At 42.2% G+C, this 126,980-nt stretch overlaps 2 protein-coding genes across 4 annotated transcripts; one reads left to right on the forward strand and one right to left on the reverse strand.

The window, feature by feature from the left end:
- Positions 1-24,179: 24,179 nt before the first annotated feature.
- On the reverse strand, positions 24,180-36,868 carry LOC307259015 (eIF5-mimic protein 2-A-like). Its single transcript, XM_080038729.1, has 12 exons — positions 36,740-36,868; positions 36,026-36,099; positions 35,448-35,624; positions 32,034-32,128; positions 31,847-31,912; positions 31,537-31,672; positions 29,192-29,301; positions 28,149-28,319; positions 27,380-27,526; positions 25,502-25,640; positions 25,128-25,250; positions 24,180-24,907 (listed from the first exon to the last, which is right to left on the reverse strand). Exons 2-12 carry the CDS (start codon positions 36,087-36,089, stop codon positions 24,876-24,878), a joined length of 1,260 nt encoding a protein of 419 aa, XP_079894855.1. The 5' UTR covers positions 36,090-36,099; positions 36,740-36,868; the 3' UTR covers positions 24,180-24,875.
- A 996-nt stretch (positions 36,869-37,864) lies between these two features.
- myo1b (myosin IB) lies at positions 37,865-109,804 on the forward strand. Of its 3 annotated transcripts, XM_080038621.1 has the most exons (31): positions 48,290-48,433; positions 51,355-51,470; positions 71,265-71,359; positions 74,100-74,204; positions 75,993-76,039; positions 78,522-78,585; positions 81,114-81,212; positions 82,661-82,764; positions 84,711-84,858; positions 87,716-87,834; positions 88,408-88,494; positions 88,604-88,669; positions 92,090-92,194; positions 94,016-94,078; positions 94,217-94,417; positions 95,055-95,281; positions 95,720-95,920; positions 97,162-97,255; positions 98,591-98,740; positions 98,847-98,915; positions 99,413-99,499; positions 99,860-99,946; positions 100,955-101,041; positions 101,998-102,084; positions 104,321-104,395; positions 104,587-104,721; positions 105,085-105,191; positions 105,370-105,502; positions 106,128-106,280; positions 106,955-107,085; positions 107,633-109,804. In XM_080038621.1, exons 1-31 carry the CDS (start codon positions 48,308-48,310, stop codon positions 107,763-107,765), a joined length of 3,501 nt encoding a protein of 1,166 aa, XP_079894747.1. In that variant the 5' UTR covers positions 48,290-48,307; the 3' UTR covers positions 107,766-109,804. The 3 variants fall into 3 exon arrangements, with proteins under 3 accessions (XP_079894745.1, XP_079894746.1, XP_079894747.1); XM_080038619.1 differs by lacking the exons at positions 99,860-99,946; positions 100,955-101,041 and adding an exon at positions 37,865-38,103 and having other exon boundaries at positions 48,285-48,433; XM_080038620.1 differs by lacking the exons at positions 99,860-99,946; positions 100,955-101,041; positions 101,998-102,084 and adding an exon at positions 37,865-38,103 and having other exon boundaries at positions 48,285-48,433.
- The last annotated feature ends 17,176 nt before the right edge of the window (positions 109,805-126,980 follow it).

Here is a 126,980-nt window from a genome sequence, read left to right on the forward strand (position 1 = left end):
TGGAACGTCAAACGCCCCCCTGTTCCGCAACAACAAGCTGGAGCATTTAAACAGAGAGGCGGAACTGATAGTGTCGGGAATCTTACTACCCCCCGAGGTAGTAAAATTCCCGGAACAATCTCTCGCACCTTTCTTCCCTCGTTCCGCAACTGTCGCATTTAAACAGCAGTGCGGAGGGCCGAAAGGCCGGCATATTCCCGGCTTTCACTGGCTGTGTAAAAGAGGCTAATGAGAGGCAGATAATGCTGTCAGACTTTAAAGGGATAGTTCAGTATTTTAGAAGTGGGGTTGTACTTATGCATAGTTAGTGCGTTACCTTATGGAGCTGGTGGTCAGTGCAGTCACTAGGGAGTTTAGGGGAGATAGCTGTCAGCCTTATACTGTTGCAAAAGGGGCCTGAAAAAAAAATAATCTGTTCAATTGTACACTAAACTGTGATTTTTTTCCATGGCTTTAATTTGCCGCCAGACTGCTGTTCCTTTGTGTATTACTCAATCAGCCAATCAGCTGCTGGATTTAGAGCTAATGCGGATTATTAAAGAGAAGATTACAAAATAAACAGCTTTCTGGCAACAAACTAAAGCTGTGGAAAAAAATTGAACAGATATTTAGGTTTTAGGTTAGCATTTATATATGTGGAGAAAAAAACGTTTTTCTTCTGGCCAGGGGCGTTTCTAGGTTTCTGAAACATCCGGGGCTTAGCCCAAGAGGGAATAGGATAGTGCGCGGGCAGAGCGCGCGCGGCAACATTTTTTGTATACTTTATTGTGCATGCACATTTTTTTTTAAATGCTTTACCAAAATAAACACAATAGGCAGGAAATTATAGCTTTAAATAGCTACCTGACTGCTGCTTATCCCCAGACATCTAAAGTTTAATTCAAGTTATTTCAGAGTAAAATTAATACAAGTGAGACAGACCTTACATTACCCATATCAGGGGTGTCAAACTCATTTTCACAAAGGGTCACTCTACGATGAAATGATAATCACACTAAGGGCCAACATTGAGTTTACTGACATTACCTTCCTTCCGGAACACTTTCAGTGGCGGGAGGTGCGAGCATGGACCTATAAGGGCGCGAGGCAGACGTGAGTAGGAAAGTGGCAGCATTACCATACATGGAAACATCCGCGTGGTGACGACACCAGGTTACATGCGACGTCACAATGTTACAAAGCGTCAAGCCGCTTTGAACACGTGACAAATATACAACTCCACATATAATGTATGTATGTACATACATTTATACAAACATATATCTATGTCCATTATATTAATTTAAACAAAATATATATATTTGTACAATCCACATATCTATATCTACAGTCATATGAAAAAGTTTGGGAACCCCTCTCGGCCGGCATTATAATTGACTCTGCTTTCACAAAAAAAAGATAAAAGTGGTATGTCTTTAATTTACCAGGAACAGCTAACTACTGGGATGTTTTCCAAACAAAGATTTTTTGAAAAGCAGTATTTGGTTGAATGAAATAAAATAAAATGTGAAAAACTGGCTGTGCAAAAATATGGGAACCCTTGTGGTTTTGTTGATTTTAATGCATGTAACAGCATGTAAAACTGAGGACTTAAAACACAAAATTGGTTGGATTATGTTGTTAAGCCTTGAACCTCATAGAAATGTCTGTTTAATCATGAGAAAAGGTATTTAAGGTGCCTAAATGCAAGTTGCACTTCTCTTTGACTCTCTGCTGAAGTGAGACAGAATGGGATCATCAAAGCAGCTCCCAAAAGATCTGAAAAACAAAGATTATTCATTGTCATGGTTTAGGGGAAGGCTACAAGAAGCTTTCCCAAAGGTTTCAATTGTCAATTTCGACTGTAGGGAATGTTGTCAGGAAATGGAAGGACACAGGCACAGTGGCAGTTAAACCCAGGCATGGCAGACCAAGAAAAAAACAGGAGCGGCATAGGTGGAGGATTGTGAGAATGGTTGCACACAACCCACAGATCACCTCCAAAGACCTACAAGAACATCTGGCTGCAGATTGTGTATCTGTACATGGTTCAACAATTCAGCGCAATTTGCACCAAAAACATCTGTATGGCCGGGTGATGAGAAGGAAGCCATTTCTGCGCCCACGCCACAGATACAGTTGCTTGGAGTATGCAAAAGCTCATTTAGACAAGCCAGCTTCATATTGGAAGAAAATGCTTTGGACTGATGAGACAAAAATTTAGTTATTTGGTCTTTATAAAAAGCGCTTTGCATGGCGAAAGAAGAAAACTGCATTCCAAGAAAAACACCGGCTACCTACTGTCAAATTTGGTCATGCTGTGGCCACTTAAGGGACTTGGGCCCTGGTTAAAGTGGATAGTCGGATGAATTCAACCCAGTTTCAACAGATTATTCAGGATAATGTTCAATCATCAGTCACAAAGTTGAAGTTGCACAGGGGTTGGATATTCCAACAAGACAATGACCCTTAACACAGTTCAAATTCCTGCAGAGGGAAAAGTACAATGTTCTGAAATGGCCGTCGCAGTCCAATGACTTGAAGATCATCGAAAATCTATGGGATGATTTGAAGCGGGCGTTCCATGCTCGGCAGCCATCACATTTAACTGAACTGGATCGCTTTAGTATGTAAGAAGGTTCAAAATACCTACATCCAGGATCCAGACACTCATCACAGGCTACCAGAGGCGTCTAGAGGCTGTTATTTTGCAAAAGGAGGCTCAACTAAGTACTGATGTCATTTTTCTTTTGGGGTGCCCAAATTTATGCACCAGTCAAATTTTGTTATGATGCCTATTGCATATTTTCTATTATTCCAATAAACAAAATGAGACTGCTGAATTGCTTCTGTTTCCCTAAGGTATGTCATATATGAAAAGGAATTTGCTTCTTTGAAATCCCAGCTAATGATGAACAAAAATCCCCAAAATTAGAATGGGGTCCCAAACTTTTTCATATGACTGTATATATACATGTATACAATTCACATATCTATACAATCAACATATCTATATATATATATATAAATACAAATATTCATACAATATGATGCACCATATTTACCCTTTAAATATATATATATAATATATATAGGGGAAGGTGGGGTGATTTGTGCAACTTTTTACTCAAAGTGATTTTAAAGTGAGGCCTTGACAGTTATGTCTCCAACTCAAATATGTACATATATTTCAGGATGTTGTGCATCCCTGGCAATAAAAACTTTGGATCTGGAATAAACTGTTTAAGAAATATAGCTTTCGGAAAAAAAGTTGTCTTGTCGCACAAATCACCCCACGTAGTGGGGTGATTTGTGCGTCATTGTGTCACAATGACAAAGTCACCATCATCATCTTTCTGGCCATCTGAACTCTCATCAGTGGTGTCGTTAAGTGGAATTGAGATGTCACTCTCTCCTGAGCTACTGTAGACTATCACTTTCTTTTGGTGACCAGCGTATACAGCCATGCCACTGGCACAACTCTCAGAAATGTACTTTGCACTAGTTGCTCCGTGCTTGTGGAACCAACTGCCACCTGACAAATGTGATTCCCCCTACATTTCTGCCTTTAAATCAAGGCTCAAAACCCATATGTACACCCTGGTGTTTCCTCCCCATTAACCTCTGCACTACTTACTTACCTCTGCACTACTATCTGTGTTTATGTGGATGTATGGGCTTTACGTCTTTTATTTTGGTTATTGTTATTTTACCTTCATTGTTTACCTACTGAATGCACTATGTACAGCACTTTGGACAGTGCAAACTGTCATAAATGTGCTTTTATAAATACATTTTACTTACTTACTTACTTATAACTCACCCAGGCCCTTGCGCACAAATCACCCCATCCCCAGAATTTTGGATAATAGGCATGATGCAGCAATTTAGGGTTGACATTGTGCTAACTATATAGACTCAAAGTGTAGCATACCAAAGCACTAAAACATGTGTCAAATGTTTTCAAACGTGTCTATAATTGTTCAGACACAATAATCAAAAAACCTTGATCATGGAAATTTTACTTTGAAAGGCAAAACACAGTTTTTTGAGCTTAAATGTGCTTATATCTTATTCCTTGTGTCTCCCTTCTTTACAGGATGAGTCAAATGGATGGCTCTTCTTAAATATGTGGTCACATTTCCAATTTCTTCCACGGTTTTCTAGAAACAAGGGGTTTTGCAACTTCCAAAATGCACAAATCACCCCACCTTCCCCTATATAGCTACAATTTTTTTAATTTATTTTTTATTATTAGGGGAGAACGGGGTAATCTGAGCCAATTTTTACATTTGCTCCCCTCTAAGCGAGCTAAAATGATTTATCACACAAATTTACACATTTCCCATTAATTCAGGATGTTTCCTAGAAATGGGCATTAGCAGATTTTTTTCAAGACAAAGGGCAGTGAAAATATGATTGTTTTAAAAAAAGTTGTCATGTGGCTCACTTTACCCCAGCTGTGGGGTAAACTGATCCACTTGCTTTTTCCACTCTGAAACTACCATAACAACACATATTGTAACAGTAAGAATCCTGAAAGCTAGCCACACATTCCAGAACTAATGTCGGACTAGTAAAAGAATGATGGGGTTTGGTCAATTAAGCGAAGCAAATTTTCTAAACACTTGAAAGTAACTCTGAACAAAATCAAATACAACACATTATAATTCAAAAGGTTTTAATAAGATTCAAATGAAAGATAGAACCAGTTAGATTTGAACACAGTCTGGGGGTCAGAACACAGGACCCTTAGAGCCAGCTAGTGTCTGGGGGTCAAAGCATAGGAAAATCAGAACCAGCGAGAACAGCCTGGGACTCAGAACACAGGAGAAGACCCAACTGGATTATAACATCAGCCTGTCATACTCTACAACTAGGCCTACTCTACATTCCAGCCCTGGTGGCTACAGGGAAAGATGAGAAGGTGCTCTTTCTGTGTGGTTGCCCCAGGTCGTCTTCCTGGTGTATTTCCTTGGCATGATGGCTTTTCTACAATGTGTATGACATTAAAATAAAACATATGTCATGTAATATTACATTAAAATATGTTTAAGACTAAACTTAACTTGTGCCTCATGGTGGGGGAAAGTGAGACAGTGGCTCACTTTTCCCCACAGCATTTGGCTCACTTTCCCCCACCACCACAATTTGAGAAAAAACTACCTCTCTTAGAATTTCAGGCTAATCTTCAGTTATCAGCATCACATGGTTTCATATGTTGGTAGTTCATCAACACGTATGATAGACGTTTTTCTACGTGAATACATTTGCTTTGGCACAACAGTTGATTAAGTTGACAGCAAGAACATTTACTTTTACATGCAAAATACCTATTTTGGTGAAAAAAACATGCTTACCACAGCACCATGAGGTCCACTCTTTCAGGGCCATGGGGAAATGAGAGGGGCTTGAAAACATATATCTCACATGACCACAAATGTTTTCCGTTGTCGAGATACAGGGGGTGGCTCACATTACCCGATGCCTCAGATTCCCCCGTTCTCCCCTACTATTTTTAATTTTTTTGTATACTTTCCTTCTTAAATCTCTCCCTCATCCCTGTACCTTGTGAAAATCATTGCTTTGAATTTTTTTTTTAACTGAATCATGTTTGGACATTGCTTTAGCTCCGTGCTCATACCATTCCACAGTTTCACACCACCAATTGAAATGCATTGACATTTTAAAGTTGTGCGAACAGCTAGCATCTTAAAGTTTAACTGTTCCCTCAAATTATAACCCCCCTCTCTGTCAAAAAGAAGTGTTTGAATGTTAACTGGTAGCAGTTTATTTCTTGCTTTGAACATGATTTGTGTAACTTGATATTCAACCAGGTCCTTGAACTTTATGATACGGGAATGTAAAAAGAGGAGGTTGGTGTGATCATAATATCCTGCTTTATTGATTATTCTTACGGCTTGTTTTTGAAGTGTGACTAGTGGTAGCAGTGAGCTTTTGTAAGTGGTCCCCCAGACCTCCACACAGTAATTTAAATAAGGTAAGATCATTATCAGTAGAGAATATGCAATGATTTGTGATCCAATATATGCTTTGCTTTACCCAGGACTGAGATGCTTCGTGACAGTTTAGATTTAACATGTTTTATGTGAGGTTTCCAGCTGAGCTTATGGTCTATTGTCACACCCAGGAATTTATTTACATACACTCTTTCAATATTAACACCATGTATCTTAAGAGTTACATCATTATTTAAATTACAATTTCCAAACAACATGATTTTTGTTTTGCTTAAATTCAATGATAATTTATTCTTCAATGCAAGTTCATCAATTCATGGCTTAAAAACTTGAACAGAAATTCCTAGCAGTAAGCTATGCAAGAGTCATAACCAATGGGAGCATGTGTGATGTGCGGATATGGCACAGGCTGTGCATGTAGCAAAAAATAAAAAATAATACTGTAATATATATAGGCTATAAATATTTTTTTTTACAAAAAAGATTTGGGGCTAATCAAATTAGATCCGGGGCTTTAGCCCCGAATAAAACAGCCTAGTGACGCCACTGCTTCTGGCCCCCTCTGCAACAGTACAAGGCTGACTTCTGCTACAGCTACATCTCCCCTAAACTCCCTATAGTGTTTGCACTGACCAACATAAGGTAACACACTAACTATGCCCTAGTACCCTATACAGCCCCACTTCAAAAATACTGAACTGTCCCTTTAAAGTAGCCACAAGGAACTTTAAGTTTCTGTTGATTCTAGCGCCACCTTTGGATAAAAGCGGTATTTTACTGAAATGTTTGCAACACCAGAGCCCAAGCGTGTGCCGGCAGTGCATTAACTTGTTTAGGAAGTGGGTGAATATGTCCATGAAGAAAGACCGCACATCCATCGCAATGAGGTAATGTATTTATATGTGTCATTGTAAGATAATTTTAAATCTTACCAGAACACTATAATATGACGATGGTTAGGCAGACAAAACTTTGATTTAGTACCGTTCAGGAAATACAGGCTGTCTGCCTGCCGTAAATCGTTCCCGGGAAGAAATCAGATCCGTGCAAATTCATTTATAATAAGGATTAAATTCACAGCTATACTGTTGAAATAATTAGCTTACAGTTCAGTTTTGTTATACTATCAGTCCACTTTGTGTCAGTGGCAGTATCAGGATATCTGAGGGGCAGTGGCTGAGAAAATAAAATGGCCACCAGCTGCATGTGGTGGGCTGAAAGTTGTGATGCATTGACGGAGAATCAGTTCCAAGCTCTTTTCTATTAGAGATGTAAGCCTACTGTATATAGCAAGACTACTTTACCATTGAAAGGGCACTCAAGAGGGAACTTTATCACGTTTTCCTCCACTGGAAGGGCACCCAATTCATCACTTCATTCTTGCACATAATATGTTTGATTTACCACAGGGGCATACAAGAGGGCACCTTTGCAGCGTTTTGAGTCCACCGTGATTTGATGAGATACAATCAGTAATATTTAACTGCCTAATTACAAACAAAGGATGACAACACATCAGCAGCAGTTTACATGGATTATTAATCATGTCAGTCACTGCTACCTCAGTGCATGCTAAAATGTCAAGCTTAAATGAGTATAGTCTCGACTGCACTCTTTTGTTTTGGTCAATACCCCAAATCCCAAAAATTTGAATCCATGCCAAGTGTGTCCTTTTACTGCTTGTTAAAACAATACAATTTAGTAAAGGTGGAGTCAGTCACTGCGTTTCCATGGGACAACTAGATTGGATTAAGACATATACCGAACTTGCCACTCGAACGGACCGCGTTACTCTGAGTGAGTATACATGGCCTTTCAAATATCCGATAAATGGCCGGAGCATAGCTGACTCCGCTGTCCTAGGTGGCGCTGTAGCCCTTTCAACAAGTGGTTAAAGGAGCCACGTCAGGTTCCTTTACGGCAACAACACTACTATTTATTACGTTGTCTCCTTCCACTTCCTTGTGAAATCCTCCACAGGGATTCTCGAGCAAGCACAGAACGCAAACCCCGATATGAGATATGCAATCCTGTATAAATGCAGGTAGAATGCCGACTATGAACGAGTTATCTAGGTGTTCTTACCCGACTTCGCTTGTCCGTTAAAGTGCCGATTTGTGTGTGAAGTAGATCGATAAAGGTGTGTACATGCATTTGTAGTCCTGTTAAAGTCTTATTCCTTTATTTACCCGATAGTGAGTCTGCATGTAACCGCACTGACTGATTCTGGAGAATGCTTGTTGTCAAAATCACTTTTCGTCAAAATCAGTGAATATCTCCTCAAGAGCGTCTACCTGTCTGAAGTGTGTGTGCGCTAAAAAAATCCAGTATTAATACACAGCCCAGGCCCTTTAAACGGGTATGCATATATAAACATAGGGGGCCACCGTGGCTAGCATCATGCCAGTTTACAGAGCCTAGGCTGTGCATTAACACCAGATTGTTTAACAGACTGGTAGCACATCATGAGATATTCACCGATTTTATACGAAAAGTGATCTTGACAACAAGCATCCTACAGAGCTGCTGACTTCACCTTTAAAATATTCATTTTGATTAACAGTCAACAGAGCTGTTGGAACCATTATTTTCCTCTCAGTCAGTGAGTAACAGCAACCATTAACTCATTATCCAAAAAACATCAGGTAACAAATGAGTGTATTTCCACTACAATAATTATACAACAGTATTCGTATCAAGTGTCACTCACATGGAAAGTAACGTCTGAGCCGCTGATTGACTGAAGAGGCTGAGTAGACCATGCAGTGCAGACAGTAGAGAGTCAGCTCCACATGCCCCCTGCTGTGTTTCATCCACACACACACACACACCTGCCTCCATGTTGAGACGCTTTGAACTTCTGAGGTAGTTAATGGCAGGGCAGCAAAGTAGGAGACACTCGCCGTCTGCAGCACCTTCAGCTGCTGCGGAGACATCTTTTTTATGGGACTAAAAGGTTGGTGATATGGATTTTTTGCTAATGAAACATTACGTCACGTGAGTGCAATAAAAAAACACTACACAGTGGTCATAAACAGTATCTGTACTATGCGATCAGTCCAATCTCAACCAGTTAAATAATGATGATTAAATAAATTAGGGCCATAATCTTACATTTTCTCATTAAAAATTGACAATTTGCCCAAAAATCCCCATAGTCACTTCCCAATGCAAACGAAGGGCCTACAGAGAGGTACAATACATGTCTCTCGACGAGCAGTATAATATGACAAATATGATCGTATGCAAATCTGTTTATTTTCGAACATAACTCCAGCTGCTGGGCCAGCTGGCACATTAGATGCCTATTGTAAAAATGCCTGTTTGGGGTGTAGTTATGAGCCAGTGGCATGGGGGTGGAGAAGTTGAGGATGCAGTTTCTGAACAATACAAGGAAGAGATAGTAAAGTCTTAAGGTGCAAACACACTGCACTCTGACGCGCGGCAAGATTACATACAAAGTCAATGTACAAGCGCGTTGCCACGAGAATCGGCATCAAGCGGCGGGCATTGAGCATTTCCGTGCGTCGCCGTGCTACGATAGCCAATCAGCTTTGAGCTCCCGACGTCACTTCGGGACGACGGACAGAGGGACATAAAATGGAAGAAAACATAATAGTCACAGTTTGCGGTATCCCGGTGCTCTATGACATCACCAGCGTCCTGAACAATGACTGGAACAAAAAGTAGCAGGCGTGGCTCAGGGTGAGCGAGGAGGTCAGGCTCCCTGTAAGTTATGTGAATATTTGTCTGTTGCCTGTGTACAGCTATCTATCGGTTTTGCTTTTTATGAACCAAGTTAGCACCGGTTAGCATTTGGGTAAAGCACCATCAGCACAGGAGACTGTCCCCATCAGCACCGGTTAGCACCAACATAAAGCCCCAGAGTAGAGCAGGCTTTCCTGCTTATTAGCAGGCGGCGGCTAATATGACCCAATATGATCAAGCGGCACGGCACTCGCGTTTCTCGTGTCAACCGCCGGCGGTGGCGAGTGCATTGTGTTCGCACCTTTAACCTTTGTTGCTCAAACTCCCATTGATTTCCATACAGGTCAATGTGGTGCTATTGTATATCAAAATTAGGGCTGTCAAATTAACGCGTTAATTTCGATTAATTAATCACAGAAAAATTAACGCGATTAAAAAAATTAACGCAGATTAATGCAATAATGCCCTTTGACCCGGTGCAAAAGGGGTGCGTAGCTGCACCGAGCTGCACCTGAAGCAGACACAGCCCGCGCGGGTGAAAGGGAGAAAAGTAAAGAGAGAAGTAGGGGGCCGAGGGCTCTATAGACGGTTTAATAAGAATGAAGGTAGGAAGACATCTTACTTTATTCTCCGCAGCCAGTGTCCGTGCATTATTGATTTAGTGGGTGCAACAATGTAGGCTAGGTTCAAAACAGTATCTCTCAATCTTTCTCCCCGTGTCTCAATTTTGTTTGCTAGCTGTCTCGTTGTCCGCGTAAACGTGTGTATGTGTGTGCGTGTGTGTGTGTGTGTGTGTGTGTCTCTCAATATTTTTGCCTATGAGTACGACGATGGTGAATGAATCGGCATAAGCATCTGTGACAGTGCAGCGCTGTCTGTTGTTGAGACAGAAGTTACGAGAGACTGAGAGCGAGAGAGAGAGAGAGAGAGAGAGAGAGAGCGAGCGAGAGAGAGAGAGAGAGAGTGAGAGAGAGAGAAACTGTAGCAGGCTATACAGCTGTTTATAAACAGGTATAAAAGTGTCATAAAAGTATGCGATTAATTTAGATTAATTAATCACAGAGCCTGTAATTAATTAGATACATTTTTTAATCGCTTGACAGCCCTAGTCAAAATATAATGTGGTCACTAGTCCCTATGTTAATGTTGTTGAATTTAGAGCACTCTAAATAATCTCTGACAACAATTAATCATCTTCCCCTTAAACCTGCATAGCAACCCACAAACAGATCAAATCAAACAATAAAGAGATAGTATTCGGGTTAATTAATGTGCTATGCTGTTAATTAATGACTGCATGCCATTACATGTGTGGCCTATTTTACTAATAAACCGCCTCTTTGGCTCTAAGGCCCTGTTCTCACAGTGAAAACGTGACAGTTTTCCTGTTTTTTTTTTTTTTAAAACCCCGTTCAGACACAATTTATCTGACATCTTCACCCGTACACATGTTTTCAGAGGAAACGGGACGAAATCGATGTAGTAAGCATGCCAGGCCAGCAGTGGGCGGTACAAGGTAGTAGTAAATAGCATTCCCGGTGCATCCGGTGTCGGCTGTAAGAATTGAATAAAAAGGCGCTCTGTGAAAAACAACAACAAACATGGCGTGTCCGCTGTACACAGCATTGGTGCAGCAATTCCATATTTTGTTGTAGGAGCGATTGTCGGCACGATAACAAACTCATCAGCAACAGCACAGCGAATACAGCTCGGTGATCCGCCATTGTTGTTGTTGTTTTCCAACTGGCGCACATGGACCTACAAAGACGGCGCATGCCCATTTATCTCCAAACGCAATGCGCATGTGTGAGGGTGGAGCCGTGGCCTCAGCGTTACCAGGGGAAATGGTTTCGGTGTTTACAAGTGTAGTGAGAAAATCAAGCACAGTGATACGTTGTAGATAGGAAACAGGTTTATTTTCAATCAATAACCAAGAAAACTCCGCGGAGTGGTCACTGTTTCCAACACACGTGGGTATGTTGTAAAAAGTGACAATGTTCTCTTAAAATCATGAGCTATTTAAGGACATTGTAGGAGGCAGGAAGGAGACAGGTAGACAGGTTCAATAGGCTATACATACTTAAGGAAGCTGGGTGGGGGAAGACGGCTAAATTGTATTACAAGAGGAGGGGGAGATGCTTGAGGAGGCTGGGGAGATAGGTAGGGAGACAGGTAGGGAGACAGGTAGGTTGAGATACAACAATGGCTTCAGTTCACCATAACAACAATGCAATGTTCTCAATGTGGCCAGTCATGTGAGGGGGAATGGTGGGGGGGGGGGGGGGGGTGGGGTGGGGGGCAGTTTGAAGATGGCACCGGGGGATTTCTAAAGCATGGTACAATAGGAGAGGAATGGCCCGTCTGAGTGGTTTGTTGGATACGCATTTGAGGAATTTACATTTCAGTTTACAACTAAAACCACATTCAATATATCATTGCACTAAGGTCTATACTAGATAATAGCAAATGTTTTCTATTGCATTATTAAGTATTCCAACATTTGAGTCCAGAGATATATCATATGCAAAATCTGCTACCACACAAGAAATCAAAACCGTTGTGTTTTCCAAAAAATCCTCTCTGGGAGGTGATCTCAAAAACTTGCGGTTTCATGCCTGCGTTTGCTGTTTTCATGTACATGATATAGTGCAACCGTGGGAATTTTTCCGCGTTTGCACCGTTTCGTGTTGCCGTGAGAACAGGGCCTAAGAAGAGCTCATATAGGCCTTTCACACCAAAATGAACCAAGAGTCATCGACCGGAGACAGCCATGGAGCCGGCAAGAGAGCAACGTCATGACGTCACTGTAAACGTGTGTGTACGTCACCCGACGCCGCTGCTCTTGTGGCTAACGCTAAAGCTACCGCTAGCTTTAAGCACAACAACAGCGGCGAATACGTCTTATTTTTACACTTGTTGGCTCTCGCTTTGCTTTCTTAACCCATTGATGACTATGGCAATCTAGGATGCGTGTCCTTAATGCCTGAGGGTTTTCTGAAAAAATAGTAGGAATTGTCAAGTCTACCAAAACCTTAATATCTAAGCCTGTGTAGCACATAGAAACATGAAATAAAATACATTTAAAAGTTAAGGTTCACAGGTTTTATCTAAACATGCTCCCTTAGCGCTTTCAAACCAACAAATATTTCTAAAAATCGTCAAAATTAGATGAATTAGAAAATTATTAAATATTGTTAATAAATAGATGCAATGTGTTGTGTGATTTTCGTCAGTAGTCTATAGTAGACCTTGATTATGCGCACCAAACGCCACTAACTGTTCTTTCGCCGACATAGCTGGCGTATTTTTTTTATTATTTTGTTTTATTTTTAATTTTTTTGATTGACATGATTTTCGGCAAACCACACAACTTTTGGGTGGTCACATGGTCTTAAAAAAATCAACAAAACCCACCTCATGTGTATTTGAACCAATGACAGTGCATTCTATGCTGGGAATGCCATGAAAATTAGATAAAGTAATAATGCTGCGCGATGCAGCATCAGGCAGGAGAGCCAATGTGGCATCGCGCAGCAGCCGTCATCAATGGGTTAAGCAAACAGGACCCATACAGCGTATTCTCGCCGGTCAATTTGATCGCTACGTTCGGTAATTATGTTATGTTTACGTCTCGTAGTAGCGGTGTTTTTAAATATGGCGGGCATGAGGTTTGAGTTGCTCTGGTTGGTCAGGATAATCCCTCCCCCAGCCGCTGGCGCAAGCAGTTCTTATCAAACCCTGCTCAATCCTGGGGTATGAGTTCCCCCGGTTTTTACGGCCCGGAGCAGGCTCTCTGGCGGTGTGAAACCAAAACACTGGCTCTAACTCCGAACAAGCCCAGAACTAGCGCCGATTTTGCGGCGGTGTGAAAGGCCTATTAGGGATCTGTTACACTTTCAAAATGGCAGAAGGGAGACACACCTGGGGCCTGGGCTCCTCCGACATGAATGTTGAATTTCAAAGCCGTTTGAAAGGCGCACAACACAAGCGCTCAAATGATAGCCAATGAGAGCGTCTGCTATACACAACATTGAATGATTTCACTACATCAGGGTACACTTCAGAATGGTGAGTATTTTGAATGAATATGAAATAATGAATGAATGGAGTTTTAAAAAAAAAGGACAATCAAAGATGCTTACTTTGCAACATATTCATTTAAAGTAAGGTTAACATAAAGTGCGGTGGTCCACTTCAAGAACACTGCCAGATCTGTTGTGTGCATGGCTGAGGAAGAGTTTATGGGGAAATCCACCAGGAAAATCCCTTTAGGCCAGACACTGTAGGCGAATAGAGTAAAATGTTTAACTTATAGATATCATTATGAAACATTTACATTGAAACAATACATTATGTATTTCAATTATTTCAGAAATGTTTTAAAACAGCCTTTTTTCACTTTATTAACAAAAAACAATAGGTACAGGTGATAGACATGTATTTTAGCCTGTTTTAAAAGAACACAATGTATCATAAATCAGACCATGTACATCATATAAACAACTCCTTTAGTAATAACCTTTAGAATAGTGCTCACAAAGATAAGTTGACGTAAGTGCTAGAGGTTGATATAAAAAACAACAACTAATGTTCCGATATTGGCCATTAAGATGGTTGTACTGGAGACTTACACAGATGCAAAAACACAAGGTGTAGTCAAATAAACACCTAAATGTACATGTTGAAACTTTTATTTGTATCGGTATGAAAGAAAACAATTTATTGAAGGGAAGCAGCCTTAGAAATGTCAAAATGTACCAGCGCTTGAATAAAGTCAACAGCTTTAGAGCAGTATAAGGGATACATGATATACCACTAACAGTGGAGCCCCTGTTTTGCACCACCTCCTCAATGACTCCTGCAAGATGTCTTAAACTGTAGGGGAGCTGAGGGACAATGTCATGGTCAGGTCAGTGCAAGGCTGTGATTACCAATGCATTACATTACCTGTGCATAGAACTCCTCTTGGAAGAGCAAATATTAACTCTGGGATGCACTATTGGGTCAACACCTACAGTCTGAAACCTGTGCTCTCTTTGTAGAAGTATAGAAGTTGCAAGAAAATAAATCTAACATTATTACATGTTCCTGTATGCTTTACTTCTGTATTCCATGTGATTAATTACGCCTGGCTCATTAAAACGCATCTACTCCGACATGTAAGAGCATGAGGCTGCTTTAATTGGGATGCTTTTGACCTGGTTGCCCGCTGCTGTGCAATGGTGCATGGATACGATACAGTATATAGTGTCTTCGATAGTATGCCAGGGGACAGCCTGGGCACGCATGTTTTAAAACACATTCTTTTTTTAATTGAGTAAGAAAACACCTCACACATTTAAGTTTGAATCCACCAAACATGGTGGACAATACTTTGGTGTGAGGTCCAGGTTGGAAAAGTGTACAGTATACACTGTATATATATATTTTTTTATCTTAATAAAACCTCATTGCACCCAGCTCAAAGAGGGCTTCATTGAATTTTGATGTGTAGAACCTCATGCACTAAAATGTACAAGCCATTATGGACATGCTCCAGCTATTGAGCTTGCAGCACAACAATCTGGCTTGTCTCTTAATAACTGCCTGGTTTATTCTTCTCCCTCTCTCCTGCTTTGAATGGGAAATCAATAAGGCATGACGGCTAGCACCTCTTTCATTTGTATCAGTGACAAAGACAAAATGTCCTTATTGTGCATATTCTGTGATCATTCTAACAAATACACACTCCTGGAGCATCACACGGCAGCAAGCCATGGTGCCAGCTTTTAGCATATGGATGAAGAATGGCATCACCGTGTGCAATATGTGTGTAACATGGAGTTGTTTCATCAATCAATTTCATACTCTGCTCTGCCTCCGATCCAAATTGCTTTTTTTGAACACTTGTTTTCTTTCGTTTAGTGTTTTTTTAGGGCTCCAAAATAGTTTGGAATGACTGTGTTATAGTGCAGGTGTGTGCGACAGTTGGACAGAGGAATGTGTCCACAGGAGAAGACCATATTAGCAATAAAGCCGTTAGAATGGACTCTGCTTGTCTGTTTCTGCACAGCAAAATGTCCCAGCAATGTTGCTTACGTCCTGTTGATTTTGATTAATATCTCAGTTTGAAATAAGCAAGGTAGATTATAAATGCAATCTTGCTTCACATTCATAACACCTCAAACTGTTATGTTCCATATAATGCATGCTCCTTATTATTTGGGAGCAGTCAGATGTCTCTCCTGCTGACAGCACTATAAATATATATTTTTTTTTTCAAAGATGTAAAATATTCACTTGCGTCATGCAGAGTGTTTTGAAAAGACTGGCAACTGAGAGAAAAGAGAGAACGGGCGATCACATTCCTTTAATCACCCCTGCATACTGCATACTGAGGTTCTGTTGCTTGTCTATAAAGCGCTGAACGTCCTTGGTCCACACTGTGTGTTGGGAAAATGCTTCAGAGATGTGAGTACTCCACATTTCTCAGGTCATGGCTCTGGTATTCTTGCTGCTGAGAGTCAGTTAAAAAGAATCTGCCCAGCTCTTCCTTAAGGGCTGGCACTGTGGCTATCCTTTTTTCTCTTTCCTTTGACTAACTAGGACCTTATGTACAGTAAAAGCATGGGCTTCTGTCTGCTTGCTGTGGTTGTGAATGGGGTTTCCTTCCTGCAAGGTCCATTGAGTGCTTTCTCTCTATGATAAGTATGCGAAACAGAAATGATTATCCTTGGTCATTGTAAACCAGGCCAAAGGTCAATATGATTAGAATACGAAGGGCACGTCTAAACTACATCCAACTTGAAAGGTTAACAGCACATGTCGTATATACTGTGTGTCCAGTGTCCATTGAAAAGCATTGCGGGTGCCTTCTTTAAACTTGTATTGCACCGTCGGAGGTATAGGCTTAACAATCGCTCAGCAAGCACAAGCCTCCAAACACATGAATGCCAAGTGTTACATTGTGGGGGAAGTTTCAACAAGGTGTGAAGGAATCCATTACTGTGAGGCTGCCACAGCCAACGCTCAATGGATATGGAGAACTGTGATTTCCCATCCCACCTTTTTTTTTTTTTTCTTAATATCTTTGGCCTTGAATTTTTTTAGAGCACTTCCTGCTCTTCCCTAACTCAAGCAACACTTAAACAAGGTCGTGACTCTGACAACATCATTTAGATTTTATTCAATTCTGTGGAGGCATGACACCAAGTGAGTAGGCAGAACCTGTAGATAGTTTTGATATTTTCACACTGTGCTCTGTTCTGAATCAAGTAGCCTATAACCATATTCCATAATCCTTTTAGTTTGGTGTGTGTTAACACAAATGCATTTACAAGGGGACCAGGATGTGTGATGTGCGAGGACACTGCTCTTTAATTGGTCAGAATTGCCATGCAGGAAAACTCAAGGGAAGTAAACAAAGAATTATTTTATTCTTTGTTTACTTAAAGGAGAGCATTCTCCTTTTTGTTTTCCAGGAATAGATGTAAGCCACACTTTCACAATGGAGGGAGGACTATGAGGCTTGATCTCGGCCCTTGCCATTGTTTGCGTTTATCAATTTCAGGCAAATGACACAGTTTGAAAATGAGGCGCACAGCTGTGGCTGCCCGGGATTATTCTGATTCATTTGCTGCATTTTTTGTTGAAAATAAAGAAATGAAAGGCTTCCAATTGCACTGATAATGGACAGTGCAGCTGGCTAGGGGAACTGCTTTAATCCACCCCAAACATTGCGGTCTGAACACATTCTCACCACAAGCAAATCTTTCCAGTTGTTTTGGTAACCTGTAAGGGACCACCTTTTAACACGCTCTCAGTGCAGTTGTCCCCCCCCCCCCCCCCCGTTTCTATCCACACTACAACTACGATACAATTCAAACCCCTTTAATCCATAAATGATTGACTAATAATTACACTATTAGAAAATATATTTTGCCCGCTTCATAATGTAATAACTGCTATAAGTTGTTACATGATATGCAACAAGTTATTAGGTTATGCGCTCAGCATTTGACCAGTTATCACATTATGGGTTGTATTACATTTGTTACATTATGTTCTCTTACAGGGCTGTCATGGATACAATCCGATTCATTAGTCTAAACCAGGTTCCAAGATACTATATCAATGTATCCATGGAAATGATGTCCTTAGAAGGCCTCTCTTTACATAATTCATGTAAAAAACATGAAGATTGGTGGAAGGAAACTGGATCAAACAGAAGCTTCTGGGTAGTCTATTCTCCCCGACTATATTCAAATTTACTTTTTAAGCTCTTTTTCTGACACTACCATTTATTCTTCCTCATCTTGTTGGGTAATTGAAAAAGACAAAGTCCTTATAAGTTGGAAAATGGCAGTTTTTGAAAAGAGAAAATTACCGAGTGATGTCAAATGTCTCTTCATTGCTTCAATGTGAGCCATTCTTCTACACGAGAAGCATTGTTCTCATCCATTATACACTGAGGGATTTCTCTTTTATATGTATTCACTTGATATGTAGCTCATTTGACATAATAAACCTCGCATATGCAAAAGACTCAGAGCCTTGACATCTCTAATGAATTACAACGCTGTAATTCTTTTGTTTGGATGAATTCTATTGAATATTTGCAATAATACTAAACAAAAAGAGAGAACGTAGTCATTTAATATTAAGGGGATTCCTCCACCCTACTCTGCCTTTCCCTACCAAAACAAACAGTTTTGTAGAGGCTTTTTCATGTCTTTTGCAGAGCCTGTCTTAGTCCCTGGAGCCGCTGGTGCATACACGCGCAGAGAGAAAGCTGAGAGCTGCATGCCGACCCAAACACACTCTCTCTCTCTCTCCATCGCAGAGTTCCACAGTCATTATGCCACACTCCAGGGAGACTCGTTAAAAACATTCTGGAGATGCAAACTTTCATTCCATTTGCGAGTTATCAGTGCGGTTTGTCACAGCCAAAGTGTTGTGATGTAGCCTTGGTATTCCCATGAGGTCTCTGTCACAGTGCCCGCCCCCCTTTCCTCTTCTTGCACAGCAGAGAGCTCCAACTTGAATTCAGCTATACTGTATATTCAGCAGTGTCCAGTGCCCACGATCATGACTAAGTTTACAAAAACGAATAATCCGTGAAAAGTATTGAATAACATCCATGAGTGGCAGCAGCAGGTGCAATGGTAATAAGAACACATGCTCTTAGAGGTGGACTAAATGATGCTGGAAAAAAGCTGGTTGTTAAAAGATTTTTTGTGTGAAAATCAATAAAGTCAATTTCTCCTCATTAACCGCTAACTGTCCGTAGTGTGTGTGTGCGCTGAAAACAAGTCTGTTGTGAATACACAGCCGGGGCTCTGTAAATGGGCATGTAAACAAAGGGTGTGTAAACAAATGGGGCCCACCGTAACTAGCAACATGTCCGTTTACAGAGCCTAGGCTGCACCGCATTCTGTTTTAGCACACATTAGCGGATCGTGAGTGGATATCACTGATTTTGACAAAACATTATTTTGACAACAAGCCTTCTCCAGAACCGCTGAAACCACCTTAGAAGACATCGTAAAAGCTTTTTCTTCTTCTCTGGAGATGGAAGCAAGAGACGGGGACACATTCGTTGTAAATAGCAGCCCTGGACTCCATCACTCTTTATCAAACTAGGCCATCCATCCCTTCTGCTCCCAGTGGTCTGTATAGGCAGCTATCAGACCTGGGCCACTGAAGAGAGAGGGGGGGGGGGGGGTAAGGACAAGCCAAGAGAAAGTAATGATGTTTGTGATGAGCCTCAGTGTTGACTCAAGTCTATAGCTGCTAAATCCCCGGACTCTCACAGCCAGGCCATTACACACCAACACACACAGAGCGGTACCCCAAAGATGGCAGAAAAGGGCTTTTAGAGAGCGAAGATGATTTTATTTGAGGCTGCTGTGTTGACCACCAGGCCGCTAAACACACACACACACACACACACAAAGTCTCCACAGCTTGCACTTTTAACCCCATTCAATTATAGTTCCATTCTCACCCCATTGTGTAGTGCTTACCTTTGGGGATTCTGCTGTTTGTCGATATGTTTTCTTTGAGTTGTGAAAAAAGGATAGCTATCCAGCATAACCCATTGTCTAGCTTTATCTCTAGGCTTTCCACCCTTCAGTCCTGAATAGCATGTGTACAACCTATTGGATAATCATTTAATAGCAACAGTTGGGTCCTTTGAAATAATCCTTTTCACTCACCTTTCAGAATAGTGTTCATTTCTTAAGTCCATTATCAGCTCTTATTTCTATGACATTACCGGGACCAGCATACATCGTTTTCGACAAGGTTAAAGGTGAATGCAAGTAGAAAAGCAGTGATTAAGTCAAAACTATCCATGCGTTCCAAATCACATACTTTTTCTTTTTGCTACACTACATACTAAAGTACAGAAGAGTTTTAGGGCCACAAGTGAGAGAGAAAATCATATAAGGAAGATTATTTTTTTCATTATGTCGAGAATTGTCAAGAATAAAGACGAAATACTCCAAAATGCTATTGGAGTTAGTGAGTAATGTATGTATTTTTTCAGCATACTCCAATTGAAGTGCATGTATTGGGACATCCTAAATCTTTTTTTCTGGCATAGTAGATAGTAGGGAGGTATGGGTATTGGAACGCAGGGTATATCAGGTATTCAGGAGGTGGAAATAGAAAGCGGGAGCCTTTGCAGTGTATTAACACACCCACCCTTGCAGTTGCACCTACAGTATGTGTCTGGCCCTTATCTTTCTTTACCTACAATAATCCTAGTGTTGCTTTCTTGTGTGGCTCCATCCTTTTTGACACCATTCTAACACACACTGGGAAGGTTTGCCTGGAATGTATACGTACAGCATTGTCTGCCAAATCTAGAGACGCGAAAAGTCTATGGGCATTGACAACTAAAACATTCCCTGCGTTCCAAATCACATCCTCTTTCTTTTTACTACACTACATACTAAAGTACAGAAGAGTTTTAGGGCCACAGGAGAGAAAAAACATCAGATAAGGAAGATTTTTTTTTCACTATGTCGAGAAATGTCAAGAATAAAGACGAATACTCCAAATTTCAATTGGAGTTAATGGGGCATCTAGGTATTTTCAGCATACTACAATTGACGTGCATGTATTGGGACATCCTATATCTTTTTCTGGCATACTAAATAGTAGGGAAGTATATTGGAACGCAGGGTTACTTTATCTTCAAGACCGCTATTCTACAAGTAACATGTTTGTTTGAGTTTGTTTGAGAACAACACCACTTGCACACTTTGCACAATACAGCCTGTATTACAGTTATTTGGACACTTTATAGCAATTGTAATTATTAAAACCTTAGTTTAGTGAGTCAGATAGTGAGTAGATCCAGCAGCATAGCAGAACCGACCTGGCAGAAATGGAATATAATATTGTATAAGTACTGTATGTTTCAACAAATATATAATTCCTTTTAAGTATTATTGTTGTATTTTTGTTGCCTTAGATTAAGCTGTTTGCATATAGAGCGGGTAGCCCTCCACAAAGGCCGCCATGTTGCCCCGCCATGTTTCTACAGTAGCACAGAACAGACAAACTTACAGTCTTACGCGTTTTTATATATACGTGGTGTCATGGAAAATGCACCTGTTGAAAGATGGAGGAAGTACTATTGAATAAATAACTCAATGCTCTTCACCTCATCACTTAATATTGTGGAAAGACTCGAGGCAGTGTTGGATGAGCTTTGCAATCTAGAATCTCACCACTAGATGCTGCCAAATCCTCCAACACTACACACGTATAGCTTTAAGTTTATTCACAATTGAAAACCATAACAAATCCAGTAAATGTACAACACGTGGCAAAATACAGACGGGCCCAACGACCAGTCTGTCTATGCATTGAATCAGACAGCAGCCATGGTCTGAGAGGTTCAAACCGCATGTGAAACAGCTGTGATATACAGGACGTGATAAAGAACCTTGGGAATAAGGGTTGCGTGCCACAAAAGTAAAAATAAATAAATAAATAAAATAATGCTTCCAGAAGACAAACTTATTGAGGATGGCAGTGATTCCTCCGGGGACAGAGATCAACATGAGCCGAGTGTGGGCTGGACATCCGCGGAGCTGTCAGCCTGTAACCCAAAAATAAACTCTTCAGCCCTCCTGTTTTTAAGAGCGTGGGGTAGGCTATATTTCCTGTGACAGAGGTACTCACTCAATTGTCCATAGTATGACTACAATGAGGTTGGGAGGGTGCCCTGCTTTAGGATGTTTGGCAAGAGTTGATCCGCGGACAAATCTAGCGAGTCAACACGTTCCTCATTTCCATAGTTTACCTAGATGCTAAGCCCAGCGTTACAGTGGTCACACACAAACGCAGCAGAGCAGAACAAAACTGGCCTGCGACACAATGATGCTTGAAATACAAAGCAAACAAGATATTTCGAGTGTGGAGACTAGAGTAGCCTAGTATTTATTTATATATAACTATCTCAAGTCGGTCTCTCTCTCTTCTGGTTGAAAATAACTGCGTCCCCCCATCTCCCTCTGTTTTCTGACATTATTCAGATGAGTTCTGCATTGCAGTCAGAGCCATATGTTTACTGACCAAAGCCGCAGTGTGAAATCCAGAATAATTGCTCTCCACATCTCCCCTTTGCATATCCTGGCACATCGCGCGCTCTGCTCATTTCAAGCAGGAAGGCTAACCCAGACACAATCTTCCAAAAAATAAAGGCAATGCTTTATTCTTCTGTTTTTCTTTTGCATTTTTAAAAAAAGTTTGTTAATAGATAATTACAAAATATAACATTTATAAGGTCATGGTTTTGGTTGTGAATGCTGCAGGATAATGAGATACAAACATAAAACTAGCACAAACACGAAGTCAGTGACTGACCTCCAAAATGTTATCAGTTTACCCTGTAATCAAAGTCTGAGTTTGTGCCACATTTGATGAAAATCCCTCAAAGTGTTCATGAGATATTGTGCTCACAAGAATGGCCTGGACGGACAACCAAACAGAATGCCTCCAGCCTACCGCTATCGTATCGCCAATACATACAATAGCATGTAGCCTACACACCTCGGGCCCTCCAGTCACTCATAGTCAAAAGGTTAAGTCTGTCTTGTACATAATGTTTACCATCACTAATCTGTACACCTTGACATGCCATGAGATACACCTGCGAGAAAACTAACAAACCATAAAACATGTAAGCCTTGGGATACCTGCTGTATATTCAGCAGCACAAGCAATTGCTTGAAAAAGGCAAATGAGCAAAACAAACAGAGGTGTCAGGCCACGGTACGGTGTGCACATCTCATTATACCGGAGCCTTCTTCAATACGCCGCCAAGCTCTGCGTCTGTACAAAATGACATGCAGGGAGGAGCACTCCTTTCGCGAGGTGAAGTGAGGCAGTGCTGGTAACAAGCAGATAACGGTCCCCCCCACCAAACATGGCACTGCCAAGGCATTGCACAGGAAGGGGGGTGGGGTATTATTGCCACACACACACACACCTTCTCAAAAACAACCATCTTTCCCCCTGCCGGCGCGTCACTCTACCAAATTGTTTCATGTTCTTTAGAGCGACTAAATAAAAACCAAACAAATCCTCCAGGGACAGAAAAAATACTGGAGTCAGATACTTTGTAGTTCTGCCTGTCTAATACTTTCTAGTCTGCTTTCTTCAAAATGGCATTTTTCTATGTGAGCTTGACTCTTTAACTGTGGAGGGCTCTCTTAAGGACTTACTGCCATCTGTTGGTAGAGTGAATCAGTGGATTAATATTCCTGTGCTCTGCTGTATTGTAGATGATAGTGCCTTTATTATCTGCATTCTAATTTAGACTGGCATGCATTCCCCATTCCATCTAGCAAACTCTGTTAATGTACTATTAACAACCACTCCAGTGCACGCAAGACCTTGTCAGGTGATCGCTGATGCTTAAGTGAATCATTTCTCTCCAACATACACAATTGCTGAAATATTTTTCTAGAGAGTAAATGGTCTTGCTTCAACACTTGTTTAAATCCCAGGCCTAAAACAATAAAAGTATCTAAGACTTTGATGGGCTGGGGGAAATCAAGATGTTCAAAGTTTCCTGAGATGTTACATCACCAGGTCTGAGGCTGAATATGAATTCTAAGTGTTACATTTGTTTTGCAGCACAGCACTAAAAAAGGTGCAACCTGTTCTTTTTTTAAGACTGTAACTGACTTGTAATGAATGTGCATGGACCCCCCCCCGCCCCCCCCCCCGCTTTTCATAACATCTTGAATCACCATCTCACTCATTTCTGCATGCTTGACTGGGCCATAATTACCATTTAAAGTGGAAGTGAGATGGTTGTTTGCACCTCAGGTCACGCATGCTTTGACTGCCTGTCCCGATTACTTGATTAGAAGCAGGAGGAGATCTACCCATGGATGTTTGAATGGCAACACAGGTTGATCTGTGTCACAGCACAACTTTTCTCCCAAGCACAATCACTCCATGATAATTGATGTGTCTATATTTAACAGTAAACACAGTAGCCATGAAAACCATTCATTTCCTTTTATTTTAAAAATTCAAACTGTATGATAAAGAGGGGGGGGGGGGGGTGGAACTACAATGCTAGCATGGTTCTGTTACATAAGATGTATAGAACTATTAAAGTTAATTGGGCATAGCAACCATCACCATTGCTGTTTGTAATGGCGCATCTCCATCACCAATAATGGAGACACAACTTACAAACTATTTAAAGGTTGTCACATAATTAGCATGTTAGCAGAAATGTGAAATGAGGCTACAACAACTATTTGCATTCCAAAGGACCAAGATATCATAGCCACACAGATGGACCTCTGGCCAATAGGAGTTCCATGACTTAATACAAGTGAGAAGTATGCATCCAAACTGGCTTATTTTTTTTTTAAGAAACTATTTGTACCCAAAAGAAAAAAAGTCACCCTTTGTTACAAGATAGGGGTTCCGGTCGATTTAGCTAAATGTGGCACTGTGAGTGGCTGCTGAATGGCTATAAAGTATTGATTTAGACAGAAACATGTCAAAAGTAGAAACAATATTAAAGCCCTTACATTACAGTTGAACTAGATATGAGGAGGTAGGATACAGAAGGGGGAAAAAAAACTTAAATATAGACGACTTCTTTACGAATCCTTCTACTGCATCTGATGCCATGTTAATGTAAAAAAAAAAAAAAAAAACATGGTAGTTGGTAGCAATAGGTCCTCAGTCTGCCTCCTCTTCCTCAGACTCGGACTCTGAAAAAAGAAAAGATTTGTGAGCACACTGATCTTCAAAATCAGCATTATTTCAACTTAGAAGTGGGACCAAAAGAAAAAACCCTGCATTGGATACATCAGTTACAGCCATTACCAAGTCAAACCAACACCATGGCAACCTGCGGCCGTGGGAGGTGGAACTAAAAACACAGGCTGACAACAGACAGGCAAATGGGCTTTGGAACTGTGTGGCGCTTACCTTCCTCTGCGTTCTTGAGCCATTCAACAAACTTTTTCATCTGTTCAAGGAAAACGCTCTTCCCCTTGGCAATGTGGGCTTCATTGTACCACTTTAGAATGGCCTCCTCACTCAAAACATCGGCTTAAAAAAAATAAAAAAAGATAAGGGTAAGACAAGTTATTCAATCACAACACCAACAGCATAGCTGCATCCCCAGGTGCTTGAAAAACAAATGACACAGGCAGGTGCCTAGCGACATCAATCAAGACAAACTTTTGGCTGTAATCTCTGGCCATCTGGCAGCAGTCACATGTCTACATAGCTTCCCAATAGAAAATGCACTTTTTACACAAGACGGATGGGGAAAAGGTATCTAGACATGAATAACCTACCTTTGTAGAGCAGGACAACAATCTTCTGGAAGGAATTCATGAAGTGGATGTTGTCGTAACAGTACTCCTGGATCTTCACTATGAGAGTCAGCTCAGAGAGGCCCTGGGAGGTAAAAGCCTTCAACAGCGGGCTGTATTGCTGAAAACATCAAACACAAAGCTGGGGTTAGACTTGGAGAGAAATGGCTGAGATTCATTTAAGGGGTTGGAGGAGAACAGAAAAAGCCTGAAGGTTATTTTTCAGATAACTTTGCCAGTGGAATGGCTTTCAGTTAGTTTATCTATTATCTTCTCCTTTGAAGCCCTTATAAACCCAAATCCAAGAAGATAGTATCATTGAAGTTTGCCAAATCTTACAAGAAACTTTTCTGGTATACCACAACCGTTTATCCAATCAGAAGAGAGAACGCTACAAATGGGCACGGCGACAGAGTGGTGAATGTGCATGAGCCGACAATGGCGGAGCAGGTAAAATTCCTTCCAAAAGTATGTTTTGATGTTTTTTTAGGGCTGTCAAATTAACGCGTTAATTTAGATTAATTAATCACAGAAAAATTAACGCAGATTAATCGCACTTCTCTATTGCCCTTTGACCCGGTGCAAAAGGGGTGAGACAAGAGCGCAGCTGGCGGACACAGCCCGCATGGGATTAAACAGTAAAGAAAGAAGCAGGGCAAAGGGGCCGAGGTCTCTATGGATGTGTTATGGGATGTTTCGGGCAAATAAGCATGAAGGTAAGAAGACAGCTTATTTTATTCTCCGCAGTGTCTGTGAATTATTCATTTAGTGGGCGCCAACCATGTAGGTTCAAAACTCAAGTATCTCTCAATCTTCCTCTGTGTCTCACTTTCGTTTGCTAGCTGCGCGTGTGTGTGTGTGTGCGTGCGTGCCTCAACATTTTTGGTTTAGAGTAGTACGATGGCGAATGAGTCGGTGCTATGCGCAGCTGTGGCAGTGCAGCGCTGTCTGTTTTGGAGATAGACAGTCCTCATTTAGCCTGCTGTTTTTTTTGTGGTTTTAACTAGAAAAAGAGAGGAGAGAAAAAGAGAGACAAACTGTAGGATAGTCTACAGCTGTTTATAAACAGGCAGAAAAGTGTCATTTAAGTATGCGATTCATTTAGATTAATTAATCAGAGCTTGTAATTAGATTCATTTTTTTAATCGCTTGACAGCCCTTTTTTTTTTTAAATCAATTTTTATTGCACTTAGGGATCTGAGATGACAATAGATGGCTCACTGCTTGAAGACCGCAGTGCATTAATGTGGTGACGTAGGGATGAGGGAGAGGACTGCTAACTACAGTCACTGACAGTAAATTAGCTAAAATAAAAATGTTGCTTACTGAACCTTTAAAGTTCTTTAAAAAAAAATGGCTTTGCCATGGAGACCTTTTGATATGGCCATACCTATACAGTCCTGTCAATTGGTCTAGTGTCTGGACTAGACAGTAAAAATAAATAAGATTTATATAATTTATGAACATAACTTTTCAATCAGATTTTTGTGAAAGCTTATTGAGACAGCCAACGTCGGGGGCACTTGGGTGGTGTAGTGGGTAGAGTGTGTTCCATATAGGCTCCGTCCTCAGCTCAGTGGTCACAGGTTCTCACGGGTTCAGATCAGACCCGCGGACTTTAAATACACATTATCCCCCCCCCCCTCTCTCTCTCTCTCCACACATTTACACTCTATACTAGAAACCGTCATCTGTCAAATAAAGGTCAACACCTGAAAAATAAAAGTCTCCCAACCTCGAAATAATATTGATTTTTTACATTTTACTATTTATATTTTTATTTAATTTTCTGGTTTTCAAGAGCTTTTTAAATGGCCGCCGCGGTGTCTGTGAACAAAGAGCAATACACAGCTGTGTCACCTTTAAGAGTTTGATGGCTTGTTCAGTGACCAGCTCCTCCTTCTTGTTCCACTCCACAGAGCTCATCACACTGGACCAGATGATTCCTATCATGGCCTGCTCAGAGATGTTGTTCTTCTGGATTTCCTCCCGGATGTAGATTATGATCTGAAGGACACAGACATGGAACACATTAATGGTGAAAGCGGGCAAACCCCCAGCCAGCAGAATTATGCTTAGGCTAAATTGCTTATCAAATCCTGCTCGGGTCATAGGTATGAAAGAGGCCTGCATGAGCAAATAAATATGTTCAGGGTTGAGTGGATTTCAGCAACCCGTCATTAATTCTCTACATTCTTTCTCTGGAAGGAGTTGTGACAAAAAGGAGACAGGGGTTAAGATGAACGCAGTGTGAAGATTTAGGCTTGATGAAGTGGTACACAACAAGGGCTCAGTTAAGGAACTACTTCACCAGTGGAAATATGAAGGTGTATTGAACTCTGAGATCCTATGTAGTGAAAATGTGCAAACATTTTAGAAATCGGTTCACCTTAGCCTGAGTAAAGGAAGAAAGAGTGTTTTATGGTCTCACTGTCTCACCCTACATTTTCCCATGTGTGACATCACACATGGGAAAATGTAGGGTTAGGATTAACAGGACAGCTGGGCGAAGGGAAGAAAAACCTCATTCATTATATTATAACAGTGATTTTGTAATGATAGAACGCCGGTTCTGTATGGGTGAAGTTTTCCTTTAATGGAACGTGAGCAGACAATCAACAAGGCTCACATCTTTCTGCGGGTCCCCACGAGACATCAGCTCCTGAATCTCTTTGTGCAGCTCCTTGCGAGCACCGATGGACTGCTGGTTTCTGGCAAAGTCGGCCAGCTCCTTGAGCCCGGCGTCTGTAAAGTACTTGGAGAAGTGCTCACAACTGCGCTTGTTGGCAGGGAACAGCTCCTGAAAAATGACAGTGCATTAGAATATTAAGGCAGAGCTGTACGGACAAGCCTTCTTCAGCTGTCAACAAGCATTTGTTCATTACTTGCCCAAATACTGGCTGCCATTATAGCTAATAACTTTTCCTCCATTCAAACAATCTTATTTAGACAGACTACTGAACCTTAACCCTCATCATGCCAACCTATTTTACATACATGGACTACCAACATGGGTCCACAGTGCACATTTTATTTGTATCTTATTTATATGTTGATCCCAATATAGAATAATAATTAACCTGCCATCTTTCATACTTCCAAAATATATTTTTTTGATGAAGTAGAGAACGACCCTAGTCTCAGTATGAGCCCCTGTCAATATAAAGACTGAATACATTTAAATCAAATAACTAATAAACTTCCAATTTGTTAATAATGTAAAGTGAATGAAATTATTTTTTTGGCATTTTTATGCTTTATTGATAGTGTAAAGAGAGTTGAAATGGGGCAGAGAGGGGAGTGACATGCAGAGAACGACCACAGGCTGGAATCAAACCCGGGTCGGCTGCTGGCCGAGGCCCATGGGGGGTGGGGGGTGGGGACGCCCTACCAACTGAGCCAAGGGCACCCCCTAAAGTCAAGAACATTTTGTCAAGAGTAAAGCGGGGCACTACAGACACAGACTACCGAAAAATAGCCTTTTCTAATTCTGGCATTTTTAACCCATGTATCATGCATTTTATTAATTTGCACCGTCCCCTTCTTAAATAAACTGAATTGAAAGCACCTGTGAGATATGACAAGAAGTTTACCTCCAGGGTCAAAATGAGCCCAGTCAGTAAGATGACGGTTAACCTCGGAAATGCTTTGTATTTGAGTTGTCATTCTTACCATGAGCCTGCTGTCCATGCCGACTTTTCGTAGACTGGAAGTCACAGAGGCTAAGTCCTTCTCAGAAAGCCAGGATTTGAAGAGTTTTACAGCAAAGCATGCCGAAACACCTGAGCAAATGCAGAAGAATAGGAGTCAGCTGTTGCTGACAGACCTGCCAGGATAAAGTTAGGCCTGAGTAATACACTGGTAAACAACTCCACAGGATGCAATCAGACAGGTTTATAATTTAGTTTGGACCACAGGTATATTAATCATGCAGCCAACTTTAATATCTAGCTATATCCAATGCATTAAAGCAGATGGCGATCATTATCATCAAGCAAAAAGCAATAGGCTGACAACGCTAGGTCAACGCAAGGCTTCAGTGGAATCTTCTTTCAGACAATATAAAAAACACCATTAGAACATATCTGTACAAATATAACCCTACTTTATTTGATATTTCCATATTGCTGGATCTTTTTGCCTTTCTAATGCACAATTTTAACTTAATACCTCCTCTCATACAAGCATAAAGCCATCATATGTCAGTTCAAGTATTGGTGCAGTTCAACAATTGTCTTTAAAGGATGCCAGAAAAAGCAATTTATGTTTACTGCAGATGCATTGGTATCGGCGCATGTTGGCCTTTAAAGGCCTACTTCACCGGTTTGAATATGAAGGTGTATTGAATTCTGAGATCCTATGTAGTATAAATGTGCGAAAAAAATGAAATCGGTTCATCCTAGCCTGAGAAAAGGCAGAAAGAGTGTTTTTTTTAACCCTATATTTCTCTTTCTCGTGACAAAACTTACTTTGTAAATATTACTGTGATGTCTTTTACTGTGACATCACAGTAATATTTACAAAGTACGTTTTTTTTTAACCCTATATTTCTCTTTCTGTGATGTCACGAGAGAGAAATATAGGGTTAAAAAAAACACTGCCTTTTCTCAGGCTAGGATGAACCGATTTTAATTTTCTTTGCACATTTATACTACATAGGATCTCAGAATTCAATACACCTTCATATTCAAACCGGTAAAGTAGGCCTTTAAGTGACAAGAAGTTGCAGTACAGAAAAGCCAAGGATATGATCATAAATGTTTTTTTAAGTTTCTGAGTTACATTTGGTCCACAAGAAAAATGTATTTATTTAATTATTAGGGCTGTCAAAATTAAACACGTTAACGCAGGGCGATATATTTCTGGAATTAATGCATTCATTTTTTTGTACGCAATTAACGCATGCGCAGAATGAACCACCCAATATATCCCACCCAGGATCTGTAGCCTACTGGGCACAATGGAGATGTGCAGCAGCGTTTAGACCTGCAAGTGGCCAGATGTGTGTCGCGGGCGGCAGTTGTCGTAGCAACGTTGTCTGCTTTGTTCAGAGCATGGGAGGACACAAACGTCTGCAGTTTTCTGGCAAAACGTGACCAGAAATGAATGAATTTAATGTCAATCATGGTGTGGTAGCCTATGTTTAGTTGATTTTTTTCCTCTGTATTAACAGTAGGCTACAACATCATTTGGATTTGCCATGATTAACAAAAACATGTGTGTGTGTGTGTTGGCCTCAAAAATATAGTATTGGTTAAATTATGCTTTGATTGGTTGCCTTTTGTTGGCACTAGCATGTTGTGGGTAACTTGTCAGTTTGCAGAGCTTTCTATTAATAATGCATTTGTGACAATAGTGGACAATGGTTTATGGAGATTTTTCCAAATGTTTAATTCAATGAGTCAATGATTTCAAATGCTCTCATCTGTGGAATTGCAGAAGACTGATTCGATTACTGGAGTGTTGCAGGGACTTCTAGGTGTCTAATTAACAAGCCAAAATACATACATTGTTTTTCTATATTCTTATTTTTTTTTTTAACCGATATTTGCACAGTCTGCACCTAATTTGGGATGGAAAATAGTGGGATGCCCAGTTGCGGATACATGCAGATTTCACTGCTTACATCCAAATATCTGCTGATCAATGAACGGTTCCTGGGGTAGTATCTGGTTAGTGCTTCTGCTGCCATGATTTCTCAGCCCTCTGCTACTTATGGACTAATAACTTGTCAAGGTATGATCATCACTTCCCCTCGCCAATCATCGGGAAAAGGCGAGACAAGAAGCTACCCAATTAAAAGAAAAAACAAACAGGTGTTGCGAATCAGAAGGAGAAGAAAACGAGAGCAAGAGAGGATAGTGTTTGTAACAATAAAGAAAATATAGTTTTTCAAGATGAATGTTTTAGTAAGGGATGTTTCCCCACTTCTCTTCAGCTCTAATGACCTTATCTCAGTTCAAGTGATTGTGAAACAACACAGCTAGGCATGCCTACGGGGCACAGATAGCAGGTACCTTCTTTGACCAGGTTCTCGTTGTAGAGGCTGATGAGGATGCCGGCAGAGATATTGCTTTTGGCCAGCAGGATCCCCGTTAGCATGGCCAGCTTGTTGCGCTCTGACTCAGTGAAGCCCTTGAGGAACAGCAGAAGCTGCCAAAGAGAAAACACACACACAATCCTGTTAGATGAGTGGCATAAGACACACATTCACCATTTAAAAAAAAAAGAAATACAAATTGAGTTCAGTTTGAGTTCCAATTCAGTAGCCTGACCCTGGCAGGATGCTATGTGTTCCCATACAGAAGCCTCAAGCAAAAGACAAACCTTTTTGATCTCCTCCTCGAACCCTTTCTCCAAATATTTGTAACGCCTGATGAGCTTGTTAAAGACCTATAAAAAAAAAAAAAGGTAACACAAAACGCCTTTCATTATTTGTACACATGAACATTTTTAAATATGAACTTCCGCTTTGATAAAAGTGAAAATTGAGCAGGGATGTAATGGCTTTTACCTGTGCATACGCCTGCATGGTCTCCATGTCCTCTTGTGCTTTGAAGAGGCAGAACTCTGTGCTGGTCACCTCGTCTGACAAGGTGCCTCCTGGGGCTGAAAAACAAACACCATTTGTGTCATTTTGTGAGTCTTGTACGCCATTCTTTCAGTAAATTGATCTACTTTTGTGTGTGTACAGTTTAGGGATGGGCCTGAGTGATAGATTCTTCCAGTAGTCCTCGTTTCAAATAAACTCGATTGGTGAACAAGGGCAATGAAGTTTTGTTAAGAGTGTGGGCCCTATATTGTATTTTAAAAACACAACAGGAAGAAAGTAGATTTAACAAAATAAAGTGCACTGTCACTGATCTTAAACAGATTGCGTTCTCACACATGGACATTGGCTAGTTGTGAAGAATATAAGTGCAAGTATGGGCTGTTTTTTCAAGGGCTGTTCTACAGTTGATTGCAATTTTGTTAATGAGTAATTAGTCAAGGACACGGACTGAGCATTACGCGCCCCACACACATCCTACCTCTACCTCGCGTCTGCGTCTGACTTTTGGTCACAGACTGTGAAATCAACGTAGAGCGAGCACACATCCAACCTCAGACGCACTGCTGAGGCGCGTCGGAGGCACGTCTGCAGCGACGCTCCCCTTCACCTCAGGAGGCTCGCCTATTTTTTTCTGAGAGCAGCGCGTCTCTCTCGCGTCTCTGTGCTTAAACTGATAGAGAACTACTCTGCTGACAGTCATACCAGCAGCATTCACTCTAGTTACACGTTTACCCGGTGTGTTTATTTCAAAATAAAACATCCCTCAGTCGTATACGCGAATAATCCCTTTATTTCACGATTTAATTGTGCAATCAAAATCCGAGGGATTTAAAATCTAATTTTCAATTAGTTCTGGCATTTCATTTTTGGATAAATGACACATATAGAGATCCAATATAGTGAAGAAATAAAAAAGATCATGATGAGCGCAACAGTTTTCCGTTGCTCTGTGTCTACGGCCTTCTTCTTCCCCGACCACACCCCAGGGTTCGACATAACGTATAGCCCGATGGCCCGGGGCCAGTAAAATCATATGCAGGGCAAGTTGATTGGCCAGTCACTGTCCCGCCCGGGCCAGTGACTGGCCAATCACAGTTCAGTATCTTTTTGTAGACTACCTTTTTTGTAGACTATCATGGTTCATTGAAATGCGCGTTGAGAGTCGTAATGAAAGCAGTGTTTATTTAAGACTCAATATAATAAACCTAATATAAAATATATTTTTTAATGAAAGGCCAGTGGACAACCGATGCGTGGGCGTTTTGACAGGTGGAGCAAGAAGCGGGTGCACTCTCGCTCCGTTGGCAGAGCTGCCTACCGTCCGCCTGCGAGTCGACAAATCAATCGACTTGCTTTGCCCCCTTTCTTTCTTCCCACAGCAGAGGTTGAGGTGCAGAAAGTGATAACTGCGCTTTTCCTTTATCTGCCACCGTAATGTTACAGTATTTGCATACAAGTCCCAATGGTAATACAAATGAGAGGCGTTATTTAAACGCTGTGAATGCGTCTCCGGTGATTGTGTCGGTTGTAGACAGAAACGAACGGAGGGACTCCGCTCACTGTACAGTTCCTACAGTCGCGCAGTTTGGCACTGTGTTTTCAGGCTCGAGACATTCAATAAAATCGCGGAAGTCTTTCCCATTGAAATCGCTAACGGGGAGAATATCCCCGGTTATTATTTTAGCCACAAACCACAGTTCATCTGCGCGGCGGCTCACTCGCTGGCGAGATCACACGGTGAAACGCTGCTGTGATCGGACGAACGCATTGTGTGTTTCTAAGGTGATTTAACGTCATAGTCTCAGACGAGCGTTTAACTTATGCTGCATATTTTGCACTGCATTGTTTTTTATCAATAGTTTGAAAAAATGGTCCCACACCGGACTCTTAATGTGAAGCTGACACTTCATGGAGAAGTGACACTCCTGCAGCGCGCTCACGACCAGACGTGAACTCACATACACGGTGAAATATCCCATTAAAAAAACGGCATAACCCACTGATTTTCGTATTTCTATTCTATTTTTAAAGTCAACTTGAGCGCAAGTGGAAAACCGGTCATTCGGTCGACACATTCACATCCCTAATGCATATAGAGAAAGTAAAAAACAGCCTACCACACCACAAAGAATGATCAGACCTTCATCTCTTATTTTTTTTTAATGTTTGAACATGACTTCTGCAGGTGAACTATTCATTAAACTGCCCAAATTCAAGAATAAAAACAATCAAAAATCATAAAATCAAACTAATGGACTTTAAAATACTGGCCGACTCTTTCAACATACTTTCAGTTGTAGGCTTCTAATTCAATATGTTTGCCTGGTTTTATATTATGTGTATGAGCAATATCAACATTTCATATAATTAACTAAAATAAAAATAACCAAATCTAAAGGGAATATCTATACTGTTACAGTATAGATATTCCCTTTAGATCTGGTTATCTTTCTTTATTTTTCTAATACAGGTATTATAATTATTGACACTAAATTATGAAGAAAAAAAAAGTCTGTGCAGGGCCAGTGAAAATATACAAGGGGCCAGTAAAACTCAGATCCACTGGCCCGGCGGGCCAGTAGGAAAAAAAAGTTATGTTGAACCCTGCACCCCCCCTCTCTCTCTCCCGTATAAATCAGTAAAGTGATTTTTGAAATACTATGCTGAGAGTCGCATTGACTTCATACTGGCATCTTTCGCTGTAGTTTCACCATTTCCTGGTGTGTCCCCTTCAAAATAAAACTTCCAACAAGCGAAAATATGGCAAAAAAAAGAAAAAAAATGACAATGGGGCGCACGGATTACTGTCCAGACTCAATATAAATCATATGCATCATAGATGACATGAAAGAACTTCATTTTTAATGGGAATTATCTATGAAAACTCTATGTAGAAAGATAGGGCTTTTAGAAGCAGCGCTGCAGCAGCAGCTGCTGAGACGTTGCATGTGTGTCCGAGAAAAGTCCGAGAGCGGCAGCAGTAAGGTAACGCGACGCGCTCCAGAGGTAGACGCAGGATGTGTGTGGGGCGCGTTACTCAAGACAGATTTAGAAGCGTTTCTGCTGCTTGGTGAGTATTATTCATTTAAATAATATTATTTATCATATTTGCTGCCGTTTTTATTTGCAATGGTGACCGACTGATATAACAAACAAGAACTCCCTTTTATTTTGGAACACTTCTTGTGCCCATCCCTAATACAGTTACATCAATCTGAATGGGGAATATACAAGTGTTGCTCTGTGCTTTTAATCAGATGACAGATATTAAATCTAATTGTTTTTTTTTTTTTTGGGGGGGTGGGGGGTATTTTCAGGCCATACAGGTACTTTTCTTAAATGTTTTTTTTTGCAAAAGTCAGTCACGCCTCTCACCCAGCATTCCGCCAGCCACCAGGATGTCGAAGAGGGTCTCAGCATAGCGTCTGTAGTCAAGCTTGGCACCAGAGGCATCAAGGAACTTTGCCACAGCTTCCAAATCAGTGCCAGTTTGGTTCAAGCCTTGTACGATGCTTTCCTGAAAATGGGTCGGGTCAAACCTCTCCTTCTCATCTGTTGGAAAAAAAATTGTTAAAATATATATATATATATATATTATTAGGCCAACTCGTTCTTTTTTAGGTAACTGTGTGAAGCTAATTACTTGACATTGAGAGAGAAAACGGTGTTATTCATACTTATCTTTTGTATGCAATTAAAATGTGTTAAATTAAAATGCTTGTCAGTGAACACATAATAGGCCCTGTTTTCAGTATCTGTGGCTGATAGCAGGTTAAGGTGCTGGAGAAAATGGTGAGCACTATGACAAGCTTGGGAAAAGAAAAGGAAATCAAGCAGCACGTGTTCTTCAGGGGACACGATGGAGACCTGTGTATTTGACAAGACTAGTCCAAACATGATATCTTTAATTGTAGCGTGCGCAGACAGCGTGTGATGCCTTCCCACTTTCTCACCTCTTTTGCGAGTTTTGAAACGCTGGCCTGTAAGCGTAGGCTTCTGCTGCTTTTGATTACTCATAAAAGACACTCTGGAAGACAAAGAGGGGGAGAGGGGAATAAGGAGTAGGACACATAAAAGAAAATGAATCTCCATTAATTTAAGTATGGCTCTTTCAATTTATTGTACAGAAAAAAAGCAAAAGAAAATTAAATGTGGCATCAATCAAACAATCCAAATGGAATCACACGGGGAAACACTTGAGTTAGCACAGTTGATGCAATGTGATGTACAGTATGATCACACAGCTAGCTATAGCAACCGCCATTGCTTCTTTGCGTGGCATAGAGGGGAGGGAGGGGGTAATATACTCATGCTAACATTATTGGCAGTTAACGCATGGGCTAAGGCTAGCTAGGGCCATGGGCTAGACCACAGCCGTAGTCTTGGACGCTTTGTTCACTATTATAGCGCGTATCTATCAAAACGACATAACGTTTGTTGAGGCAAAGCGACATATTTAAGATAATATTGCCATGGTGAGGTCTGACAATACTACAGCGCAAACGGCGACGTTAGAATTTCCTTTGTAACTGTCTGCCTTCACGAGCTAACGTTATGTAATGTTAGCTAACTGTCAGCTTCAGTGTCCTTTACTTTTGCCGGCACAGTTAGCCGACATACACGACCACCGCTCAATAACACGATACAAAAAGTAAACATCGACTCACCGAAATCTTCTTTAGGAGCAAAAACGTCCGTGAAATAAAAACAAATACCACACTGGACTCCCCAACACAATCGGTAGCAGCAGGGAAAGAGGAAATAGCTGACGCATCGGCGCATGCGTACTGATATCCTCAATCTCCACTGTGTGGATCATTACCACACGTGTGTGGGAGATTGCTTTCTTCCATGGTTTGGAGAGCACCGTCCCATACTGGTTAAAAAAAAGTGAGAACAAACTGTCGGTGCGAAATAACGGTGGTACAAGCAAATCAAGCAGGCGATGCACTTTATTTTATAAAAATGTAGGCTAGTGAATTAGCTTAGGCTATGTAACGGCAAATCTTTGTAGCCTAACAACCATGTTCAGTTGAAAGTCATTTTCTTTAGGCCTACTCAGCCAAATGGGTAGTAAAATAATTAAATGGAATAGGCCGCCTGTGCACCCCAAAAACAAATTAAATAAATGGTAGGCCTATAAGAGTTTTCCAGACGTAAAAAGAATACGCTTTTAGCCTCTCCAAACTGACCCAGAGTCAGTGTCATTAAACAATGGGTCAACAAGTCGTTGCTATCTATCATTAAGACACAGGAGGGGGGTGTTGTGCTGTCGGGTGGACGCCGCGTCTGTCTGTGGGATGAGGGATGAAGGGAAAACTTTGATGATGCGTTACCATTCACCGCGTAAATTTAGGTTCTGATCCCAGCCAGTTCTTCAAACCATGTCGGCTGCATCTACACACACCGCACGTAGGATTTAAGCTTTATCGTTTAAATGTGCTATTATTAATATTTACACATTCAAAAAGGCCTAACTAATCAAAAAAAAATTAACATAGCCTAAAGTCGATAGCCTAGCCTACAAAAAATAAATACATAGGCTAAATAAAACTGTTGGGTTTGGAACACACCATTTAAAATAGCCCATTTTCTCATGTTCTTTGGAGTTGTTTGATAACATAACATGTTGCATAATCACAGTGGGATTCAAAAAAGAGTATTTTTCATGTGGACAAAATAAAAATTGTAACAACTGAATATCCGACAACACGTGAAGGCATCACAGCCCCACCTCCTCCCTTCCATCGCTGGAGGTGATTATAGGACGCTGGACCAGCCCAGCAAGCGACGCCGCTCCGATCCAGCCACTCCCTACGCCCGGCGGACGGTGGACCCTGCACTCTCCAGTCCATCTCCAGTTCCGTTCAGATGAGCACGCTCAGCCCCTTCCAGCGCAGCGGACCAGAGCTCCACTAAAGGGCTTCACTTAACAATTTGAAGGGGTCCTACTTTTTTTTGTGTGTCCGTGGAGTGGATTTATTTTAGGGGGGAGACGAGAAGGGAGCAACTCTTACCCGGAGATAAAGAGGCAAGTTTGACTTCTTCTGTTATCGCATATGGGTGCTGGAAATGTAGTTTGTCAAAGCGTGGCTCACGTTTGGTAATCCCGCCGCAACTTTTCTTTCTAAAGTAAAGTTTGCATGTTCTTTCTTTGCATCTTCTGCTTCCCAGCTCATTCATTCCTCCTCACACTGGAAGAGGAAGAGAAGAGGGGGGGGGGGGGGGGTTGGGATTTTTCTTTTCTTGACATAGGCTATGGCCTATCTTCATTTTTCATTGTGCACGAATACAGTTCGAGGATAAAACTTTAGAAACAAGTAGTCTTATCTGCCTCTGACATGACGGCGTGTGCCCGAGTTTGGTTTCGCAGCTTTAGTCTCTTTATTCTTAATCCAAACCTCGGCTCATTGAGCAGCGTCAGTGAGAAGAAGTGTGGACGCTAATTGCCTCTGCGGCTTTAATCACCGTCTTTGTGATCCAGAGAGAGGCAACGCGTTGCAACGCAGATGTGTCAACTCATCAGAGTTCATGTTTACCAAAGTGTGTCTTATTCAGCGTGTTCGTCAAGCCTGTGAAGGGGGGGGGGGGGGGGGGTAAATGGAAAACAATGAACTTTGGGATCCTTGCATTATGTTAACTATGATCTAGGTAGGAGATAAGTGTGTACAGTAAGCCTAACCATGATCTATGACAAGTGTGTTCAGTAGACCTAAGTCCATGTACATTATGCTACTTCAGAGAAAAGATGGACGTCAGCTTTAAAAGTGGAAATAAAAAAGCTGACAGAAGGTGGGTTAGCCCTCCAGTAGGTTTAAAGAGATGTCCATGTCTGGACTGGAATAAAGTGCAGGCGTGAACTTCACGAATGAAGAAAAAAGAAAAGTTCATTTCCTCTGAGAAACAATCTCAAAGTTGCTTCTTGTCAGAGGGGTTTGAACTGCTTTGCTCTCTGCTGGGGTCCTGCCTGAGAAGCTAAAACAAGGAGAGAGGCATGCCCTCATGGGAAGGAAACCTTGTAGATGTAGGAAACAGCTGCATCACCCTACATCGTTAAACAGACTGGATCATTATAGATACCATAGGAGGCTTGTGCTGCTCAACACAATTGAGTGCCGCCAAATCTATACACATGCATGTATTTTAGAGGTATTAAAGTGCCTTTAAACACATGTAACTCTTGGTATATGTTTTCCAATGTGTGTCAAGGCCTGCAAACACTGCTGATCAACTCAGTCTAAACAGAAGTTTGAGGTTCACTCTCTCTCCCTTATGCAGGAAGAAGTGTATTCCAAACTGAGTATTTCCATACACTGGAGTGTAGGGAATATTCATCTGAAGTGTTCGAGGGGCAATAATAACTGATTTTATGATTTCAAAACATGAATTCTGTGGAAAATGTGACATGCTCACAGTCTTATTAGGCTTCAAAGTTATATGTGTTTGATGCAGGACTGCTTGGTTCTACTTTAAAATCCTGCAGTTTTTCCATTGTGGACATAAATTGTGTCCCTGTCTTTGTGGTGTTCCACATGTAGCCTCTGTCCCGCATCTGTTGGCCCCGGTCCTTTATTGAGGGGAAACCAGATGGGAACTTTTCTTACCGGCACTCATCAAACAGACAGTGATGTAAGAATACTGTGTAGTGAAAGGTAGTGCTGGATAAGACTTCAGAGCTGCTGGAAAGAAATAAAGTAACTACTGTGTGTGTGTGTGTGTGTGTGTGTGTGTGTGTGTGTGTGTGTGTGTGTGTGTGTCCACTCCAGCAGCTCTTCTCAGTGTGAGCTTGTTGGCCCGCCTGCTTTCAGTTGCTTCAGTGTTTTTATTTGTACTTTTTTTTTATTATAAATGTGCCAAGAGCCCATTCATGCACAGTGTTGGGCGTGATGCCGTGGTCTCATGCTGTGTGTGTGTGTGTAAACAGGACCAAAGTCCCCCAGCCTGTGCCATGGTGATGGATGGTGTTTGCATTAGTCTGCCCGTGCAGCTTAGGGTAGTGAGGCGTGCGTCCTGTGTTTAGCCCTGCATTAACACAGATAGACGGGGGGCACACACACAAGTGTAGCTCCACTCACTGCCCCGACCATGAATGAGCTTTAGCAGGAGGGGAATAGCCTCTCTTACAGGAGGATTTATTGAAGCATCAAAAGTCCCCTGAATGATACTTTAAAAAAATATTTTGTATGTATGGTTATATTTAACGTGTATCTATACTCGAGAGATCCATTGAGGGGTGACCCTCATTTGCAATGATGTTGAGTCAACGTGGTACATGGTCACATTTCCAATTCAGTGCTTCAGCTCTTGTGTATATTGTCATGTTACTTTATGCTACTTTGGAGTTGAGACGGGTAAAAAGTAGGAGTGTAAACCGCAGGTTTCAGCAAGATACGATATGAGATCGTTTCAGACAATATTTGCAGATATCGCAAAGTCTGCTGTGATGCAATTTTGATCGATTCAATTTGAGGGGCTTTGATCTATGAGACAATATCATTTAACACAAGCATTTACTTTAACTCACACAAGAACAACTCAAATATGATTTATATGGTTCGATCTTTCGCCAATGATGTATCGTTACACACCCTTACAAAAAAATCCCAGATGGTCAACAAGTTCACTATCCTAAAAGAGAACTTTCCCCATTGTGCAGTTTTGACTCAGCATTTTCCACCCAATTCTCTCAACTGCTTCAACTACCTCCTTTAACTCTACGTTCTTTGTCTCCCCGTGGAGCTAGAGCAATAACACTGTACATATTCATTCAGCTCACTATTGCTTTGAGTCTGGCACAGCTGTTTTCTCCATTCACTTATGGGGAACCAAGCCAGTCTAAGTGTTTGACTGCCTGTTGCGCAGACAACTCAGAGCGGTCTGGGGAACATTTTGAGTGCATTAATGGGCTGTAATGCAGGGAAAAGTTGTACACGTGCAGGATAGGATTCCCCTATGCGCATTTATCTGCTTGCCGATGGTCGGAATGGAAACGGGTGTGATTGATATGCTCAAAGGCAAGTCCATAGGCTTGATTGTAAAACTCCAGTCCTCACATTGCCATTTGGAGTGTGGAAAAAGTCACCTTGTTCAAAGTTAGCTGCCGGCTGTTTTCATAAAGCAAGCTGAAATCATGTGATCAGGCATTTACAAGTCAAAATGTCCGCTGAGAAAAAGGCCTTGATCGCGACATTTGGCTTTGAATGTTGCTAAAAACTAGCCTGGCATTCCCAGACCTGCCACTAGGCGCTGGCAAATTAAATTTGCTGCGCGTGTTGGTCTGGAGACGCTCCGTTGAAGCTTATCAAGACTACCAGAAATCTGGTATAACGTTTCAATTGGTTCTATCTAATATGGGCGCGCCAGAGCCCTTTATATGGTGCTCTGGGGAGGACGTAACCGGATGACGACAGTGACGTGCATGCGACGTCGAAGCTGTGATAGTAAACATCAAAGATGGCTGCGGATATGTTGTGTGAGTTTGAGACTGCTTTGGCCTCGACCCTTAACGAATTGGAAGACGGGACTCATAGCTTTCACTAGCAAGTAAGTGGAATGTTCTGTTTTGCCGACCGACAACGGCAAACGTTTAATTGAACAGTTTAACAGCTGTTCGCTAAACGAACGGGGCTTACGTCACTTGTGCATCGCTCTGATTGGTTGTAGTGCTACCCAACTGCGTGCAGTGGCATTTGAAATGCACGAGTAGGAGCCGCCCCTAGAGTTGGAAATTACTATTGATCGTCGCCAGACCCTCTATCGTTCAAGATATCAGGGTCAGGATTTCCAGGCTAGCTAAAAACCTGATTTAATGTGTCACCGTCTTGTAAGCACCGCCCATTTTAATTATAACAACAAATCTAGCATGTGATATTTTCTGACTTTGCAGATTATTTTGTTATCAAGTAGATCCGATTGCTCATAAGGAGCTATTATAAACAAACCAAATATTGTATCAGGGCCTTTTTGAAGCTAACACACTAGTCAACAATGTAGGTTTTGTATGCTTAGTGGATTAATTATGGGAGGCTTTGTCATTTTGCATGTCTGCCTTAGGCTCATGTTTTGCCAATCTACCCAGCCTTGTTGTCTCCCTGCTGTTTGAGCTGTAATGTAAATAAAGCGCACTGTTTGTTTGGGTTGCAGGTTTATATTTAACCAGACTGCATGGTTGTTGTGTCATGACAACTCAATGGGCCTCACTAATGTGTTGTGTTCACTTTTGACAAGAGAACAGAAATGGTCCAAATGTCATTAGGTGCCAGTGTCAATAGTGTTTTCAGCATGTTCAAATCTTTTTGGTGGTTTGCAAGTGGAGCAGATGCCAGTTTGGTTGGGCGCCAGACACACACACACACACCTACACACCTGGAGCTACGTCGATGACTCTGAATGCCAGGTCACTTTCTCAGGCAGCAGCTGTAAACCTCTGCCTACAGTAGCTGCTCTCTGGCACAGGCCCATGCCCCCTCTGCTGCTCCGTGAGGGAGGGCTTTAATCTATGTCACTGCCAGCAGCCTGCCATGTTGTGACTCTCCTGCCCCCATGACAAGGCCGGCTTGTTCTGCGGAGGGAATTTTCTGCTGTGTAATAGATTTTTATTATAATTTGTTTGCACTTAGACGCTATGGTCTTCTCAAACAATCGCTCCCCCAAGGTAGAATGACACCAATCATCTCTCATTGCAGCCCACGCACGCCATGTGCATTTAACTGCCTCACAGACCTAATGTCATTGCAGGCCGCACGCTTGCTTTGTTTAGCGTCGTAAAAAAATATTGACCATTTGGAAATGGTGCTTCTTTATTGTTAACAGAGCATCCTAGCCAGTAGCAGCTGTTTTAATGGCTCGGCTTGTATTTGTTTTTCTTTTCATGTTTTGTGCCCGTGTGGCTGTTTTACTTTTGGTTGAGTCATATTTTTTCTTTGCTAAAGAACAGAGAGGAACACGTGGCCCAGGGCCTTTAAATAATACATGCACATTTAATGGTGTTTTTCATGTTTTTCCTTGTCGCTTGACCCGGCTGGAAAATCTAGGTCAATGTCATGGCCAGGAGGCAGAGCATGTCTCATAATATTATATTTCTGGTGGAGACATGCATTGCAATCCCAGAATCCAGCCCACGCCATCACTATTAGACTTTGAAGGATAAAACCTCTCAACCGTGTTTTATTTCTCGATGAACAACTCTGCCCCTTCTAAATGCAGCACTTTAATCTTTGGGAATTATAGATCAAATTCCACTTTAGAATGTAATTCTGTGACTTGTTCTTGATCAAAAACTGTGTCTAACCTAGTGCCCTTCTCCTGACATTCAAGGTGTGCCCTATTTGCAGGCATGCGATGCGTGACACCAATGGGGGTATGGTTGGTGCTTAGTGCCAGCGGCAGGTATTACTATGAATTTATATTGCTGATAGAGGGCAATCCAATATTTTTGGTCCATTAGGTCAGCATTTTAACGTGCCAAACTTAAATGATGTGTAAACCACTCCCATCTGTCGCCCCCAGGCACTGTGCCAGTCTCCAGCTTCTGGAGAGCGCAGGCAGTGAGACCAGGGGTCTGACCCATCAGTTTGGCTACACTGCTGATTCATGAGATTTAGATTTGAGATTAATAGCAGATAAACCATGTGGGCCCATGTGATGCATACTTCCTAAAACACGCATCAAAGAGATTTAATCAATCGAGATTGATAAAGCGGAACACTGCTAACCCAGTTTCTAAAAGTAAGTTGCCACAGGTTCACAGAAGGCTGGCTTTTATTCAGACTGATTTAGAATGGGTGTATTAAATAAAATAAAAATCTAAACTTTTAAGTGGAATTTCTTATCCTTCAGGCAAACCACAAAACAAAGTGTTTTTACCAACATAGCCTGGTCATAGTCCTCATCTTTCTAGCAGTCCCTGATGCTAATCCCCTGGCATTAATCAAGGCTGTCAGCTTTTTCTCTCCTCCTTTTGAAATTCGGAACAACCATTAGCAGCAGGCAGCAATTCCTATCAATGGGATGGGATTGTGTCACTGCCATGGCTGCCTAGAAGCCAGCTCCCAAAATGTGGGGTAGTGGGTTAACAAACAGCAGAGGAGCTGAGGATATCCAGGCTGCAGACACTATGTGTTGTTGGTCATAGGCCCCAGAGAGGCTCCAGCATGTGTTTTCACAGATGAGTCTGCCATGTCCTTTTCTGAACTCCTGTGTGTCCTTAGCGAGAGACTATAGATTCAGCACTGTCATTGTGTTTAACGGAGTGAAGCACATCAGTAGATTGTTAACTACTTAGTTGTAATTGGTTTTGATTGTGCCAGGCTCAGTCATTATGTGATGCTCTGGATTCAGGACCATTCAATGTCTTTGACTTTTAGTGTATTCACTAGCCGATTGGTTGAATTTTTGCACATGTCAACTATAGTATAATTGTGTTTTTTTTTCTGCTTATTGATTCATATTCTCAATTGCGGCATTGGCTTCTCTTTCCAACCCACTGTGAGATTAGCAATCGATTTGGACTCTCCACCGAATCGTCGACTATTCAGGGTCAGCCCTTGTAATCACATACGATATGTTCGGATCCAAATCCTCCTGACTATTACTTAGTTCATCAGTTCAAAGGTATCACCCAGGCTGTTGAGAGTAACAGAGACCCTGTGGAGATGTAACTAGGCAGCAGACTAATGAATCCCTAAGGACATCTAACATATGGTGCAGGATCCCAGAGCAGGTGAAGGATGTTTCCTTCCCTACCAGGAAATAATCAGTGAGTTTAAAAAGCTGTAACTTTATTTAAAGCCCTGTCGCAGCTGGCAGACATGAGCCGTCACTGGGAATGTGTTGGCACAGTGCCATCAGACCGGAACATGGGGCACAAGGTAGACTTCCCTACACAGTGCCATGTGATCATATGTCTGCTTTGTACTGTTTGTGTCTTTACTCCATTGGAGGCCTTTTTAAAGTTTTATAATTGCAAAAAAGAACTACACTTTTGAGCATTTTTTCCCCCCAATCCTTCTCTGCCCACCTTTTTCAGAGGATTTGTTTTCACGTGTGACTGAATGGTTTTTTCGAAACTTGAGTCTCACCTGCCTCCCACTAAGAGCCGTACACTTCTTTATGGGCCAATAAGTTTGTGCCCCGCAGGTGTACAGGAAAGCTCAGGGGGAAAAGTAAAGTAGAAGTCTATACAGGAGATTCATCTTTTCAGGAATGTTATGCTTCGGCTACTTTTTTGGCTGAGTATTGATTGGATGCCGATAGGGGAGGCAAAGAAATGGTTTTGTGCTGCAAGGTTGGAGCTTTAAGTCATCCTGTTTGGCGGTCCAACTGTTCTAGATCACATACTGTATTGCTATCTGATCATCATGTAACATCCCCTAACATGAACTTGCCACATCTGTCTGATCACCAGATACAAACAAGTTTGACGTTACTCTTTGCAGAAAGTCCTTTTTCAGTGTCAGACTTAAGCTAAATAGAGGGCTTCAGTTAATTCCCTCTCACATCACTGCTTTATTTATTGAATATCATATCTAAAACATCACAGTGCGTTTATGAATATGTAGATTTGCCATATTTGCATTCTGTAACCAGCCTGTCTGTGTCTGGTTTTAAATGCAAAGAAAAATACTTCTGTACTAAGAGAGCACTGAACAATACATGAGCGCATGGCCTCATCCGTCTGTCACAACAGCAGCCATTGGTTTTTTTTGGTACAGCAAAGCCCTGTATCAAGGCCCTGAATGTAGCCCAGGCCCCTCTTTTATCTCCAGCCCTATAGCGTTGGGATTACTGTTCCAAAGGAGATGGGAGGCAAAGCGGGACCCAAAAACTGCCATTCCCAGCAGTGTCTTTGTCACGGTGCCCTCCAGCCCCGATTCCTTTGCCAGCCGAAAAAATATTATATTGCTGCAACAAGCCAGCAGAGATGGAGGGGGAAAAAAGCAGCTAAGAGGCTGTTTTACTGTTTTCTTTGATTTATAAGAAGCCCTGCAGGGTTCGACATAACGTATAGCCCGATGGCCCGGGGCCAGTAAAATCATATGCAGGGCAAGTTGATTGGCCAGTCACTGTCCCGCCCGGGCCAGTGACTGGCCAATCACAGTTCAGTATCTTTTTGTAGACTACCTTTTTTGTAGACTATCATGGTTCATTGAAATGCGCGTTGAGAGTCGTAATGAAAGCAGTGTTTATTTAAGACTCAATATAATAAACCTAATATTAAATATATTTTTTAATGGACAACCGATGCGTGGGCGTTTTGACAGGTGGAGCAAGAAGCGGGTGCACTCTCGCTCCGTTGGCAGAGCTGCCTACCGTCCGCCTGCGAGTCGACAAATCAATCGACTTGCTTTGCCCCCTTTCTTTCTTCCCACAGCAGAGGTTGAGGTGCAGAAAGTGATAACTGCGCTTTTCCTTTATCTGCCACCGTAATGTTACAGTATTTGCATACAAGCCCCAATGGTAATACAAATGAGAGGCGTTATTTAAACGCTGTGAATGCGTCTCCGGTGATTGTGTCGGTTGTAGACAGAAACGAACGGAGGGACTCCGCTCACTGTACAGTTCCTATAGTCGCGCAGTTTGGCACTGTGTTTTCAGGCTCGAGACATTCAATCAAATCGCGGAAGTCTTTCCCATTGAAATCGCTAACGGGGAGAATATCCCCGGTTATTATTTTAGCCACAAACCACAGTTCATCTGCGCGGCGGCTCACTCGCTGGCGAGATCACACGGTGAAACGCTGCTGTGATCGGACGAACGCATTGTGTGTTTCTAAGGTGATTTAACGTCATAGTCTCAGACGAGCGTTTAACTTATGCTGCATATTTTGCACTGCATTGTTTTTTATCAATAGTTTGAAAAAATGGTCCCACACCGGACTCTTATGTGAAGCTGACACTTCATGGAGAAGTGACACTCCTGCAGCGCGCTCACGACCAGACGTGAACTCACATACACGGTGAAATATCCCATTAAAAAAACGGCATAACCCCCTGATTTTCGTATTTCTATTCTATTTTTAAAGTCAACTTGAGCGCAAGTGGAAAACCGGTCATTCGGTCGACACATTCACATCCCTAATGCATATAGAGAAAGTAATAAAAACAGCCTACCACACCACAAAGAATGATCAGACCTTCATCTCTTATTTTTATTTTATTTTGAACATGACTTCTGCAGGTGAACTATTCATTAAACTGCCCAAATTCAAGAATAAAAACAATCAAAAATCATAAAATCAAACTACTGGACTTTAAAATACTGGCCGACTCTTTCAACATACTTTCAGTTGTAGGCTTCTAATTCAATATGTTTGCCTGGTTTTATATTATGTGTATGAGCAATATCAACATTTCATATAATTAACTAAAATAAAAATAACCAAATCTAAAGGGAATATCTATACTGTTACAGTATAGATATTCCCTTTAGATCTGGTTATCTTTCTTTATTTTTCTAATACAGGTATTATAATTATTGACACTAAATTATGAAGAAAAAAAAAGTGTGTGCAGGGCCAGTGAAAATATACAAGGGGCCAGTAAAACTCAGATCCACTGGCCCGGCGGGCCAGTAGGAAAAAAAAGTTATGTTGAACCCTGCCCTGAAAATGGGAGGGGATTTCAACGGAGCGGACACTCCAAAGAGGTCAAGGGCAAAGTTCCGAAGTTATGTAATTGCCTATGGGACATTCTCACATGCCACAGGAGAACAAGGCCGGATAGCCAATCACAAAAAGGCCCCGCTCCTCCCCTGCTGTACAAACATGTCCACGCCAGAGTTTATTTGCCCGGGGCTAAGTTTAGAACTGTATATTTTCTGATCAGAGAATACCTCCTTGAAAAACTGATGGAGACCTCCACAATTAATGGACAACAAACCTGAAATAATGGGCAAAATATAGGTACAATAAAGTGGTGCATTCATTGAATAATTGTTCAACAAAACACATTGTATATGGTTTGACCTCCAATGAATTAGTACATTTGCTAAGCTTATTTAAAAAAGACTTTAAAGCATTTGTTAGGTCTGCTTGTAACTCGCACCACTTGAGTGCTTGCACATGTGCTCATGAGTGCATCCACGATACCAACACAACATTGCTCTAGAGCACGACTACTGTTCAAACTCTTCACTTCAGTCCCTTTTCTAAATGGATTTTTGAATGATTTTGTGTATTTACAATGTATGTGTGTATCTCTTCCTTCTGTCCAGGGGGGGACACACCAGCAGCCAACATGGAGGTGAAAACGTCACTTCTAGACAACATGATCGGGGTTGGCGACATGGTCCTCCTAGAACCCCTGTCTGAAGACTCATTCCTCGAGAACCTGAGGAACCGCTTTGACCACAACGAGATCTACGTAAGTCAAGCGTGTTCTTTTACTTCCACTGGATGAACACTGGGCCACATGAGTAGAACTGACCCTCCTATGAGAACCATGGCAACAATATTGTGTTGTTTTAAACTTACACCTGGACCCTGCCTCTGAAAAAAACTGATGTAGCTGTTTCGTACTGACAGAAGCACATACTTTCATACAACTATGTAGTTCCGCCATTCCCTCACCCATTTTAGACTTGGCAAAAACAGCAGCACAGACCACAGTAACCAGCCAATCGATAAATCACATCTCTGAAGAATGTAGATGATGCCTTTTTTTAAATGAGGCGTGAAATCCAGAGCCCAGGGACAAGGGGAGACTGGCACGCAGGCCGACCGGGTGTTTATCTCCAGTAGAGAAGGGGGGTTGTTGATCACAATCATCCCTGCCTTAGACAATTGGTTCTGGGGCTTTTGCATCTTCTGCTCTGTAGTTTGGTTGCTCTCACACTGTCAGCTGAGATGATCACAGCTTTGCTCTGGTTGCTGTTGGCTCGCTCAGGGCCTGAGAGATGACGTCAACTCTATAGCGCAGGCAGAGAGATGCAGCCCACATCCTGCTGAGGAATGGGAATTGGTGTTTTCACATTTCAGATTGCCCTCAATTTTCTGTCCTAAACCTTAAGCCCAGAGCTCTGTTTCCAGTATGGTGCTGACCTAAATGTTCTGGAACTAGTTAAACATGCAGCGTGGTGCCTTTTTTTCCCCCAAAACTGTTTTTGTAACATACGCTCCTCCAAGAGATGTTACCAGTTCACTGGTTTGAACCCCTCATAGTCAAGATGTTACCTGTTTAGTTCATTACTGACTATCTGTAAAGAAGAAAAAAAGAAGAGAAAATTCTTGATCTTGTAAAAGTAAATCACATGGTGAACCTTTTTGGTGGCATAAGCTGCACCTCATGTCATGAGTGATGTCCCGGCAAAGAGCTGAAGCCTGTACTTATCCAATAAATCTGTGGCGTACAATCCCTGCATGTGAATGGCTTTTTTCCCCTGGTGTAACACAATTCTTTACTAATGTCCCCAACCCCCAATCCCAAACTATCATATGACAGCTCACTGCTGAAGAAGCATGGCTTTGTTTCCCAGAGGGACAGCGCATCATGTATCCAATAACACTGTGGAAAATCAAAGAGAGTGAAAATCTCCCTGTTTACCGCTGCCCTGATTCTTTTGGCTGACTCTCCTTCTGAGAAGAAAAAAATCAGTGTGTTTCTCACCCATTATTGTTTAACTCCTAAATCCCCATTTGTTTTAAACATTAGCTCTGCACTTGAGATGAATGATTTGGTGTGATGTTTTTTACATGACATATATAGGATACCCACATTTTCTTCTACAATTGCTGAGGTTTTTCTTCTATTTTTAATTAGTAATTATTTTAATTATTAATTAGCAGATGTCATATGTATTGTGTCTTGTCTTCAACAGTTAAAAATTTGAATGAGAGTGAAGAAAGTAGTGTAATTTATGATGCAGTTTTGCATGCAGCGTATAAGTAGCTACTATTTTATTATCTGAACAGATGAGAGTTTTCTAACAAGCAGGACAGCAGGTGTAGAAATGCCAAAAGTAAATGTAGAGCAGAAAATGGGCCATCCACCTATGCAATATGGACAGTGTCTGCATGTCGGACATGTTACTTTTTGAGGTTTGACCAAACTCCTGTCCAAACATTTTAAGTCAGAACCACCATTAGAAGAAAGAGCTACATGATACCAATAAGTGGGCAGTCAGCATGAATGGAAAAAGGTCTGGAAATGCATAAAGACAGATTATTTGTGTATTGACTATACAGTTTCTGTGAAAAGGCTTGAAAGCCCTCACTTCAAAGCTGCTCCAATAATGAGACTTTGACGGCATGTTCATGATTCTGATCTGTCAGAAGATCCATGAAATAATCATGGAGTCACTTGCAAGTCGTGATGTTCTTGACACTCTACAAAGGCTGAAAAAAAGAGACCATTCATCAACACATGATACTGTGTTTACATTGCACCAACTCTTTCCCTTTGTACCGTCTCTTACTTGAAAAGGCCCACCTTTAGCCTCCGGTGGGCTATTGAACCAGAGGCCATGGGCATAGGGGGGAGGATGCACTCCACTCCTGTCAGAGTGGGTTATGCAACAGCCATTACCATGGAGAGAGAGAGCAAAGAAAGTGCTTCAGGTTGATGTTTGAGAGTGCTTTCTGTGCTTTGTTTTGAGCGTAGGAGGATGATGAAGACAATGGCTGGTTACATTCGCTTTCAGAAATATATGACAAGTGTTATCTGTTGAAGAGGACCTGCACATGTTACATAAAGGTGTTCTTTCATCTGGACATGTTGAAAGAGGAAAGCTTTGATTAAAATAAGCATTGCTGTGGACATGTTGGATAGCTTGCATTTTAAAAGACATATTGTGTGCAACTGATGGTGTGTTGTGTTTCTAATGGGAAGCACACAATGTTAATGGTTCCTTTATTAAAAATAATAATAATAATAATATATATATTCATTTTATTTTTGAGTTTTAGGTATCTATGTGAACATCAATTGTTAATATCAAAGTCAGTGAACCATTAGTATTGCAGCATAAACACCTGCACACATGGACACTTGTTTTAAAGTAACTATCCTTTAGCGCCACTTTGTAGTCTGTGTTGACTGCCCAGCCCACAGGTTCCATAAACTTTCCCTTGGCTTTTGTACACGCCCTCGGTTTCACTTGAGGCATTGCTTGCCTTAACGATGCATTAGGAATTCACAGCTGGGCAAAGCTGACAGAAGCAGAATTCCTCCCTGGAGGGGGGGGGGGGGGGGGGGGGGGTAGTAGTAGTAGTAGTAGTAGTTGTTGAAACCAATTCTCTTGTCTGTGTATGTAAAACATGTCTTCCCATGTTCCTTTCCCCCTCCAGACATACATTGGCAGTGTGGTGATCTCCATGAACCCCTACAGGTCGCTGCCCATCTTCACGCCAGACAAAGTGGAGGAGTATCGCAACAGGAACTTCTACGAACTCAGTCCACATATGTGAGTCCACCTCGCGGGTCTTATCTTAAACAAACCTATACTTAAAGCCCCCTGTTAACCTCAATCCACAAAATTCTTCTAACTATGTCATTTGGGGAGTTAGTTGCATAATAGTAGGATTCTGAAGAGTAAGGCATATGTATCAGTCAACATTAAAGATAATCGTCATTTAAGTTTGACAAACTTTACAGACATTTGTTTTAGATTAGGCTGGCTATGCTCTGGTTCTTATGACACTAAGTATTTTGAACCAATCACGGCAGTTCTCTGCCCGGACGTTCTATAAAAACAATGACAATGTTGCCACAGAGACTGTTCGATACGGCCACACCCACACAGTCCTGATAAACGGTCTAGACCAGGGTTTTCAAAGTTTGAGAGAGTGAGCCCCCCCTCAGAGAACAAATTTCAGCGGAGCCCCCCCCCCCCCACAAAAAAAAAGTATTTTAATTATTTCACAAATGTAAACATATTTTTTAAAACATTCTAAAAAATGTTGTGCGTTTTTAAACACATCTTTTAATACATTTCAACATCTTTATCTTAGCCTTTTTAAAGTGAAATGCATGAATCTGGTGCACTTTGAGAGGAAAATTAAAAGGCTTAATATGAGGAATTTGGTGTGAACAAATAATTTGGAGACACTGGGTCAGACGAATTAGAAGCTATTGAAGCTACAGATGGATTTTCCATAAAAATATTAATTTAAAATAAAAAAATGTATGCAGGGTCCTCTGGATTGGGCTTGGTGCTCTTTTTTCTTTAACAAGACCTATTTCTCTGTAATATAGTCAATGCATTTAAATGCAGTGAGAGGAACGAAGCAGCAGAACTCTTGTCCAGCTATGCAGTGATGTTAATATAAAAAACAATATTTTTACATATTCATCCTGCCATAACCCCGCGCCCCCCACAGTTTGAAAACCACTGGTCTAGACAGTAAAAAAAAGCTTTTTAAAACTACAGTTTTAAAATATGTATTAACATTTATTTGCAATGTTTTGCACTTCAAGTGCGTTTCTTGCTCTTTATTTCTGAATGTTTTACACAGGAACTGTCATATGTCAATGATGCAGTGTGTTGCCAACCTCTGTAAGAATGATCAATGTGGAGCCAGTAGTGACTAATGAGTGAGGGTAAGGGGGGGCGGTGGGGGTGAGATCAGAGGGGCACCAGCTCTTGTGTGAGGAGTCAGTCTGGTCTGGCGTCCAGCACAGTGGCATGCCATCTGTCCATTGGCCACGTTAAATCAGTGTGTGTGTGTGAGGCTGCCAGGACAAGAAACAAAGCCCGCCACTCGTCAATTAGCCTGCTGTGTCCCTAGGCTGCAGCACAACCCCTCAGAGATAGAGAGAGAGAGAGAGAGAGAGTGCCCCTCGTCCCCCTCGTCCCCCTCAACAGACACACTCCCTGCAGGCAAAAGCAAGCTCTTTGGCTTTTACTTTACAGCCAGCTACACAGAACTGACATGACACCGTTTCAGGCTTGTTTGTCTTCTGCTTATGTTGTTTTTCAGTGTCAGTCTATCTATTCCCTCTTTCCTTTTTTTGCAAACTTGTAGGGACTACTGCTGTGTACAGGGAGGGATTCTCATCGTCAGCTAGTGTGTGCATTTTTGTAATGGAAAGCATGATTTCAGCAAGAGTAACCCTAACCCTGAACAACCCCCCCCCCCTTTTAAGTACATATGACAGATGAGCTTGTTTAATACCTTAAACGGATCCGTCTAAAGTGCATAAAGCATATTGGCAATTTTTTTAGAGTACCATTTGAATCAACATTGTCAGAGCACATATGCCAACACGTTATATGTTTTCAACAACCCTAGACGAGCCTTTTGTGACTGGCCTCCGTTCTTAAGTACATCACCACACGGTCATTTAGATAGTTACTGATGGCTAAAGGCTCAATAGCCAACCATTTGTCAAAGTTGTTACAAGAAAATGTTCATACCACACTGACGTGACTTGAAACCTGCGCTGCCTCCAAACGGCGGTGATGAAAGATGTCTGAGCCAGACAGGCAGAAACACTGGTCATTTCTTCTAAAGCTCCAACCCCTAAGGTCTTGTCTGGAAAACGACAGATGTAATGCTTTTTGCCTTCCGTTTCAGAAAAAATAGGTTGCGAGTTATTTGCATTGGAGCTGATGGCTGACGCCATCTGTAAATGCACAGTCAGGTTGAAGTCACTGAACCTCTGCATCATTAGCAAAATAAACGATTTCAATTAACTTGAACATCACATCCTCTTTAACATTATCGTACCATTAGTCCTGAAGTAAAGACGAGCGAGCCCTGCTTAACGGGACAGGCTATATTACAGGACCTACAAATGCCAGTCACAGGCAGACTGTTTCAACTTCCATAAATTGATCTTAATCCCCCGGGCAGGCCATCTGGACCAATAAGCTTTGTGGATTTACATTGATCATCCTCAAGAAATGTTAAACCCCCCAGTCATGTCAAATGCAGCGGGGCAGTTATTCTCAACTCCATGTCATTTTTAGCACTGACTCCACTATTGTCACACTTCATACAACATCGGCTGTCCCTAAACGTTGGGCACTCTACACCTTTGTGTCATCTATTTCATTAACATTCACTTATTCATTTATTAGCAACCAATGTGTGTGAAACTGATGCCAACACAAGCCTTGATACACACCAATATATTGGGAAATTCTTTCTGGAAATTCCAACTGTCCAATAAAAAGATGAGACTGAGTTTATCCTGTGCCTTCAATGTTCAACGTTAGCACAATAACTAGCTGCCCTCAAAGGCAATAACTGTTCTTCAGCTACAAACTGTTTTGCATCCTATGGTCAATGTTTAATATGGGCCTCCATGGTGCTCTGTGTGTGCAAGCTAACTGCTTCTTTAAACTACAATGTGTATGTAGTTAATTTGGTTACTTATTATTAGAAGGAATAAAAACAAGCTAAGTTGGCTGTATGCATCTGTTTCCACAGTTTGTGAGACGCTAACTAGCTAGCTAAACATTTGGCTAATGTTGAACACAAGCACATGGGGAGAAAGTTGATATTTATCGACCTTTTCATCGCTCCTGGTAAGAAAGGAATGGATATTTCCAAAGTATGGTTTACCCAATATATGTTCCATTATGTGCACAATTTTCATCCTGAATGCATACAGAATAAATACATAGAAATGTGTAGGCCTACATCTTTCATCAGCACAAACAAAAGCTCTAACCATTCAGTCTAATAGTGTTCATATTGGGAGTCTTGTCAACTTCGGAAGGCAACACAGCTTTGACACCAATTGAGATGTTGTAATTGGATAGGTTGACTCAACTGGTATTCAAATCAGAGCAGACCCCTTACTGATCCACATATTCATTAGAGAAGCCAGATTTTTTTAGGCAACAGAACATTTAAATAAAACGGAAATACCTTCCGATTGCTTCCAAACCAGAAAAGGTCTGTGGTCTTTGTGACCCTGTTTTTGCTGGTGGCTGAGCTTCAACAGGCTAAAGGGCATAATAACAACAGTAACTGAAGGGGGATCAGTGTTGGCCTTTAATTAAGGTATCACCAGGAGGTCTGAGGCATCTTGCTCATCCTGTCCTTGATCCTCATTAGACACTGGAGAAGTATCAAATCAGCAGCTCAGAACAGGATATTAGTCCAGGCATTATATAACCTGACCTCTCAAAAATTGCAACAGAAACCATTCCAACTGTTTTTGACTCATGAATATGTAATAAATAACATACTAAAAGTCTTAAGGAATCCAAGTGGTGGAAAGTTATTTTCTAAGGGTTTTCTTAACCATACCTTTTTATGTCAATTTTCGGATTCCTAAAGTACTGTTTTATGGTAGCTCTGGGGGGCTCTGAACATTTTCAGATATTAAGCCATTACAAAATCGAATCATGGTTGCCATGGCGACCATTTTACTTTCCGCCATAGCCTAATTATGCATTTTTCATCATAACTCCTGAACCAAACATAATACCACATAACTAGTGATGTCTAACCCTATGTGTTCATGGTCAGGGATTACTATGATACCACATACAACATCAGAAACAGTTAAGGTTGGGCACCCTTAGCTCAGTTGGTAGGGCGTCTCCCCCCCCGGGCCGGGCCCAGCAGCAGATCCGGGTTCGATTTCCGCCCGCGGTCGTTCTCTGCATGTCACTCCCCTCCTATACAATAAAGCTTAACATGGGGCAAAGAGGGGAAGACATGCAGAGCACTTAACCAGGCTGGATTTGAACCCGGGTCCTCTGCGGCATAACCACTGTGCCATGAGCACCCCCTGTAATTGTGTCTTTCTTGGAGATAGTTCGGAACTGTGTGCGTTGTTAACTTCAGCACAAACTGGCATGGAGTGAAACCATGTCAGATGTTGCAGCCATGTCATACCTTGCAATCTTGTGATGCCACCACTGGTTTTCATACTGTCATTAGAACCTGCTCAAGATCCATGGACATGCCAGCCCATAGGCGATCACTCCACATGGAATCCCCCTACAGATCTCTGGTTAATATCTGGATGGTGCTAATGGATCTTGCACATCCTCTGCACACAGGCCTGCCCACACAATTGGCTGGGCCCCTGAAAACCTGTTTGTAGACTCAGGAAAATTACAGAGTAACTAGCCTGTCCTGTTTATAAGAATGTAGAAGAACTACAAAAGGTACCCAACCTGTTTTTTCATGGGGTCCAAATACTTTTCACAACCACACCCGTGAGCAGGAACGACTCAGGAAATATAATCCAGACAAAACTGTTTAATATCAACCCAATCTTGTCACCATTTGGCACACAAAGGGTTTATAGGATGGATTATGTGTGAAACAGTTACACTCCGCTGTGCTCAATCTGAAACATTTTGAACATTTCTGCTTTTCTACTGCTTTTTAAATGGCCTTAAGCAGAGCCGCAACTCTGTGTAAACACCCAACTTTGAATAGATATTGAATAGTTTGCAATGTGGCGAGGCTATGAAAGCTGTTTGTGTTGCTTTAGATATCGGCACTAGCAACGCACGTGGACATGTTTTTTTCTTTCTCATTTCCTGTAAGTGTTGGATCTCATGACGTTTTTCAAGTTAATTCAAAGAGTTCTTCATACTTGAGGATTGGTATCTGGGCTGGGCCCCTGAAGACCTCCAGTCAATGAACCCCCCCCGCCCCCCTTACCCATGCTTTACTCGTATCAATGCGTGTGAGTGCGCTCATCCCTCAATAAACACATACATGTATTTGTAGAGAGAATAACTATCTTATCAACCAGGGACTTGCAGGGACAGTTGGGGGAGCAAGGGCTTATTATTTTACAATAGTAGCACGTACATTTCTGACTTAGCCCAGCATACCTACCAATTTATTTTGAATACCCACTCACACAATTGTTTAACAGATCAGCAGATCTCTACAAAATAATCAGTGCACACAGAGACATTGTTCTTCTTTAGTATCCACTAAAGCAATCTAAAAGTTTTCACAATTTGCACGTTTTCTATGCTACTAGTTTCTGGTATAAGATACATTTACACTAATTGACTGCACCAAATATTGCACTCTTTTGTATTTCTGCACATGACAATAAATCATTTGAAATATTTTGGTGGTATTGTTGAAATAAATAACGCTTAAAAATTAACATCAACTACAAATTCTTCACACAAAAAAGAAAAAAAGGTTATTCTCTACATGAATAACCAAACCAACCTACCCTTCAAAACTATAAAGTTGGCCTATATTTGGTTGCAACATTTAGGCTTAGTTCATTCTGCTCTCATCACTGCAAACTTACTGAAAACATTACTGAAATAATTACAAAAAGTTCTTAATCTTTGAACACAAATCTGTTCCTTCAGTTATTTCCAACTTCTTTGTGCCTTGTATCTTTCTTTGCATTAAGAACTTTTTAAGGTCTATTTTTATTTTTAGAAACAATACAGAAAGCAGGACCTTGGTGGTTACAATGATTAAAACAGGATGATGCTGCTCGTCAGCTGCATTGTGGTATCACTTGGCTGGTTGGTCGATTAGCCAGGTTTCTGAAAAACTGGTTAGACCTGGCTGGCCGTGTCAACCTGAAGACTTATGTCAAAGCCTTTAGAAGTTATAGTCCCCAAAGGGAAATTATTTTTCACAAAAATTTACTTTATGGGAAGAGATAATTTAAACCTGAAAACCTGTTTGTAGATTCAGGACAATGACAGAGTAACTAGCCTGTCCTGTTTATAAGAATGTAGAAGAACTACAAAAGGTACCCAACCTGTTTTTTCATGGGGTCCAAATACTTTTCACAACCACACCCAGACACAAGTAGCTTTTCTACTGCTTTTTAAATGGCCTTAAGCGGAGCCGCGGCTCTGTGTAAACACCCAACTTTGAATAGATATTGACATAAATATCTAGGTAGGTTCTTGGCTTCCAAAGACCATGGGCCCCCCAAGTGGCTGGCGCCCTAGAAAGCTATGGGCGGCCCTGTCTGCACATACTGTAGATGTGAGCTGATTTTGTGTAGAGATTATGCCCTGATACTGCCATGAAAGGAAGCATTTATGATATTGTTTCAAGGTGAAGTTCCCAATTCTCAGAAACTTGCAAAATATGTCTACCAATGGATTTTTAAGGATTCAGTTTTGCATTTGAGAAGTCATCTTATTCTGAGAATCACATCAGAATGGCAAGCCTTCTCTGCAGACATCGTCTATCAGCTTTGCATATATTGCAGCAACTTAATTGACACCAGAGTTTTATAAACGATCTCCAGCAGGTATCATCTGCTGATGACATCTCTTCAACATAGTATTTTGGATCTCCTTGCAGCTAATGGGGAGTTACAACAAGTGCATCAGGCAATTAACGACTCTTTCAATGCAAATCCCATCCAAACATCTTCCCTGTCATAATGTGCATAACGGCTGCATAGAAAATCATTATCACTTCCTCTTCCCAGCATCAACCATGACATGCCCAATGGACCCCAACAACTAATATCAGTGTGGAAGCCCCAAGTCACTAACCTCTGGTTCAGCTGCTTTCATAAGAAAATGCCTTCCACCAGTAGTTGATAAAATTTGATGATTGGGGTGGAATTGTGGCAGTGGGCATGTTCACATAGGAACTTACATGCGGAGTAGATGCATGTAGGGTCACTACGTCTCATATCAACCAATGGGGTAAACACAAAGGATGTTTACCCCGGGTGATTGCCATGCTGTGCAAATTGCATCATACTAGACCATGCTGGCCTTTGTGAGACAAACAGGATGGCAGTTTTCCATATGAGTTCCAGGTCTGCTGTCGGGTCATATGGTTCTGATCTCTCTCTCTCTCTAACTAATAAAGGCAAAAATTACCCAAAAATAACTTGACATTGTTATATTGAAAACGTTTAATACATTTATGGCAAGAAAGTTAAATCAAATGAATATTATGACTTCATAGTTAATCATTTATTTGCACATGCATTGTACCATATCTCTCGTTAAACAAAGTTGTCGGTTGATATGGACAGTAATGAACGATTTGTGTGGATATCAGAAAATAATGTATGTATAAATTTTAAAAAATAACATTGGATTCACCCTTAACTATTGACCTTAACTGTTTCTGATGTTGTCTGGTATCATAGTAATCCCTGACCATGAAAACATAGGGTTAGACATCACTAGTTATGTGGTATTATGTTTGTTTCAGGAGCTATGATGAAAAATGCATAATTAGGTTATGGCGGAAAGTAAAATGGTCTCCATGGCAACCATGATTACATTTTGCAATGGCTTAATATCTGAAAATGTTCAGAGCCCCAAACTGTATAAGTGTACAAAGTGTCAAGCTCTTCTGAAAAGGTTAACAATTTTGCACATATCCCCTCTATCATAAAACAGTACTTTAGGAAGCCGAAATAAAGGTATGGTTAAGAAACCCCTTAGAAAAAAACTTTCCACCACTTGGATTCCTTGAGACTTTTAGTATGTTATTAATTACATATTCATGAGTCAAAAACAGTTGAAATGGTTTCTGTTGCAATTTGAGAGGTCCACCCATATTTTCTCACAAAATGCCTGTACTATATATCAGTTGAGGCTGGAGTCCTTTATTGAGGTGTTTAGGATTTGCCATCAATCTTTTAGGATGTTGGGCCATGTCAATGCAGTCCCAATGATTGTCTGTGCCAAACATCATTTAAATAAAATTCACTATAGTGTAGTGGGTAACTCAAGACATTAATTAACACTCACCAAAAATGCACAATTTAATTTATAAAGAAGGTCAGTGCCATGATCATTTCCCATTTTACAATATCTGGATGACTACACTGATTGTTATGTACTAAATAAACATAGTATATGATCAGCAGAATGAATAAGTTTAAAGTATGTACAGTAACTTTAACAGCATACACCATTGGTGGTTATCATTTTGTATGTTATACTGCAAGAAACAAGGTGAAAGCTTGATGGACAAAATGAGTTTTCAGTTTTAGTGTATGTAGTCTAAAGCAGAAATAATATTGATCACACAATTGTTTGCAGAGATAAAAATCTACAGGCCTGCATTTAAAAGCTCTATAAGGCTTTGTGGCAGATGTTTCACTGAACATATTCCAGGGCATGATAAGTCATGGCATAACTCTATAAGGCACTATTGGTAAATGTTTAGCTATTGATTGCATGAAACAAAGCCATTGAATTTCTCACCTTCCTGTCGCTGCAGAGGTGATTTAGCAAAACAAATAACTAAGAGTGGATAACTGCTAAGCCGTTAAACCCCGTTCAAAGGCAGCACCTCCCCACAACAAACAGTATATATAACACCACTGTGTCCATTGGCAACACCCGCTTGCAGCTAAATAAGGTCCTTATGAAACCTTGTCACCGCATTCAGATCTGTTTTCTGTGACTCCCTGTCAAAAAAGCTGTGATAGTCAGATATGTCTAACACAGTCACTGGTCATCCCTGTCCTTGTAATAAATAGCACAGTCTGGCTATGTGTGTGTGTGTGTTCATTATGTAACTTAGTGTTGTGGGAACCGTCTAGTCTTTTTGAATGCAATGAAAGATTAATCTAGCCTAAGGTTATTGATTGAAGCTAAGATTAAGGTGCCCAAGAAGGTGTATTTTTATAACTGTTTCTTATGATAAATGCCATTGCATCATTATTGGCTCATTCTGTGTGTGTGTGTGTGTCTGCATCTCTAAGGATGTCTGAAATGCCTTGTGTGTACGTGGCAAGGCCCTTGTGTACGAGCACAAGTAAGGACCAGTGAGTGAGTGAGTGAGTGAGTGGGTGCAGGTGCTCATCTGTTTCACACCTGCTCTTGTACTCCCGTGTGTGTGTGTGTGTGTGTGTGTGTGTGTGCCCGCCCGCGCCCACCCACCCATCAGCTGGAGAAGAGAGCTGCAGCTGCTGCCCTATGTCTAAACGTTGTTTGTAGACTAATTGCCCGTTAAGTTCCCTCTCAGTTAGTTATGGCAGATAAACAATGGCTTTTGCCTTAGACAAAGATCAGCACAGTACACATTGATCAGTTAAAAAAGGAATGGCAGTTTTCATACATGCTGTTGTGAAGTGCAGTTCACCATTACTTTTGTCACAATATATTCCAAATGTGATTCAGGTGCATTTGTATAAGCAAATCAATTTTAAATAAAATAAAAAAGCAAAGACCTGCATCCATAAGACTGCATGTCGCTACAGGTCACACAACCATGACGGGAAGCTTGTTGTTGCAATTGCAGAAAACAATAATCTCATTTCAGTTGTGGTAATGGAAATGTGATTGGTTTTGATGGGATATTTCAACCTGAAACCAAAGTCTCAAATACCAGACTGTAAACCCAGCTGGAGAATGTCTTTTTTCATATTCCCACAGCTACATCAATCTGTGTTCTTACATATGGCCACCGGTGTGTCCATCATTTCCTCTGCCGGCCAATCTAGCAAACTGCTCTCTGCACAGATGAGGCACATCATAATTAACTGGCAGGTGTTCCCCCGCCCCCATGTACACACAGTCAAAGCATTAGAGATGAACCAATCAGTGGCCTTTCTCCACACGCGACAGCTTCACAGATGGCCTGGAGTCATCTTTTTGTACGTCCCTTGCTGCCCAAGCCGTGTGCGTGCGTGCGTGCGTGCGCGCGCGCGTGTGTGCGGTATTTCCCCGATGTTTAATGAGGTATTGAGACCCCTGATGCTCTGCTCAATGCGCAGTGCCACCAGTGCATTGATTCAGGGGGCATCACCATTGGCTAATGGAGCGACCAGGTCCCCGTGCAAAGCGCCTTTCATGGTTTTCAGCTGTCATGCACATGGTTATGACAGCTTGGCTATGAAATCTGTTTTGTCATAGAGTTTTAACATCTGAGCATTTTGTGTGTGTGTCCCTACAATGCCTCATCATAGCATGTCTTATGTTACTACAATAAGTATTTTACTCAGTTTGGTTAAAAACATGACCATTGTTAGCCCCTAGTATATAAGTGTTTCATATATCTGGCATTGTTCTAATCCTTAATGGATCATAATATAAGACGCATCAAATCATTCATAACTGTATAACTAACTAACATAAGCTACTGTAGTGTAGCCTATGCCTACTAACACAAATAAGACACAACACATTCATTTCATTTCATTTTCATCGTCGTGTCAAACAGCTTATCGGCTCTAGCTGATAGCTGACCAGACAGCGGGAGTCAGTCTAAAGTCAGACAATCACTTGGAATATAAAAAGCTAATTATTATCTCTCTGTCTAACTGCTTGTCTTTCTCTCTCCACTGTACACAGTCACTCCGGCAGCATTGGAAAAGAAATTGCGTGCCCCCCCCCCACCCCCATATGAAAAGGATAACTGTGCATATGAATGAAATGCAGTCGTGTAACCGCTTTGACGTTTTTGTAAAGGTTCACATCCCTAGATTCTACATGCAGGATGTTGAGTTGAGATGAAAGTCCTGTTGTACAGTATAGTGCTCTATCCTTGCATTGGTTGAACTTTGGAGCCATTTGCCCATCATAGCATCACTCTTGTGTTTACCTTTTCACTGTTGTCAGTTAGAACACAAGCAACAAGAAAAGCAACAAGTAAAAAAATATATCATTTCGTAGCTTTTGCAATATCCACACATGTTTTGGGATTATACGCGATACCTTGTTTTTTACTAACAGTCCTACGTAATTTGCAGCACACAACCTGTGCGTAGGTAGATTTAAGTGGGCACTTGAAATGGCATATTGTAGAGCGAGTCCTCTCCACCATGTGTGTTGGTGTAAAGGTGAGCTTGCTGAACTTAGAGGGAGGTGATGTTTGTGCATGGGCTCCTTTATCCACCCACATCTTCAACCCAAGAATAACATGAAAATGTATTACAATGTATAAAGCTGCACACCATTATAATCATGTGTGCATACATACACCTACTTGGTCCATTAGCAGCATGTGTACAACACACACATGCACAAACGCGCGCACACACCTCTCATATTGGTAATAACCTACCCTTGGCACTTAAAAGAGCTATCCCATGCCACATACACAGACCTCAGTAGCACATAAATAGTAAACCTAGTGGCAATCATTAAAATAGGGAAGTTATGAATTTCTCCGTTCAACAATAGAGTATCTACCTGCCAATAGTGTAATACATCACTGATTAAATATTACCTGTGCTGTCATGTATTGCTCCTGTGTGCACACAATTTTATATTATTGATTTTCTTTTGTCCGTGACTGTCCAAAAACCGGTGTAAGGACAATGGATATTGAGACTTTATCTGTGTACACAGCTTGCATAACAACACCTGAAAAGGCATACTAAAAAGAAGGCAAACAGATGAGATGCATTTCAGTTTAGTGACCTTATAGAACCTTATATCTTGGACAATATAAGATACATTTGTATTTTTTTTTTTTCAGTGTCAATCCTCAAGTGGCTCACGCTCTTCAATTATGTTGATGCAGATGCTAAGCTAAGTAATGATTACCTGCACAGAAGGACACATTATCCCATGGTCCCAGTCTTGCACAGTTTTCCGTGCACAGCAGTACTGCAGTTGAAGTGTCAAAATGTAGAAATGGATGGAGCTCCTGATGTTGTACTGATGAAGTGCTGCTTTCACTGTGCAGGCTGCTTTACAGGCATGGTGTGGCAGCATGTGACTGCTCACATGAAATCAGACAAGCTGTTAAATAGATTTGGGGAAGAGATTTCTGTGGACAGAGGACTCAGTCGGCTGTGGACATTTGGCCAATATCTCCCAGAAGGCCTGACTTATGGGCCCCGAGGGTCAGGCTGGCATTACACGGACAAACTGTAAATGCTAATGGGATTCTAATCTGCAACATATCGGCACGCGGTTCAGCTTATGTCAGCACATTTAAACTGCCTGTCCAGCTTTGTGACAATGCTCTGATACATTGAATGCAAAAGGACCGTAGTGTGATTGGTCCCAGTTATCACCTGGCTGCAAACTTCTTTTTTTTCACTGAAGGTTGATGTTTCATTTCACTGCTTTAATCCGCTGATGCACGGACCCCGTATCTTATCGGGGTCTTCCACGGTTTATGACCAAGACCATTTACAACCCTTTCTTAACTGTAATATTTTACTGTAAACTGCTCATTTTAGCTCCGGACAAAGAACCCCTTTGAAAGCCTTATTCCCTTTCACCAAACCCTCTGGGTCTGTGGCATCCTCTATTTCCTGGTGTGGAGAAGGAGCGGGTGTCACCCACCGCTGTTGTGCCGACTTGTGACCACCAGTACACTGTGGGTCAGACCCACAATGACTCTACCATTGTGAATGGGCTGAGTGGGTCACATGAGCAGCCCCGAGGCCTTAGCTTCTTATGAAGACATGCCTGGTGATCTGGTCCTAAATGAGGCGTAACGGTTTATTTCTACGCAGCCTTTGTGTGTGTGTGCAAGTATGTGTGCAAGGGAGTGTTGCGATGCCCGTGGGGTCCAGTGATTACTCGGCTTATTTTTCCATTTTAGAAAACAAATCAAATGGAGTAAGGATATGAGAACTCATCCACTTCTTTAACTGGTGTAATATTGAGATACGATCGTTCCACGATTATCCACCAACTCAACTCATGCAAGATAGGAAACAAAGAAGTAGGGAGGGATACGACTGAGTGAAGACAGTTAGGGTGGGTCTTCATGGCAGTGCTGGATGTGACTTATTAGACACCATGTTTGAAGGGCCACGCCCCTCACGCCGTTTGCCAATTAGCTTGAGATTGTACACGAAGGCCTAGCTCAATGTTATCTTAGTTGAGCGTAGAAGGTTGGCAACAAGCACACTCAAACTTTCCTCAGGAATTTTCTAGTTATTATTATTACTACTTCTGCAGTCAGCAATGCACTGTACAATACATCCAAATATATTGTTCTGGTTTCAGTCTTTTACATTCACAGAGCAAAGTCTACTATCTGGACTCCTGATTGTACCAACAACATTGAGCACTGGATAAGAAACTGTCTCACATCTAGGAGAGTTTGTTAATCTGTAGCTCAGCACAACTTCAGTGTGAAGAGATGCTCATTAAGTTTCCTCCAAGAGGCCTGGAATGACCTAAAGCACTGCCACAGTGGAGGACTGAGTCATGACAAGAATAAGTCCTCAAACCTGACTTAGCTGGAGCTTCCTGGGCTATAAAAAGATGCCCTGCTCCTCTGTTTCCATCCTCCTGTCTGTGGCTCTGCATATGTGGCTACGTCTTTTTTCCCTCCTGCAGGGTGTTTTTCTATATCTTCCAGCCGAAGGCACAAGGCCATCGCCATTCATCATTGTGTGAAATCTCATGACTCCGACAATTTGGTCAACTCTTTGAGCCCTCTACCACCAATAATTGTTAGTCATTTGAATATTCTATAATTTTTTTTAAAACATTTTGCATACTGATTCTCACAGATGCTCAGACAAGTCTTTGTTGGAGGATTGCTTAGAGGATGTTTTGCAACCTAACTCAGCATGCTTATTTCCTGCTTTTCCAAAGATCAGACAAACTACTTCAGTGTGTGTTTTCCCCCCGCTGTGGAACACTAAATTGCCACGCAGTAAACTAAATGAAAAGCCCAGGACCCCCTCGAAGCCTGATGTATGGGTGGGGGACTATTGATGAGTAATTAAGCAGAGCGTGCTCGCAACGTCGAGTGAGTGTTGAATAAATTAGAGATCTGTAGCTGCTGCACTTGAGACTGAGCCTTTTAATCAGGAGAGTCAGAGGAATGTAAGACTGTTATCAGGATCTTCCTAGAGTATTTCCCCGTATGTTGAAGATATGCTCCTCGTCACCTGTTGTACAGTAGCGTGTTCTCAACCATCACGTGTGTGTGTGTGTGCGTGCGTGCGTGCGTGCGTGCGTGCGTGTGTGTGTGTGTGTGTGTTTCCTGCCCACACATCAGCAGGTTCGCCAACACTCTCTTAATGTGGACCATTGTACTGGGCGGACGTGTGTGTGAGCCACCCACTCTTCCACCTGGTCATAAAGCATCAGGAAGGAGTTGCTTCCTTGGCTGCTCCGTCAGAGCCGGGCGGATTTCCTTTGGCCTCTGTAGGAGCACTGAGATCACAGGGCTACTGTACCCGTAATAGAAACATAGCTGCATTTAGCCTCACATTTCAGGACAGATTGATCTATTTTACGGCTGGAGAATGAACATTTGTGCTGCATGTCAGCATGGAGACATGGCTAAAAGCCTCTGAGAAAGATTATTATTCTTTGCAGAGTAGTCCTGTCATTTCCCAGTAGCCTGGGTGGGCTGCACTCCAGCCCGTACATTACAGCTTCATTAGCATCTACACACTGACTTTAAAGTGTGCAGAATCTGCCCTTTAAAAGTACTCCACCCTTTTTCTGATTCAGGTCACACACTCACACTGCAGGCCCGTCATCTTCTCCCATGCCCAGTAACCAGGGCTTGGAAGTAAAAAGAACTGACTAGACTATTTTCTACCGCTTACCTCATGCCAGTGTGGCTTTGTGTTCACCGCTGCCACGTGCAAGTCCAAATTACAGCCTGCAGGGGAGGTGCCAAGCAGCACTTACGGTCCAAGGCCCCCCCTACACACACACACACACACACACACACACACACACACACACACACACACACACACACACACACACACACACATGCACACACAAAGATCACGGAGGCCTTTGGGATTCTGTTGCCCCACTAGCTGCTTCCTCTGCCTTTGATGGTGACCTTGGTGATTCATTATCATTTTGACTCGAACATTTGTGAAGTGGTAAATTCAAATGCGGTCCATACTGCTTCCATGGGCCCTAATGATAGCACAGTGTTGTAGCCACAGGGGTGTACATCCTTTTTTTAAGTACTGCCTTGTTTTTGTTGCTTTTGTATGTGATACAGATACAGATTTGTTTCTTGTGAGAAGTCAGTTGTGGCTTGGATTGTTTTTCTTTATTTCTTGGATTTAAAGTGTATCATCTGCACGGTTTTGGGTCTGCCCCCCCTTCCCTGCACTTCTATTCACATTTAGATTAGGAAGGTGTTGTCATTCATATTCATATGACCAGCTCTGTGCAAGTGTGTGTGTGTGTGTCTGGCAAAGGACCGCCCACCCCTATTTTGCACCCATTACTTTCTCCTGGTACACAGCCGCCACCCCCCCCCCCCACACACACACACACACACACACACACACACACACACACACACACACACACACACACACACACACACACACACACACACACACACACACACACACACACACACACACACACACACACACACACACACACACACACACACACACACACACACACACACACACACACACAGGCCTCCTTTGGGGGCAGGATCATTGTGTGATGGTTTGCTCATTGTCTCGATCAGGTCAGGCAACAGGGGTTTTCACAAAGAAAGCAGACATCTGCTGTGCTGTGCTGTGCTGTGCTGCCCTTTTCAACGGTGACGTAATGTCCTGTGGCAAGTCTCATTCACACATCCATGGGCTTCAGGTATGGATAGGGCTAGCGTTGTGATCAGAGATTGTGGGAATGGGATCTTCTGAGTGTGGAGCCAAAATCAGTGAATATATCATGATGAGCTGAAAAAAAGTATGTGTTAATACACAGCCTAGACTCTGTAAACTGGTATGTAAACAAAGGGTAGCCGACCTTAGCTAGCCACACGCCCCTTTGCATGTATTCTGCAGAATCACTGACTCCACTTTTAAGAGAAACTTGTATAATTGAAAGCTGCATTGTTGACATCTGTGTTTACGACGTTGATTAGCTGGATGATGTATTAGCAAAAAGAGACATTGTATAGATGTACGTACAGTCGACAGGGATAATAAGTTTTGATTGATCTGTGTACAGCAAGGACCATCAAAAGCAACGGATCTGGCACGGCCGACCACTGTGCTCCAACTAAGAAAATCAATGTTTGGCACATTAAGCATTTTGCCCTCGACCTATATACATCTATAACAGTAAAGTCAGTAAACAGTTGACAGGACTGTTCCGTCTACTCTAAATCATTACTCATCATCCCATGAGTTTTTAAGGTTTGTTGGTAGAGGGCCCACTCTGACGAGGGAGAGGGGCTGGTGGCGGGGCGGCATGGGCTCTGGTCCAACACAATGTGTGCTGCTGCAGAACCCTGCGCTCCATTAGCCCTGCCTGAGCTTTAACTCTGCATTGTGGCCTGGAATGCATTCATCTGGCTGTCCATCTCTGGCCCCCACTCTGTCATGGCTTCTTGGTAGTAATCAGCTACTTTTACAAATTGGAGGTCAATGTTAGTTCAGTGTGTGATTATATGCTCCAACCAAGTTCTGCTTCTCACCACACTGACTCCACTAATACGTTGGTTTCAGCACCAAATTAGATTAAGAAATGTTTTGACATTAGCTACTTTTTTCCGTGTCTGAGTGTGTTTGTAGGAGTGGGTCTAGATGAAATATAAAAATGGAGAATGATTCTGCGTGACCGTTGGGCATACATACTCAAATGCATTCTGAACGTTTCCTTTAGATGTCCCATTGACCCCTGTCCAACCTGTTCTTTTTTACTTTGCTGGTTGGTGTCACACTGCATTTCAAAGGGCAGTTAGCTTGACAGCCTAGCCTCTACAAGTAAATGTAACTTCAGAGCACCTTGGTAGTGGAATGGTTCCCAAGTATTATATATCTGCGATGTTGCCGGTTGGATTAGTTTGTTGCATGTCGTGCCCCCCCACACTCTCTTTCCCCTCATTTACTGTCTGAGTCATAGCTTTCAACTGTAACACAGGCAGAAATGCTCAAGAAACAGTATTTTAAAAAACTGTAATGTATACCCAGCATTCACCCTGGTACCAGGCCAGTGCTAGTGCCAGTTTGCAGTCTGTTAGGAACCAGTTTGCTTTTCCACAGGCTTGAGAGCTACGTCCTGACCTCACTGTATACTTCTCTGCTCTCCCAGCTAGGGCTAGCGCTAACAGAAGGGATGTGAATACATCACATTTTTTTTTACATGTGTTGCTTCCGGCTTTGCTTTGTGAGTCTGCATTACATTGACATCCAAACACAACTGGCCCAGTGTATTTCTGCTGCTGTTCGCGATCGATTCGGATGGCGATTATGTGTCGAATAAGTCTTGTAGCACTTTTTTTTTGTTCTTTAATATTGCGCTCACCAAGTTTTAGTCATGATATACCTGCACCCAGCTCTTGAAATAAACAATCTTGATTCCAGACCAGCAAAGGGTTGGTGCTGCTATATGGAACCAGTTTTCCTGGCCAGGAGCCGGTTCTTTTGCTGTGGAAATGCAAAGAACCGGTCCCCAAACTGCCTCGTGTCAAAAAGGTGTACCTGAGAGGTTAATATCCCATTTCAGACTCTGCTAGAAAGCTCATTCGTCAGGCCGTATGAAAACCCCTGTCGGCATATGTGAATGTCAGACATTCCTTCAAGTAATTCATGTCTCGTACACTTAGTGCATATAAATACTTGATTGATGATATTGCTCAGACCTCGGAGTGCCCCCACCCTCTAGGCAAGGCCCAAATTAGACACAGGGGAGAAACTATTCTGAGGCATTCCTCGGAAATTACCTCAAGCTATATTTACTCTGCACTATGACACTTAATGCCTAAAGATGTTGATCTTTAAAAGCCTGGAGATTAGGCCCTTGTTGTTCTTGAAGCTAGCAGCACATTGCAGTTTTATTAAGGCTCAACTGACTTGTTGAGCTATAGGGATTGATCGTCTCCTAGCTCGCGGGCATTTAGCTAGGCAGATGCTTTTGCTTTTATGAGCTTGAAAGAAAGTTTTTCTGACTGATGTTCTACCCAGCTAACCATTAGCCCAGTTTTCCTCCTGTGCTCGCTCCAACAGTACAGACAGACTTAAAGAGACGGTCATAAAATCCTGGCACGGCTCATCACGGAGGTCTTAGATGAAAGTTTTCCAAACCCACTCTACCTGGTCTCAAACTAACTCTAGCGCCTAGATCCTGAATACGTTCTCAGTGTGTCATAATGTAATCACAGCTATTACCAGACATTGGCTTTAGGGAAGAAAATGCTTGGGTAATGATTAAAAAAAATCTAATTTGCAGTCTTGTGCGCCGAGAAAGTTAGAAGGTAGTTCTCGCAGTAACTGTACGCTGACTGTGTGCTCGCCAAGTGGAAGCTGTAAAGAAGCTATCGCTGCAGCCTCACCCTTTGCTGTTCCCACTGTGTGGGCGTATCACGTTGAAGTTACATACCACAGTGCCACACAAGAGACACGTTGTCATCCACACCCTTGCTCTAAAACCATCACAAGGGATCCTGCATAAAGAGACCAATGATATATTGTTTAGGAATCCAGTAGTGGTAAAACTGCTATATTCAGTCCTACTTTCCCATTGTATCACTGTCCTGGAATGCACAACAATAACCCTGTTTTTTATAATAGGCACTCCTCATCCACTAATCCACAGGTCATTGTACATTCTGGGTGACTAAGTATAGCATTCAAACAAATGCATGGGTATGGCTTTGAAGCAGTCAATTATAATGATCTATTCTTATAACAAAGTGGTGCAACAATTAAAACTATTAGTTAATATCAGGGGAAAATGGCTTTGAAAGGTGGAGTCAGCGATTCTGGAGAATGCTTGTTGTCAAAATCTGTGAATATCTCCAAACAGTACGCTACCTGTCCATTCTGTGTGTGTGTGTGTGCGCTGAAAAAATAATCCAGGGTTAACAGCCCAGGCTGTGCTAGCTATGGTGGGGCTGCTTTTGTACAGAGCCCTAGACTGTGTATTAACTCCAGTTTTTTTTTCTCATTGCACACACAGTACGGACAGAGATATTCATTGACTCTGACCGTGATTTTTACAACAAGCGTTCTCCAGAATCACTGACTACCTTTTTTTAAGTGTACAACGGTTTTCTTGTATTTTTAGTTTTAGTGCAGGAGCTTTAGCAGCATTAGTTGTGTGGTTAAGTTTAGAAAAAAGGAATAGAACATGGTCAGTATTACAGCCATCCAAGCCAAATCCCAAATGTGCACTGGCCAGTGTTGCTAAATAAAATCTGCTGCGGTGGCTGTCCTACAGATGTGACCTAATGTCCAATAAAGACACATGCTATTGATTAGTGTGGCTGCCATGCGGCTTGGCACAACACAGTAGCATACAATTTCTCTGAACATTTGTTTTTGCTCACTATCTCCATACCTCCATTAAAAAGAAACTTTAAAATAAACATGTAAGGTCAACCAAGTGCATGCCATTGGAAAGTGAAGGCTTATGACTGTTTGCTTCTTTGTCTTCCAGCTATGCTTTGGCAGATGAGGCTTACCGTTCACTGAGAGACCAGGACAAGGACCAGTGTATTCTCATCACAGGGGAGAGTGGGGCTGGGAAAACCGGTAAGTAGCCAAATGCTAACTTCTTTTCACTTGTTATCGTCTGTATACTCCCGTAATGTGGATTCGACCCCTGATGTCAGGCATCACATACACAGTTGTACACACACCCCATACCATACCACATACCACAGACATGCCTGGCACAAAAACATCCCCTAAGGCTACTCATATCAGTAGCACATCTGCTCCTAGAATGAACATGAAAAGGATCTTCATATATCAAAGGTTGAGGGTGAAAAAAATGAACTTTTTATTCATAGTAACAAAGTAGTAGTCCCAGTAGTTGAAGACAAAATGGATTTCTGAAGGCTGCTGTTAGATGAGGGCTGGTATGTATAAAGTCACAGTGCGTATCCAGATCATATCTACCAGAGGCAGCTGGATGCCAGTATTTAGAGAACGACATGTCTGGACACAACATGTGACGGCAACTCTTTACTGGTTCGCTTGCACTCAATTAACAGTCAACAAGGCAACCTAAAAAAGTTTGTGTGAACCATGCATTGGACTATAATCACTAAATGGAGCCACTCGGTTCACTCCCCTGCTGGTCTGTTGATGTGGCCATGGTCTGCAGGTCAAATCCATATAAATATATTATTTATCCATCCATCCATTTTCCATATAAAATATCTTCCCGTACAGTAGGATACACAGGCATACAATCATATGTGTTCAAGTATTTTATTCACGAGACCTCCCCAAAAGCATTTATAGCGCTGCACAAGTGCCCACGCTTGATGTCGGTGGGGATATCACTTTCAGTTTCAAAGGAAAACTGTAATTTGCCACACTGGATCTGCTTACTACAGTGTCCCCTTTATTTCCAATCAAAACTGTCCATGTGATTTCAATCAAGAAATGGGCAATATTGAAAACATTTTATATTAACAACAACTATCACAAAGTTGTGTCACGGTTTAATATGCACTCTACTGATGCCTTGAATATCATTCTTCAACAAGTATATCAGTATTGACCAGTGATATCTAGACATGACCACAAAACATGTTCTAAAGATGATAAATGACTGTTTTGATTGTACAGTAGTATATAAGATAAGATAAGATATACTTTATTCATCTCAGCAGGGAAATGTAGGTGTTACAGCAGCAGCCAGCATACATATATACACACAACACATATAGGCCTACATACATATCCCACCTCTACAAAAGGGTAGGGGCATGGCCTCCTTACTTTAAATCAGTCACATCCCTGCCTTTCCCTACAACACGGATGCATGTGTGTACTACTATACTGATGTCATAATCATCGCCTGTATTGACATGACCCCACTGTTTTCAGCCTGTTGATGGGTTTGCATTGATCTGCTGCTGCAGCTTCCATTCCCTAACATCACTTCCCTTGTTAAAATGTTGGCAGTAAAACATGGAGAGCCACGAAGCCACACAACCATTTGAACAAAGGCCACTGTCAACACTCAATAAGTTTAGCCAGTTATCCAGACCAGTCATAATCATCTAAATAGTGAAATACCCAGTGAAACAACATTAAAACATATTGAGGGATAAGGCGATGGAAAGCACAGAGCAGTTTGTCTGATTTTGCTTGCCTCTTTATCTGGGGCCCCGCTCATGGAAAACCCTTACTCCAAGAAGCTGCTCGGCCAAGGCCAGGAGATACATTTGGATTGTGTTAATCTCCACGGCCCCGGAGCTTTGTAGTGGAATAAGGCCATCCAAAACACCGCCTACCGCATCGATATGGGTCATTGACTTTCATGTCTGGCTAGGAGTCGTCTGGCTGTGGCAACTGCAAGAGTGACGAGCCGTGCTATACCTAACATTATTATCAGATGCCGGTATGGCGTGCACAGGAGACATAACACAGTGCTATTGTCTGCCAGAGATCACTGAGGGAGTTGATTTTGCTATCCTGAGAGAAATGTGTGCGTAGGTGAAGCGCTGCACACCTTGTTATTCAGCAAGCATTGACTGTTAACTCTTTAAAAAAATAAAAATCTCCATCTCCCTCCACCCAGGCAAAACATATGAGCATGCCTAGAGCTGTTTGTGTGCCATCTCATCAGCAGTCTGTACCAGCGACTACTGTCAAGCTCCGTTCTATCCCCTCCTTGGCACCACACACACACACACACACACACACACACACACACACACACACACACACACACACACACACACACACCATCAGTTTTGGGTCACTGTCATCTCACTGGACGGGCGATATGATCTTCATGCCAGCAGTCAATCTTTCCACGGCATGTGGTTTGACTCAGACGGCACAAGAGGCATGTTAAGCCCCGCGTCGTGTCTCTCATCCAGAACATGTGTTTAGGGAACAGGCTGGACTGGCAACTCTTCAGTCCTAACACAGAAAGGTGGATGAACGGCCATCCAAATGAGGCCAGGCCTAGTCACTACATCCAAACGCTTCCCAGTAACTCTGGCCGTTTGAATGATGATAACATGATGCAATAACTGTCATGTTCTATAACTAAACAAAGCGGGGTCTCTGTTATGAGGCCTCTACTGCTCTATGGACCTAGACTAATAAATGCTCCACACCCCTGATGGGTGTCCGGGGAGGATGATGTATGGGGGGATTCTATTGGAAACGGGGAGATTGTTGGGCAAGCAACTTTTGTTTCTCAGTCATGTCTAGTGCTTTGACCTAATATTTATCTCTGTCTGTGTGTGTGTGTGTGTGTGTGTGTGTGTGTGTGTGTGTCTGTGCGTGTGTGTGTGTGTTCCAGAGGCCAGTAAGCTGGTGATGTCATACGTGGCAGCGGTGTGTGGGAAGGGCCAGGAGGTGAATAAGGTCAAGGAACAGCTGCTGCAGTCCAATCCCGTGCTGGAGGGTGAGTGAGCGCCAATTCACACTCCAGGAGCGTCCCAATTCAAGTCCACATTGACAGCGCTGTCTGATTTTGTACAAGTAGCCTTCTTTTACTAAATGTTTTAAGATGGGATGTACATGCTTAGTTCTATGCTACATTTCACGTACAGCGCTTAAAGGAGAAGTAAGCGATATGCTCATTTTAGCTAACGTCCTGTCAGTGACTAGCAGTTAGCAGTCCCCTCCCTCATCCCTACGTCACCACCACATGAACACACAGCCGTCTTCATCAGATAGTGCCGCGATGGAGAGCAGCGAGTCATCGTTCACAGGCACAGAGACCCGCCTCTTTATAGCGCTCTGTCTCCTGATTGGATAAAAACAAGCGGGATACTCAAAGTTTTATCTGGCAATTATTGCCAAGCTGAATGACTGGGAGACCCGTGTTATGAACTGTTTAAGTAATTGCTGTATGAATATAGAGTGATTTAACACGTATATTAACAACAAATATCCATACTTCTCCTTTAAGTTAGTTGTTCGATAGTTTTATTTATGCGAGTGCTTTATTTTATTATAATCTTTAATCATTTTATTGTGTGTGCCTAGGTTTAGAATATGTAACAACCGAGAAAAATAAATGTCGTCACGGCAGAGCTTCTGATAAGCTATCTGACACAGCAACTACACAACGACAAAACGTTAAGATTTAACATGTACACACTGACACACACGTACACATTCAAATGTTGCTGTCACAGGGAAGTAAACTGACCAACCAAAGAGCTTTAGGAGTTCCATACATTCTCTGTAAAACACTATTTGAATTTCACACACACACACACACACACACACAAACGCAGACACACGCGCACACACACAGTCTCCTTCCCACAGCTCAGTCCTGGCACAGGAACAGCTGTGTTTTAATTGGGGGCAGTGGACAGGAAATGCCCATGAATGATGAGGCTGTACATGCGCGGGCTGAGTCGCTGCAGAGAACCCTGCACATCTGCAAGAGTTTAGCTCGTGCAGATCTAATTGCCTTAACGCTATAAAGGGGGGAGAGGGGGAGAGATCCCACATATGTCTGTGATGCCTTCTCTCTCTGTGACTCTCTGCTTTGGCTTTCTTTCCTAATCACTATCAGTTCCATTCTGTGTCACCCTCTATTCCCTTTCATTCCTCGCTCGAGTTCCTCTCCCCGTCTTTAACGGTCGACCTTAAACGCACATTAATCAGCTGTTATCAGTGATTAAGCCGTTGTGCTATTAGTACCGTGAGGAAAGACGCATTCATGGCATTTTAATGTGTAAATGTGGTTAGACGCAAATTGAGAGTGCTCTGGGTTTGAAAATAGTGTTCAAAAAAGTTTCCTAATGCACATAACTCAAGGCCTACATATACACACGTCTGCCGTGACACGGGGAAGGCGTTCACACAACAAAGCGCATACTCGACAAGCATCAGGTGAGTTATTGTCTGTGCATAAGCCTCGGCACACATCAAAGCACGTTGAATTTGAATGCGGTGTGACAGCGACGGTTCAGCCCCATAAGCCTGGAAAGCCCTGGCGCTTTGCTTAATCCATACAGAATCACGGGGCTTCATCAGTACAAATGGCTTTGACATCCGGCCCTTTGATATGATTGACAGCACTCATTTAATAGGGGTTTGGTTTATTTGTAAACAAACTTTTGAATTGTTCTCATGCCGTATTGGCTTTTCACTTGTAACTGGATGGATTTGCATTATGACGTGTTGGTTGCAAAGTATTCATGGTGTCCATTATGTTTTCCCTCTCTTTCAGCCTTTGGAAATGCCAAAACCGTGAGGAACGACAACTCTTCCCGATTTGTAAGTATCCTCTCACAAACTTAACGAAAAACAATTGGAACTTGTTTTGAATGAAGTTCTTGTACGCTACGTTTTGGGCACAGCCTAGGATGTCCTCATTCAGACTTCATTCAAGCTGATTCCCCAGTATTGTGTCCATTTACCCTGCGTTCCAATTCCCATACTTCCATTCTATTTAGTATGCCAGAAAAAGATTTAGGACGTCCCAATACATGCTCGTCAATTGTAGTATCCTGAAAATACATAAATGCCCCACTAACTCCAATAGCATTGTGGAGTATTTGTCTTTATTCTTGACATTTCTAGACATAAAAAAAAAAAAAAAAAAAAACTTCCTTATCTGATTTTTTCTCTCCTGTGGCTCTAAAACTCTTCTGTACTTTAGTATGTAGTGTAGTAAAAAGAAAAAGTATGTGATTTGGAACACAGGGTCTGTGTCTTTTTCTCTACAAAGTGAAGTTGTCATTCATGTGCTTGTATCAGTTTAGGCCTCTGCTAAATTGAACCACATAGCAGAATCTACAATGTTCTGGTAGTTCATTTTTCCTCACTTCCAAAATGGCAGTTTAGCGGTATGTCAGCTCTCATGATGGTGACTCTGTTTTAGACACACACATTGTATTGTTGTCTTTTAGTCACACCAGCTCTGCCTGCAGGGCTTTGTCCATATAAACTGCTTTAAAGCTCACAACATGCAGAGGCCAATGTTTCCTGTAAATACATGTCCTCGCCGGTCAAACCAGTTGAGCACAAACGGAAAAAAACAAAACATGGAATACAGCGTCCTCTCCTGTGTCACATGTGTGCTTTGCTATCTTTCCCATGTAATGTGAAGAAATGTGTTGGATCCATACCAAACACAAGCCCACACAGCCTCAATTACAGCCAGGTTGTGATATATTGCACTCGCTCATGTTGCGTGGCCTTTTGTAAATGCTCTTTCTATACAGCATGAAGGGCCACTGACCTTCAGTGCTATGTAATGGCCACATGCCAAAGGGACCAAGCACACTGAACCTTCATCCCTTTCACTGCCAAGAGAAAACATACTCTTGTATGGTTGTTCAGATATTTCTTCATTTCCTACTCATTTCTCAAGTGAACAAATAGCAGCTATTATGAGTTGAGCTTCAGACTGTTTGCTGTAATGATTACCTGTGCAACACACTGTACCTTTAAGACATCTCGATGGAAGAACAAGATAGCATAAGATCGACATGTCTTTGTGTAGACGGAGGAAAAAATCTAGAAAGAAAATGGGCTATATGAAATTTGTATTTATTTATTTATTTGTTAGGGACAATGCATATTAATGAACAGCTGTAACAATTACAGCTGTACAAATGCCAGATTTGAGCAATAGTGCTACTTTCCATCTGTTGACCCTAGGCAAGCAGAGAAGTACAAGTTACAAATACAGTAGAATACATACAAATACAAAGGCACAAATAACACAAGACAATAAAAGAGTTTAAATGTGGTCACATACTTGCTTTTCTTTTATCCACTGTTTGAGGTGTTTTTTTTTGAAGGTTTCATAAGTTTGTGAGTCCCTTATTGTGAGACTAAAGGAGACTGGTGTGTTTTTGCTCTGGGCTCTTACTGTCTGGCCTCTGATCCAGCAGCAGCCTGCTTCACTTTCCTCCCTTATGACACGGTGTTACATCACATCACCCCTAGAACACTGCCACATCTGTTCCTGTACAAGTTCCCTAACACCAATGTTTATTTATCTGCAAATTTCTTCATAAGAGTCAGTTTATCTGAAGAACTACCAGTACATCCATCAATCTCATTGCAACATACCACCCCTGGACCCTGCAGCATTTAGACTAGATTTGATCTCTTTATTTTCTATGGAAACTGTTTTTAGCAGCTAATGGGCTTCAATGCCAATGTACTCTCCCAATTTTTTAGATTTCCTATATTCAATCATCTAGTTGCATTGGTACATTCAAACACATGCCAGTGCTCGGACTTGCAGTTGTAGCGAGGGTATTATAAAGGATTATGCCCCTGATCTGGTTATATTTAGGTAACCTTGGCATACAGCTGTAGACGGGGACCTCAGGCCGCCCCCACTAGATACCAAGTCATCAGAGCTGCCATCAGTTCATCACAGACCCACCAAGTAACACTTTGCACTTCATTGGGCTGAGTGCAGTCAGTGGGCTTATTGAGTTTGACCGGAGCTCACTCGCTACTAGTGGAGATTGGCCTTGTGTGTGTGTGTGTGTGTGTGTGTGTGAAGGGTGTGTATGTGTGTGTGTGTGTGTGTGTGTGTGTGTGTGTGTCAGAGAGGGGGAATCAAACACACAGGACTCTGTTCTAACTTCCAAATTTGACAGAAGGAAAGAGGTGGAATAGACTGGTTTGATTTTAGTCGTGTGTGTGTTATTTGTCAGAGATTTGCACCCCGCTCACAGTGTATATTTATACTGTATAAATTCAGGCCTAACTGTTCTCTCTCTCTGGTCCTTAGGGAAAGTACATGGACATTGAGTTTGACTTCAAAGGAGATCCTCTGGGTGGAGTCATCAGCAACTGTGAGTATTGCTGAAAATAAATGCTCCTTGAAATTTCAATTATCTCTTAAATGTTTTGTGCATAATTGCAATTCAATATTCTCCTTAATCTTTATCCTATTAGTCAAACATATGTCTCACACTCGCTGTGTCCCTTTCAACCTGACACCGATTGCTTCGTTGCACCAGCAGCGTAGCGAAACGCTACATTTAAGCTTACAAGAATCCACCGTTTATATCTTCAAAAGCAAAAACCTTTTCAAATGTTCTTACTGAAAAAACCCTTAAAATTGATTTTAATACATTATTGAAATAAATGTCATTTCTAGAGTGAACAAAGGGCCCCCCCCCCCTGCCACCCACTGGATATGTCTGCTTTGTTTTGCTTTTTACCCTTATCAAGTCGAGTCAACGTTTATTTACACATTTAAAATGACCTCAGTAGACCAACGTGCTTTACAGGCTACGAAGCAACATAATAGGCTAAGCAACGTGAACATAAAAACACACAGGAGCATAACCAATGTGGAAATGACAAGATGAACTTGTATTGAAAGCCAGCCACACACTCTGTTGACATTGTTTTGCCCCACGTCCGACTTCTCCGACAGAGGTCACGGAAACAAAGACAGAATCTGATGGTCCCAGAGACACAAATGAACCTCTTGTCTGCCGGGGCCTGAGTTAGTTCAACACAAGGGCCTGTCTGTCTCGAAGAGCCACGCCATGTGAGTGCTTCAGACAGAGCTGACTGGCTGGCTAGACAGACATATGAAGATGTTCTTGTACACTGGGACAAGCCTGCATGGATTTCTCTCCACCTTCTCGGCTCATTATTTCCCCCCTTAGATGTTGTTCCTTCCAGCCCCTCACTGCATTCTCCCACTGAGATTAGATGGCTATCCTTTTTATTCTTTTTAAAGCCAATTCTCTGTAGCGTCGCTGATGATAAGCGCACAGACACACAGCCAAAGCCTCGAGTCAAAACATACCAGGCTATGGTTCACACATCGCTACATCAGTGTGCGTATGCTTATCTATGGCAGAAAACCAGGCGTGTTCATGCAATAAATGCCTTTCAGGATGCTTTACTGCAGACAAGGGGAAGCTGTGGCTCCCAAAAGCAACAACATAATAACTTAACGGTTGGTGAAAAGGCTAACTTCAGTCCCCTTTAGGAAGAGAACAACCCGCAAAATACACACACAAGTAAAATAGTGCGCGAAATATATGTAAAAAGTCAAATAAGATGCTGAAATGGAAGGGGAAGTGGCCCTTCAGTGCTATTCTGTGTCTTTTATCACAGCTCTGTATTGCTGCTGCCAGCCACTCACTTTGTGGATGTTGCATTATTGATGCGCCGGCTCTTATTGAATCACTTATATGATTCATGACCGGTGGGTTGCCATACATTCATAATCCAGCGCTCTGCACAGGGCCTCTCTAGTTAGCTGCCTGCAGTGTTATCTAAAGACTTAGTGCAAAGTGGCTCTCCTGTCCTCTCAGCACCCACTATGGTGACACAGGTGGTTGACAAGGCCAGGAAAAGCTCTGTCTTTTTGAGATTGTCTTTTTATCATGATTTTTGCAGGTCCACACAATCAATATTAATACATGTCACAGTTCTTATTTAGCGATGTGTAAATATACATTTGCGGCACACAACAAAAGTACCAGAGACTCTGTAAACAATACAGCATGGACATTATGACATACTGTAATATAATTATATTCATAACCATATTTTAAAATAAAATACGAAAAAGAGGAAAATAGAAGATAATTGTTGGTGTAAACCTCAGTGAAAAGCATACCCCTCTATGAAGGAGATATGAAAATCACTTTTAGACAAACGATGGTGGTACAGGTGTGACATTACATTATCCATCTATTAAAAACAATCCCTGCTTCAGTCTCAAAGCAAAGGTTATCCCTTCTATAAGACACACTATTTCTCTCTTTCTTTTTTGGGGTGGAAATTTGATCATAGTTGGAAAAACAGCTAGTCCATGTGGATATTCCCTTTCCAAAGTGTTGACTCTAGTGTCAGGCAAAAGTCTCCTAAAACAAGGTGTTTTCTAAGCAGACAGCCTGCATGCTTTAACCCGACCAGAGTAGAGGACCTGGATGCAGCCCTAGCCGCTGAGCTCTGCAGTGGGTCTTTAATTAAATCATACTCAGCCTAATGCGGTGAGCACACGATGGGCTCTCCTTTTAATCAGGTGCTGTTGCCCTTGGTCGGCAGCCCGGTTAGAAAAGGGCTGACGTTTGATATGCATGTTTGGTTTGTGTGGTACACTTGCTGTACTGTGTTTATCCTCACACAAAAACAATTACAAACATTGACTTTGTCACCCCGGCAACTTGGACAGTTCAAATCAAGCATGAACCCCCCCCCCTCCCCCCCCACCACCCTCCATACAGATGTTGGACATCCTTATGGCTAGCCATAACTATTTACTTCTCAAAGACACCTCAGTGTTATTAGGAACTTATTTTTGTCATCATGTGTCACTGTTTCCTTTTTTTTTTTTTTTTTTTTCTTCTAGATCTGCTGGAGAAGTCCCGTGTGGTCAAACAGCCAAGGGGAGAGAGGAACTTCCACATCTTTTATCAGCTCTTGTCTGGAGCCTCCGATGACACACTCAGTGAGTAGTACAAAATCATCTTACAACTTTAAATAGTGTAGACAGGGACAGACTGATCTAATTGACTATAAGGATTAAAAGGCTCCTGCATCTGAAAGAAATGGCAGTTTTGTTTTTGTATTGTGGAACATTCTAAATGCACCCTCTTTATTAGCCCCGACCACAAGCTGGGGTTCCTCTAAACAAAATGAATATATATAGTTTGCCTGGAATCATGTTCTGCTCCCAGAAATAGAATCATCTGTGCTCAGAGGAAGTGATGAATCAACACTGCTGCATTGTTGTGATGTGTCAAACAGCAGGCTGGGTTGGGGTTAACATGATCATGAAGTTATTTCAGCCCTTATTTCAGGCTGTTGAATCTCATGGATCCATTAACTTTCTCCTAAAACATCATCTGAAGCAACCAGGAGGCCATTCATTATGTCCACGTCTTACATAAATATGGCGCTGGATTGCAGCTGCACCAGAAACACATGGCTGATTCATTAATGGGCCCCAGTCTTTCTGCCTAACAAAACAAAACCACCCAGAGAACAAAAGCCCCGGCCGTGTAAAAAACCTGTTCCCCTTCTATTTGCTTTTGGCTGTGGACAGAGGGCATTGTTTTTATGTCCGTGAACAATATAACGCTCATTGACTGTGGAGCACACACATCAGAGAAGGGTTGCTGGATTCAGCTGTAGCTAATGCTACCGCTAATGAAATCCGACACGTGCGCCCCACGAGAGGAAATGGATTTCTTTGCTACTCGATAGAGTCGCTTTAAAGAGAGGGGCCATTTGATCTTGTGGAGTAATGTTCACAGCACTAAAGGCCTACACTGTGTAGGGACTAGATCTGGACTGACAATGGCCTGGAGGCTGGAGAAAGATGCTATTACAGGCAAGAGTGTCAACCATATTAAAAACACTCTTTAAAAAACAGCTTAAAAAAACATTAGATATTTTCATGAATCAGCTAATCAACTCCTGTCCTCGCCATTGCCCCACATGTTTCTCTATCCAGACATGTATTTATCACATCTAATTTTCATTATTTTGATTATTCATGTACTTTGTCTCCTTATTCTCTAAAGTTTATTTGTTAGCCTTATAAATATGATTTGATTGTGATTATCGACAGGGGTGGGACTCTTGTACAAGCCCATTGGGCTTTGTTCCCTCCCTGCACCATTAATGTTAATCTGTGCTAAATAAATAAACTGAACTAAACATTTGAACCTTTGCACCTTCCAGTGTTCTTCCTTTTAGATAGACCATGGCTCATGACCACCATTCCAATATGGTTGATGATGATGTTGTTGTTTTTTTGTATTAACGTGCACCTCCTAGCTGTGCGTGTGCAGTTGTGTATCTCTTGCCTTGTATGTAAATGGGGCTTAAGCCGAGCCGCGTGGCAAACAAATTGTAGTTTGAATAGCGACCTCATGCTTTGTGTGTCCACAGAGAAGCTGAAGCTGGATCGGGATTTCAGCAAATACAACTACCTGAGCCTGGACTCTGCCGTGGGCAACGGGCTGGACGACTCGGCCAACTTCAGGACAGTCAGAGTGAGTAACACACATACACATATCTGTCTGAAGAATACCAAACTTCACCCTAATCACAATTTCTATTTTAAGAAGCAACCCTCCCAAAACCTACTTTGAAATGGAAGGAATGATCTCACAATGTTTAACGCCCTGATTATTTACCTCAACCACAAATGGACTCTCATTAAAACCAGACACGAACAAACACTTATAAACGGGCAGCGCTACGCTCCAGTGGCATTCAGCGCCCACTCTCTACTTTTGCTAGCCTGGAAATCAAGACCCATATCTAGAGCTATTGAGGGTCTGGCCACGATCAATAGTAATTCCCAACTCAAGGAGTGCCGTCTTCCAAATCGTAAAGGGTCGAGGCCAAAGCCATCTCATCACACTGTCGTCATCCGGTTACGTCCGCCCCAGAGCACCATACATAGGGCTCTGGCCCGCCCATATCAGATAGAACCAATTGAAACGTAGCTCAGGATTTCTTGACATATTTAATGAGCTTCAATGGAGAGTGCCCAGACCAAAAGGCAGAGCAAATTTAATTCGTCAGCGCCTAGTGGCAGGTCTGGATTTCCAGGCTACATTTTTGCATCATTCCAAGTGAATTTAGATCCTGTACAGAGGGACGTAGAGGCATTATCATTTCTCCTTATCTCCTCAACATGACAAACATAACAGTGAGAGTGTGGCTTGTAAAAGTATGTGCACTTGATGTAGAATAAACACCCCACTAAAGACTGCCTCCCACCTGTTGCAAAACCAAGTGAACTTTGAACTTGAACTTGTAAGTGAACGAATACCTGACCTTGAAGGTTTTTTGCATTGGATTAAAAGAAGGGAGATTCCACTCGCTGCGTGGAACTAAAGGAATAAGTGCCTCAGCGTGTGGCACAGGGTAGCAGCTGGGTTTTCTGGGGGGAAACCCAGCTGCTTTGTGCACATACGTGTTCTCATCCTTAACTGATGGTGATACGCAGGATGTTGTGTCTATAACAGATGTATTCTATTCTCCTGCAGTCTATTGTTATCAGCCCTGCTGCAGCGCACTCAGCTACTGCTCCTGCCTCCTGCAGTCTTGTTATGTCACACACACTCTACTCCTTCACATCCTGCTTCTCATCACCTCTCACACTGCCTTTTCACAGTATTCCCCACACAGCCACATTTCACCACCGGAAAAACACATGAGGACATTCCCCATCTAAACAATGAGGTCCCCTCCACATGGCCTCGCGTCTTCCCACTTTCTACACTAGTTTGTTCACGTTTAGAATGTTTGGCTGTGGGGCAAAGTTTAATTTCAACAAAAAAAATATGCAGTTTGGTCCTACAGCTGTCCTAAACCATAAAGCGCTGGGTTTTTGTAACAGTCATGTTCACTTAACTTCATTCATTGTCTGTTTTGTGAAGGAGATTGTTTCATGTTTAGAACCAGTATGATGGACCCAGTTTCAGTTCCAGATATTTCATTATTCAGTTGAGAAATTTGCCGTTTTTTATAGACATATTGTCTCCTCCCTTCATTGCATTATGTATGTGTCCCAGAAGAGCCACGTTAAGAGACTGTTCTCTTGAATTAAATGTCAAAAAGGACATGGTTTATTCACTGGTGCTTCACTGCTCTGTATTCCTTCTTTAACTACTTCAGTGTGCACAAATGTCACTTTGATTGGTGATGTCTATAAAAAGAGAAAGTGTGTTTGTAGAAGAGACTTGACAATAAAAGAGGCCATACTCATTCAACACAAATATATTATCATGACAACACTAGTTCCATTGCTGACGTGCTGCAATAATAATGACGCTTCAGTCTTAAGAACTGGTGTGTTCACTGTCACGCCACAATGCATTTATAGCTTGGTTGGTTCCCTTTTTTTCAACCATGTGTCCATATTCCCCTTGATAAGATTGAACAACACAAGCTGACCCCCTGGCGTACTTCTCTCTGCCTTTCCCAGAATGCAATGCAGATTGTGGGCTTCATGGAGGACGAGGTGCAGTCGGTGCTGGAGCTGGTGGCGGCCGTGCTGAAGCTGGGCAACATCGAGTTCAAGCCCGAGTCGCGCTGCAACGGCTCAGACGAGAGCCGCATCAAAGACAAGAACGGTGGGTTTAAAAAAAAGACTGAAAACCATATCAAACTGTCTGTCGTACGTGAAAATACAGCCGTGCAATAAATGAAGAGACCACTCCAAATGTTCAGTGTCTGTTGTTGTACTATTTATAGGCATTTGTTTGAGTAGAATGAACATGTCGGTTTTATTTTATAAACTACTGACAACATTTCTACCAAATTCACAATAGAAATATTGTCATTAAGAGCATTTCCATGAAATAATGTAGTGATGTTGATTGAAGAAAAATCCAGACTGGTCTCTTAATTTTTTCCGCGGCTGTACAGTGGAGGAAATAAGTATTTGATCCCTCACCGATTTTGTAAGTTTGCCCACTTACAAAGAAATGAACGGTCTATCATTTTAAAGCTAGGTTTATTTTAACAGTGATAGACAGAATATCAAAAAGAAAATCCAGAAAATCACATAAAAAAAATATATAAATTATTTTGCATTTCATTGAGTGAAATAAGTATTTGATCCCCTACCAACCATAAAGAATTCTGGCTCCCACAGATTAGTCCTCGTGCTTTAAAAAAGTATTCCTAATCTCCACTAGTTTCCTGTATAAAACACACCTGTCTCAACTTGTTACCTGTATAAAAGACACCTGTCCACAGAGTCAATAAATCAAACTCCAACATCTCCATCATGGGCAAGACCAAAGAGCTGTCTAAGGACATCAGGGACAAGATTGTAGACCTGCACAAGGCCGGAATAGACTACAAGGCGAGAAGCTGGGTGAGAAGGAGACAACTGTTGGTGCGATTATTCGAAAATGAAAGAAACACAAAATGACAATCAATCTCCCTCGGTCTGGGGCTCTATGCAAGATCTCACCTTGTGGGGTATCAATGATCATGAGAAAGGTGAGGGATCAGCCCAAATCTACACGGGAGGAGCTTGTTTATGATCCCAAAGCAGCTGGGACCACAGTCACCAAGAAAACCATTGGTAACACACTATGCCGTAATGGATTGAAATCCTGTAGTGCCTGTAAGGTCCCCCTGCTCAAGAAGGGACGTGTACAGAACCGTCTGAAGTTTGCCAATGAACACCTGAACGACTCAGAGAATGCTTGGGAGAAGGTGATGTGGTCAGATTAAAACAAAATCAAGTTCTTTGGTATCATAGTGACTCGCCATGCTTGGAGGAAGAGGAATTCTGACTATGACCCCAAGAACACCATCCCCACACTCAAGCATGGAGGTTAAAGCATTATGCTTTGGGGGTGTTTCTCTTCTAAGGGGACAGGTGGACTTCACTGCATCAAGGGAACTATGGATGGGGCCATGTACCATGAAATACTAGGTGACAACCTCTTTCTCTCAGCCAGGTCCGTAAAAATGGGTCGTGGATGGGTCTTCCAGCACGTCAATGACCCTAAAAATACAGCAAAGGCAACAAAGGAGTGGCTCAAGAAGAAGCACATTAAGGTCATGGAGTGGCCTAGCCAGTCTCCGGACCTTAATCCAATAGATCTGTGGAGGGAACTGAAGCTCAAGTGACAGCCTTGAAACCTTAAAGATTAGGAGAGGATCAGCAAAGAGGAGTGGTCCAAATATCCTCCTGAGATGTGTGCAAACCTGGTCATCAACTACAAGACACGTCTGACCTCTGTACTTGCCAACAAGGGTTTCTCCACCAAGTACTAAGCAATGTTTTGATAGGGGATCAAATACTTATTTCACTCACTGAAATGCAAAATAATTTCTATCTTTTTTTTTTATGTGATTTTCTGGATTTTCTTTTTGATATTCTGTCTATCACTGTTAAAATAAACCTAGCATTAACATTATAGACTGTTCATTTTATTGTAAGTGGGCAAACATACAAAATCAGTGAGGGATCAAATACTTATTTCCTCCACTGTATATCTCATTCTTTGATTACGTATTTCAACCTTTTTTTTAAAGAATGATTTGATTTGAACAACTGAGCCTTCTGGGTTTTGATTGAGATAAATATCAGACAAGCTGAATAATGTTAATCATTTTTTCACTTTTTTTTATTCTGATCATTCATTGTGAATATGTTCATCCCCATGTAAACCTTTTGACTCTCAGTTGATGTTGAGCCGCTGCCCCCTATTGGCTGCTTTACTCTCTTCTAGCAGCAGCCCTCACTGAATACATATTTGTCTTTTTTTATGATTTGCGTGACAAGAGCCGTTTGTGTTATCGCTCCCACAGCTGTTCTCTTTAGGCAAATATTCCATTTACATATTTCCCTCCATGACCGTGGCATGGTCCATCCAGGAGCCGTATCAATCACTGGCTCGTTGTGTTTATACTGCACAAATCGTTGCTCATATCTGAGTTTTTCATTTCTACTAGTGTGGATACTGTATCATCAGAGGCCATAGATATGAACACACATGGTTAATGGTTCTCTCTAACCATGAAAACTCATCTGCAGTTCATGTTGTTCATTTAATATTCTTAGAGATAAAAAGCCGAAGCAGAAACTGAAATGTATTTGATGTTGACATATATTTATCATATAATCCCACGGTGTTTATAACTGCAATAAAGGAACTGTAAAACGTCACAGTGACCACACCCAATACATTAACCCAATAAAAGATTCCATTAAAATGAGGAGGCAAATGTTAGTTGGATATAACAGGTGGTGATCTACCTCTTCAAAATATGTGGGTTTTTTTTTTAACCATTGCATCGATTGATATCGTCTGCCCTGTTACTGCCATCGGTGTATGAATGGGTGAATGTGTAAAGATTTGGGGCTGAGCAAATTGGCTAAATAGCGCTATATAAGTCAAGTCCATTTACCATCTACCATTTTGAAGCAGTTTTCTCACAGTATGTGTTGTTATGTGTGTTGTGCAGATCTGAAGGAGATGTGTGAGCTGCTGGGCATCGAGCAGACAGTGCTGGAGAGAGCCTTCAGCTACCGCACGGTGGAGGCTAAGCAGGAGAAAGTCTCCACTACTCTGAATGTGTCCCAGGTCAGAGCCCAAACTAAATCTGTCAATCTTTTTCACCAGTTATGCACACCCCCATCTTACCTGTATTGACATTGAGACACACACACACACACACACACACACACACACACCCAGCCTAAAAATATGAGGCAGCTTTTCCCCCCCCTGACTTGCTCCTCTGGCTGCCGACTCTCATCCATGTCAAATTTGCAGGGAAAGCTCTCCATTATAGATAAGCCGTATTCCTCCTGGAGAATCAAATGTAGGTCATATTTTAGGTTATGGAGTTCAGACAGACTTCACATGGCGTAGACACTGCCCCTCTGTGTCAAAATCAGAAGAGGAAACGCTTGAGAGAATGCACCAGACCTCAGGATAAAGTCTGCCTGTACTGGCGGTGTCCTTGATTCTTTGCATACCATACCATACCGTGAATGTTTTGTTCATTTCTTTTCCTAAATGTTTGACTTGTGGCTCAAGTTGTTAGCTTTTTTAAGATTTATTTTTAATTGTGCAAAGATATGGTAAAGAGAGATTATTGTGTATTCTGATTGCTTAACTGTCCCTCCCTCAACAATAACATGTGTTTTACAGGCCTATTACGCCCGAGACGCCCTCGCCAAAAATCTCTACAGTCGTCTGTTTAGCTGGTTAGTTACCAGGATCAACGAAAGCATTAGAGTAAGTGAGATCCAGAATATGTATTCATAAATAATGCATGTATACATTTTACTGCAGTACACCACTGTCACAATGTATTTCTAATATTGACACTATTGTCTCCCTACAGGCACAGACTAAAGCTCGCCACAAGGTCATGGGTGTGCTTGACATCTATGGCTTTGAGATATTTGAGGTAAGACACAAACGGCAGATAAAAAAAAAAAAAAACTCCCCTCCGTCTGCTGATAGACAGAATCTTACCAACCAAACCAGTGATTACATATGTAAAAGGATTTTGGCCCCAGGATGTTTGCAGTGTGTGTGTGTGTGTGTGTGTGTGTGTGTGTGTGTGTGTGTGTGTGTGTGGTGTGTGTGTGTACCTGTGAGCAGCTTATCAACAAGAAACTGAGGGCTGATAAAAAAAAAAACACACATTCAGATCCCATTAGATCAGCTTTATTGCTCCCGGGTGGTGAAGTCATTATATTTGTGGCTAAAAATCAGCATCTCACCGTAAAAGAAATAGCCAATACTGCCCAATATACAGGAAAACGCATCAAGTACATGTGATTACACCGTCCAAGTTATTACATAGTAAATGGATATGTCCTCAGCAACATTACATAGAAACAGCGTAGCTTCATGGGTGCATGGTTCTATTTGGGCATGTAAATAACTATGTGCATGCTGACCCATGTAGTGCCACGTTTGAGTGCACTCCAAACACCAAAATGGAACTGACTTAAGTGTCTCGATGCCTTGCCTTCAGTCTCCCACTCCCCCACACATACTGTATGTTCATGTCTTTTTCATATCCCGTGCTTGTTCATTCCACCTCACTCACTCTCAAGTCCTTCCTCTGTCTCTCTGCCTTGTGTTTGTGTGTGGCTCACCAGGATGCAGTAAGTAACCCCTGCACCGGCCTGTTTGCTGTGCCAGTGTGCATGCAGTGATCTAAACTCCTCGCGACGTAATTCATTGCATCATTTAATCTTAGGGTGTATTCACACATGGAAAGTCCGTTAGTTCACTTGCTTTGGTCCAGACCAAATAGAATTTGGATTTTTTTGTTTGGTGTGGTCCACTTTCATATTGCCCCTTTTGCAAGTGAACCAGCATTACGAAGCAAAACCACACGTGATCTGAGGTCATTCATTCATTGGACAGACATTCTGGGGTGGAGAGAAGCAGGAAGAACGAAGTAAAAACTGCGAATTTATCATTGATATAATATGGAGTTAAAAATAATAAAAATGCCTACATCTAGCCTATAAATAAAGAAGAAAAAAATCTAATTATTGTTGTTTCATATGTTTATAATATGTAGCCCTATGACAATGCCACGTTATGTGGCTTCTAGCCTACGATGTGAAACATCATTTTTACTGTATTTTTGCTGCTGGACGCGCGACTCGCGTGAAGAATAGGCTCAAACTGAAACACAGCTGATTAAGCTGTGTATCAGCTTGGTGTCAGTTCGGCGCAGTTCAGCACCAAACTGACACGGGGACAGTATTGACGGTCCCGTTGGGAAGAACAATAAAAACACACACTTCATGCAAAGCGCAGCGTGAACCTGTTGGCACTGTAGGCTACGGGAGACGCTCCTCTCCATCTGATCGCTGATCCGCACGCATCATTATCAAATGTAATATTTTCGCTCGGGGCTCCCGGTCAAACCACAACTAATCTTCCTAACAATGGCGACAACAACACTTTCCCATAATGTGAAGCTGATGGCGATTTATTAAAAAAGAAAATAAAGAAAAGGCGCAGTGCTTCCTGCAATTGGGTCGGATCGAGTCCGGCCAAATTCACACCACAAACGAACTGCAGCAGAGTGCGTTTTGAAGCGCATCGAGACTACCTCTTCAGCTGGGTCTCGGAGCGTTTGTTTGGTCCGCCCCCGAGTGCGATTGCTGTATTCACACCTGTCTGAAAGATGCGCACCGAAGGTGGAAGTGCACCTGAGTTCGTTTCAACCGAACTAAACACAGCATGTGTGAATACACCCTTAGTGTGCCCTTTTTTTATTTTACACCTAGCTCTGACTTATGCAGTGTAATAAAACAGCCCTGCAACAAACCCTACAGTCATGAAGACCACTGTATAATGTGGGTGTGGTCATTTTGGAGCCTCATGGTAGTTCATGGTGGTGTGTATGGCTTCATACCAAGAGGGTTTTCATAGTATTTGGTGTATTACACTGCATTAGCTTTAGCAAAGGTGTAACGAATAAACTCGCACCTGGACTTTGTACCTGCCAACTTGAATAAGCTTTTGGATGTTTTGTTTGCCTAATTTTAGTTTAACAAACTCATTGAAGTGAGAAAAGCACAGTAAAGACTAATATGACGAGCTAGATGTACGTCAATTTCCTGATACTGAATTTAATTGAGCAAAAAGGAGTAGAAATGCAAAAGAGATTATTTTCCAGACCATGCCATGCTGTAAACATTAGGCTCGGTGCAGCATGGCAAGCCACTGTACTTTGGTTTTTCTCCATTTTTAACTTGTAACACAATATGCAAGAAAATTCCCCTCACCTTGGGGCAAGTGAATCAAGCACCTCACCCACCAAGTGAGGCCGTTCACTTCAAACAGTTTGGAGATATTTACTTCCTTGAGCTGCCATAAACTGCCGGTCGTAAAACAGCACAGTCGCAGCGGAAATATATTGGGGCAACGGTATACAAGTCTGCCACTTCAGTATGTACATTGTACATGCAATTGAGTTTGTGTGTGTGTGTGTGTGTGTGTGTTGAAGACAACCCCTTGGTTTCTCAGCAAAAGGAAATGGAGACTGAACATTAAACACAAGATCCCTGTGGCTCTATGCGTTCAGTTTCCTGGTCACTGAGAAACCTTGCCTTGTCCTTCACTCTTGTGCTTTCATACTAAACATAATAATGCTCTAACCACTGTCGTGTCCTTAGCAGATGAATGTTAACCTAACCCAGCTCACAATGAGGCCATCTGCCAAACAGCCCGACTCACCGCCGTCCAATGGTCCTAATTGACAACAAATTGAATTGAGGGGGAAAAAATGATTTGGGCTTTTGGACAGTTAAAACTCCATTAATGTTATTAAGATTCAGAGGAACTTGATCCGATAAGGGTTTATCGGCAGACAGATTGACTGGCCTCTGTTTTTCTCCGTCCAGATTGATTAAATGTGTGTTGAGTGATGGTTGTCCAAGTGATGAGGGAGCAAGCTGCAGGTTAGAGTTTGTTCCAGCTGATTATCGCCATTATTATAACAGATGTTTGGTCCGTTTTTTAAAAGTTAGACCGTGCCACCACAGTGCCAGAAAAAGCTTACTGGTGTTTCCAGAGAAGAAGGGACGCAGTCAGAGTTTGTGCTGTGTGTGTGTGTGTGCACTGAAAAACAATCCAGTTTTAATACACAACCTAGGCTCTGTAATCAGGCATGTCACTAGCTACAGTGCGCCCCCTTTGTTTACACATCATACGTATCAGATATTAGAAAAAAGTTCCACTTTCTCCTTTTGCAGCCCCCCCCCCAACTTCAATAACAATAGCAACACAGCTCTATGGGTTAACGAGCTCCTTTGTGATTCAATGTGAATGTAACTGTTGATTGATCCCTCAGGACAACAGCTTTGAGCAGTTCATCATCAACTACTGCAACGAGAAGCTGCAGCAGATCTTCATAGAGCTGACCCTGCGCGAGGAGCAGGAGGAGTATGTCAGAGAGGTAGGTTTGGTATGCCCACAGAGGAGAGAGATAGACACACACACACACACACACACACACACACACACACACACACACACACACACACACACACACACACGGACACACACACACTTGGATATATTACCCCAGCCTGCAGGCCTGGAAACGCTCTCTCACCCACGACTGTACATCTCCCATCGTTCAACATGTCATCACTCAATTTGCTGCGTGGATGGTTCATCATCATCACAGCATACAGAGGCCCCTCCGTGGCACTGTCCTAACCTGGTCACGTCACTTCATCTCTTTAACCCAAAATCTGACCCAGAACCATTTCTCCTACATATTATATGCCATTGCTGTTGTCCATCACACTCTTAGTTTATTACTCTCTCCCTCCGTCTCCCCCCGCAGAGCCTCGGGGACGGAAGTGATCCCTCACTCTGGTGAGAGTAAACACTCCCCGTCGTGGGCCTTTTTAAGCTCTGTTTGTTTTCAGAGCTCTATGTAGGCCTGTGCGATGGCTGCAGCGGTGACCCCCATTCGTCCCCCCTTCCCCTACGAAAACGCCACCACCAATGATATTCCAACCCCCTGGCCTCAATCCAGCACATTGCATGGGAAAATACCACAACTCTGGAGAAAGGAGGGGAGGATCACCAACAAGGAATTTGGCCAGTTACACGTCAGATTAAGCCCCACCTTCTCCTGCGCCCTCCCCCCTCAAAGCCCATGTTCTCAACACATTAGCAGCTGTGAATTAACATGTCCACAAAGTGGGGTTTTCAAGGGCCAATCAGGGGGCCTTTTAATGTTTGTGGATAAGATGGAAGATGTTTTCCTCTTGCTCTCCAGAAAGGCTTTGTGCTCTGTCCTCACTCTAACGATGGGAACTGAGACGGAGACAGAGCAGGACGGCGAACCAGCTAGGACAAATAAAGCTGTGAAGATCCATCGCAACTACAGTTATAATGGTTTTAATGATTTTGAAGCACTTCTGCTTCTAAATAACCAATAAGACCTACTACACCGTAGCCAAGTCCATTTAGTGTTTTATTTTTTTGGAACATTTATCCTCATTAAGCCAAACTTTCCTATGTCATATTAAGTGCTAGTGACGTTAATGTCCCTAGACTTAGTACAACATCCGTTTATAACTATGTCAAATCTGAACATTTGTGCAAACCTTGCCACAGTCGTTATGTTTCCACACCCGTCTACAGTGGAATAACTGTCTAGAATGATCTGCATCATCGTTAGCTAAAATCTGTCTTCCAATGGAAAAATCCGTTCTACGATGTCAAACATGGTCTGCATGTCATTTCCATTTACTTGATGAGTGTTTGGTTGGTGGAGCTGGATGGAGAGCTTGTATTGCCCCGAGGAGATGTCGTCAGTTTAAAACGAGGAAGGATCTGAGAGGAACCGCAGTATGAGAATGATAAGTAGTTTCTGATGAACAACTTTGGTTATGACTGCTATCAATTGTGGCCACTTGACATTGGGTGTGTTCAGCATCCAGCACTTTACAAATTGAGATTGAATGGAACTGGAAGGCAGGCACAGTGTGTCTTGTGCTGTATCCAGTGTTGTCGGTCCCAGCTTTCTACATTGAAGTCTGCTGTACTTGGTGAGGGCCATAGTGAGAGCAGCATTGATGCAAGTGACTGTATTTCCTTCTGGTGTTCTGTGTGGTGTTTAAACCATAAGCATGTTTCAAGTGTTTTATCATGGACCACTCTGCTGCGTGAGAGTCTCTCTTAAGAGCAACGTGTCATGTTTCTGGGAACAGATAGAAAAGCCATTGTCCCTTTTGACCTTCATTTTCCTTTGTTCCAGGGCATCGAGTGGACCAACATTGAATATTTCAACAATGCTATTATCTGCGACCTCATTGAGAATGTAAGTTAAGCTCTCAGGCAACACACAAGCCAACAACAACACAGTAGAACAAAAAATATAACTTGAAGTATTGAACACTGTATGATTGGTCATTTGGACTATGTTTTGTTTCTAACTTATCTCCTTTGCTATCTCCAGCACCAGACTGGCATCCTGGCCATGCTGGACGAGGAGTGTCTGAGGCCGGGGACAGTCACAGACGAGACCTTCCTGGACAAACTCAACACCATCTGTGCTGAACACCAGCACTTTGAGAGTCGCCGCAGCAAGAACACAAAGTTCCTGACAGACCACACGCTGCCACACAACTGCTTCCGCATCCAGCACTACGCTGGCAAGGTACTGGGCCTTAGGCTGTTTACACTACGCTGGCAAGGTACTGGGCCTTAGGCTGTTTACACTACGCTGGCAAGGTACTGGGCCTTAGGCTGTTTACACTACGCTGGCAAGGTACTGGGCCTTAGGCTGTTTACACTGCAACAAGGAACTAGCTGGTAAAGTGTGAGATGTTTGTTGAGCCATACAGTGGCCTAAAGGGGAAGTATAAAATACTAACGTGACAGTTATATTAAAGGTGGAGTCAGTGACGCTTGTCAAAATGACTTATAGTCAAAATCAGGGAATTTCTCCCAAGATCCTCCTCCTGTCAGTTACGTGTGTGTGCGCGCTGAAAACAAAGGAGCCCACCATAGCTAGCACCATGCCCGTTTATAGTGCCTAGACTCAGTATTAACCATGGATGTTCTTTCAGTGTGCACAGACAGTACGGACAGGTAAGGGATCGTGAGGAGATATTCACTGGTTTTGACAAAGTGGTTTTGACAACAAGCGTTCTCTAGAATTGCTGACTCCACATTTTTAAATGTATTAAAAACTGAAAAGGTAAAGCACAAGGAGAGGAGGTTGTCTGTTTCATTTAGCTCCTTTGCACAGTGAAATGTGAGCACGGTAATGACTTTGTCTGTCTCTTATCAAGGTGCTGTACCGGGCAGAGGGCTTTGTGGACAAGAACAACGACCTGCTGTACCGGGACATGTCCCAGGCCATGTACAAGGCCAACCACAGCCTCATGAAGCAGCTGTTCCCTGATGGCAACCCCGCCAAAGTCAACCTGAAGAGGCCGCCCACCGCCGGGTTCCAGTTCAAGGCTTCAGTGGGGACGCTGATGAGGAACCTGCAGACCAAGAACCCAAACTACATCCGGTAATTAATATGGAGAGATTCCACTCATTACCCAAGTAATACTGTGGGCTGTTTGGTTAGTTTGTGAAATGCTTGGTCTCTTACTTTTTATTTTAAATGTTTTGCCCAAACAAATGGCTCAGAGAATTGACTATCCAGCCCGTACTGTTTACCTGCTTGTATCCAGTGTTTCTTTTATTCTTCATGTTGTCATGTTAATAAGCCGATGTACAACAGTTGGTCCACTCATGCTACCTGTTAGAAAAGGTTTCCATTATTACATTGCTTTCGACGCCTGTTATGGCATCATTACCACACTGTGACACGGACAGTTTTGAAACCGCTGCTGTCAATAGTATAAATACATTCAGGAATAGTTGCTCTAGAATGAAGTAATCAATGTGGCTACTTCCATCCGTGTGACCTTTTGTGAGTACAACCTCTCTCCATGCTTCCCAGATGCATCAAGCCCAATGACAAGAAGGCCCCTCACATCTTCACTGAGGCTCTGGTGCGCCACCAGGTGGCCTACCTGGGCCTGATGGAGAACGTACGTGTGAGGAGAGCGGGCTACGCCTTCCGCCAGGCCTACGAGCCCTGTCTGGAGCGCTACAAGATGCTCTGCAAACACACCTGGCCCCACTGGAGAGGCCCCGCCAGGTAACAGGCTGTCTACTACCCAGCTGGGACTCATTATGGTGCAGGGGGCAGGGGAGGCACTGGAAGGTTGCCAAAGCAAATCCCTTCTAGATCTTTAAGAGACAAGGTTTGGGAGAAAATGGGGAAATACTCAGAATTTTTCAACAATTAGTTCTTACAAATCACATTTCCAGCAATATTACAAACTTGAATCCCCTGCCCCCCCCCCCCCCCACTCCACACACCCACAACCAAATTCAAATAAATGTGAGTCAAATCATTAAAATACTAATAATAATCAAAAAAGAAAAGGAAAACAAGGCTCAACATAAGCTTTAATCCCCAGCAATACACATCAGAGCACATCCTCATGTGCGTAATATCAATATAGACCTAAGATATATAATTATCATCTCTTCTATGAATGTGTATTTCAATATCGGTGGTTGCCTTCCTTCCAATATCATGTTCACATCCACTGTCTTAGGTGTTTGCATTCTCCACATGAAACTCCTAACACACTGTCAGAAAAGCTAGCAGCAGTCTCGTCACATAACCAGTTGTTTGCGGTTCTGCAGAAATCAGTCATTCCTGCTCCAAGCTGCAACATGTTGAGACGGTTCATCCTTATCGGTCTCCTCTGTTCCATATCAAGCAGCCTTGCATGTGTCTGTGCCGGTAAAAGCACTGATTCCTATCTCTTCTAGCACACATCGCTATCATGTTGTTGTTCAGCCGTCCCTCAGTGTGCTTTTCCCTATTTCCTCCCTCTGCATGTTTCTCTAGATTAGTCCCATGCTCCATCTTTTCCATTATCTTTTCAACCTCTGCATTCCCAATGCTGGGCTCTCACGTGTCTCAAAAATCTGCGCTCTACTTTTCTATACAGTAGCAGCACCTATCCTTTTCCAAACAGCGCACCATTTCAAATAAGATGTACCTCCACTCCTGAACAGTTCAAATCATTACTAAAAAACAACCTCTTCTCTCTAGATGAGGATGTTTTATTCCAGCAGAGTTTACCAGTACTTTAATTCTTATTTTATGATATCTTAAAGTTTATCCTTACTGTTACTTTGTACACGTTATTGTATGATGTATTTGTATCTATTGTTTGACCCGTTTTACTGCACGGCACTCTGGGCTGCCTCGACAGTTGTAAACGTGTAAAGTTGACTGGACTTGACTATACAGTTGCTGGTATGTTGTGTGTGACCATGTGGAGAGTGTTGTGGATGAGCCGTGTGTCTGTCTGCCCATAGGGAAGGGGTGGAGGTGCTGGTGGCCGACCTCGAGGTCCCAACAGAAGAGTATTCCTACGGCCGCTCCAAGATCTTCATCAGGAACCCAAGAACGGTAAGACAATACATGAAACTGCATCCGTTAAAGCCCCTGTAAACCCAAATCCACAAATCCCCATGTCATTTGGAGAGTTAGGCTGCATGACAGTAAGCATTTGAAAAGAGTTAGGCTTATTTAGCAATTCTATTTTAAGTTTATCAAACTATACAGAAATTCAGTGACGCTGAATATGACGCAACAATTATTTTGAACTAATCACGGCAGTTCGCTGCCCAAACGTTCTACAAAAACGAGTGTTGCCATGGAGACCATTTGATACGGCCACGCCCACACAGTCCTGCCAGTCTAGACGGTTAAGAAGACATTTGTTTAAACTAAGTTTAGTTTTATAATATTTATTAACTTGTATCTACAATCAGAATTTTGTAAAAGCTTATTGAGACACTCGACTTTGATACCATAGATTGAATTTGACTATCTTAGACCAGGTTTAGGCACCTTTGCCATCTACCATTTACTCCTGTAGATTAAGCTGTGTTTGAACATCTAAAGTTTGAATCCAGTGTGCTGAGCTTCCCCCTGTTTTCTCACAGTAAGATGTTTGTGAAGCAGGGTGGGCTGCATTTCTAACCCCCCCCCCCCTCCCCCCCTCCAGTTCAGCAATTAGCAGGCAACCAAAACACATGGTTTCACTTATCCATCCCTTCTAACATGGGAAATGGGCTTCTTTACTCTTTACACTGTGGAAGCCTGCAGCGTTTGAATGGTCTTTCTCCCCACCCAGCAGACAGAGCTTGGAATAACATGATCTCATTCTGGGGGAATTTTCGCCTCCTATTATTGCATGTTCTATCTGATCAACGTATCTGCCATAATATAGTCTAGTTGGGTGGATGCTAATCCATGTTTTCACAAACATTTCCTATTGGCTGTTAATTTGACACCCCTAGTATAATTGTTACAAAGGTTTAGAGAACTTCTTGTCAGAAAAGCCATATACATCAGTAAGCTTATCCTTAGCTTATAATAACAACAGTTTGATAACGATGCTTGCATAGAAATGACACTGGCAAATCATTTTTTTCTTCCGTGTACGCAAAGCAATGATGGCAGTGTAGTCCCAGTACGCTCTGCATACAGATCAACAAATTGCATTGGCTAAAAGCAGGGCAATTACACATGGTACACACTTCTCTGATACATAGAAGTTCATTCACATTGCTAGTTTTTATTGTATTAAATCTGATAAGGAAACAGTCATTTTTTACCCTACTTTTATTACACAGTGTTGTATTATGTTGATGCCTGCCAACTTTTAACGACGGACATCTAACTGTCTATACAGTAAGGGTGTTTTAATGCGGTTCCATCTCTCCTGTTGCCCAACAGCTCTTCTCCTTGGAGGAGAAGAGGAGGCAATGCCTGCAGGACCTGGCCACACTCATTCAGAAGATCTACCGCGGCTGGAAGTGCCGCAGCCATTTCCTGCTGCTGAAGAAGAGTCAGATAGTGGTGGCGGCGTGGTACCGCCGATATGCTGTAAGCCTCTTTATAGAGAAAATGCTCTCAAAATGGCTGACACCGCCCAAATAAGGCTTTGTGGGAGTGTCATTGAATTCCTGTATTATCCTTTCCCGTCTCACAGCAACAAAAGAAATACCAGGGCATCAAGAGGGCCACCACTGTGGTGCAGTCCTACACCAGAGGATGGCAGGTGGGGCATCTTCCTCTCAATTCATTCCTGTTTAGAATCACATGTAGCAAGAAGTTGCGTTCCAAATTGCATACTCTTTCTTTTTACTTTACTACATACTACAGCTGATCATAAAAAGTATGTAGTTAACATGCAGTAAGCATACATTGGGACATACTTTTACCTATGTGTTTCATCATAACATTTCACCTTGAACTGGCCTGTTTGCTTATATATCCCTCACATCGCTGGTTATTTTCACCTGGATGCTCCTTCAATGTGGCGTATCTTCTAATGCGCAATGGATTGTGATTCAGAATCGGCCAAGGAGCATGGCGATTCCCATACTAAAAACGACAGGATGTAGTTGTGCACCCGCGTATTTTTTTAGGCATACTGCACCTGACTACATGTATTGGGGACATTCTAAATCTTTTTCGACCATACTATATAGCAGGGAAGTATGGGTATGAACGCGGCCACTATAATCTGTTCTTGCTTGTTATATTTTCCACCAGGCACGCAAACTCCTGAGAGAGCTGAAATATCAGAAGAGGTGTGAAGAAGCAGTGACCACCATCGCAGCGTTCTGGCACGGCACCCAGGTACTGATGCATTTAAAGTGCAGTGGGATATTAAAGAGGTGTTTGAGCCTGGCTTTGTTATAGGCCATTTCAATCCAAAACGGTATTGGCTTAAACACTTGGTCTTTCATGGTATGCAGTGTTCCTGCCTAATGGCCCCAACAGTGTTACAACAAAGTCTGTTCCTTTAACAAAGCTCTTCTTGATGTTATTGCTGCCGCAGTCTTTCTTTAAAAAAAAAAAAATCCTGCTTCTTTTGCTGATCACACAAATGCCACTTCTCTATTCTCCTCCCTGCCTTCCTCTTCTTTTACTTTCTTTTCTTGATTCTTTTCTTCTTCCCACCTGTCTTTACCTTAACGCCCACCGCGTCCCCACCAGGCTCGGACGGAGCTGAGGCGTCTAAAACAAGAAGTGCGGAATAAACACGCGGTGACAGTAATTTGGGCATACTGGCAGGGAACCAAGGTATTTCCACCTAGCAGTAGACTGTGTCTCTGTCCCAGTTGTCTTGTCATCCCCTGTTGCGTTACGTGTCCCGTCCAATCCCATTCCCACTATGAAACATCCTAATAGAGTAGCAGCCCCTCTGTTTGAACAAACCTGGCCACTGCACCGCATTCATGTGCCTTATGTTGTCCGTCCTTGTCTTGTAGGATTGTCTGTCTGATATGTTTTGGTTGTTGTTGAATATTTGCTTTCAGTCATTGAGTTAAAAACCCACACTAGATTAATTTGCATTTTAAACCAAACTTATCTCTAAGGAGTCGCCATCATTTAATGTGATTCTATAATTGACTAAGTTCAGCCACACAACAGAGATGATTTGCACTGCTCTGTCTACTCCAGCTAATGCCAAGACGCCTCTATTTAATAAACTGATATGCTTACATTAACACACCAGGAAGTTCTTATGAAATAAGCATGGCGTCAATATGAGGCATACAGTGCTTGTGTATAATCAAATCCGACTTTTGCAGTTTGCATTTATACCATGCAGTTATCATATCAGCATGTTCTACTTACAACAGTCTTATCATTTGAGATATATTTGCTTTGTTGATCAATATTTTATTTCAAGGTCTCACAGCCTGACGTTAACCATCAATTCTGACTCCTTCAAAATGATTCTGTCAAATGCGTACTTTGTTCTCAGCAAACATAAAGGCTTCTTATTGGTCAGCATGTTTATGAAGCTTTAAATAATGAAGTAACACTCCAGTCTCTCCAATACTGTTGTCATAGTGTATGGATATATTCCTTTCCCTTTTCAAAGAATGGCCCACAACACTACAAGTTTGCCCATACACAAATGTCAACCTCCCGTTGTCCCGTTTCCCCGACATCCTATGTTGTCTGTGGCCAGTGTTGCCTCATAATGCCTGTCTGCCCCAACACCTACTCCTGGGGAACAATTAAGTTTGGATTGTCAGTGATGATTAACCCTCGTACGCCACTGCCACCGCTTTCCATCAGGCCCGGAGAGAGCTGCGTACGCTGAAGACGGAGGCCAGGAATAAACACGCGGTCTCGGTCATTTGGGCCGGCTGGCAGGGCACCAAGGTATTTGGGAAGCCCCATGGCTTTGATGACTTGCCGTGACTCTTGTGACTTGCCGACTCCGTTGACCCCTCCCCTCCCTCCCATCCTCCTCTCCCCCTAAACCAATACCTCAACATATCCATCGTTGTGCTCCAACCCCATTCCAAACACCCTTAGAAGACAGTTGAACACACACACACACACACACACACACACACACAGTCACATATACACTTGTAACTGGTTGCTGATGTCGTCCCAATAACGGTAATTTACATCAAAGCCTGTCATTACAGCTCTGTCTGCCAGGTGAGATTGTAATTTTGCTAATGTAAGTAGTGACTCAGTGGTGCATGGGCAGTCCCAGTAAGGGGCATATACAGTCAGACACACACACACACACACACACACACACACACACACACACACACACACACACACACACACACACACACACACACACACACACACACACACACACACACACACACACACACACACACACACACACACACGGGACAGATTATGGCAGGTCATATTTTGGGTGTGTTTTTCATCTCCTTCCTCCAAGGTCTGTGCCTCACCAGTGCATGCTGCCTACTGTCTGCATAACTCCTTCATCATCATGTCGTTGTGCATGCTTACTCTTTGCATTGCAGTTCTGTCCGTCTTTTTTTTAGATGGACCTGTTGAGGTGACCTCTGCTGCCTGACTAAAAAGCATCATGTCTGTTTCTGTTCCAGAAATGTTCCTGATAAATGCTCAAATGAATGTTTGTTTGTAGAAGTAGAGCTGTACTTTTAACACTTTCTCATGGTCAAACGTGACTGGTGTGCAGTGTGTGTGTGAGAGAGTGTGAGTTTGCATTTGATGTTTGCTGGCCTCAGGCAAAAAGAAAATGGTGTGTCCCTCTTCTTGCTCTCATCTTCTCTTGCTTTATTTGTGATTTCCCGCTGTGTGTTCCCTCTACTCCCCAGGCCCGCAGGGAGCTGAGGAGACTGAAGGAGGAGGCCCGGCGTAAGCACGCTGTGGCTGTCATCTGGGCCTACTGGCAGGGTCTCAAGGTAGCTACTGGCCCCCACCGCACAGCCAGCACATGGCCGCCTTCATCCTCATCAAACCTACTTTATCTGCACACTATTCTGCAGGGAGCCAGTCTCTGCCAAAGGCTCTGATTGATTATTATGGCATTGTTTTTAGAAAACTGCAGCTTACCCAGAGGTTAAGCGCATTGGAACATTGTTTTATGTCACTATATATTGCCTCGTTTCCACCGAGTAGAGCGGGTCGGGTCGAGCGGTTCGGTCCGGGTAGTTTGGCTTTTCATTTGCCAAAAGTTGGGTAGGGTACGGTTTAAGCACACCTAACCGCTCTAAGCCACGTGAAGAGAGTCTTGTGTTTTGGCAAAAATGTGAACGGAGCACTGTTTATTGTGTGGTGTTTTTCCTCGTCATTAAATGGATCAGTTGGCTACACTGTGTCCCACTGCTACGATGCCACGCAGTTCGCTCGCTGTCTCTATCAGTTGCACCGAGCCGTCTCTGTGCGTTTACGCTCACAACAACACGGGGGGAATAAATAAAGAAGCGGCTGGTTTGACCAAGCAAAAACAAGAGACCGCTGGCTTGACCACAGTTGTTCCACAGCCCGATAGTTTGACCCATATTCTGGCGGCGGCTATCGCAGTCCAGCCTAAACCCCGCCCTACCAGTAAGGGTAGGGTCGGCGGTAGAAACACCACCGATATTCTTAAAAGTGAGCTGTCCCGCTCTGAGCCGCTCCGACCCGCTCTACTCGGTGGAAACGAGGCAATATGTCCAAGTCTTCATAGTCATTCAGCTGTCCAGTGAAGCATCAGCTTTTGTAAGTTTATAATAATGACATATTTTCCATATTTCTCGCATCATTCAATGTTTCAATCCCATTCAGATATATTCATGCTTCATACTTTTTCAACATTCAGCAGTGAAGGGTCAGCTTCTTCAGCGTCAGCATTCACACCGCAATTTCATTTCTAGTTTTGATTTGATTTCCTCTATTACGTGTTATTTGGAATGAACCACAGGCAAATATAGGTAAATAATGTATTAACAATATACAGTAAATGTATCAATAACTTGTTTCACTAGTGTATTGGGAAAAAAGTCAGCGATTCCACCTTACATTGTGAAGGTTGAGATTGTGACGTAATGTTGATCGATGTACAATGGAGAACATGACACCCCTATCACATAACATCAACTTGTGTTGCAATTCCTACCTTCAAAAGAGAAAAAGATGTAGTTGTATGCATAATCAACGATCACTGACACAGTGTCCTTCATCGGTGTTCTCCCTGCAGTCACCTGCGTGGCCCAGAGGAATGTATTTAACACAGTAAATGTGATCCCCTCTTAAAGGGCTAGCTCATCTAAATCAAAGACGAAATTTACCCAAGTGGTTTCTTGCCAGGTTATCAAAATCTGCGTTCAAAGCCTTGAAACAATATAATATGAATATGATACAAACTATCCCAGAGCCCAACAACAGTTTCCTCAGAACAATTTCCCTGGTAGGGAAATGGTTAGCAAATATTTGACTAGGTCAAACACTTGCCAATTCCACATTTTGAGATACATATTTAGGGATGGCTGCCATTTTCCTCTTATTGGTTGTTAATGCTGTAGATTTGAACCAGCATAGCCTGACTCACAATGGCAGAGACTGTCTCTCTTTCTCACTTGATCTTCTCTAAACATCTTCCTCTGTCTGCTACCTCTGCATCCATGCAACTAACCCCATACAAAGGTATTATGCACTGTTATGTGTAGCCAACAGTATTATTTCACTTTTTACATTTGTGTGTGTGTGGTTGTCCTAGTTTATGGGGATAATCTGTCCCTTTTTTAGGAGAATAACTGTCATTACACTGTTCATTTGTTAGTGTTAATCTTCTGTTCATCGTGTTAATGGTCCCACCATTGACCTCACAAAGCACAGAGCACCTGTTCACAGCTCAATGTGTGCAATTGAGGTCAGCACGGAGGTGATGTGTCATACCCATCATTGACTTTACAGTAATTAATCCACTAATCGTTGTTATTTGAATGAATTGCAGCAGCAGTTTGGAGTTTGTCTTTTCTGTGTGTTTATTGTTTGTGAGGAACCAAACGTCTGTCCTCTAGTGTGCTGTGTGTGTATAATGTTGTCCTCCTATCACTGTATCCCTTTCTTTTCCTGCTTCACATCAAACTAATGGTTGGCAACTGGCCATTTGACAGATGTTTTTTTTTTGTTTTTTTTTTGTTTCTGCTGTAAAAGGTTCGCAGAGAGTACAGAAAATTCTTCAGGGCAAATGCCGGCAAGAAAATATATGACTTCACCATCCAGAGAATTGTGAGTAGGCCTTGAATATTTGCTTGAATTTTCCCTCGGATTAGTATGAAAAACAGAATTGTGTTCCTTGGTTTTTGAACAGAGAAATGTATTTATATACTTATTCCTCATAAAAAAATTGTTTGCTAGAAAGCGCTTTGTTGCGTTCCTCTGCCACACAGTTCTTATCAATGCCACTTTTTTTTGTCCAGATGCAAAAATACTTTGTGGGCCTGAAGAGCACCGTGCCCTCCATGTCCCCCATAGACAAGAAGTGGCCCGCCAGGCCTTACCTCTTCCTGGATGGAGTCCACACCGAGCTGAGGAGAATCTTCCACCTCTGGAGGGTCAGTGGCAAATAACAGGAGCATCTTTCCCCATTTTACCCATATTGAATTCTTCTGACATTGCATGATTTATGGTCAGCGGCCATAGTAAAGCATTTAACTCACAATATAAACCTTTTATATATGAGCAACGGGCTGTAACCAACATTCAGACAAGGGGTCAAAATGCAAACACTGTAGGCAGTGACCCTGTCTGATATGGATGAACTATATATAGAGAGAGAATCAGATGAGCAATGCATCACTAGATCCATAGAACACACAAGAAGTCTGAAAAATAGAAAACATCGGTTAGGCAATACAAAACATGTGCTGTGGATCAACAACAACCCTTATTGGAGCTACTGTCGTCTGTGTGTTTAGTGCAAGCAATACAGGAGCCAGTTCACAGAGGAGAAGAAGGCCATTTATGAGGAGAAGCTGGAGGCCAGTGAGATATTCAAGGATAAGAAGGCGCTCTACCCGAGCAGGTAACACAACACACTCCTTATTTCATGCTTAACAGATATGAAAGTCCTATCTAATGACCCGACGCTTGACAAATGAGCGGATTAGCAAATCATTTAATTACAAGGTAAACGCAAAGCAGTGGACCCTCTTATGTGGCACGTATCATGAATATCTTTGACTTTTGTGTTTTTGTCTCAGTGTGAGCCAGCCCTTCAAAGGAGATTACCTGGAGATCAGCAAGAACCCCAAATATCAGAAACTCAACAGCGCTATGGACGAGAAGGTTCTGCTGGCCGATGTGGTCAACAAGATTAACAGGGCCAACGGCAAGGTAAGCAAGATTACAAACCAAATGCTGTTTAGAGCCTAGCCAGCACAAAGTCATCACATTGTTCTGATGGGTATTACAGCCTGCTACGCATCGGTCTGGTTTTTGTCATCAGATAGCAGCCATTCATGACAGGTGATTCACTCTTAAAGCTATAGTGCATAACTTATGTCGCCAACAACACTATCCGTGCATCGACATGAGATTAAGCCTTTGGTATTCGCTCACATATTTTATTCCTTCTGCTGTACGTTCAGATTTTTTTTATAAAGCAGAATCGACAACTGAAACATTCTCGGGTGTCTCTTGGGCTGCTGCACCAGTTTAAGGGGCTGACACCAGAATGTAAACACTGCCATACTGAGAAATACAGAGATAGTTTTGTGGAGCTGATAGACTTTAGTCAACTTTGAGTCAGCTCATTTGTCAATGGCTTGAATGTAACGGACAATCATTCATATGAAATAGCACTATAGCTTTAACCTTGGCCCAGTATCACAGTCAGAGACACTAAACAGATTGCCCTTTAAAACCCCTATGGTGGTCCTTCTTTTTCCCCAGTGTTTTACCTGTAGCACAAGCTTAACAATGCAAAGCGTGTGTGAACAACCTGTGCTCTGGGTCCCAGGGTACGGCTCGTATCTTCCTGCTGACTAAGACCAGCGTGGTCCTGGCTGACCAGAAGACCGGCCAGGTGAAGGCCAGCGTGCCTCTGCCTGACCTCAGCAGTGTGTCGGTCAGCACACAGAGCGACGGCTTCTTCGCTCTCAAACTCAAAGAGGTGAGGAAACACACCTGTTGCCATGTGTAGTGCATTTATGGTTCAGTTCTAGGACAGGTATCGACCTTTTAATGTTACACCCGGCGGGAAAGCAATTAAGGCGGACGTTTGAAAGTGTCGAACCCTTCCTCCGAGGCCTGCTGAGACACTGCATTTGTTAAACTGTAATCAATTGTGCACTACGTTGTGTTTAATTAAAGGTCTGTGTGTACTACACTGGAAAGTTTAGCAGTGTTGTACAGCATGTGGAAGTGAGCCTACGGTAATGTGCCCAACTTCCACTAATTGAGGCCGATTCACTCTATTAACCTAAATAAAACTGTGCTGATGGTTCAAATCTCTAGCTGCAGGGACAATGATTCACAACGTGAATGTGTTATTGAATATCAATGAGGGATACAAGTGATAAACCTTTTACAAGGATAATATGTTTTGTGTAAACGGATGACGAGGAACATTTTAAATCGTTAGTTTATGAAGCTGTCTAATGTTTTATAGAATAGAAATGACCTGTAACAGCAAAGAGACCATCAACGACAAGAATGCTCTTTTTATATAGTGATCATTAATGCCTTTGCTTGCACAGGCCCCAATCCCCTTCAACTCAACTATAGCATTTCAGGGGAGTGAACTTGAGCTTTTTGAATGCAAATGTCCCCGCTCCTCTGCTCCAGGGCTCGGCCTCTGCCATCAAAGGAGACTTCTTGCTGAGCAGTGAACACCTGATTGAGATCATCACCAAGCTGCATCGCATCGGGGTCACAGCCCAGGACACGGAGCAGCTCAACGTGGACATCTCAGACGAGTAAGTCCGTTCAATCATTCCAGTTAAAGGTTCAGTAAGCGGAATGGTCAGTTTAGCTAACTCCTGTCAGTGACTGCAGTTAGCAGTCCCCTCCCTCGTCCCTACGTCACCACATTAATGCACTGCGGTCTTCAAGCAGCGAGTTATCTAGCATCATCTCAGATCCTGAAGTGTGATAAAACATGATAAAAACCATCAAAACAGACATTGGGAAAGATTTTTACCTGCTTCGCCATTGTAGGCACATAAACATTCACCCATCTGTCGCTCTGCAAGTGCACCGGCAGTGAGACGGGTGCCGGTTTGTAGCGTTCTCTCTTCTGATTGGATATCAGTAGTGGGATCCCGGAAAAGTTTATTTGACGATTACATGAAGAGCGGCTTTATGAAACGTGCACACTATATAAGTGGTCACTGAATGACTATAGAGCGATTTAACACGTATATTAGCATAAATAAATCGCTTACTTCACCTTTTTAAAGGAAGTGATTTGTCATCCGCCTGGCACTATGTTTAATAACGTGGCACATGTGTCTTGTTTTAAAGGTTCCTGGTGCAGTTCAAGCAGGACAAAGTGTGTGTGAAGTTCATCCAGGGAGCCCCCAAGAACGGCAACAGCGTGTCCTGCAAGCGCAAGAACAACCGTCTGTTGGAGGTGTCGGTGCCCACAACAGTATAGTGCAAGCCACTTCTCCAGTGCTGTTTGCTCCCGGGTGCCCCCAGTTACCAAATGCACCTCTTTTCCCCAAGAACTATCACCCCAGCACCCCACCCTGAAAAAAACAGTGCAGTTATTTGGCTTTTTGTGTTGTTTTTCCCCCTTCAGTCTCTTCCTTATCCGTTTTACCATGGCACCTCTATAACCTAATGTTACGTGCCACTTTTTATTGGCAAAGAAAGCCCTTACATGGGTTGCATGCCACAGAAATTTGGTAAAAATGTTTCACCGGTGTTCATGTAAACTGGAGTCAAGAGTTGAAGATGGATTGAAGATTTGGAGCTCAAGAGACTTCTATATACCAGCAGTGATGTTGATAATGATTGTTCAGCCTGTACGTTGAATTGGCCTTCAGAGAAAATGTCGCCATAAGAACATCAAGCCTCAACTGGCCCGCATTAATCCATTTTTTAAAGCAGTTTTAAGCAGATGGCTTTAATAAGATGAAGTGGGAACTTTTGGGGTCGGCCCGTAAGACAAAAAAATTCTCTGAAGAACTGAAATACTGCACTTGTTTTACCTCGGTGTAACCAAAAGAGGATGACCTAAAAAAAGAATTTGATTGTATGTTGTATTAGTTTCTATATATTCTTTTTTTTTTCTCTGAAAAAAAAACATTGGGCAGTTGAGAAGTGAAATGTAATAATGCTACATAATTGTTGAACCACTTTTTGTACCCAAAATTCCTATGTGCCATTGAACAGGTCCCATGCCGTGTCACTGGTAGTTGTATGAATAGAAACACGGGGAAAACCATGTTTGATTACTACAACTGACCCTGTGTTGCCAAACATTTTCCAACAGGGGAGCTTGTCAACCTTGTGGTGGCAATTTTTCTTGTAGGTTTTGACCGTGCCGCACATGTGATCCATCTCCATTTCCTTTTACATGCACATTTTTTTTTTTTTTTTTTAAATAATTTCCTGGCTTAATTTCATCTACAAAGAGTAAACGTTAACCACTTTCATAGACCTGGTTGGAGATGCTGACAAAGGGCAGTGCAGCTAAAGTATCCACACCTTCCATAATGTCTAGAATCAAGGTGACGTGAAGCCGATCTTTTTTTTCTTTTGTGTGCAATAACTAAAAATGCTTTGTCTCGATTGTTCCGTCTTTTCCAACAAAAACCGTAGTGGGATCCCACAGCAGTCGCCCTCACTGTACCATACGCTGTAAATAAGCTCTATTGGCTGGTAGCTGTGGCATGGACAGAGGGTTTTTTCTTCAGTATCCTCTTTTTTAATTGCTGTGTTTGTGATATGGCTGTTCCTTGCCACTGCAGTTTGACTTATTGTAGTGCTTGACCCACTCTGACCCAGTGTGTATTTTTCAAAGGGGGGAAAGACCAATTTATATTCATACGACTGTAAGATATGGACCAGTTAACAGCTCTTACATTTTTTTCTAGTACTATTGAGTAAACATTTGATCCAAGTATGATCTTTACCGACAAGCCAAATTAGATTTTTCAAAAGAAGCAACATAGTACTATATTTTTCGGGCATGTTGACTATAATTATCTTTCTTTTGGATGTCGTGGGTTTTGTACTGTTTTTCTAAGTCAACCAAATGTTGCTCTGATGACTGTGAGGGAATAAACAAAGCCAAAGTGGGTCTAGTCATGTTTTTGCTATCCTGGACACCTTGCTTTGTGCGTTTATCTTTTTATTTTAAAGTCACACACAACACAGGGACTGGAGAAAAGCAGTTGTTGCTGTCCCCTTGCACGGGAGACATTGAGCTGAATGCCAGTTTTGATGTATTTTTCTCTTCTTCCTCTGCACGGTCTCAGTGCTGTTTTGACATCTTAAATCCCCCTCTCCCTATCTCTCTCTCTCCTCTTTGGTATTGTATTTAAACAATGGCTATTACTGCGATATAATGTCTGCATTCGTTTGTGCCTAATGTAAACGTGTGCTGAGACAGAACATGGAAATGTTTCAATAGAGCTCTGTGTAAACATTTACAAGTAATCTTTTTTTAAATTAAATAAGTCAGTAATAAATGTTATTCTCTGATTCTGTTGCATTTTTTCTTCATTTGTTGTTTTTTTTCCAGCATTGCTAGTTTTTCTGCCCGTCATCCACAACTGGTCATGACATATATCTACATAACTAACTTCTGAATTAAAGGTGGAGTCAGTGATTGATGAGAGTTTGTTGTCCAAATCACTTTTTGTGAAAATCAATCAATATCTCCTCACAAACCTGCCCGTACTTTGTGTTTTCTGAAAAAATCTGGTGTCGACACACGGCCTATGCTCTGTATACGGGTATGTTTGATTACATACCTGTTTACAGAGCCTAGGCTGTGTATTAACGCTGCTTTTTTTTCACCACACTCACAGACGGGTAGCTGATTTTTATTCACTCATTTTCATAGTGATTTTGACGTGTGTTTTCCACAATCACTTTTACTACAACCAACATAACATAATGGAAATCAACCATGAGTGTACTATCAAATCATTGAATCTTGCATTCCTGTGTGGGCCTTGGTCGCTGTTTATCAGCAGTATCAACAGGGGGAGTTGGCCAATGGATGGAAACGTCTTGTTGGGGGTTAGCTAGACTCTTAAGGCTGGACAAGCAGGCCTTGTAGTCAAGCAGCTGGCCAGATGTTTTCCATCACCTCTGGGGAGAGAGCTGTCCTAGGGTTAAATTCCGTGGCTTGGGGAGAGCTGCCGGCACACAGGTCTCCGGGGAGCAGCCCTCACATTCAGACAGTGGTATAAATAGCAGACCATTTTGGGCTGCCCAGTACCCGGTTCCCACCACTCGGCAGGCTGGGAAAGGAAGGAGGAGTCCCATGCAAAGCCTCCCAGTGGATATCCAGCCCTCAGTGGGAGCACAACCAAACTGTAACCACACAGTCCCATCTCTAGCAAAGCTTGTTAGTATGCAAACAGTCATATCTGCATCAGATCAGCACAACAAGGGGAACAGAGCACTAGCATCAAAATCAGAAGTTTTGTAATTGAATATCTTCAGACATAATTGATCAAAGTTTTGTTGTGATATATAACAGCATTCTACTGAATGACATATAACTATAGTACCATTTTACAGAGTTGGGATGGATGGGAGGTGGGAGCACGCTGCTTTTGCTTTGACATTGGATAGTCTTTGGTGACATCCTGTGGCTTTCAGATGACATTACAGCAATTGACAAATGAATTATCATGCATTAGAAAAGCATTACGAGCAACTTGTAACCCCTCTCTAAAGTATTTAATTCAAGTAGGCTTTACTGACTTGACTGTAGACAATACAGTAATATCATAGTACAAGTGTAATAAACTAAATCTGTGTGTGTTTGTGTCGCAAATACGCCAAGCACATGTATTCCCCATTAGAAGACGGCTAAAGATGAATTACTTTTTTATTCTTATCAATTCACTCTTTATAAACTGCAGAGGTGTCACACGTTTTTCTTTAAGTAATTCCTGTGGCGCAATTTTATGCAATGGAGAAATTGCATGATTGTGAAATTACAAACTAGATTAGATTACATTTAGATAACTCTATAACGTTTACATCAACAATCTCAAGTACTTTAAATTCATAAAAGAAATGCTTGTTTCGAATGTGTTTTGACTTCCTTCTGCTGTCAATATTGCGAGCGAGAACTTGAACTGTATGTAAGTGTTGACCAGCTGCTCATTCTGAAGCGCCTGAAAACAAGTGGATGCTTTTGGGAAGTGTCCTAAGGGGATTTTTTCATCCTGTTCAAAATCACTTCAGCTGGAGTGGACCGTAGTGCTGCTGGCAATAAAGGCAAACATGTCACTGCAGGTATGAAATTCACTATATAGCATCTCTCTCTCTCTCTTTCTCTCTCTTTCTCTCTCTCTCTCTCTCTCTCAATCCCTGTCATTCAATGAGAGAAAATGGCTTGACTTTAGTACCATTCAAGGTGAAGAACTCTTCAATTTTAGGTGCACGGCTCTAAATAACATGTTGACACCAAGATCAATGGCGAGTGACAGTCTTGTCACTGTTATTAACCACCAACAACAGAAACAGGATTGGCTTCATGCCGGAGCTGCTGTCCTCATTTCTGTTCCTTTACCACATTTTGGGTTTTTAAACCTGAGAAGAACTTGCCTTCTGCATTTTTGAATTATTGCCAGGCGCATTAGAACAACTCACAAAATCAAGCATTTTTTATCAGAATGCACACCATACAGACAGTTTTACATACATATGACTAACTACAGTATTACAGTGAAAAGAAACATGACATAGCATGTGTGTCATGTTTAAATAGATAATAAGATAGATAATATTATAACGTAGGGAAACTACCATTTGCCTTCATTATCACAAGGAAGCAAGCTTTGTTTTCCTAAGAAAACAAAAACAACATAGTCACTTTCACAATAACATAACTGCATTAAGAAAATAACCGCATGGCTGTTCTCACCTTCCATACACATGGAAGGGGAATGGAGTGGGAAAGAAATAAAGCGTGGCGACTTGCCCCTTTGAGCGATAAAAAATCATTGCCTGTGTATAAAAGCTGTCTTTGAAAAGTGGTGTTTGTGACAGTGCCTATAGCTGATGGCAGCAGTCAAGATAAACGGCGGCCCGGAGCAGTGTTGTCTCCACTTTGTAGCAGAGATTTCTCTTCCAGGTATGGCCTGATGGGGCGTAATGCTATTCGTCATTTCTGATGGCAGCTTCACAGTCTTGTAAAGTCGCCTCATCGCTTCTCAAACCTCCACCGGGAGCGCTGTAAAGAGTAGTGCACACTAAAGTGGTCCCGACAAAGGTGGCTGGAGTGCAGGGGCCTCATTTTTCTATCCTTTATAAACAGTAATGTCATCTCTATGGCTTTGCACACAGATTTGTTCTCTCAATAATAGGAATAGCAACAATTCCCTAATCACCAGCTCATGATTTCATGGACTGGTATTTAGCATGTCATTCTCCTGAATTCAAACAGGCAAGAAAAAGCTGCAATGTTGATGTTAGTTGTGTGATTCTATATTGTAGCACAGACACTAGAGGCCAGTCAAGTTCATCTAGTGGAGCCAACCATAGCTTTCCCTTTTAGGAGCACTGCATTTCTAAGCGGGTCAGAAGTCATTTGACAGATGATCGAAAAGCTTAAAAATGTCCAGATTTAGCTGGCGTCAATTGTATTACGGTGTGTTTGACGTGAGACCTTATTGCAGAGTTCCTGGATTAGCAATACACATTTTGAATCCATAAATCACATTCTCTTCAGTCTTTTTTTTATGTTTGCCATGTTTGACCTTCCGCTCTTCCAAAAGCAAGAGAGTAGCGCTTAAAGAAGGCCTCTAGCTGGCTTTACATTATCACCTCCTCTGCAGTGCAACATCAGTTTGAATGCACAAGAACCATGTTAATTGCAGTTGACAGTTGGCAGTTGGCAGGGCGGACCTGAATAAAAAATAAATAAAAAAATTGAACTAAAGCAGCTGCCATTTCTGGTTGATTACAATGGGTTTTCCAAGGCCTGAATTTACTGCCGTCTAGAGTCAATAAGATCAAGGTTCAGTGTTAACTAATGAATCTCTAAATCCAACACCCAACCCTCCCCCGTCCCTCCCTCCTTTCTCCTTCTCATAACCTTCCTTTCTTTCCGCCATTAATTTAACGTCACGTATTATTAGGGATGAAATCATAAAATATCGAACCACTGTTGTAATTGAATTAGCATATGTAGGCATGTAAGTGTTGGATCCTTTTTTTTTTAGCTCTTTTGTTGGCAATGACAGAAAACACCTATCAAGCGCTAAAGTCATTCATTTTCAGAAATTGAGAAAAATCACCTGAGTCCTGTCTCATTTATATTGAACAAAATAAGTATTTGCTCTTAAATAGGATTTTTTCTTTCACACAGCAGCCATACACTAACTAGCATGCCCTCTGTGCACTGGCTAGTTAAGCGTATTATTGACTGTATTGAGTTGTCACAGCGTCAAGGCCTATTTCATTATTGAATGGGGAGTTTAGGACGTAGACGTCGACACACAGGCCACCAGAATTACTGATTTACTTTGGCATAAATCTATGCTGTGATTTAAATGAAAACACTCCTCAACACAGGAACCAACACATACGTCATTTGGAGGAAATGTATTCTGTGTATCTTCGACGTCTAGTTTTGGAGGTCATATTTTGTGTTCTTCTCAGTTTCCTTTTCACCTTGTACCTGAACATAACATATTTTAGGTTATTTCTCAAAATTCTTAATTAGCGAGGTCTTTTTTGTCCTGTTTTTCTTAAAGGAATGGTTCAATTTATTTAGTTTTTTAAGCTTGTTGCCTCCAGACAAGGCGACAGAAACCACTCCTTTAACTGTATGGCCATTTTGGAAGAAGAAATCGGCAAAGGCCGCTCATTGCTAGTTAGCTTGGTCAACAGTTTAGTGAAGTTGTACTGCGGGCAGTGGCAGGCTAACGCTACCCAATGACCACCAGTTTAGTGATGTTGTACTGCGGGCAGTGGCAGGCTAACGCTACCCAATGACCACCAGTTTAGTGATGTTGTACTGCGGGCAGTGGCAGGCTAACGCTACCCAATGACCACCAGCATTTGAGCTAAGCTAATTAGCGTTAAGTGACCTTTGCCCATTTCTTCTTCAAGAATTAATGCACTGTTAAAGGAATGGTTTATGTCACCTGGTCTTGAACCCCAAAGTGAGGAGCCAAAAATAATAATAATCTTGGACTATTCCTTGAAGAACAACACACCTTTAACCTTATCTGCTTTCCTAAGAAGAATCATTTTACAATAACTGTCCCTTTAACATAAAGACAGAGAACCCAGAAAACAAGAATAAAGAAATGAATAAGAAAGAAAGGCTTACAAGGATGGACCCCCACAGCCGGGGAGAGACACACAGTGTTACGTTGCAGTGTGGAGGGAGGGTCGAGGGCTGGACCAGGTCTGATTAATGAGTGTCACTGGGTGGTGGAGAGTTTGTGTCCCCACTCACCCTCGTGTCACCCGCACACTCAATGGCTTCATCAATTTGTAGCCATTATCACGTCAATAGGCAAGAATGAAGGGTGGAGGGGGGTCGAGGGTGGAGAGGGGGGTATGGGCTTCTGCTGCGCCATCTGTGGATAGCTGAACATGGTTGTAGCAAGAGGTGATCCAATTTAGTCCTCTATACTCCATACATGTACAAATGTGAAACCATAACTGTGAGTGTTGTCGCTGTCAGTTTGGCCAGAGGTTTATTACTAGCCAAACAAACGAAAATAATATAATATGTTCCATCGCAAATGACCTTCCATACATTTAAGTGTTGGAAATATTGGATATAATGGCAAATACCTGACCACTTTACCTGTGGCTGTATAAAGTTAAATGAACATGTGAAAGAGTCATTTATTTGACACAGTGGAATTTCTCTAATGCTTAAAAAAAACGCTTTATTGTTTGTGTCTTACATTTGGAAAGATTTCAGGGATCTGAAATTATCTGTGGTGGTCACATTTTCTCACTCTGACTGTTTTTGCTTCCACAGCCGTGGTGCATTTAGCTAAAGGCTATGACAGCATGCTATAATGAGAAGGCAAACATGCTGTTTAGCTGCTATAAAGTTTACCATGTTCACCGAGCATGCTGACATTAATTGGCTAATTGGTGCTAAACAGGACTTTCTCTGCTGCTTGATACTTGTGTTGACACAAGTTTAAACAAGTAACATGATAAATCATCACTATCTCCATGTTCATCCATCACTGCACCAACAAATGTGTCTGGGTCTGGGTGTGCCTGAGTGAGTGTTTATGTCTGAAGTACGTATACGTGTGAACACAAGCAGCTGTGCAAGTGATATGGATAAGTGAATAGCTGCACACACATCGTTAGGCGCTCATTTACAGACATTAGTCAGGAGCGCAGCAGGCAACCGAGCAGGCATGAGTACACATACGGGCCCAGACCACCATCTCAGACTTGTGAATGAAGGAAATCTCACGTGGGACTCAATGTAGTCAATTATATCCCATCAACTTCCTCTTTACTATCTGCTGCTATACACTGCCTCTTGCCTTCATTACAGCGGCGGCAGAGGCCTAAAACAAAGTTGTAAAGTTCTTCTTAAGGTTAACTCATTGAGGTCAATCCTTTCTCCAATAGCCACACGAGCTAACCCTTCCCTGCAGACAGCTACAATAACCCAAACTGGACGGAAGGTCAATGTGTTCCTACATCCTTACATAAGGGGCTGAATAGCTGTTTATTTTTCAGCAGACTCAAGGTCTAAAACAGGTTTCTAAGCAAGTCTATGAGGCTGCTCATATGGAAACAGTGGGAATAATAATTCTTCATCAAGGAGTTAATATGGTCACTAATGATGCTAAGCGGTTCAACACCTGGTTTTTCATTGCATATTACTGTAACTAATTCAATTGTCCAGACGTCCATTAGTGGAGCAACATCTGGGTCGGGGGGGGGGGGGGGGGGGCGGGGGCGGGGGGCATAGAATAGAAGCAAATGCACGGGAGGAACGCAGTAGACACTGGCAGAAGGCAAGAGCATAACCAGGCAAGGTAGGGAAGTGTGAAGCAAGGGGCGAGCGGGGATCAATTAGGGAAATGAAATCTCATCTTTGGTGTGGGGCAACACATACATCAAGCAGTGACAGCCCCTCCTCTAAGCCTGCCAGTCCCGCCTCTGTCAAAACGACCAATTAAGGCAAAGCTAATCCCCCTGTTAACCCCTGGATAGCCTCTCATGCACGAGCCCCCTCCTGCGTGCAAGGACTCTGTGACAATCAAACACATGCGGTACACACGAAAATTTGTTACACAGTACAATTCAAAAGTCTTTTTGTGTACGTTTCCTTCTTTATAAAACCACATTAAAGTGGCTACAAGGAACTTACATTTTTTTATGAAACTGTCTAATTTTTTTCCTCTGATGATTATAAATGAACAAGGCCATCAGCAAAAAAACTGTTATTTTTATTAAGGTATTAATAATCAGGTTACTTACTTAGTTTAGTTCTGTTTATTTATTTAGCACACATTAACAATTAATGGTGCAAGGAGGGAACGAAGCCCAATGGGCTTGTACAGAGTTCCACCCCTATCAATAATCACAATGAAATCATATTCAGGCTTCAATCATATTCAACAAATAAACTCTAGAAATGAAGGAGATAAGGTACATAAATACTCAAAATAATCAAAAATAGATGGAAAAAAATTTGATAAATACATGTCAAAGATAATGAAAAAATGAGAAAGAAAAAGGAAAAAGCAATGGAGAGGACAGGAGGTGATTAGAAGATTCACAAAAAGAGTGAGTGGGATGATACTTACTTGCTTTTTCTTCCCTAGTGGGAAATAAGGCAGATACAATGTGTCTCCATTTGTTTCTGTCTTTTGCAACATGTTGTGCCTCGCCCCAGGTATAAGGTTCCTTTTCAGCCAGCTCAGCTGTAATTGTTCTCCTCCAAGTGGTTTTTGGCCTGCCACACGTTCTCTTTCCGGTTGGTGTCCATCTCAAGGCAACCTTGGGGATACGCTGACTGTCTATTCTTAGAACATGCCCAAGACATTTCAGACGTCGACGTTTGATGTCCTCCACCACGCTGTTTCCTCCGGTTTGTCTGTATAGGTCTTGGTTGGATATTTTCACTGGCCAGAAAATGCGTCAAATTCTTCTCAGACAGTTTTTGTGAAAGACATTTACCTTCATCATGTCGCTTTGTACAACTTGCCAGCACTCTGAGCCATATAATAGTACTGCCTTTACATTACTGTTATACAGTCGGATCTTAGCCTGTCTGCTGTATTGCTTGGACTTCCAGGTAGGCCAAAGTATGGCAAAAGTGCCACGAGCTTTTCCAAAACGTGTGTCGATGACTTTGCTGGCTGCATTATCAGTGCTCACAAGGTACATTTCTCTACCCTCTCAAGTGGTTTGCCGTCTGCTGTGATAGGTGTATCTGTAGTTGGGTTAGTAAACATTATTTTGAGTTTTGGTTGTGCTGATATTTAAGCCTGTCTGCTTTGCAAAGTTATGCAGTCTTTCAGATGGTTATGATTGGAGGACAGAACAGCTAGATCATCTGCAAAGTCTAGATCTTCTAAATGGGAGTATATAGTCCATTGGGGTCTATTGAGGACTTGTTGGAAATGTTTTACCCATCGCGCTGCTTGCTCGGTTTCTATAGGGAGGCTGTTCCCATTTAGATCTTTAAAAGGGGCAGAGTGACTGTTTTTCTGGCCACAGAGCTGTTTGGTGATCTTATAGACAACTCCTAAACCCCCCTAGTAGCAGCATGGTCGGCTTCTTAAGCAAGCTCCTCTACAAAGGATCTTTTATCACTCCTGGCACTTGTCTTCACCTCACGATATTTGTTCTTTTAAGCTGGCCTGGTGATGTAGTGCTCAGCATCTTGGCCTTGAGATCTTTCCTCTACTATTTTCTTCCTTGTTCCCGGTGTTAGCCATTCCTTATTCTGTTTCTTTTTATAGCCTAGGGCAGTAGCGGACTCAGGGGGGGGCCCCCCGTGCCTCAATGGTTGAAGAAGCGCGCTAAGGTGCCCTCAAGAGTGGTGAATACGAGAGGAAATGCCTTATTGACTGCCCTTTTCACGTGCAAAACATGATTGGGTGCCCTCTAGGGTGCCCCTTACAATAAATTATGATGATGTTCCCTCTAGAACAAGAAAATTCAATGACGTGCCCTTCTGCCCGTCTGGTACCCTTCTAGTGCCCTTCTGGTGCCCTCCTAGTGCCCTTCTGCCCGTCTGGTACCCTCCTAGTGCCCTTCTGCCCGTCTGGTGCCCTCCTAGTGCCCTCCTAGTGCCCTTCTGCCCGTCTGTTGCCCTTCTAGTGTCCTTCTAGTGCCCTTCTGCCCATCTGTTGCCCTCCTAGTGCCCTTCTGCCCGTCTGGTACCCTTCTAGTGCCCTTCTAGTGCCCTTCTGCCCATCTGGTGCCCTCCTAGTGCCCTTCTGCCCGTCTGGTGCCCTCCTAGTGCCCTTCTGCCCATCTGTTGCCCTCCTAGTGTCCTTCTGCCCGTCTGGTACCCTCCTAGTGCCCTTCTGCCCGTCTGGTACCCTTCTAGTGCCCTTCTGCCCGTCTGTTGCCCTTCTAGTGTCCTTCTGCCCGTCTGGTACCCTTCTAGTGCCCTTCTGCCCGTCTGGTACCCTTCTAGTGCCCTTCTGCCCATCTGGTGCCCTTCTAGTGCCCTTCTATTGCCCTTCTGCCCGTCTGGTGCCCGTCTAGTGCCCTTCTAGTGCCCTTCTCCCCTTCTGGTGCCCTTCTAGTGCCCTTCTAGTGATGATGTGAGGGCACATCATGGAGCAAGAATATGGCAAACCGATTAAAACATGGCGTGGCCGCGCCTCATCGAAGCGCGTGAATCGAAGGCGCTGCCATTTGTGCGGCGAACGCAGAAGATGAAATTATTTATCTTTTTGGCGTTGCCGCGCCGCGATAGCCAATCAGCGTTGAGATTGCCCGGTGGTCTGCAAGACGAGGTGGGCGTGTGGAGTGAGGACATTGGGCTTCCAATACATTCTGCAAATATGTGTATTTTGCATCTGTTTAGCTGTTGGTTGTAGCCAAGGTAGCGCCGGTTAGCATAGTGAAACTCACCCAGCTGTGTGCTGTTCTAGAGGATAATATGAACCCAAAGTTGACTGTGTGGAATTCCAATATAGTACAGCGAATCACCGGTGTTGTCCTCCGTCAGCCGGCACACTTTCACTTTCAGGTAGGCTGATGTCTGCCTTTATTTTTGCAGCTGAGCACACACACTGCTGTTGTTATTGTGTTTAGTATGTTGCTGAATTAGTATTAATATGTGTGTAGGCCTATTTGCGATCGGGGTGCGTCTTCATGCTGTTTTAATGATATTTGTGACATGACTGCCGCTGGTTACACAGTGTAGCCTACCTACATCTGTATTTTTTGGCACAGCTGGACCATGTTGTTGTTGCACTGTAAGTGTGACGGGTCTGATCTCGGCGTCGGCGTCAGGAATATATGGCCCAATATGATCAAGCGGCGACCCTCTTGCGTTCACGCGGCCAACCGCCGCCTTCGATGTGGCGGCCGGCGGCAGCTGCGGTTAATATGGCCCAATATGACCAAGCGGCGAGCCTCCTACCCCCGGAACCCCTTAGGAGGGTCTGAATCTCGGCTGTCTAATATTTTCGCACAGCCGCACAGTGGAGGCACTAGCGGAAAACACTGGGTGTGTGAATGATATTTAACAAAGCTATAGTTTCAGCAGTGCTAACATTGGAGAGGGGCCCCCCAATCATATTTCGCTTAGGGCCCCCTGAAGGCTTGGGCCGGCTCTGTTCACGCGTAACAAGAGATCCTGCGTAAAAGTGTTTACTGCCGGTTTTAGCTTAGGACGTAACGCAGGCTTATAACTCGGCAGGGGATTGGTCGATTTGGATGATTGACACCTTGTTTTAACCGTAAAGGTGCGAACACACTGCACACCGCCGCGCGGCGAGTTTACATAGAATGGGCAACTCGCGGCCGCCGCAGGAGTTGAAAATATTGAACTTTTTGCCGCCGGCCGCGCCGCGATAGCCAATCAGCGTTGAGCTCCTTCCGACGTCACTCACTTCGGGACGACGGACAGAGGAAATTAAGATGGATGAAAACATAATAGTCACTGTTTGCTCCCATAAGTTATGTGAATAGCCTATTTGTCTGTTGCCTTCTGTGTACAGTTATCAGTTTTGCTTTATGAACCAAGTTAGCACCGGTTAGCTTGGGTAAAGCACCATCAGCACAGCAGACTGGTGCTCTCAGCACCGGTTAGCACCAGCGCCAGCATATCCCCAGAGTAGGAGAAGGCTACTCTGGTCGGGCGGCGGGCGGTGGACACTATATGACCCAATATGATCACGCGGCGCGGAACCTGCGATTTGCGCGGCCAACCGCCGCACCGCGGAGTGCAGTGTGTTCGTACCTTAAGAGCCAATAGGTGTTAGGGGAGGTGTCGAAATTTGTGCCAGACACATGATTGGCTAACAGTAAGGAAGTGAAATGACAGCGCGAAACGTACTTCGTTGCATGCTCCCAAAGCAAGGCCTCCTCAAAACTAAAAATAAGTTAGATTCACGTTGGAAAAGGTTGTAAACAAACCGGGACATGTCGGATTTACTAAAACCGGAGTTTTTTGCTCTCAATTACAACTTTTCATAAAAAAATCGCAAAGGTAAGACATAATGTATGTTAGTCGATGTAAATAAGTGGTTGTATACCTTTGTATTCTTTGGCTGCTGGTTCACTGAGTTTCTATCGTAGGGACATGATAGTGGTACTGTTGAACTCGTCATGGTCTTAGATTTCATTTGAGATGATATTCGTTTGTGTGCAATGAAGTATCGGAGCGGTAGCAATGGAAATGTGGAGAGAGGGTTGAATTTCTGACGCTATTAGGATTTTGATATTTGATAATTAATATGCTTGGTGTTTGAGTTGTGTTTGGTGTGTGTAACAATGCTTGTAGCTGAGTTTCTCATGTTTAATTTGATGTGCAGTATGACTATTTCTACAGTGTTGTATGCCTTTTGCTGCAAGAGTGATCAAGGAGTCCCACAAATGGGGGACGCTAGAGTTTAACGGATAAAGCTAACACATATAGAATTTGTTTCTTGGACTTCAGTGACTATACTGTATTTTACAGCCTTTACTTCAAAGAACAAAACATCACTCATAAAATCCAGTAAAAATATGTTATTGCAGAGGATTCATGCCGCCAATACTGCTTATTGCCCCTTTTATCCCAATTGTTTTTGGTTCATTCATACATGCAGTATGCAGGCTACAATGGAATGGGTTCTTGAAACATGTGACACACTCATTCCCACCGTTACAGGCTTCTCTCTCCAGCTTTTTTTATGTAATCTTACTCACTTAAACAAAATAACAATACATATAGAAGAGGAGAATTACAGCACATGACAGGAGAGGTGACATGGTGCTGTCATGTGAGGTGGTAATAAAGAAGGATGTTCATCGCCTTACCCTCAAACACACACACACACACACACACACACACACACACACACACACACACAAAAACGCTAAAACATGCTACACCCCCGGTCTGATTAAACTCCACAGACATGGATTGGTGGGAGGGTCCGCAGACCACAAGGCTAATTGAACTGTTTTCACTGTGACAGGACGAAGGGGTGTGGAGAGAGGGATGAGGGCTAGATTAAAGAGGCAGGGCTAACAGGCGTATACAAGAAGCATGTAAGGGAAGCAGATAAAGGTGTTATCATTCAGTCAGAATGCCTATTGACTTGTAACCCCAGCACAGGGTTGATTTTGTTACTGCATTTGAGTGAAATGCCTCAACAACTATTCAATGTTTCCCACATGCAACCCACAAGACAACGCGTATGAATGATCTCCAGCCGCCAACATAAAATCACATTGCATTACATTTTAATGCAGCCCGCTACCAGGGCTGTATCAAGTACTTTCTTTAATGGAATACATCTCACCCGGGTTGACTTGCAGGGACATCCCCATCAATGGATGAGACTTGCATGATTTTATCACTATGTTCTACGATCAATCATTTTTAACGTGTAGATATTTGCTCAAATTTATGTTCAACATTTGAAAGGGGGGATCATCTGAGATTGACACTATCTTTTCCCTTGATTAGATTTGGCACATGCCTGTATGCTCACATATCTGTATCATAATATGCCTAAGGGTTAGGGTGTGAACTGCTTCAATAATGTTTTGTGTATCCTGCAAAAGGAGCTACTCCTTTAGCGATAATGCCAGAAAAGCTAATGAAAGAATCAAGTTGTGATTGTAACTTATTTTAAAGTATACAACAATTATACATTTCCAATTCCAAAGTACTGAAGCTAACTGAAGCACCATTTGAACTGCATGTAATCCACCAACAAACACTTGCACTCACACTGACTTCTGGCATTTGGTGGACAGCCTGGTCCATCTACTTTTACAGCCATCATGTTTTTGTATTACAGACGGAAGAGCATGTTTGGGTAATGAGTATTTTGGGAACCTGACCCTGTGGAGCAGTCTGGGTGTCCCACAGAGCAACAGATGTTTAACTGCTCTCGGTGGCCACCACTCCACCGCCCCTGTCTTTGTGTGTTAACCAGCCTCTACGTGTGTCCGTCTCCTCCTCTCATTCACAGGACCTCTGTTCAGGACTAATTAGCTATGTGTGCCTCCTCTGCCATGTCTCCCATCCACTCCTACCCCGAAAGCCTCATTCTCATTGTACTGTCATAGCACTGTTTACCCTGCTAAGTAATAATCATCCAATCTCAGCATCTCCTCCTCCTCCTCCTCTTTTCCTCCTCCGCTCCTCCCTCTTGTCCTCCTGACTATGGCCAGGTCTCAGTTGGTGACAGGCCGTCATTAATCAACTCATTTTGAACAACGTTGAACCTTGCAACCCTAGAACGCCCACCACCCCTTTGCTCGACTAGGAACTGTTCAATTCCCCATGCGGCCCATTAGGCCAATCAGAGCCAAAAACTGGGGCCCCAACAACAGATACAACAATGGAAACGCAAAAAAGCAGATATTAGACGAAAATCCACAATAGGACACAGACAGAAGGAGAACAACAGGCTTTCATTATGCTTTATCTGTTGCACATTTGGGGGGAATTTCGTCGAATCTTAAAGTCTCCTGGGATACATAGTCATGTTTTGGGCACATACAGGCCCATATAAGATCTGCCATGAAGGTCACAATTGGAATATTTGAATATTTCGAGAATAGAGCATACTCAAAGGTCCTATAGGCCCTATAGGCCCACTGCTCTCAGCCACTGAGAATGCTAGCTGATGAGATAGCAACACTTAGCCTTAGCTTAACCTACATTTTAATTCCTTTGTTATCTCAACATATCAACTTTGATGTACTGACATCTTGGTGATTTAGTTTCTTCTTCCAAACAACCAAGTACCTACCTAAATACAACCAAGCTAAACTCCAGCTAAAGCTAATGTGACTAGCTCGCATTACTGACTTCTAAGGTGTTCACCCCAAGGAAATCTTGTGATTTGCCTATTTTAAATCTCATATTTGAATGTATTCAACTGTAAATCAGTTTCATATATTAAATTGATGAATTATATTGATTTGAATATAAACATGAATTATATTGACAGCCTGCATTGCATCTGTAGTTTCTGCTCTTTGCTTTTGTGGAGCTGTATGACTTTTCACTTGAATCTCTGGAATTAATCCTATCTATGAATCTAAAACACACATATTTCTGACACTGAAAGATTGAAATGAAGTAGACCTGTAGACAAGTTGGGGCCATGACTCGTCTTGACCTCTGGTTAAATAAAATTGAATGCTTTAGATAAAGAAAAACGTGGTGAACAATGTTTCCATTTTAAGTCGACTTCATACAGCCAATGACTCCATCCTGGTAGCGGAATATTACAGTGCAAAGTATCATGTTATGACTGCTATCTTTTTGTGAAAAGATAAAATCTATGTCCATGGCCGGTAATGCAAACACACATACTCTCTTGTTAATAGTAATTAACATGGCAATCTATAACCATAAATGATATTTCCATTATATCACCAAATATAATAATCCTCAGTGGTGTGAAATTTGATCTCAGACGATGTGATATTTGTGAGAGAATTACCCATAAAAAGTGTGAAGGGTAAACTATAGTTTAGATTGTGGTTAGCAAGCTAATTAGTTGTCAGATGGTTGTTGGCCTTGATGCTAGCAAAAAATTCAAGTTGGGGTTGGTCGTCACATTTTTTGGGGGGGGGGGGGTTGGTTGTCACAAGTTATCCAAAGGCTACAGCCAGAAAAATAACGAAATAAATTGTCAAGCTGTATCCTCACTGACACCCCAGAGAAGGAAAGAATAGAGCAGGAAAAGGCAGCTAGCATGCAAAGGAAAAAAGGGCAACAAAATCAAAACAACCCAGTGCATCCCAAACTAGACAAGCTGCCAAGGCTACAGTAAGTTATATAGGCCTATTTGTCAACTTGACAATGCAATTGCATTTTCAAATTTAGTTCTACTTTCTTTCCTTCTTTTCAAGATTATTCCCATTAAGATAACATTGTGACAAACAACCCCATAGTGTAGGACAACCGACCCCTTGATGGGGTTGATTGTCACAATGTGTAAGGGTGTCTTTGATGATTAATTTCTTCTTTATTACAATAAGATAGAAAAAGTGAGGGGTACACATTTCAAGCTAACACTTTAAGCTTCAATGTAATGTAGGAATGACTATCGAAAGATGTTTAGGTGATGAGCAATTCTCAGTAGAGTAAAACGTGTGCCTACTTACCCCGTTCTCCCCTACTGCCATGCAGAATTGGATCATCTTTATCTTTGTTGTTGGTTTGTGGACGTTGCGGATCAAATATTACAGTTAACACATCACAAAAAAAGAGTGTACATTTTCTTGTTGGTTCTTGCACTGATTTTGTAAGCAGTGAATTGATTAATTTCACTTATTATGCATTCACAGTGGTGGACAACCTCAGTACTTAAGTCAAATATAGATACTCCTGGTCAAATATAACTCAACTACAAGTAATAGTTGCCCAGTCAGATTTTTACTCAAGTTAAAGTAGCAGAGTATTTGCTTTGAAAAATATACTTTAGTATTCAAAAGTACAATGAGATTTCTGCTATGGACAAGGGATTAACATATGAATCGGGTTCCAACAAGACAAGGGGATCACATGGAGAGGTGAAGTGACACATATTTCTGTATATATTATATATGTATACTGTATATATTTCATATTTATGGGGGCGGGACCTGATAAGCCTTTGGCTTCTTCCGTCTCCCTTCGGACAACACAAAGTATGATGTATGAATATTTGCAAGAGAAAATTGTGTATTGTGTGGAATTGTCCGAAAGAATACTAAATAAAATAAATAAATAAATAAATATTTCACTGAAATTATAATTTTTAAATTGTCAATTAGGGAACATTGGCTTGAGATATGGCCAGGGCTGCTCTGGTATGATAAGTACATTTTTTGTCTTTGAAATGGAGTGGAGAGAAAGTCATAAGTTTCCAAAAAAGCAGATACTTAAGTTAAGTAGAGATAGTCAACAAATGTACTTAAATTCAGTACTCAAGTAAATGTACTTTGTTACTGTCCACCAATGTGCATTCATTGAATAAATGTCATTGTCTCACCGATCCAAATAATGTTAAGGCCACAGCAGAATGATAACAGCTTTATCAGATTTACCGAATGAGAACATGTGTATTTGCAAAGCATCCAGTCTGAACCATTTCTTCCATACAGTAACCCTTATTCTAACCCCACTGTGATCCATGTGGTGCTTAGTAATGATTGATGATGTAACTTGTAAATAAGTAACCTGTGTCTCCTGTGAGACAACTTCAAACAGAGAACATCAAAGCATGTGGTATGAGTCAAACGCGCAAAGAGACTTTATCAGTAGTGCTTATGAGTTCACTAAACTAATTCTACAACTGCCGCTCATGCTAAAATTAGAACAGTAACACATTAAAAACCTTGCTATACTGCATATTTTTCTGTCTAAAAAGTTAAGTCTGAAAACAGTCATATACGGTATGTGGCCATCAAGATGACTATTTACACACATGCCTGCACAAACACATTCAGTTTATATGCTGGGTAGTTGAGCAGGTGTTGGTGTTGAAGTTATATCAGTTTGTTTTCCCAGGCCTCTGTCTCTTATCAGTCCTGTATAAACTGGGTGCAGGAAGTCACCACTAGTTAATCTGTGGCAAAAGTCTATATAGGTTTAGACAGTTTGGACACTTTAAGTGGATCTCAATTGGTCCGGCTCTATCCTTACAATGAGGTCTCTTTCCAGGAAACAGCTTAGAGGGACAGGAAGATGAAGGGTTTAAGATTCATGCTTTAAGACCTACTCACACTATTATAGAATGTATGTTTTAACCAATATATGCAAAAGTTCACCAAGTCAAGGTTAGTATATGCACATAGCCTATCAGACCATCTTTTGTAAGCTTTCTTGAATATTATAATGTGTATGTTGAAGGAATAAAAACACCAGACAACTAGGAGGGAGGGAGAGAAAATGAGTTTGCTTTCGTTCAGTTTTACGGCCCCCTTATCTGCTCCATGGTGTGGTGATGAGCCATGATCAGAGCAGCAACCGCTGATAAGAGCCATC

The sequence above is a fragment of the Ammodytes marinus genome, assembly GCF_949987685.1.
Source record: "Ammodytes marinus genome assembly, chromosome: 12".
In the NCBI taxonomy this organism is placed as follows: Eukaryota; Metazoa; Chordata; class Actinopteri; order Uranoscopiformes; family Ammodytidae; genus Ammodytes; species Ammodytes marinus.

Bases quoted from the DNA above. Each gene is read 5' to 3' on its own strand.
- LOC307259015 (XM_080038729.1), bottom strand. From the start codon at position 36,089: ATGAGTAATCAAAAGCAGCAGAAGCCTACGCTTACAGGCCAGCGTTTC. The intron at 29,302-31,536 runs GTACCTGCTATC...GCATTTGCTCAG, and splicing joins CGAGAACCTGGTCAAAGAAG to GTGTTTCGGCATGCTTTGCT. The intron at 25,251-25,501 runs GTAGGTTATTCA...ATTTTTTTTAAG, and splicing joins TGTTGTCCTGCTCTACAAAG to CCGATGTTTTGAGTGAGGAG.
- myo1b (XM_080038621.1), top strand. From the start codon at position 48,308: ATGGAGGTGAAAACGTCACTTCTAGACAACATGATCGGGGTTGGCGAC. The intron at 71,360-74,099 runs GTAAGTAGCCAA...TGTGTGTTCCAG, and splicing joins GAGTGGGGCTGGGAAAACCG to AGGCCAGTAAGCTGGTGATG. The intron at 94,418-95,054 runs GTACTGGGCCTT...TCTCTTATCAAG, and splicing joins TCCAGCACTACGCTGGCAAG to GTGCTGTACCGGGCAGAGGG.